The following is a 144,179-nucleotide window of genomic DNA, read 5'->3' on the forward strand; positions in this document are numbered from 1 at the left end:
CAGAGAGTGCTTCTGGCACAGACTCACATCACCTCAACCTACACACTGCCAGCTGAAACAGCGCAGGGTAAACACGCTGGCATGGGAACACTTAGAGCCTTCACAAAGGAACCAGCAAACGCCCTGCATCTCAAACAGAGTGTGTGTGTTCTAAAGCTCCCGTTGCCTTTTTCTCCGTCTTCAGTCATGAGCAAATGAGTGTGTTTATGGAGTTCTGGATGTTCATTACCTCTTTTCTCAGTCGTTTTGAGGAAGCACAGCCAAAAATGCAACTCTGCCTTAAAAAGCTCTTGGGAACGGGGTGTGTGTGGGTATCTGTGGGTTTAAACTATGGCTGTCCCCAGCTAAGACTAGCTTTACACCATGAAACTTTAACTTGTTACAGGTTCATTTTTCTGTGCAACATGACAGTTACATCAATCAGGCATTACATTATGACCACCTCCCTGTTTCTACATCCATTTTATCAGCTCCATTTACATATAGCTGCACTCTGTACTTCTACAGTTACAGACTGTAGTCCATCTGTTTCTCTGATACTTTGTTAGTCCCCTTTCACCCTGTTCTTCAGTGGTCGGGACCCCCATGGACCCTCACAGAGCAGGTACTATTTGGGTGGTGGATCATTCCCAACACAGCAGTAACATCCAGCCAACAGCGTCCTGTGACCACTGATGAAGGTCTAGAGGATGATCAACACAAACTGTGCAGCAGTAGATGGTCTCTGACTTTACATCTACAAGGTGGACCAACAAGGTAGGAGTGTACAATAGAGTGGACACTGAGTGGACACAGTGTTTAAAGCCTCCAGCAGCACTGCTGTGTCTGATTCACTCATACCAACACACACTAACACACCACCACCAGATCAGTGTTACTGCAGTGCTGAGAATGAGCTATCACCAAACAGTACCTGCTCTGTGAGGGTCCATAGGGGTCCTGACCACTAAAGAACAGGGTAAAAGGGGGTAACAGAGTATCAGAGAAACAGATGGACTACAGTCTGTAACTGTAGAACTACAAAGTGCAGCTATACAGTAAGTGGAGCTGATAAGATGGACAATGAGTGTAGAAACAAGGAGGTGGTCATAATGTTATGCTTTATTTGTGTATATGAAGGAATTCAGGCACCACTGCAACAAAACCAAGTATGTGGTTTTATTTACCGAATGATGTGTAATGCTAATGCGCTGTTTAACCTACATTTCCATCCTTGTATTTGGACCTGGCTGATACAAAATGGCCAGTAAGTATTTTAAGCAGCTGCAAAATTCCCAGAACCAATAATTTCAGCCAACATGTTTGTATTTTCATTCATTTTATTCTATTTTAATGCTCCAGTAGTTTTTGACCATTGGCAAAATTGTGAGTTCTGCCTCCCTTAACTGATGCTTTTGTAGTCATACACAAAAGTTTGAACACCCCTGGTCATGACTTGTTTTGTTGATTTTCTAAGTGATTAAATGACTTAACATGTCCAAGGAACACACTTAAATATAGCACATTTCTGCCAATTTAAATGTTGGATTTCTGTTTATTATCTGAATTTAACATATTGAAAAATAATAATAAAATCTAAAATCTGCTATTACTTTTGCATATGCCACATTTTATGTTTCATATGTGAAATTCAGCAAATAAACAGTAATTGTGCTTTAAAATATGCAGAAGGGTGTTCCCTGTAGAGGTCTTAACTTCTTTTCTCTTAGAAAATCAACAAAATGTGTAGAGACATTTGCAGCTTTTGCGGTTGACTTTCAAACAGGTGGTCTCAAGTGAAACGCTGCAGGAAACAAGTTGCTCAAGTCATTTTTATTTCATGCGAATTTTAAGCAAATGAAGTTACAAGAAGACTGTGTAAAACCAGCCCTAAGATTTTTTAGTCAATGAAAAGGCCAGATTTCTGACTGAACATCAACGACTCACCTCCCCAAGAAATACTAGTAAATAAAAAAAATGGAAAATATTTTACCATATAACTCAAAACTGGTTTGTACCATAACTAAAGAACATTTCTTTTATGCTTTTCTATATATGAGAACATTTCTATTACACTTTTAAAGCTGCACTATGTCAATTTTTGGTTAAAATTTAAAGTAGCATTACTGAATCAAAACACACAAAAATATGGTGTGAATGCATTGTTGCATGTCACCCTGTAAAGCCTGAAAATGTCAGATGTGTCAGTCTTTTGGGCCGCGACATACATTATATTTCCAAAAGTATTCGGTCGTCTGCCTTCACGCGCATATGAAATTGAGTGACATCCCATTCTTGATACATAGGGCCTGACAATGCAGTCAGACAAGTACTGTTCTCCTGGCAACCACCAAACCCAGAGTAATCCATCAGATTGGCAGATGGAGAAGTGTGATTGGTCACTCCAGAGAACACGTCTCCACTGCTCTAGAGTCCAGTGGCGGCGCTTTACACCACTGCATTTCGCACTTTGCATTGCGCTTGGTGATGTAAGGCTTGGATGCAGCTGCTCCGCCATGGAAACCCATTCCATGAAGCTCTCTACGCTGTTCTTGAGCTGATCTGAAGGCCACATGAAGTTTGGAGGTCTGTAGCGATTGACTCTGCAGAAAGTTGGCAACCTCTGTGCACTATGAGCCTCAGCATCCGCTGACCTGCTCGGTCATTTTACATGGCTGACCACTTCGTGGCTGAGTTGCTGTCATTCCCAATCGCTTCCACTTTGTTATAATCCCACTGACAGTTGACTGTGGAATATTTAGTAGTGAGGAAAGTTCATGACTGGACTTGTTGCTCAGGTGGCATCCGATCACGGTACAATGCTGGAATTCACTGAGCTCCTGAGAGCGACCCATTCTTTCACTAATGTCTGTAGAAGCAGTCTGCAGGCCTAGGGGCTCAGTTTTATACACCTGTGGCCACGGAAGTGATGGCAACACCTGAATTCAATGATTTGGATGGGTGACAGTACTTGTGTAAATATAGTGTACATTTTTACTTATTATCACACTCACTCAAAAGAAGGTCCAGCTCAATGTTTAGAATGCAAAAAGAAGTTTATACTAATGAAAATATGGCGACAACTGTACATCATTCACTCACATATCCTTCCACACATTGCATGCAATTACACATTTCCACCAGGGAGGTCTCCAAATCCCCAAATCTACAAGAGTATATAGTGCAACTTTAAATATGACTGGCCACAATTCAGCATAATACCATCTCATGTTTTAAGAGGTACATCATATTCAAAGCTGTACTGTAAGTAAAACTCTGCTTGGAAAGTCATTAAACCTTCATGAAATCATCTTTCAAATTCCAAATGAAATGTTTTTTTTATCAAATTAAATTTTTTTAGCTAGCTAAAGCATCCTGTATCTACAATTACAATTAGTGTAAAATAAATACATATAAATACATATAAAAATATATATATGCAAGTAGCAAACTGAAAGAATTCAAGTTGCCTGAGATCTGATCAGTTTACTTGCCTGATAAGAGGGGACAGCCACAGTTTAATCTATGAACTTGACCATAACAGAGTGTATATTCCTATTTTTGTCAATAATGTCAGCATTAACAGATATTATTACAGTATGCATTTAATGCACCATGCAATATAATAGAACTATAACTCTGATAAAAAAAAGACATGCTGTTTTACTTGAAGTTCTCACTATCTTGTGCCTTCAGTATTCCTCTGTGTAGCTCAATCTCCTCTATCGCTGTGATCTAAAGACTTCTCTGATTGTCCTGAACCAAATCATTTCAACTCAACATATGCAGCCAGACTCAGCTTTGCTTAGAGTTTAGAGCAGGAAAGGAGAGAGAACTGCTCTCATTTAGGCTTGAATTCTTTTATTATAAATGAAATGCATTGGTTTATATATTCGATGCACTTGGTTAGATCTGTTCAGACAACCTAAACAACTTGTCTTGGGTTTTTGAAGTGTGACAGGGGTTTGTTTACTTGCATTTGTATATGAAATTTGGTGAGACAGGCAATGAGAGCCCCATCTTGACCCTCTATTTGTTATTTAGTAACAAAAGACCCCCAAATGGCACAGCAGTCTAGGCATTGGCTCTATTGGGCGGGGGGGTCTTGAGTTTGATTGCTGGCAATGCCACAGCCATCCGTGTCCAAGATAGCATAATTGGCCTCACTCTTTGTTCATTAATAGGATGTTCTCTCTGACCTTTCATCATTCCTAGCAATGGTCGCTTAGGCAGCATCTGTTAGCTGATGTAACAAATTGATGATTAGTGTTCTCCTCTAAGCGTGTTGAGCTTTCCAGCTGAGCAGTTTGAAAAGATGCTGTGTCCTTCACCTTCCCAGCTTGGTAGCTTTTTGAGGAGACTTATCTAGCTGGACTTGACCGAACGGGGCAGAAAAGTTTGGGAAAATCCATCATACAGAATACAAACAGGCATGCATCGGCTTTATTATTCAGTTCTATTGAGTGCTGAAGTTTTGAAATCATAAGAACTCAAGCTGAATATGTATATGCCGTAAATTAGAGCAATATATAATCTATAGCAGTTGCACATCAGCAGATTCCAACTGAGTGTATATCTGTTTTGAATCAACGTGCCCTTACTCTCACTAAGTGCCTGTTCCCACTTTAGTATTACTGAAGAGAGTGATAACGTATCAGATCATCCACCAAAGACAACGTACCAACGTTCCTCTATATTTTCTCATATACATGGCCTCCTGCAGGGGCAACAAGACTCACTCTGGTGTAGAGGATGTAATGTCATCATCATTTCTTACCTTAAAAAGTTGGTAAGACATTTTTGAACCCTGCTGTATAATACTGACATAACCCTGCCATAAACATATTATAATATAGCAAATGTCATATGCTGTGATCAGTTGCCATAACAGATTGTATTCAGTAATATAACAGTGTCATATTACCCTTATTGGTAATTGTTGATGCCATAATGTTTGATGTCATGACAGCTTATGTTACGTGCATGTTGACCATTTTGACGTCAAGCCTTATGTCATCTGTCATGACGCTTAAAAGTAACAATAATTGACACTGTTATATAGTAATGCATATGCAAAAGAACTTGAGACTGATGCTTTAGTCTGATGCTGATGCTTTAGTCATTTTGTGAGTTCAGACCATGCCTTCAACATGGTGGTGGTAGTATGAGGGAAGATTGATTGAGGGAGTGGGGAGAACTCTGAGGCTAGGGGCTAGAGTTCTGGTCAGAGTTCTGGGCAGCTTCTGTCTGTAGCTAGAAGGCCAGACCCCCATTCCTTCATAGCTGTAGTAGGACTTATGCTGGACTGAGGAACGGGGAAGAGATGGGGTGATGGTAGGGATCGCAAACCCTTCGTCATGGCAACAGAATGTGAGGATGTGAATTTATAGGGTGTTGAATTGGAAGAAGGAGGGGTTATAAGCATGCCCGTTATGACAAAACTACATTGAGATTGGCTAAACAGGGCATATTTTCCATGTATTTAGTTAAAAGAAGGCAACATCGCATCAAATCAAGTGTACTAAAATAAGTGGCTTCGTCAAATCCCAGTCGAAGGAAATAACTCTCTTTACCACAGGTGATGTGATGTGCCTTTTTTTGGTAAATATGTGGGAAGTTAAACCTCTATGTTTTGCCCATAATGTTCAGTGAAATTTCATGACAGTTGTCTATTTCATGAGAAATTGAGGAGAGAAAGTCAAAAATCCGGCGAATGTCCAATCCCTCTGTACCATGATGTCACAAATAGAGCCATAAAACTGTTGCAATGTCAGGGTCAGATTTTTCTAAACTTCAGTGCTGACCAGATTAACCTGAATGATGGTTTGCTCCAGCCCGTCTCAGTTCCATCACAGTCCATCTCGTTTACTGAGTTGTATTCTATTAATTCCAGTCTGCTTAGTTGTTGCATCACAGCTGCTGATCAAAAAGCTTGTTTATGGGCAACAACAGGTTCGGAATTGGATGCAAGCCTGCTGTCTCACTCTTCTGACCAAACGGGTGTCAGGTCAAACATTATGTTGCAGAAGATATTTACTGTATCAACGTTCTGTTTCTGTCTGTAGATAAGTGTAAGCATGCTAACGCTCAGCTGCAAGCCTTACTTAACAACCAGTGCTCAGCAGAGCGATACATTAATTGTTGAAAAGCAACACCTAGAATGCTTCTCAACCAATGATGGTGCCATCTGAATTAACTGTTGCATTCTCCTGAACAGAATCTCTCATAACCACTCATAACAGCATCTGCCATGACTTTATGGCATGGTTATGTCAATGTTATGTGGCAAGGTTTAAGCAAAGTGTTACCAAGAAACCTTTTAAATAGTGATTTAATGCGCAGTAACAGGTTCTCACCCAGTCTTATTCTTATAATAAGCAGCTAAGCTCGGACACTTGAAGTTATGGTTGGTTTAATCTTGAATATCTTTTTTGTTGTTCTTTTTCTCGCCTGACAAATGATTTAACAGTTTCTAACGTACCATAAGTGTGTATTATTAAGCATATCTTACTTGACCTCAGTTAGAAACGTCTTTCTTTTACATTTAAGCAGCAATCCTTTATATGGAAGGCCATGTTGTCTTTGATATACGGTTAATATCATGGTGTACATGCCAGCTATATATTACAACCAGCTACTTGTTGAATTTTGTTGCTATTCTTGAAAGAGCATTTATCGTTTAGTGCTTTGACTGCAATGTGTTGCACCTACGCCTATTGGAACGCGAATCAGGAATCCTTTTGGTGGAAACGCTAAGCCTTAAGTTTTACTTTTGTTGCTATTTCTGTATTTCTGTTTATCCTCCATTAGAACATCTGACTCCATGCACTATGCAGTGAATTCAGCATCTGTGTTAATGTAAATGATGATATATGTCAGCATACCTGCACATACTGTAGATGTCAGAAACATTATAAACCTTTATCTCAGTGAAAATCCTTGAATGAAATATTTGGTATTTGTTTGTCTACATATGAAGAGAGAATAAACAGTGTATTTGAAATGCAGGTGCTTATGATCATTTCTGATGAACGTTTGGAACGTTTGCACTCCGGCAGCAGGTGGAGAAGGCAGTGGGGTCTTTACCATCAGAGAAACCGAGTGCTTCCGCCTGCTCCATCAGATAGTTATTGTTGAGAGTGCAGGGGTGGGTGGGGGAGAATTGATGAGAAAAAGGAGAATGAGAGGGAGGGAGAAAATTACATGGGGGGGGTGGGGGGGGGGGGTGGAAAAGAAAGAGGGTCTGAAAGGGAAATGTACTCTAAATGTAGTTGATAACTTTTTCCATTGTTACAGTTAACAGCATGGCCTACTGTGTCAGTGTCTATGTAGTCAGGTGTACTTCAGATTAACAACTGACCTGTCCATACTCCACTCACAAGTGTGGCTTTTTGTAGCTACTGTTGCAAGAATTACAGAACACTTCATTTAGCAAACGCAATATTAGTGGGCTGTGTTATTATGTATCTAATACAAACTAGGCAAGCTAAAATAACCACTACAAATTTGCCTCTAGTGACTCTACCTTGATTGGTGGAGAGCAGGGCACATTTGTTTTTTTTTTTGTTGACTAACTTTAAAAATCGCTGATCATGTTTTTATACAACAACATATACATCTCCGCTACAAACAAACACTTGAACGTTGTGTTTAGCACCTACCGTTCATGTACAATTCCCCTGAAAATAACAGGAAGCACAAATGTCTGATGAATTAGTGCAGACAAAGGCAATTCAATATAATTCTATATTGTAAGAGACAAATATATTTTCCAACCAAACTACATTATATATTAAGACAGATAGACGGCTCAATCGATACATACACACACATCAACTTCTATACAGAAACTGATATGAGACTGTGTGTGTCAAACAATGACAAATTGATTTATTGTCCAGTGTAAGACAAGCAAATAAAAAACATCACACATCAGGAAAATATGAAACATTGTCCCTGAATAACTACGGCTTTACCAACTGCAAAGGGGGCAGTCGTGGGCTGGAGGTTAGGGAACTGGCCCTGTGACCGGAAGGTTGCTAGTTCGATCCCCAGTGCCGACAATCCACGAGTGAGGTGTTCTTGAGCAAGACATCTAACCCCCAATTGCTCCCCGGGTGCCGTGCATAGGGCTGCCCACCGCTCTGGGTAAGTGTGCTCACTGCCCCCTAGTGTGTGTGTATTCACTAGTGTGTATGTGGTGCAATTCACCGGTTGTGGGATTAAAAAAAGTATCACTTAAAGCCAAAATACTAACATCTAAAAGAAAGTAGAAGGAAATCAGATGTTTCCTCTTTTTCATTTTAAAATCCGTGTAAACATATGAAGCAAAAAGACCAAATTTACTTTGTCTTTGTTTACCAAAGACAGCTTAGTTGTAACGATGTGTTACTACTAACCCTGCAGTATAGAGGTTGTACTTAAGCCTAGCTAACACTTGCTGTGAGCTTGTCTCATGCTTTAAAGTGGTGCAGTGTTGTGGGCAACAAGATGCTGATTTAATTAATATAAGGATTTGGTGATTTACACAAACAGTTCGGTAACTTGACCTTGTACATCAATGTAAACAGTCTGTGTTAATATGTCCCCGGTGTTAGATTGTTTCCTGCTCTCTCCTACTACACAAAATATCAAAATACCACCTGACCTATCCTAACAGTGGATCCTTTCAAAAGTCAATGATTTTTTAAAAAGAACACTCCTGAAAATGTTACTGCACAGTTACTTTACATTTGATAGACTTGGACATTTTTGACAAAAAGCTGTTGTAAAGTCTCAGAACTTATTTGCCTTAATTTTCTTAATTAAGTCATTTGGACCAGTTAGGTAATTAAAGAACGATCAACAGGAATTGTCAGGTGATGTCAGGTCCATAGCATGATAGATTCTCTGATTTTTAAAGCTAACTAAGGCCTATAAAGCAGGCGATATCAACGCACTTCCAGCGAGCAACTTCCAGTGTCTGAAATGTCATTTAGAAATGGCAGTTAAGGGGAACTGTGAATGACAAGAAAACTCTCAGACTAAACTGCACATACATGCTGGCCAGAAACGCAAAGCAAAACCTCCTCTTGACAGCAGAAGTCCTGCAAGAAGGTTTAGCTGACACAGAAGCGATGGTGCACTGTTCCGCTGTGCAGTGCTGCTTGCACAAACATGACTTACGTGGAAGAGGCATCTGAAGGACATCTTATTACCTGAGACACAGATCACAGAAGTCATCATTTGAAGTATGCAAAAGAACAGAAAGCAAACCAGTGCTGGGACATGATGAAGTGAAAATGGAAGGTATGTTTGGAGAAAAACAGCAGCATTTGATGATAAGAACACATTGCTGACTGTCAAGCATGGCATGGATCATTGCACCAATCAATGCAATGGTAGATGGGCGAATGGACTGCACTAAAAATCAGAACAGAAATAAGAAACTGAAGCTGAAACGATGAGAAATGCAAGACTGTGAATAAACCTCATAGTCCCCTGACTTGAACTGCATTAAAAACATGTCAAATATACAAACTATTGCATCAATTTATGCTTATATTACAGCTTAAAAATAATTTTTCAATAGAGAAGCCAATGCTTATTCACCCTGTGGTCAAACACATCTGCAGTAGCCGAAGCCCAGCAACCTACTCTCTCAATTCACTTTTCAATTCATCTGGCTGTCAGTCTGAACTGAGTGTGACACAGGCTCTTTATCTCTGTGATCTGTCCAGCTGTAAATAAACCACCAGATAAGCTAGAAAAGAACTACAGACAGAATAGAGGAGTTTCAGAGAAAGAGGACAATGGTGTCTCTTTATTTTCTCCTCATAGATCTATATAAAGGACTTTTCATAGCACTGTATTCACTCATTCACTGGACTGTAGTCTCATATATTGAAGCAAACTGCTCTAATGTCTCTGCGCTACACATTGCCCCCTAATGGCAAGACTTTTCTTTACAACTATTTACAAAGACGCTTAGAGTAGGACCAGTCTAGCATCAGATTCCATCTTGGTCCTATAAACTAGGAGTTTCCAGTCCTGGTTCAGAGCGACCCAGTTCTAACACATCTACTTCAACGCAGGATAGAGTTGTTATATATCACTGTTGCTGGAAGAAAACCTTGTATCTCCAAAATGGAACTTTTAATGTAAGTCAATGGACCCAGACTTTTTCAATTTCATTTTGTACTGTCTCTTTTGGTCCATTCATCATGGAATGTATACACAATGTAAAGGGCAACAGGCACTTTTAAATTATGTCAAAACAAGGTTTTCTTCCGACAGCAGTGATATGCAGCATGGGGCTACTCAATGACCAGGAATGGTAACCACCAAAATACATTGATTTCAAATACATTGAGCGGGCAATTTTAGGTATATCTACTTTGTACCTACAGTCACTGGTCATTTTGTCAGAAATGTCTTCTGTATAGATGCACATAGCAGGTTTACATTCACAGAAACCTGTGCATGATTCATTCATAACCCACACCTACTGCTGCATCACTACCATGTCAGTGTCTCTGCTGTGCTGTGAATCCAAATAATCACCCAAATAATATGTGCTGCTGTTGTGGTCCCTTTCCAGTGATAGACAGGGTAGAGGTGGGCTGAGAAACTTTGCAGCAACAGGTGGGCTATGTACAACAGCAAAGTACATCCATAGTACTGTGAAAAAAAGTCAAAGACTACCTTTTGTTAATTTAACTTCCAGTCAAAATGGATATTAAATGCAAGTTATTCATCTTTCATATTTCTGAAGTGTTTCCAAAACTGGAGCTCTAACAAGAGCGCAACAGCTGGTGGACCACCAAAACTCTCACCATCATAAAGAGGAGAAAATCAAGCTGCTTCAGATCTAAAATCATCCACAGGTGTTTCTTTCCATCCTGCCACTGTGAGAAGACAATTCGGCGCAATGGGTCTGAAAGGATATGTAGCTGCCCTTGCTCAGAAAATGAAGAAAAGAAGCCACTGGTGCTCTGAGAACAATGGACTGGCCACTCCAGAGTCCAACATCACTGAATGTGTTTGGGATTGCTTGGATCATGAGAAGCAGAAAATGCAATCAATTTCTAAGACTGAACTTTGGAGGTGTGGAAAAATATCCCTGCCAATTTCTTTGAAGAAACAAAAACAAGTCTCCTGAAAAGAACGGAAGCTCTAACAAAGGCCAAGGGTGGACACACTCGGCCTGGATTTGACATGCTTAGTGAAAGCCAACCCAGAAAGATCTCTTTCTTTTATTATCGAATCAGTTGGTTATTAACAAATGACTGACCAGTCTGAACAGCCCACCTGAGACCATGCTGCGCTACACCTCTCTAGGCTGACAGTTTGGTCAGTTCTAGTTCTGTGGAAGTTTTGCTTTGTTCACTGAATTTAGAAAAGACCCAAAAACCTGATCTAAATTCTCTTCTTCCTATTACTTCTTGCTTATTAAATACTTTTTAAGTTTTTCTCTGTTGTTACTAGTTTAGATGCATGTTTGGGGTGAGGAACATGCCTGAAATCCCTCCTTCTACCAATCTAACACCCTACAAATTCACATCCCCACTTCCCACCACCACCCCATCTATGGTCTGGCCTTCTAGCTACAGGCAGACGCTCAAGCCAAGTTCTCAGAGTTCCTTCCCTCCCCTCCCTCAATCCATTTTCCCTTATACTACCACCACATGTTGAAGGCATGGTCTGACCTCACAAATTGGTAGTCAAAAAGGGTTCCTCACACTTTAAAAGGTTCTTTAGGGAACTAAAAGTGGTTCTTCTGTGGCATCACTCCAAAGAACCATTAGTTTCAAGACTGCAAGAGCTGTAAGTCACACCAAATGTCCTCTGCAAGTTAGATTATCAATTTTACAGCTTCAACCAAAAATCCCCCGAAAGAATTGGGGTTGGCCAATAACTATAAACAGCTGGTGACATCTTTCTGTTTTTGCTGGAATCTGGATCAGACAGAAACGCTCCTGCTCTCCTAATTGACAAATGGCAAGTGGCCTTATTTAACCACAGAGACAATCACTCCACAGTTGACTTGACCTCTTACTAAACCAGATCATGTTTCTCATAACACTTCCATAATATCATTGTGTGTGTGTGTGTGTGTGTGTGTTTGTGTGAGAGAGACAGAGAGAGAGAGAGAGAGAGAGAGAGAGAGAGAGAGAGATCCAACAGTGATCCAAGTAATTTTCCTCTCTAATTAGTTGGCATGAGTAGAGGCACATAAGCCAGCACTGGACGCTGTGACAGTCTCAGGCTTCTGAGAGTCGTCTCTGCAAATTTCACATCTGCTGAAAGTGAGCTTGAGATATCAATCACTTTGCCTTGATGTGTTTTGGATCATATTAGAAGCAAAAACCCTTACACAGCACAAGATAATGTCAAGATTACAAATTATTGTTATAATGTATATATTTATGTATATATTTAATGTATAAATACATTTATAGTATTTTTACAGATTTTATATGTATATATGTGAATGTAATAATAGGTTTTAATTCATTTTCTTGCTCTACTAATACACACCCAATATCCACAGTCCCACCTCTGCTCTGTGAAAACAACACAAGACTGCCCTCTGTTGTAAAATAGTCAGTAATGCAACATTCTCTCATTCTTTGCTGTGTTTCTAAGAAATAAAAACACTAAATAAAATGACATACGAGGGCCTTTAATGGTACAAAGTGAATGAATGGTATGCTCTTAATTTCTGATCCCTTATTGATCACACTAAACAATCAACAGCCTCCACAGGCCCTGGGTAGTGTCAGCACTGCTATTAAAGGGCCTAGAATGAGGCATAGAGCTAGAATTCAGTCTTAACTGTCGTTATCATATTCATCATATTCCTCAGCTTTTTTAGCTTAACTCAGCTTTATTAGCATTAATGTTCTCTCATTACAATATTCACATGCATCATACAATCATTGGCACATCCTTATAGCACTCAGTGGGTCCTGACTGTTAGACACTTACCAAGGGGTTTTAAAATACAAACAAAGTGAACCAACAGTGATTGGGAAAAAGAAGATATTTGTTTTAATATTTGCCTGCAATATATTCCAAAAAAGTTGGAACAGAGGCAATGCACGAACGGGAACTTTGTGGAATGATTAAAAACATGTTTTCAAATTTTACACAGGTAAATAGGTATCAGGTGATGCTGCCATGACTGGGTATAAAAGGAGCATTCACAAAGGAAAATTAATTCAAATTACTTTAAATAATGGACGCTTTGTTCTCCAGGACACAGGCATAACCTTCAAAGGCCAACATCTATGGGGTGGGTTTGTGCAAACGGTATGTATAACTTTATCATGTGTTTGTACCTGCTGAGGGATACAAATGCATTTTGGAGCAACACATGCTGCCATCTAGACAACGTCTTTTTCAGGAATGTCCTTGATTCAACAAGACAATGCCAAACACATTCTGTACATCTTACAATGTCTCAGCTTCACAGTAAGAGAGCACAGGTGCTAGACTGACCTACCTAAATATCTTGTCTTTCTACTGTGTTCAAATAAATACAGCTCAAATAACTGCCTTCTGTTTTTAATTAGCATTTAATCTCCTATTTATGTTTTTTTGGAACTGCGTTCGTACTTCCACCTTAAAGATACATCATCAGAAGAGGGGTTTCCTAGTCTTCAAGCCAGGGAATCTCACTCTAGAGTCTACTCTGGCACAGCCTACTAGGCATGTTTACAACAGACTTTGAGATAGTTGCACTGTTCATTTTGTTCCTTTAAAGGACCCAACAATGTTGGGTCACTGCAGAGCCACTGCTTGACCACATCTCAGGAAAAGGACAAGAGACCAGCTTTCAAAGCAGTTCCTTAAGTGGCCACAAGAGGCCCTCATGTCTATGTGTTCTGTCTGTGGATTCAGCCATCAAGCACAAGACATAAGCATAAACATAAAGTTCTGTTGAAGCCACTGGTCAGCTTTCCTCAGTATCCGTGAGCAACATCAATGGAATTTTTCGAGGAGTGATCTGACCTTTCAGTTCTATAAAATGTGAGGAAATAATTAATTCTACACTGCAAACTGTAGTTAGTTGACTGTAAAAACACATGCAAATGTACTGCCTAGGGAAAAGAAATTTCAGTTTCAAGATTTTAATTACTAATAAATAAGTTATAGTTTTTCATTTTCTGGTACACAGTTCTGCAGCAAGTAAGATTAACTCAAACAGCCCGATCATCATAAATGGGTTCCATTCAGCTGACAGTGCTCTACTTTTACAAGTTCTGCTTGCTCTTGAACAAGTTAGATTAACCTGAATCAACAAGTCTTCCTTGTTTAATGTATTGGCATTAATTAAAACAAATGCATTATATTAAATGGACTGTTTTGTATAGTAATAAACAAATGGCTTAGATAAAACTAGAATCCCCCACTCCTGAGGACTGCAGTAGCTTAATGCCTATTTACCACAAAGCATCATCATGGTGAGAATAGCAATATGTCAAATGAATCCAATCTTAACAAGAGAACCCAACAAAACTGCTAAGAATGCTGGGAAGCGTCTTGGACACATATCTCTTCAGTCTGTAGGACTTACCCAGATGAACTCATCTTAACTAGATTTACCTTAGTAACTAATGATTATATGTAAAGTATTGTGTGTTGCTAGATCTTTGTTATTAATTTTAACAGACTGGTAAAATGAATCATAAACCACTGCAATATTATGTTTTAACAGTGTATATGGAACAGGGTCTACAACAGGGGCGTAGTTCTTAGGAAATCAGATTAACTGGGCTTGCCTGGTTTTCTTAAGAAAAAAAATCATTTGTATACATTTATTGCACGTCCTTGGAAATGTTGTGCATGTTGTTGTGTCTCAACTGTTTCCGGGAACGCAGCTGTATTAGTTCTGTGGTCATCCCCATGTTTCCAGGACACTTTCTTTGCACATTGAAATGTCATAAAAAATAACAGCGTTATATTCCTGGAAATAACTGTATTCCTAGGGTCCCATGTTTAATGACCATATTTCCTCAATAAGTTTCCTCAATATGACTATAAGACTAATGTTTATACCAATGATATATGTATAAACGCCTTGCAAAAACAGTATAAAGACAATGTATTTATTGCTTTAATTAATTAACTTTGTCTTGTGTATCCACACTGACTGTACACTTCCTTGTATCTATACTTCCTTGTTTCTACACTTATTATCCATTTTATCAGCTCCCATGACTATATACTAGATGCACGTGGCAGCAGTGGTGGACGAAATACACAAATCATGTACTTGAGTTAAAGTAGAGACCCCCAAGGTAAAATATTACTCCACTAAAAGTAGAAGTTCTTACTCTAGACCTCAACTTGAGTAAAAGTACAAACGTATTTGGCTTCAAATGGACTTAAGTATAAAGTAAAAGTACTAAAAGAGTAATTCTGGCTCTGATGTCCTGTTATCATTTATATAACCAGACTGGCTTCATGAACTCATTTCAGGTAAAAGTCCTCCAGCGTCTCTCTTGGTGAACCAGTCTTTTAATAGAACGTCATTAATTAGTGACGCTGACGTCTATTAAAATGATCATAAGCACAAAACACTGAAGGTAAACAGTTTCCATCAGGGAGAACCGAGTGGCTCTGAAATCACTTTTTACACACAAGCCAAGTTTCAGTTTAAGATTACTTTGTAAATTAGTTACAAGTTGAATAAAAACTTGCTTTAAACTCAGAATCTCAAAGAAGTCCTTTACTGTATTGATCTGTAGGCCTCTGTTCATAAACATAAACTAACTGAAACTAATTTACTATAAAATGAAATGTTTGTATGAATTCAGAAAAAAAGAAACATGTCAGTCACGACTGCATATGTGGGCATATTTCTATACTGTGGTCTATTTACACAAAGTTAGGTTAGTTCATCATTTAGGTGACGGATGTGCTCCCAAAGTTTTACACTGAACCGTGTGCTGCACTGGGTCGGTATAACCAACAGGTCAAAACAAGCTCAGAACAAAGTGACCGCTGTGACCTGATTGGTGCTCTTGCTTTACACTTCTTTTGTTTTGACGTTAGGTTTTTATACACACAGAAACCAAAAGGAACGACAGATTTCTCAAAATGTAGTGGAGGAAAAAGTCAGATATTTGACTTTGAAATGTAGTGGAGTGAAAGTAAAATGTTGCCCAAAATGGAAATACTTAAGTAAAGTACAGATACATGAAAAAACTACTTAAGTACAGTAATGAATTACATTTACTTAGTTACTGTCCACCACTGCGTGGCAGTTCTACAATTGCAGACTGTAGTCCATCTGTTTTCTGCACAATAATGCACCACAAGTTTCAGTGGGCAACAGCTCTGGACTGCACACAGGCCAATCTAGCACCTGAACTTTCTTACTTGTCTTGACCTTGTCTTGCAGAAACAAGAAGGGACATCCCTGAAAAATATATTAGTTAGATGGCAGCATATGTCACTCTGAAACATATGTATACCTCAGCATTACTGATGCCCTCACAGATGTGCAAGTTACACACTGACATAACCCCCAAACCATGACAGATGCTGTCTTTTAAACTTTACACTGGTAACAATCGGGATAGTCCTCTTCCTCTTCGGCCTGGAGAACGACATCCATTATTTCCAAAAGCAAACTGAAAAGTTGACTTTAGACCATAGCACCTATTTCAACTTTGTGTCAGTCCATCTTGAATGAGCTTTAGCCCAGAGAAGTAGGCAGTGTTTCTGGATGCTGTTGATATATAGCTGTAGTTTTTGATTCAGTGATGAACTATGTTTACTGATAAGGGTTATCTAGAATATTCTTGAACGTATTTGACTGAATTCATTACAGAAGCACGTCAGTTTTTAGTTCAGTGCTGCTGATGTGTTGAAAGTAATAGGGATTCTGTATTAGTTTTGGCCTTGAGATTTCCCCAGATTCTCTTAATGTTTTGAGAATGTTCTGGACTGTAGATAGCGAAATCCTTCTGATCCTTGCAGTTGTGTGTTGAGAAAAGTTATTTTTAAACTGTTGGACTGTTTGTTCACACAGTTTTTTGCAAAGTGGCAAACCTCAACCTATACTTACTCACAAACTGAGCCTTTCATAGATATTATACCCAAAAAAGAAATACCTGTAAAAACTGTTTACAAATCATTGTTTTCTGTGTTATTTGCATTTTACCTACTGTTTCAACTTTTTTGCATTGGATTTGTATGTTCATTAAAAACTGTCTGAAAACATGCTCATTTCAGTGAGCAAGAATTAAAATCTTTTCTGTGATAATCAGTACTTGAGTGTTTTTATTTGACCTCATAATTTCATTTGACCTTTAGAAAATTAATAACATTGCAAAACATTGCTAACCTGGCCCTTATGAGTCAAAGAATACCACATCTTTTCCAAAACAAACCTTTGTATATCAGTTTCCACTTGAAGGTGTTTTGATGTATGACCTTTGGTGACCCTATGAACCTTTCACAAGAGTCATTCCATGTCAGGTTAGAAAGGCTTGTTGCTGCTTGTTGTTGTTTGTTGCTTATAACCTAAAACCAAAAGTCTGTGAAGTATTTCAACTGAATTCTAAAATTATCACATATTTCACTCTCCTGACAACTTTTAATACTTAGTAATTAAAAACAATTCTGGGAAGACATGTTTAAGGTTTATTTCTCCAGAAATATGATTCTCAGCCATGTGAAATTTGGCAGAGACAAAGATAAACATGTTTTCTTATTATCCAAATGCTCGGAAGTCAATGCAGAAGGTTGATTTTGTTCTTATGGGGCCCTGATCAAGTGCAAAAGTTCTGAACTTGAGTAATATTCAGTGCTTATAGACACCCCTTCAATAGGCACAGATGCTAAAAGCCACAGTTTGTGCAGCCGTTGAGTGATGAGCGATATATGTCTTGTTTATTTAAGTAAAAATAAGTCAACACATCCTCTAAAGACAACACACTCATGAACATTTTTTAAATTTTCTGAATTTAATATCCCACAAAGAAATAAAACATAAAATGTGGCCTGGACAAAAGTTAAGGCATATTTTATGTTAGTTTTTTTTCACAATGTGTTCAGTTAAACAGAAATTGTGTGCTACAATTTGCTGAAAAGTACCATAATTTGTTCCCATAATAGTGTGTTCTGTGTAGAAGATGTGTTGATATATTTTCTCAACAAAACTAGTAATTTAACCAAGGTTTGTCAAATTTTTGCACACAACCGTAGGGACTTAGACGCTAGGACTGTTGGCAGCAAAGGAAAACCCATAAAAAGCCCATAGAATAACCCACAGCCTATAGCAAAAACAAGAAATAAACTACAAATGGTAGGAGTATGTACTGAGCTATGATCAGACTTTATTAATTCAGACTTATCATTTTATTATCAGACTTATTCATTCCCCGGCAGCCACTCAATACCACCATAGCAGTGACTGCTAGCTGTTTGACCTCATTTTTTTCCCCAGATATACCTCCCAGACTATGAAAGTGCTTAAGCTACATTTGTGAACATTAATTGATCTTTGTGCTGGTTTTATATCACTTAAATTCCCCATCTTGAGATAAGGACAAGTTTCTGTTTGAGAACCAGAAGCTGAGAAGAGTAAAGGTCAACAGTAGTGGTCATGGGGGAGGTTGCAGTTTCTGCAGACAACTCATCAGACCATATGACTGTTTTCCATTCCTGAAGGGTTCCAGGTTTCATTGTCCTTACATCAGGTTTTCCACTTTTTGATACAAGAGGTTTCCAAGCCCTGCAACAAATTCCAGCTTTCTGAAGGTCACGGCGGATTTTTTTGATGAGAGCAGGTCAGAATGGTGTAGTCATTTGTGGTGATTGATATCCTGTTCAATGTACTTCTATTGTTGTGAGAGTTCTGATGCAGTTTTTGTTGTTGTTTTTTTTTTCCACTATGCAATTCAGGCTGGTAGTCTTGCAAGGCCAGATGTGATCTTGTGACAAGAACATGTATACGCAGAATCCTGGGTACAACGGTCGGGACTGAACACCAAACACGGATATACCCCCTCTAAAACCTGCCCCCATATTCCTTTAGTCCTTTAGTGCTTTATAATGCCTGGATTGTGATCAATAACACAAGCAAAACAGGCCAGCTAGCTAAAAGCTATTGTTAACAAATAGAGCTACACAAAATAATGTTTTATTTTTTATGACCTGTTTTATCCGCCTTCTCGAGGCATTGGATTGGTTTAGAAATTTCACATTCAGTTCGCTCAAACCCACATTTAGCCCCAAATTCTCAAGGGTGTCACTAGATGGCAAGATCATAATTTGTCCTCCCTAGAGGGTGGGTCATTTTTAACCCTTCGAAATTATTTTTTTTTGGAGTGGGGGGAGGGGTGAATTACAATTCACAATGCAATTATAAAGTATTTACATGTGACAGTCACACATGCCATATGTTGTTATTTTCAGGAGATCCTGGGCTACTTAGATATGCCACTGTTTGACCTGCCAAGTTTGGACTTTTTTTAATTACAGAGATCTAGAAAACAAGTGCAGTAGTAGATATCATTTCAGAAATTGTTATTCTGGAGCGTCTGTGAGCTGAAAGTGAAATAATTTAATGGTGATTCATTGTATTGGGTATTATGAGTAAAAATAAACAATTACCATAAGGCAAACATGTTTTTATTAACTTTCTGTCCTCTTCTATTAATGCTCAGTGCTAAAACTCTGATACACAGCAAGAAATGCTTTATTTTTAATTACAAATTGAGCTGCATATTTAATATTGGATATTTTTAATACTCAAAATCAATGTAAACTGAAAGCCCTTTGTTTATAATATGAAGGTTAAAAGTTGAGATGTTATATAACAGTAGCCAGTGGGATGTTGATGATTTTGGAGCTGGATTGCTGCCTGATGGACAGTCACAGGTGGATGAAATCACTCTGGATGGTGAGGACAGAGTCTGATGAATGATCCGATGTGTGAATCATGTCGCTGTTTTATTCTTTTATTGGAATATGAGGGCCAAACAGCAGAGCAATAACATCAGGATTTTAAGAGATTTTCTGAGCCAAATTACTTACTGATGCTGATGTAACAGCTCAATGATGTCATGCTTGCTAGTTATGCTTGTATCTTAAACTCTTCTGAAGTTATGAATGGCTAGAAATTGCAGTCTCCAGTTTTAAAGTTATGTTTCCTGTGACTAGCATGTCCCGGGGTCATCTTGATGATCTTAGTATCATATGATCCTTATATTCTCATGTGAACATATTGTAAATAGTCTTATGTTTCCAGGGCCAAATCTCCCCCAGGTCATGTATGCCTTTGTGATTTTGGGATGTTGGAAGCATCCCTGCTGAACATTCCGACCTGTATCTTCCCTCATTTAAATTTCTTATTGCCCCATGTTTCAGTTAGAAGTTTCTTCAATCATGTTTTCTCACGTTCTTTAGGAGTAGAACCTGCCAAAATATCACCTTGATCTGACGCAGCATTGATATTGTTCATTACTTCAAAACTTTTGGCTTTATATTTGCAACTTTCAACCTGGGCTTAATGTAGTAAACTATTCCATATTTTATATGTGTCAACTGATGTGGGTTTCTTACTTCTCTCTGATAACTTGCTAGTTATCTAACTAAAGGCTTCAACAATACAGGAAGGGCAGCGCGCCACACTTGTGCCAAAAAAAAATGTGTGAATTATTCAAAAAATATAAGAATTCCACTGACCCCTCAAAAAACTACTTGGTATTATGACATTTGCTAAACTAGCTAATTAGCTCACTGAGGCTAGACTCTCTGAGGGCATGTTTTCATACTGGAAAATTATCATTTTCCCTGTGTCACCTTTGGTGACCCCAAGACCCTAATTTTGACCTTAGGAAGCCTTCCTTAAATGTATCATTTTGAGGGTTGATGTATCATGTTGTAACATCTTGCTTCTTTTTCTGCGCTAATGCCACACTAGTATCAGAAGTGGGATCACCCCTAGCGGTTTGAAGGGAATGGCAATACCAAGAACTCAAGATGACATGGTGAAGAGGAGCAAGCCCAGCTGAGGCCTGTGACAGAGGAGCATTGCAGCGAAGATGGGCATCAAGATGCTGGTGGTGGCCACTCATCAGAACACAAGGATGGACAAGCATCATCCTAGCTGGCATGTACAGCGTGGTGGGCAGCAGAGCAAGTGGACAGCATCTGAGGGAGCACAGTTTCTGTTGCCTCTATGGTAGAGAAAGCAAAGAGTGGCCAAGGGAGCACTACTGCTTCTGTTTGTAGGAACAGTGGACACTGTAACCCTGCTGCACAGAAACTGCAAGGAAGGAGTTGAGCGCACAACCCTGCACACCTCAAGGATTCTATTCAGACAAGGAAAATACCTTCTCTACGTTTAAATGTGTTTAAAATTTGAATATATTTGAATATTTGGTAAACAAACTGCAGGAACATTTGTGCACCTGGTTGGCAGCCCTCATGCTATTTCACTGAAAAATTCTGAAAGCAGATTATTCCATCTCTGTTATAACATACTGCTAATTGGCCTTCATCCCAATTTTTCACACCTGTGTAGCTGCCGATTTAACTACTTCACACTAAAGTTGGTCTTACTTTATTTTAAGTGAATCTAATAAATCTGTGGTCTGTTTATGTTTATGGAGATTTATGTTTATGGAGGTATTGAGATGTTTTGGACTGATGTGAATCCAAGTGAATTGACCAGGTAACCAAGCTACAACATAAATATTCCTCATAAATAAGTTAAGTGATACTTTTTTGATCCCACAACCGGGGAAATTCCACCTCCGCATTTAACCCATCCGTGAAGTGAAACACCACAAACACACTAGTGAACACATACACTAGGGGGCAGTGAGCACACTTGCCCAGAGCGGTGGGCCGCCCTATCCACGGCGCCCGGGGAGCAGTTGGGGGTTAGGTGTCTTGCTCAAGGACACCTCAGTCATGGACTGTCAGACCTGGGGATCGAACCGGCAACCTTCCGGTCACAGAGCCATATCCCTAACCTCCAGCCCACGACTGCCCCTCCAGCACACGAATCCCCCCCCCCCGAGGATAAATAATCCTGTTACAACGATGAAGACACACTAGTATCAGTAGTTACATTATGGTAGCATGTTTTGTTAGTACTACATAGTTCTTAGATTCACTTAATATAAAGTGAGGGTGTTGAAGTTTTTTGACATGCGCTCAACTATGTCTATGTATGTGGGGTTTGTTCAGATAGCAGCCGAAAGATCATCAGAAATGTCACATGCAGGACTTCCTTTATTGATAGCAAGTCGACATCAGATATCCTCCCCACATATCTCATATCCTGCTCCTATATCTCCTGTATCATATCAACCACAAATAGATCTGCTAGCAAGTATAAGACCAAGGCTTTTATGTTTCAAATGTCACAATACTAAACTGAGTAAACCCAGAAAGTCATGCATGATCAGCACCCACTCAGAGAATATATACCGCAGGAGCCATGAAGGACCCTGCGTCGCAAAGATAAGCATCACAAGAATTAGTCACAGTAACTGTCCTGCAGAGTTTCGTCTCCAATCTGTGCCTAACAAGCCTCCTTACCTTGTGATCAATCAATCAAGGACTTAATTAAAAAGGAGTTTGTTAAAAGCTTGAAGACGTATTTCTTCATACAGCACTTAAATGAGCAATGAGTTAAGTAACTAATTGCAGTGTATTGCATGTATTGCACTACCTTTTTCTGTAGGTATCAACATGGACTTCTGTTTCTAGCAGTATCTGAGCTCAGGACCGTCTTTCTCTCTAACCTCTTTGTAACTCTTTGCAATGATCCTTTCTCTAAATAGACACAGCACTTTTTGTAAGTCACTCTGGATAAGAATGTCTGCTAAATGCTGTAAATGTAACTTTAGTAAAGACAACAAGGCCATGACAACTCAACGAATGGTTAAGTGGTTCTCTAAAAGGGTTCCACTACTGTTACAAGTTAAAGAAACCTTTCTGGTATTCCATGGACCGAATAAGTTCACAGTAAAATGTATACATTTATAGGGGGTATGTTATGAACTATTTAAAGCCAAGGTATTAATAGGCAGAATAATTGGTTAAATACACTATATGGACAAAAGTATTGGGGCACACCTCTTAATTACTGACTTCAGCTATTTCATTCAATCTCATTGCCAAAGGTATATAAAATCAAGCACCTAGCCATGCAGTTTGTCTTCACAAACATTGTGAAAGAGTCACAACTGTTTACAACAGTAAGTCATGCAGTCTCAGAAACCATATACGTCTATTGGAGACTACTGAACAGCTCAATGTGTTTATGCAAAGCGTGTGATGATTTAGGCATAACTGTTGGGGTAAGATTGATTTCTCATTAGCTACATTAGCTGTGTTGTTCCAGTGTACAACTAAAGAAGCAAATGTCAGGCACTAAACATGTCTTGGCTGATTAAAAACGTGGCTGAATTTCAAGTGGAAAATTCTTTCTTTGTGAACTGTTGGAGCACAGGAATGACTCTCTAAAGCCAATAAAAAGTGTGATCAAAGCCTGTTTAAATTGGTGTCATGCCAGTTACATGTGAGTCAAGAAGAGCTGGAACACTTGCAAGCTTTTTTTCCTAATTTGACATGGTTGACTAAAATCCCCCCTATTTCCTGATACCAAATGCAAAACATATTCCAACTGCTGATCATCAGCGTAACTGAGAGCAGTCAGGTGGACGAATGTGGTGACAAGTGAAGGCCATCAGGGTTATCAGCTTTTGAATCAATATACAGCACCGGTCAAATGTTTGACTGCAATTTGTTTCATGATATTTTAAAGATATTGTGTTGGAATTGCTTGAAATGTGTGCCTGTATATATATATATATATATATATATATATATATATATATACTCCTTTCTGAAGTCAAGTATCTGGCTGTAGAAAACGGGGAGCATCTCTAAGTCATCACAGAAGTCTCTTCATGGTGCTGTCAACAGTTTATAAAGATAAAATCAGGGAAAAACTTTGAAGAATTTAAACATTTTGGTAGATTCAGTAACATAACAGTATAACAGTGTTATTAACATGTCATAGCAGATGTAATTTATGTACAATTACTTCATGGTGCTACTTGAGAGATTGAGTATAAAGATAAAATCAGGGTAAAAACTTTTGAAAAAATTTGAACATTTCAGGAGGTTCTGTGAACCGCTGCTGCATAACACTGACATAACAGTGTTATTAACATGTCATAGCTGATATAATTACTGTACAATTACTGACTGTAGCCCGTCTGTGGATGTTCAAATTAATAGCCACCCTCTTTATTCCATCCATCAATGGAAATGGACCACCACTGACACTGCAGTTGCTTATAAGTAGGTGTTGTACTGGTATGAATGTACCAGAAACTCAAAATGACATTAACTGAAACATAGAAGTCAACTCAGCCTTGTGCGTGTATTACTCAGCTTTATGAGTATTAAATGCTAATGTTATTTTGAATGTGTGAATGATGACTCAACCACTGAGCCTAATACAAGGTTCATGATGAGCAGAAACAGTACAGTGCAAAATAGTTTACAGTACAAAGCATTTCAAGTCATTAAGAGCATGGGTGGGTGGTGAGGAGTAGGGGCTGTTGTAGTGTTGCATATTTCCGTAACCCCTTAAAAGGCCAAGACCCACCAGTGGGTCTAAAATTTTACCACACACTTCTGTAACCTCAGAATAAGCCAGTTTGCATTGAAGCCCATGTAATCACTGGATAATAAGCTTTAGGATGTAAAATTAATATATTAAAGGGGTTAATCATTTCTCACAGGGCTCATCAAAACAAGCCGAGCAAAAATGTGGAAAGTGCAAAATTCCACATTCATGTTTGTAAGAATTGGTCTGAATTCAATGTAAAGGTATTGACGTTCACACCTCTTTGTTTTGTGGTATGCTAATGATTGAAGGAAAGTGTTAGTAAGACTCATAGCTTTGTTATAAAAGGTGGAAAATAGTAAAACTAAGCAAAACTCTTTTATGTGTGGGTGCACCCAAACTTTTGACAAGTCCATCCATGCTTTTATCTCCAGCGGGGTTGACTACTGTAATGGTTTCTTCACTGCAATGGTTCCTTCACATTAAACAGCTACAGCTTATTCAGAATGCTGCTACAAGAGTTTAACCAGGACCAAAATCAGAAATACAGGGGGTCCTGGAGGGTCTGGGACCCCCTAAGTAATCTCTTGGACCCCTTGAATGTCTCAAAATTCTGGGGGTCCCTTAAAATAAACATATAATGAAGTCATGCTACTAAGGAAAAATAGACTCAAATACAAATTCAGGGAAAGGTCATCATTTATCCTACTTAACAACCAGCAAAGTTCTTGACTAACTATGCAGTACTGGTCTGCCTCACGGCGGCACTGTATATTGCCGCATATATGTATATATATGCAAATTAGTTCATCCTGTTGGTATTTCATAGCTTAGCAACTCTAACTATGCCTGTAATATCCCTGAAAACCTTCACAATATGCCATTGCATATTTGTAAATCTGAATACTTGTCCAATTCCACAAGAGATTGGAGGAAGGAGTGAATTATTACTCCTTTATCAAACCTGAGACATTAGAGAAGATGTGTAAGATCTCAATTAATGTGAGGATGACCACATTACCAAACCGGAAAAGAGTCTTTCCAAGAGAAAAGAGCACATTACCCCAGTTCTACAATCTTTACACTGGTTTTTGGTTACTTACAGCATAGATTTTAACCCCTTAAAAGGTCAGGGCCATCCTGCAGGCCCAAAGCCATATTATACACTTCTATAACCTAGGAATAGCTCAGCCAGTTTGCACTGAAGTCCCTGTAGTTGCTGAATAATAAACTTTAGTATGCCAAAAGACTGGGATTTTAAGGGCTTAAAGCTGTAAATAGTCTACATTCACTTAATGGCTCTGGCCTAAAAGGCATCTCGGATACGTTTAAAGAATATAAACCAAGTAGGTCTCTTAGGGCGTGGTCTGACTTAGCAGGTTTGGTTCAGGTAAAAGGGCTTTGTTAGTTTGTTCACTAAAGCACCAAATAAGCAGGCCAAGACCCTAAGCAAGGCAGTCTTTGTTTGCTGCAAAACAAACTCTTGTTTGAAGCATGAAATAATGCAGATCAGATCAAAGTCGACTAGTGCTTCTCAACCCTGGTCCTGGAGGCCCACTGTCCAGCACTTTTAGTGTTTTCCCTGCTCCTAATACACGTGATCCAACGAATCAGCTCATTAACAGCCCATTACTGAGACAAAGTGGATGTGTTAAAGCAAGAAAGGCACTAAAATGTTCAAGACGGTGGGCTTCCAGGAGAACCACTGGTCATTTCTTTATAAGCTCGTTTTCAAAATGAGGCCCATTTCAAGTCATTATGAAACACTCAATATGCACATTTGGCTGCACACATAAATTATATCCTGTATTAATAAGCCAAGGTTTGTCCGTTGTATATATGCAGTAAGCCACTCAAGGCCGTTAGTGGGATTCCACCCTGCTTTCAGTTTGCAAAACCACAGTAACACAAGGAGGCTTGTGGCTTGTTGCTCAGATAATACAGGACAAATCAAACCAATAAGCCAAGACAGAATAGAGAACAGCATGATACAGAAAGTCTGCTTGACATTATCACAGTTATTTTACACCAGAAATGACCAGACGAAACATCCAACACATTCTTGCCAGTTTCTCTCACCACCTTAGCTGCAGTTTCCCAGTCCTCAGGTAGCTCCTCACTGCCCCCAAGGGCCTGTTGCATTTTTTCCCTGAACTGCCTGCAACCATCCTCCTCCTTCAGCTACCACCATCTAATCTTTGGCTCTGTCTTCACTCTCTTCCTCTTCTTTGTTTCTAACCTCATTCTACAGACAACCACCCTATGCTGCCTTGCTACACTTTCCCCTGGCACCACTTTACAATCTCCAATCTCCTTTAGGTGGCATCTCCTGCTAAGGATATAATCCACCTGTGTGCACCTCCCTCCACTCTTGTATGTCACCCTGTGTTCTTCCCTCTTCTGAAAATACGTGTTCACCACAGCCATTTCCATTCTCTTTGCAAAATCTACAACCATCTGACCTTCCGCATTTCTGTCTTTCACACCATACATAGCCAGCACCTCTTCATCCCCTCTGTTCCCTTCACCAACATGTCCATTGAAGTCTGCACCAATCACCAATCTCTCCTCTCTAGGGACACCATCTACCACTTCATCCATCTTACTACAAAATTCCTCTTTCTCCTCTAACTGACAACCAACCTGTGGTGCATATGAACTGACCACATTCAAAATTACACCATCAACCTCCAACTTCAGGCTCATGATCCTGTCTGACACTGTCTTTACATCCAGAACACTTTTCACAAGCTGTTCCTTTAGGATTATCCCTACTCCATTTCTCTTCCTCTCTACACCATGATAGAACAGTTTGAATCCACCTCCAATGTTCCTGGCCTTGCTTCCTTTCCATCTGGTCTCCTGGACACACAGAATATCTACCTTCCTTCTCTCCATCATGTCTGCAAGCTCTCTGCCTTTACCAGTCATTGTCCCTATGTTCAGAGTCCCTACTCTAACCTCCACACTCCTGTCTTTCCTTCTCTCTTGCTGCCGTCTAACCCGCCTTCCTCCTCTCCTCTTTGATGGTCTTCGACCTACAGTAGTCCAATTACCACCGGCACCCTGCTGGTCAACAGCACCGGAGGCGGTCGTTGTTAACCCGGGCCTCGACCGATCCGGTATGGCAATCATATTTGTGATCCGCATGATAGTTTTGGCACAAGTTTTACGCCGGATGCCCTTCCTGACGCAACCCTCACCATTTATCCGGGCTTGGGACCGGCACCAGAAGTACTCAAAGTACACCCCTACTGGCTGGTTTGCTTTTATGTACTTTGCACTTCCTTTTAATAATGTTTTTTCCATAAGCGACTACACCTTGTATCTTTTTACCACTTTATTTTTCCTTTTTGCTTTTATAAAGATGGTTTGTCAAGTGTTCTTTAGTGAAGGGAATGCTCTATTTAGAACCGTGAGTACTAAATAGAACCATTATTGGTTAAAATAGTTTCTTTTTTTTGCATGGTGAAATAGTTCTTTAGATTGACGAAGACTGTGGTTTGATATAGAACTTATTTGAAAATGGTTCTAAATAGCACCAAAAAAAGTTCTTCTACTGTTTAAAGATTGACATCATGAGAATAGGAGAACCCTTTTTGGTGCTACATAGAACCATTTTCAAATAGGCTCTATATATAACCAACACATTATCAATCTGAAGAATTATTTCACAATGCAAGGAACCATTTAAACGTGAAATGGGCCTATATACACTCTTCTAAAGTATGGTTTTTCAAGGGTTCCTTAATAAAGACAATGGTTCTATATAGGACCAAGAACACTCAAAGAATCAGTTGCATGCTTAAAGATTCTTTGCGTGGTCACGTGGTTCTTCAGATTGATGGGTAATGTGTTGTACAAGGTTCTATATAGAACCACCTCATCAATCCGAAAGAACAGTTTCCCCAATTAAAGAATCCTTTAAGCATGAAACACACTGATATGCACTGTTTAAAATTATGGTTCTTCAAGGGTTCTTTAGCAAAGACAATGGTTCTATACAGAACCAACACATTCACCTTCAATCTCAAGAGCCATTTCCTCATGCAAAGAACCACTGATGCATGCAGTGGTTCTATATAGTATTCATGGTTCTAAACAAAACCATTCCCTTTACCAAAGAACCCTTGAAGGACCCTCTTTTTTAAGCACACTGCAGTGCCTTTGTGAATGAGATGTGCTATATAAATAAACCAGCCTTGCCGTACTGTAGAGCCCTCTCCCTGCACCAACACCCCCCCAACACCTTTTATTTTGGGCTCCTGAGTTCTATTTGTGAGTCACTTAAAAGTACGCAGTGGAAGCAGGCAGAGGGCGGGTCCTCTGCGGTCTGAAACCGCCAGCGCATGATTGTCTGAGTCGTAGAGTAGAAGAGACTACCACGAGTACTACCGCCACCTCCCCTGCACTCTGTTTACAACCTTCAACCTCTCACTTCTGTAGCGGGAAACCCCTCCACGCACACACACACACATACCTCTGTGCTCTTTGAGCCTTGGTGACACACACAAACATAGACAGGTTTCCTGTTTTTGAGGCTTTTTTTTTTTAAGGGTCTTTTAGTTTCACCACAACATTTGGAAAAAGAGACTCATGACATTTCCATGCCTTCATAAATGCAAACCATGACACTCTGTCAGGTGGGTACTTTTAATATGCTTTAAAAGTTCTGTCGATTTTCCCGGATGTCTGCATAATTCACCATTTGAGAGGCAAATAGGGTCATTCAAGGGTCCATTCTAGAGAAATCCAATGGTGGTGATGGGAACCAGGAGTCGAGAGTACAGATATAGCCAGTGGTAGTTCTAGAAAATTTTACCAGGAGTGTCAAAGGGGGTTTTGGCAGGGTGGCAGTGTTAAAGTGCAAGTGGGTTTGAGGGGATTAGGGGGACGGAAAGATGGAAAGAGAATGCGCATTTGTTATCGCCAATAGCCAGTTCACTGTCCACTTAATGGAAGAAGAGACGTCATCTCAACGAGAAAATGTTTGAGGGGGTGGGGGAGGGAGTGGGGGGGGGTGTAATGGAGAGTTGCTCAACATCTCTCTTCTTAAAGATACACAGTGAGGTGGAAGCCAATGACACGGCAGAAATTTTGAGGTGCCGTCTGGGCTGGCCAATCAGATTTCAGGAAGGCACCCCTTTAAAACTGCATGGATATAGCTATTTTATTTACTATCCAAAAGCACCAGTGAATCATCTGAGTTTTTATAGCATATCTAGTGTTGATGATAGTAAAATAGTCAGAAATCTGAAAAAACAAGTTTTCTTTTGAAACTATTTTGCTTGAATGGATGAATGGATTTTAAAAGTGATGTTTCAGGCCAAATCCGGGTCTCAAAAAGCCTGTAAATCAGTGTCTCAGGAATCAGCCAGTACATTCATTAACTTTCCATGAGGGGTCTTTTAGAGGCATAACCTCTTCAGGCGTCTGGTTCCTATCACCCCCACTGTAAAGGATTCTGTCTGTTTTCTCCAAATGGATGGGTGTTGGGGCTTGGGGGGTGTTTAAGTGTTTTGAACTGCTTAGTATAGCCCTTTAATACATACGTAAACTTTTGCTTTACACTTCTATACCCTATGAATTACTCTGCCACTTTGCATTGTAAAGATGTAATGAATAATAAGCCTTAGTATGTAATCTGATATATTAAGAGGTTAATAATTTCTCACTCAGGGATCAAGTGGAGAATTTCTGTCAAAAGTGCAGACTGTAAATTTTCAATCAACCCCACATTTTAGGAAGAAGAAGAGGAGATATTTTAGCGTGAATTGAATGTAAAGCTGTTCACACTGTTTGGTTTTATGGAAGCACCCTTTGCCACATTACTGTCACTCTTTTGGCATTCGAACAATAGAAACAGGAAAAGTGAAAGTGCAGGCACAAGCCTGTCAATGCGGTAAGTAAGGTGAATGCAAATGTTTTTCATTATGCAACTGCGTGATTACATAACATGAATTAGTACATAATGACAGTAATAGCTCTAAAGTCCCGAAGCAGTAAAATCCTATAAAAACAATAAAAGGGCTTCTAATCTAAACGGAGAGTTCTGATTGAAGCTCTATCATAATGGTGAGATTGCATAAGCCATGACTTGATCACGCCGGTCACAAAGGCCTCGTACAGAAGGGGAAAACCCAGACTGTTATAAATATCACAACTGTACACTGTGGACAACAATACCAACATGGTACCTGCGGCACAATGGCCTTTGGTGTGGTAGTTATGTATTATAATTTATTCACCTGAGGGTGCTGTGTCATAGTGAAACTGGGAACTACTTCCTGCGACTTCTCTTCCTTGATCCTCCATTCATAATGACCTGAGCTGACATTAGAGCAATCAGCAGCAGCGTAATTTAGGCATAGGGGCCCTCTGGCTATAACTAAAATGAATGTTAAAAAAAAAATGTTAAACAGCAGGCCCAGAGTTTATTACACACTTCTACAACCTAAGGATAGCTCAGTCCATGTGCTTTGACATGGCTCACTGAATAACATGCCTTAGTATGTAACAAGGCTGAGTTTTTAAGGGGTTTTATCATTTATGTACAGTGGCCATAATTAGATAAAACACTGGGCAGCATTCATAAGGCTACATGACACTTACACAAGCCTTGCAGAACAGCTAACGCAGGAGTGGATTTACTGATTCTGGGGCTCTAGGCCAAAGACAGGACTGGAGCTCCCTGAACGTACATTTTTTAATTAGTTGAGGTTTTGGGCTCCTGAGTGGTGCATCATCTACAATTCAGAAAACCTTGGTAAATCCTGGCATATAAAATAATGACAGATGTACTCAATATATTGAAGTATGTTCTAGAAATGTTTTTGATGTTAGTTTTAAGTTGTCATCATTTATTGCATTTAGTTCATTTTGCTAAGGACTCTTGTTGTGGACAGTGGGGCTAAGTACAGCCCAGGGTTGTGTGTGTGGGTGTTTGTGAGCTCAGAGAGATCAGAGATGTGAGCCGTAGAGTGAACTGTCAGAGAAATGCTCTGCTTATGTAAGACATGGCTGTGGCCAGCAACAGCTGTAGAATAAAGCACCACAACTTGCGTGAAAGCTGTGTCTCTTAATAGCATTAAACACTACAATATCTAATATTTCTCATTTGGAGATTGGTGCTAGGTCCCAGTCCTAGGTGCCCTAGGCTTATTGAATCAAGTGTCAGTTGTCATAACACTTGCTGAGGTGAAACTGACCAAAGCAGCATTTATGGCAACTGATGCTTGGAATAAGCCTTTATGAATAAATTTACTTCATAAGAATATCTTCGTATTGAACTTGTTGGGCGTTTTGGGGTAATTTATTTACACGATCCTGGAAGCTACATCATCCATCCATCCATCCATTTTCTAATCCGCTTCTCCGTCAGGGTCGCGGGGGGGGTGCTGGAGCCTATCCCAGCAGTCTTCGGGCGGAAGGCAGGATACACCCTGGACAGGTCGCCAGCCCATCGCAGGGCAGACAGACAGACACAGACAGTCACTCACACACTCACACCTAGGGGCAATTTAGCATGTCCAATTGGCCTGACTGCATGTCTTTGGACAGTGGGAGGAAACCGGAGAACCCGGAGGAAACCCACGCAGACACGGGGAGAACATGCAAACTCCACACAGAGAGGACCCCGATCACCCGGTCGGGGAATCGAACCCAGGCCCTCTTTGCTGTGAGGCGACAGCGCTACCCACCACGCCACCGTGCCGCCCCTGAAGCTACATCAATTTACCCAAAATATTTACACAGCACTTTGTAGATTGTATGTATTTATTCATTTAATATCTAACTTTTTGGCATAACTAACTGTTTTGGCATTTCACTGTAAAGGCGTTAAACAGTCTTGGAACCTACCATCATGTACCCCAAACTAATTATCAAGTACTTTGGACTTCATGCCTGGTTAAGACCTAAAACTTAGGACGCTATAAAAGAAAGCATTACTGGCTTAGTTCTGTTGAAAATGGTTTATAAAGCCTTACAAATCCTGCTTTACAATAAAGTGTTATCAAAACACCTTGTAGCTTACTTGTGTACTTACTGGATGCCCAGTTGAGAATGACCCAACACCCATATCGTTTCTGGTCAACAGTGGTCTTGTAGTCAGAAACTGATAAATAATGGATAAAGAGGGGCTGTAGCTGTAAATAGTGGGCATATAAAGCAGGTGGAGCTGTTCAGTGAACGTATCAGGCAGGTGTTTTTTTATAAAGTGGACAAAGCAAACAGTTTAGTAACTTATTGAATGTGTTTCATCTGGCATTTGCCAACAGCCTATGTAAACACACAAATCTAGCACAGCCAAAAAACGTTCCAGCTGCTCCTTTGTTGCCACTGGACATGTTAATAAGATGTACAGTAAACTGTGCCACGTCCGAATAAATAGCAGGCTGAGACTGTGATAGCCATCAGAAATATGTGTAATTATAATAACTGATTGCTAAAGGTTTGTGGACAACTCTCCTGAGGTCAGGTGTTTCTGTTACACCCACTGCTAACAGGTGTATCAAATCAAGCATATAGGGGCAAGCAAACGTTGAAGAATGGGTTATACTGAAGAGCTCAATGAATTGAAACGTGGCACTGTCGTAGGATGCCACCTTTGTCCCAAGTCAGTTCATGACATTTCTGCCATTCTAGATCTCCCAGGGCAATTGCAAGTGCTATTATTGTGAATATGGATTTACACCTCAAAAAAAAAAAAGATATTGTCACCGGGGCAGGACCCCTCTTGTCACTGGGGGGGTACCCTCAAGGGTAGATCCCAGGACCTTAGGTTAGAGATCATAATTGTACCATAATCCATTGAAATTCTATTTTCTAAGTTGCATTGACTCCTCACATCTCCAGGCTTTTTATTTTATTGTTCTGTTTTAAAACATCAGGAAACGAAAAGGTACAAATATGTACTTGGAAGAACCTGGAAGAACTTATTTAAGGTTCACAATTGAACATTCAAACCACTGTTATACCTTTGAGGGAACATTTACATTGCTTGTACCTTGTTGAACCAAACATTTATCTGCACAGCACCTTTATTTGTAACAGTGTAGGAGCAACAACAGTTTAGCCATGAGGTGGAAGACCAAGCAAACACGCAGAGGTAGGCATCCAAGTGCTGAAGCACATAATGTGAGAAAATCGCTTGTCCTGTGTTGCATCACTCACTCACTACAGAGCTCCAAACTGGAAGAAACATCAGCTCAATAACTGCATCGAGACCTTCATGAAATGGGTTCCCATAGCTGAGCAGCTGCACACAAGCCTAAGATTACTGGCTAGAGTGGCGTAAAGAACATGCAGTGAGAATGTGTTCTCTGGAAGTTAGAGTTTTGTGGATGCCAGGAGAGCAATACACTGTTAGAAATGAAGGTTCTGTGCCGGTACATTTTTGTTCATCAAGGTACAAACAATGTAAATGTACCCTCAAAAGTACATTGGAGTTTTTAAGGTCCAATTGTGTCCCTTGAAAAGCTTTTTCCAGTTAAAAAGTACACATTTGTACTTTTTTTATAGTCTAATTTTTTAAATCAGAACAATAAAATAAAATGCCTGAAAATGAGACAGGGAGCCTGGAGTCAGTACAACATAGAAAATATAATTTCAGTGGATTATGGTTTAGTTATGTTCCCTGACTAAAGGTACCACCCCAGTGACATGAGAGGTAGTGCCCCAGCGACAGTTTCAGACCTTTTTTTGAAAGAATGCATATTGCCAACAGTAAAGTTTGGTGGAGGAGGGATAATGGTCTGAGCAGTGGCCTGCACAGTGGCCCTGCCTCAACCCCACTACACACTTTTGGGATGAACCAGAACGTTGATTGTGAGCCAGGCCTTCTTGTCCAAAATCAGCACCTGACCCACAAATGCTCTTTTGACTTAATGGGCACAAATTCCCACAAACATACTCCAGAATCTTGTGGAAGGCCTTCCCAGAAGAGTGGAGGCTGTTATAGCCACAACTTTATATTAATGCCCATGTTTTTAAAATGGGATGTCCAACAAACTCACTTAGGTGTGATGGTCAGGTGTCCACATACTGGTCATACAGTGTATATAGACAGTTAAAGGCTTATTCCAAGATGTTTCAGTTGTCATAACACTTACTGAGGTACAATTACATAAAAATTACATAGACAAAAGCAGCTTTTATGACAACTGGCACCTCTTGAAATAAGTCTTTATGAATATTTATGTAGGTTTATGTGAGATGTTATCCTGTCAATTGTAGCCTTACGAATGCTGCCCTGCGGGGAAGTGTTACCGAACATTTCAAAAGAAGGCGCGGTGAGGTCCAAACTTTTGGCCCAAACTTTTGACTTATTTAATAACAGCCTTGCAACCCAAGTACATACAGGCCTAGTTTCACCAAACCAGACAGGTTTTATCTATGATCTAACACAGTCTTCAGGTAATGTTGCAGAACGTGTTATGTCATCGAGGTTTATACCATTCACACAAGACTAAGGCATTCAGGTCACTTCTATTTATAGACCAAATCTCAAAATGGGTTTGTTTTTTTTTTGGTCTTTTTTTTTTTTTTGTCTTTCATACTTTTGTTGTGTCATCTCAATAAAGACTCACACTGCCTTTTGGAAAGAAATGAGGATACAGTCACATGGCCTGCATGACCAAACACTAGCACATATTTAACCACGTGCAAAACACACGGGCAAACTTTCACACACTTGGTTAGACTGTGACACAGGCACTCAGTCAGGGTTGGCATGTTAGTCATCACTTATTCAGCTATTTGGATGAAGTGTCTTTTTAAACTTTATTGGTGCTGCATTCCTGACTTAAGTTGTAGCTTGGCACATGATTTCCTTGAAATGATGTCTGCAGATGGTGAAATCAAAAAGTTAAAAACTTAACTTAAAAAGTTAAACTTAAACCAAACATGCAACCAACTAATAAGACTGAACTTTCAGAAACTTTAATCAATATAGAACCTTTACATTTACTTCACGTTGTAGTTTCTTCACTCTTGTTTTTCTTGGTTCTGTAAAGAATTCGCCATTGAAAGGTTCTCAGGGGGACCACGAGAGGTTCTTGTACCAGTCAGATAGTCCAAAATTACACATGAAAGACTCTAGCCAGGTTTAGGGATAAGCTAGCATTAAGTAATGGTAGGCAATTACATTTATTCTTTAATTTATTTTAGTATTACCAAAGACAGCCAAATACTGAGGGACCACGAGAGCCAGGGGACCCCATAAAACTACACATTAGATACACACATATACTACTGTTACGTAACATATGCTAAAACATGCCAGCGTACCTGTTAACCCCTCAAATGGCCAAGACCCAAATTTATCCACACACTTCTATAACTCAACTAGTTTGCATTGTAGTCCATTTAGTTACTTAATACTAAGCCTTCATATAGACTAGGCCTAGGATTTTAAGGAGTTAATTACTACTGCAGAAAGTTTCTTAGTACTGGTGAAGGTAGGCAAACACTTAGGGACCCCAGGAGCTACGGGACCCCATATAAATATAAATTAGATGCATACATACACTGTATGTGAATAAATACCAGAATGCCTGTTAACTGCTATTACAGCAATTTTTTAGCACTATCAAAGGTAGGTAAATTACCCATAAATGAGAAAGTATAGGCCAAGGTGAGGGGAAGTCCCTGTGGGAAAAGGTGCACCCCCTCCTCATTTTCTTAGATCAAAGAACCAGATCAAATCTTGCTGGTACACAGTTATCAACTGGATGTGGTCTAATTAACCCCTTAAAATCTCAGTCTTATTATATCCTAAGGCTTATTATTCAGTAACTACAAGAACTTCAGTGCAAACTGGTTTAGCTATTCTTCTGTTATAGAAGTATGCAATAAAACGTCAGGCCTGCCGGCAAGCCGTGGTCCCTTTAGGGGTTAATTTTGAAATTTCTTCTGGATCCCTGCATTCCTGATCTTTATTCACGTGGAAACCTTCTGGGGTCAGTTCTTTTGCCTTCAGAGAACAGTGATCTGCGCTTTTACAGTAAGTTACAGTAAGCATTGGAAAAGCTGCTAAAATAAATACATGATTTTTGAGGAGCATGCTGGGTTTTGAGAGGGGGGGGGGGGGGATTAATCATAAGTCAAAGTGTTATGATGCAAGACGTTCCTCCACATGCGGGACGAAATACCACCTTTAGCAGAAATATCATTTAGTTAGCTTTTCAATATAAAGACACAATATTCTTCTCTGGAGCGTCACAAACTAGCTCAGACTTGTGTTTTGGCACTGATTAGAGGTAGGAAAATACCTAGGAACCCCAGGGGACCCTATAAAAATGCAAATGAGATATACAGTATGGAAAAAAAAAGAGTGTGCAAAAGTTTTGTCACCCCAGTCAAAGCACTGTCGAAGTTGATACGGTGAAAACAAGCCTCTACACAGGACACATTTCAATGCCCAACTGCTGCTCATTTGCTGTTTGTAACATAACAAGGGGGGAAATAACATCTAAAATGTGGCCTGCGCAGAAGTTATGGCACCTTTTAGATCGTTCTAGTATGAGCAGACACGACCATATTTAAGCGTGTTCCCTTGCAGAGGATGTGTTAGCTTATAACTCAAACTGTAGGTTGTATTACGTTTATTTTTGCTGTTATATTTGTTATTTTGCTATTCTCATGCTCACAGTCCCCTCTCCAGTCAGGCCGTGCTTTGTGTAAACTCTTGTTTTTGTGTTTTGTGGGCATGTATGAGTTCATGTTCTCACTCCAGGAAGAGCAGCGAGAGGGGAAAGAACCATCTGATACCGGCCTCATGTATAAGGAAGGTGTGTCTGTGTGAGTATTTTCTGTCTTCAGCTTCCTTGCTGGTATGAGAGCACACATTTAGCAACTTCCTCGTGGCTCGATAACACCTCATTCTGAGAGCGACGCTCAGAGGAGAGCACACACACATGCTCGCGCAGCCCCTGATCTACACTCAACTTGCGACTGTAACTGTAAGTACAAGCTCGCTAATGTCTGATGAATCTCACTAGTGAGACTGTAAAACTAAGCTATGGCATATGAAGCTGTTGGAGCTGCAGAGTGGCTGCTTTAGATTCTTACTATGGCACTTACAGCTGAGTAGATCAGAAGCTGTGAGCTGTGAGTTTCCTATAGTGATAAATGACTCTGATAAAGTGGATGAGGATAAACAAAGTTGTGGTAGATGTTCGCTGTTAGCACAGGCGACTGTGTGTGGAGCGTATGGAGGGGAGGGGTTATGTAGTTATGTAGTCGGGTGTAAGTAACAGTTTATATGACAACAGTCAGCCACCAGTCTGGAACATTGAGTAGTCTCTGCTTAAGCGTCCATGCAGGGCTTGGTGGTCAGTGTACAGTGTGTATGTTATGGAAATGAGAACGAATAGTCGGTAATAAGTGAAAATAGCAAAGTATTGTGATTACAGCAACTGACTTTGTAGGCTTTGTAGGCTGCAGTGTATATATAAAGATTGTGATTGTGAGGGACAAAAAGCTGAAGTCCAGATGTGGTTTAATCAGATGAGAACCTGACGCACAGAGAATGAACTGAAAAAGTGAACCGTGTGTGTATGCACTCTTGAGACAGCATGCAGAGGCATACATGCACGGTCACTGTCACAGTTCAGTCTTGGAAGTTCACATTTTCTGCTTCCCATAATCCAAATAATGCCAAACACACTCAATGATGCTGAGGTCTGGACTCTGCGGTTTTATGGACCCATTGTTCTTTGAACACCAGCAGCTTGTTTTATGGTTTCTTTGTCCTTTTCTGCCTCCATTTCTCAGCAAAGGCTTCTTGACCTCTATGCATCCTTTCAGACCAATAGTGTTGAGTTGTCTTCCCACAGTGGAAGGATGGACAGAAACTCTCAAAGATGAAAGCTTTGTTTATCTGATGGGAACGGTTTTGTTGGTTAAGCAGGTCTGGCATGGTTGTTAGTTTGATTTTCTCTGCAGCCTGTGTTTTTCCTTCATATTACCCCCTCCCTTATTCATTGTCTTATATCTAATCTCAGAAACCTGATACCTGAAAAATACCTGAAAAATGATGAATAATCTGGTTTTAGTAGTTATTTTGACTTTTGTATAGATGCCTAGCTTGAGCTACACTCATTGTGCATTGTATCAGGTATTCCCTGGGTGGTGGATCATTCTCAGCATGGTAGAATGTGGTGCTGGTATGACTGTGTACTTACTGACCACTCTTTTAGACACACATACCTTCTTGGTCCACCTTGATCTACCACCCAAATAACTTATAGGGGGTCCTGACTATTGATGAACATAGTAAAAATGGCTGACAAATAATGCAGATAACAAATAGACTACACTCTACAAAGTGCACCTATATGGTAAGTGAGCCTGGTAAAATAGGCAATGAGTGTAGATACAAGGTAGCTGTACCTATTTGTGGTCAGTCAGTTTATGTAGTTCGAATGATGCAATGACATGGTGGAAAGCTTGCTGAGGTAGACAGTAGAGATGGCACTGAATGAGTGAAGTTATGGAAACGTAGAAGAAACCTCTGATGAAACTGACATTAAGAAGCTTCTGAAAACTGATGTGAGAAAAACATCTTTGTCTCATGGACGTATGACTGAGAGTGAGACTGTGTGGTGAGCGGTTCTCAGGGTAAGAGACATCCGAGAAGCACTGTGTTCTTGTTTTTTCTAAAGGTGGCTCCCGTAACATTCTTCTCTGCACCAGAGCTAAAAATAGGCAACAGGAAAAAGAGTTTAAAAACTCTCTCCTCCAGTTAGACAGAGCTTAACTGAAAAAGAAAGTGGGGACACTTTCAAACAGGGAGTCACGTTGGTTTGGTGAATGGCTCCCTAATGGTTACCTACTTAGGCCACAATGTGGGCCAGGCCTGCTAGATTGAGCTGTCTCTGCAAATCTGCTGGTGAACACATCAAGTAAGTCTATCATGTTAAAGAGATGACTTTGGCATTAGGAGTCCTTGTTTGGAACGGAGAACCCTTAAGCTCCAGCCTAAAACTGTATGATTAGTTATTAATCTTGAGGCTAATTATTCATTTCTTTGAATTTTTATGCAAGTTGTAGTTATGAGAGCCCACATACAGAACCTTAGCTTTTAAGAGGTTTCATTAGACTGAAGTAACCCTTCAGATAAATCATTTAACAACAAACCCGCAGTTTATCAAAGTTAAACAAAGTCTTTATCCCAAGGCCTACAAGCCTAACCACTTATTGTTACTGAAAACTGACGCAGCACTGGCCCAAAATTGCCCTGAATAGTAACTATTCAGATAAATAGCTGAAAAATAAACCAGCAGTTTGAAGGATCAACATAGCTAAACCAAATCCTCTGATTATCGCAAGGTTTATAAACCCTAGCCACTCATAATCAGTCAAAACAGGCCCAAAACCGGCCCAAAACTGCCCTCTAACTTATAACTGAATCATTTTACAAAGGCAGACAACTGGAGTGTTAGGAGTCTTGCCCAAAGATTCTTATTAGTGGGTTGTTCCTACCTAATCAGGGAATCAAACCCCAGTGCGCTGACAGGAGGACACTCTTACTACCTACTAAACTATATCAACCATATAAGAACTGCAGTCCTGAACTGTGTTATCGGTTATGGACCTCTTAAAAACCCAAGCTTATTATATACTAAGGTTTATTATTCAGGGGCCACAGTGACTTCTATGCAAATTGCTTGAGCTATTCTTAGGTTACAGATGTGTGTAATAAAACTTTGTGCCTGCCAGTGGGCCCTGGCCATATAAGGGATTAATCTTGAGGTTAACTGTATTTACTATCGGGGTAGATGTTACAGAGGTAGACTACTGTTGGCTGGAGTCTTGTCCATTTTTATATAGTGGGGTGTTCTTGCCTGAGCAGGAAATTGAAATCCAATCTGCTGACAGCAACTGTAGCCCTGTTGTGAAAACAGAAATCTTACTCTCCACGCATGTTATCAGTTATTCATCTTATAACAGGCTTATGACAGTAGCAGTATCTATGATCGTTTTTCTATTATTTGGTTTCATTTCGTTAAATGAATCACTGCAAGGGATGGTAACACTACTTTAGAGCGGTGTTTATAAGGCTACATGACACAAAAGCGTGTCGTGACAACTGACTTACACATACTCACACATTTATAAATGCTTATTTCAATAAGTTGACCTAATACATATTTCTGGTGACAGATTTTGTTGTGGTATCATGACAATCAATGTTCTGGTTGAGTGTATGTCAGTGACACAACGCTGATGATGTGGCACTGCTGAAATCTAAAGCCCGCTTTACACAAGGGCCATGGAAAACATTCACTTCTGTTCAACCAGCCTGATGTGGCAAGCTATGTCATAGTGCCGGCATTGGCTCACTGCAAGTCTGTCATTTCACTCCTTTGTCATGACACAGCATAAACGCAACCCTTATTGTTAAAGTATTGGAATGAGTGTTTATAAATGTGACTATTTATGTTCAGGTCAGCATGTGTTACACAAGGGATGAAGTGAAAGCTATACTTTCGATACTATACTATACTATTATACTATATAATATCCATCACTGTTAAATGGTAACCACTTTTACAGTTAACTGTAGATGTTTGCACTGATGCTCACTTCATCTTTAACTGATATTGCATTCCACTTTTCCCCAATTTGAATTTTATACCTAACCCTCTAAACCTAATCCTAGCACTAACTCTAGTCCTGGCACTAATCGTAACCCTAACTATAACTTTGTAAACTAAAGTTACGAGGTCCGAAATAAAGCGTGAGCAACAATGTGTTTTAATTTCATTCATCATGTCTGTTAATGCTACTTTCTACAAGCTGTTATCTGAGAGGTCATGAAGGTTAAACAGCTTTCTGGTGAAAGATAAGCCAAGGCTGAGTCATAACAACCATCATATCGTCATAGTCGTGCAAAAAAACACCTTTTTTTTTACTTTTTTGCACGAATTGAACGCTCTTTTGCATTAAAACTGCATGTCGTACACACTAAAAAACGTACAAAATTACTTGGAATAAAATCGACCTGAAAGAAGTTGCAAGCCGCATCTGTGGCTGAGATCCTTGCAATCTGAGACTCCTTCAAAGTTTCACTTTGGAATTGTGCTCAAAATTCCTCCTCTTCATCCACAGCTGTGTGTACAGCAGGTAGTGTATGTGAAAACGCCATTTCTGCTTTTCACATTATGCTTGTAATGCTTTCACTATGTAAGATGGGGAGAAAGCCAGGGGCTTTCCATTAATGGATGATGCACAGACACTTGCACACACAAGGTGATAATAATAGTGCAGTGGTTTGTGTGGTGTCTCCTATTCCAGACACACGTTTAAATGAATCCTAAGGTCTGTAGGTGGGCCTACATTTCAATTCCTCACTTGCACAACTATGAATTAATTCCACAGAAACTACTGAATAATTCACATACAGAATTCTGTCAGCCGAGGGGATCAAACCGGCAACCTTCCAGTCACAGGGCTGGTTCCCTAACCTCCAGCCCACGACTGCCCCACTTATGCCCCATTATGGGTGATAATGAGTAGTTATGGCTACTAGGCTTTGGACTAATTGGAGAGTTTGTTTTAGTTGTGTTAACCTGTTGCAGTCTTACTATATAGTCACTAGTGTAAAGGCTTTCTATTGAGAGCTGTTTTGGGTCAGTTTTGGGCTAGTTTTGGGTAATTAGTGGTTAAGTAGTGGTTGGTTAGTGTAGTGGGTAACACTTCTGCCTTCTACGCTGTAGACTGGGGTTCAATCCCCACCTGGGTAAACACCCTACACTATACCAATAAGAGTCCTTGGGCAAGACTCCTAACACCACCTGTGTATACCTGTGTATAAATGATCAAACTGTAAGTCGCTCTGGAAAAGAGCATCAGCCAAATGCCGTAAAGCTAATAGGTATTGGGATGGTTGCAAAATTTGGTTTAGATTTGTTAACCCTTTGAATGACCAGGGCCCACAGGCAGGCCCAAAGTTTTTACACACCTCTATAAGCTAAGAACAGTTCAACCAGTTTGCATTGAAGTTCCTGTGTAGTTACTGAATAATAAGCTTTAGTATGTAATAAGCATATAATAAGGCAGTCATAACGTTGCAGACTTTTCTTATTAACCTAAAGACTCACTATTCGGGACAATTTTGGGCCAGTTTTGTATATTGTGTTGTTAGGCTACATGGGATTAGAACATTTGGTTTAGATGTGGTAAGCCTTTAAACTGCAAGCAAATTATTCAGTTATTAACCTACAGACTCATTATTAAGAAAGCTTGGGCCAGTTTTGGGTAATGATGAGCAAGTTGGACTAACAGTCTTTGGGTTAATTGAAGAATTGGGTTCAATGTCAATTTTCCATGTAAAGACTTTCTATTATACTTCAGGGCCAGTTTTGTGCTTGGTTTGGATGAGTAGTTAAGGCTAATAGCCCTGAGGATTAGTAGCAACAAATGATCATATTTGGTTTATCTTTTTAACCCTCTCAAACTGCAGGCTTATTATTCAGTCATCAATCTTTGCTGTGTTAACAAAGCCAAACCAAATCCTCTAATTATTCCAAAGCCTATTAAGCCCAACCACTCATCATGACCCAAAACTGACCCAGAACTGTCTCAAAACTGGCCCAAACTTGCTCTGACTACTAAACCTTCAGATAAATAACTGCATAACTAACCTGCAGTTTGAGTTGTTAACACAGCTAAACCAAACTCTCAAATTATCCCAAGACCTATTTAGCCTACCCACTCATCATCACCCAAAACCAGCCCAAAATTACCCCAAAGCCGCAATGCATAAGAAGACAATAGACTAATAACTGAATCCGCCTTTCAAAGGGTTAAATGTTATGCGAATTTCCCCTAATACTGACGCAAGCAACACATTGCAACACACATACACTGTGTCAATAGCTGCAACTCAGCTAGTGCAACATAAGAGCTACATAAACCCATCTTCTGTGGTTGCCTTATCACGTCATGCTGATGCATACAGGCTTATAAAAATAACCTTGTATGAATATGTGCACTGGATAAAGATGTGTGCAGGTGCGTCGGGAGTGTAAAAGCCCCTAACACTACGCCGACCTTTCTGTGTATACCCAGAGAGAACCCGCCTCCTCAGACGCACACTCAACTGTTCCACAAGAAGTGGGCACTACCGTGGAAACCAGAAGACTGAGAGTGGGAGGAGCAAAGGATTCCCCATTAAGACAAAAGAGAGAACACTGCTGCACAGGACTGTCAAAAAGACAAGACAGCAAAGGGGGCACACGCATGAAAACAGGAGCCACACTCAGGCGAGGTTCAACTGCCTTGACTTACTACAACTTAAGTAGAGAAAATGTACTTCTAATCTACTACCTACTATCAGGTTAGACTGTTAGGCTAGTCTACAAGTTGCTACTGTATTTATGGTTCTTTGAGCATTTCAGTTACTCACCTGCATAACTAATATATGTGTTAGTTTTCATAGTTATTCAATTCATCTTAAGCTTAAAAACTACACAAGCTTGAAGTTTAAGGGGTCAGAGTTCACACACGCATACCTAAAGAAGCTGCAAAGAAGTCAGCCTAAGGTCAAAGGACACTCTGGAGGACATCTTTGAGGTGTGGTGAAATGGACCATCAGCAGAACAAGGTGAAGCACTTCCTGAAGCTGGGCTACTCCCAGTCTGACATCCTGAGGGTCCTGCAGAGCCTTCAGCGGGACGCCCAGACCAACGACATCCTGGAGGAGCTCATCAAGACCTGCCGGACCCCCACCAGCACACAGCCTGGACCAGAGAGAGTGACCAGCAGCCAGAGGTAGGTAGAAGAACCTACAGCTCAAGTAAACATGCTATTACTTTAAAGTAACAATGACTGAAGGTAGTACTAAAAGCAGCTTGGCATGAAAACCACTTGAGTAAAAAGGGTTAGGAGTTCATATCGAACTGAATTGACACGTTTTAGCACTCAGCATAGCAGCTGATGTTTGGTAGGCTGTGTTGTATCATCAGGAAAGCAGTACAGGAGCTATAGCAACAAAACAGAATGAAATTAAACCCACAAAAGGAACTGGGAACTACATTTGAAGGTCTAAAATGAGTTCCTTATTAATATATATTTTGCTGCCATATCAACACCACGTACCTGGATATATTTTAGACTGCTTGTAAACACCAGCATGTCTGACCAGTTCATCAAGAATGGACTAATAGAAAATGGCCCAAAACTACTTGTTACATTAAAGCTGCACTATGTACGATTTGGGGATTTGGAGACCTCTCTGGTGAACATTTGTAATTGCATGTGGCGTGCAGAATGTCTTGCACTGTAGGTCGTGCTTCAGACCCTTTCTGATGACTGTGCACTGAAAGAGTACTCAAAGAGAGGTCAAAACCTGCCGGGTTATGACAGGGTCCAAAAAATTCCCACCAAATCTCCCATGACTCGCAGTAGCGAACATGCACCATATTTATTTTTAAACAGAAAATTTTACATAGTGCAGCTTTCAAATCGATTGCAATGAAGCACTCATCTGTTAAAGGTTTTGGTAAAACATGCTATATGTATAAGTCCATTCATTAAAACTGTAAGATTGTGGTAAACAAAGTAGATGAAACTACTTTGCTCTTTCCTCTCTCAGCAGCAGTCCTCAGCTCATCCCACGAGGCTGCAGTTCCCCTCAGGCACAATTACAGACGGAAACACACAGACAGCGGCAAACATATCCCGACACACAGCCTTCCAGTCCATTCAGGCCAGTGGTCATTGATGGAAGCAACGTGGCTATAAGGTTAGTTCACTCATGATGCAGCACACATATGAGTCAGTAATTAGCTGCCTAATGTAGAGACTGATATCAACTTTGTGTTTTACCACTGCATAATCCGCTTTCCAGTTAGTGGCTCAACCAAAAAGTTATACACCAATTCTTTACTTAGGCTGTACCGTTAGACCTTCCTAATCATCATTAGCAAAAACTGCAGTCAATTTATTTAGTTATTAATGTAAAAAAACATTCTACTCAGGGCAGTTTTAGGCCAGTTTGGTGAAGTGAGTGGTTAAGGTTAATCGGGATCATTGGAAAATTTAGTTTAGATATGTTAAACCTTTAAACTGCTGGCTTATTATTCAGTTATTAATCTAAAGACACTTTATTCAAGGAGATTTGGGCCAGTTTTAGGTAACAATGAGTGAGTAGGGATATATGCTTGGGGTTAATCAAACTATTTGGTGTTATTATTTAGTTATTAATGTAAAAAAACTTCTATTTAGGGTAGTTTGAGGCCAGTTTTAGGCAATGAGTTGTTAAATCAAATTTAGTTTAGATGTGTTAAATCTTTAAATTGCAGGCTTTTATTCTGTTATTGATCTAAAGACTCAGCATTCGATGAAATTTGGGTTGTGTTGGGTGATGATGTTCCCATTTAGGGCATTTAGGCCAGTTTTGGGCTAGTTTTCGGTAATGAGTGGTTAAGGCTAACAGGCCTTGGGGTAGTTAGAAGATTTGGTATAGTTATGTTAACAGAACTGGACCAAAGATGATTTTACCTAGCTTACCCAGCATACTACTATCAATCTATGTCTGGTTTAAGAATGGTATAAGGCAATTCATTTGAAAATAAATGAAGGACTCTTTTGGTCTATGGCTGAACATTCTCTTTGCCTATGTCCCATGCTTCTGTGGCATCTTCAAAAGGTCGAGCCACCTGTGATGCTATATTAACAACAAGATCACAGTATTATAATACCACTCAACATACTGCTCCTTCATTAAACAGAGTTCTTTGAAAAATGAATAGAAACTAGCTAACTATCTGGTATATTTGGACCATGATTTATTTAAGACCAGATTCTATTAATGCAAATTGGATGCTACTTAAAAATAAACAGGCCAAAACTGGTCTCAGATCAGCCCATCTTGGGCCCAGCAAGGGGAAAATGTGAATCTCACTTCAGCTCAGTATCAATTCCTCTGAAACTAAAGAGAGAAGTACTTGTCAAGAGACTTCTCGTTTTGCACACATTGAACTTTGGACTCAAGCCCAGTGGGGTGACGCACAATCAGGTGAGACGCAATGCATCAGTGATTCTCAAAGGCCATCATAATTCATGCACAGCCTTGTCGATTGGCCACCTGAATTAATCATTTAAATGCATTTGTGCGCCCCTTGTTAAAGAGGCTAACTTACAGTCTGAGTTGCACAGATGAAGCTCTTGGGCGGCCGAAGCAAAGTGCATGCACGCCCACTTCTGCAGGCTGTTGTGCAACCTGCGTGGGGTGTTTTTGTTTCCAAAGCAGGACGTTTTCAACCACAAGATTGAAAATCTCAGTGGTGGCGGTTTGGGCTGTTTGCAAAGTACTTCCTGGACAACGGCATACATAGAGTGACTTCCTTAACAATGAACATGTTACTTATTGTGCACGACGCTTTCAGCTATGTGGACCTGCAATACGTTAGTTTTCTTTCTTTTCTTTTTTCATTTTTGGTGTGTGTTGTATGCAAAGTGCTCTTCAGTTTCCTGACACTGGTTAAGAGGGGAAGGCCCAGAGTTAGGTTACCGTAGCACAGAGGCAAATGTAAAAACAAGTGTGCATACACAAATATAAAGTGCAGTTCATAAGTAATTGGACAGGGAGAACGTGTGTTGCTTTGGTTCTGTACTGCAACACAAAACTTCAGCTCCATAAACTCTACAAAGACTCCCAAACGCAATTTTTGTTTCATTTACAGTCTTTACTGAATGTCTTCAGATTAACGACTTTATCATAAGCAGTTTAATGCGTGGCATTTTACTGGAACCCCAGCCCTCTCAATACATGTTGCTCTCGTTTGGCCGGCACTGTATAAACACATACCTGCTGTACGGCTTGGCACATCTGAACATCCAAGATGTGACATCACTACTGCTGAAGAAACTAAAATGCAAAGTGCAAGCAGTGTGTGAGGTGCCTCATGGTGCAATAGTAGGTCAACCAATGTTTGGCCTTGCATCACTGACTGTACAATAGGATTAAATTCCTGGCAAAGCAGTCTCTGCTGTATTTTAAGTGGTCTTGGTTAGCCGCATTGTGAGTATCACGTGAATTTGTGCTTTCGGCCTGGCATTGCCGTCATGCGCTGTGACTCACTCTTCCAGTCAGCCACAGATATCAATGAGCACGTTTTCCTCAAGTTTGAGAGAGTCAGCCCCACACAAATTCTGTCATGAGGAAACACTCTCAAACACAATGTTTCTGAATCAGGAAGGGTACAGAAGTGCAGTCATGCTTCGTGCTGCTTCGATCTGAAGGTGGCTGTATTGGTTTTGGAACTTTGGAATCAATCCTAAGCAATTTTATTTTTGAACAAAATAAAGTTGTAGGGCTAATTCTAGGGCTATATAGTTATAATTATCCATACTTTAATAGTTTCCACCACTTCCACCAGTCTGAAGCATGCAAAGTAATCAAATGAAAGAATCAGGATTGATTTACACCCCTATAAATTATGACAGCAACTTCCATATTTGGCCACCCGTTCCCTTCTTTTTACCAACATTGAACTACGCCAATGGTGAATAGTTAATACTGTGAGTGCTGATGTCAAAGCAGAAGAACACACTTCAATTATTTTCCCATTAGGTCATGACCTCTTTCTCTGCAATGACCAAATACGTGACGACTCATGACTATGGAAAATGTCCAATGGTACCTCAGGACAACAGTCAAACAGCCTACTTGGGCCTCAACCACTTCTTTTATTCCTTTTCCACTGAGATGGACACCTCCTCTATGACAAATATATATTCAGAGAGATTTTGACCATAATAGTTCATAAGTTGTTTTTTTTTTTGCAGTCATGGGAATAGGCAGGTGTTTTCGTGTCGGGGGATCCAGCTGGCCGTGCAGTGGTTTTGGGACAGGGGGGTTCGTGACATCACCGTATTCGTGCCTCTGTGGAGGAAAGAGCAATCACGGCCTGAGGCTCCTATTACAGGTAGGACTTCAGCCACAACTTTTCATGGTAACTTTAGGAGCCCAAACACTTTGACATAACGCATAGTTCTTCTGTGGAGCCATCTGAAACTGAGAATGCTGAATCAGAACAGAAGCTTTTAGGCACCTAATAACTTCAACCAATTGTTAGAAAACAGCACTGATTCAAGATTCAACACAGAACTGAAATTATGGCAGTGACACTTCTAATCGCATAGTTTGAGGCAAGACTACAATAGAAGGCCCAACAATATGTAGTCACGCTAGACATGAAGGTATTACAATATCAACAGTTTGAAGTCTAGTACTGTTGTTTTGTTATACATTTGATACACATTACACATTTGATGGTTCTTCAAGGGTTCTTCAGTAAAGAAAATGGTTCTATATAGAACCATAAACACTCAATCCTTTGCATGATTAAAGATTCTTTTGCATCATGACAGTGTTCTTCAGACTGATAGAGAATGTGTTTCATATGTTTCTATATACAACATTTTTTGAAAAATGTCTAGCCAGTAACAACACAAGAACCCTTTTTGGTGCTATATAGAACCCTTTTCAAAAAAGATTCTATACAGAACCATTTACAGTATGGGGGCAGTCGTGGGCTGGAGGTTAGGGAGCTGGCCCTGTGACCGGAAAGTTGCCGGTTCGATCCCCAGGGCCGACAGTCCATGACTGAGGTGTCCTTGAGCAAGACACCTAACCCCAACTGCTCCCCGGGTGCTGCGGATTGGGCTGCCCACCGCTCCGGGCAAGTGTGCTCACTGTTGGGGGCAATCATGGGCTAGAGGTTAGGGATCCAGCCTCGTGACCAGAAGGTCACCGGTTCGATCCCCAGAGCCGACAGCACATGACTGAGGTGTCCTTGAGCAAGACACCTAACCCCAACTGCTCCCCGGGTACTGCGGATTGGGCTGCCCGCCGCTCCGGGCAAGTGTGCTCACTGTGTGTGGTGTTTCACTTCACGGATGGGTTAAATGCGGAGGTGAAATTTTCCCGTTGTGGGACTAATAAGGGTCTCTTAATCTTAATATTCTCCCCCAGTATGAAGAAACATTTAACAATGTAAAGATCATGCAAAGGGTTCTTTGAATGTCCATGGTTCTATATAGAACCATTTTCATTACTAAAGAACTACTGAACCACCATATTTTTAGGAGAGTACATAATTATTTGAATGCAATTATTGAATTAACTGCAGTTACATATTTACATTCACAATGTCAAATGTCAAACGACAAAAAGGTAAAGGATGTTTTGCCAATTCATAACAAAAAGAAGAAGCAGCAGAAGAGGAAGAAGAGCAAGAAAAAGAATATAAATAAAGCATAAAACTTTTCAAATCGTCATAAAATGGCATTTCATTCAGGAAAACACATTGTTCACAAATTATGAGCTCAAAATGGTATCGATAAGCTTCAAGTGAGAAATACTTGACCTTAATTTTTAATATGTGCCTGTTAACATTGTTAAAAGCTGCATGAACACTAAACCTTAGCTGAAACCTGCTTAGTTCCTTCCCTTTATTCAAAACAATGCAGCGTTTCTAGGTCATCTCACATCTAGGCTATTTCACTACGCAGTACGCGACTGTAGGTTGTGTGTGGGTGCATCTTCAATTCTTGGGTCTTTCTCAGAAACCGTTCTCGTTTCTGTTTTCAGATCAGCACATCCTAAGTGAGCTGGAGAGAAGGAACATCTTGGTGTACACACCTTCACGCTGTGTGAATGGTAAAAGGGTCGTGTGCTACGATGACCGCTACATCGTCAAGCTGGCCTACGACTCGGACGGCATCATTGTGTCCAACGACAACTACCGAGACCTGCAGGTGGAAAAGCCCCAGTGGAAGAAGTTCATTGAGGAGAGGCTGCTGATGTACACTTTCGCCAATGACATGTGAGTGTCAGTGTCACATGTATGTGGTTGAATGCAATGAATCCAGGAAGAGCCTTGGGGAAAGAAGGTGTTGCTCAACAGAGTCTTTTTTCACTCTCAGAACTATTACTGTTCACATTCAGTTCCCATTACATTAATTACTCACACATAACACACAATTAATTTGTTCTAGTGAAGTCAAAATGATGAAGTATGGCTTATCTTCCCACAAAACAAGACGACCTCTTCCGAACACAAATGTGGTATCGTTTGAAAGTTTAGATTCCTCTTGACAAACACTGTCCATTTGTTTTAAAGAGCTACAAATCAGAAGTGATCTGAACTCAGAAAACCCCTTTCTGCAGCTATACGATGGCCATTCTGCTGACATCAACTCAGATATCCTTTATTAATATAATTCAATAAAATTTCCCCTGTAATTCTAGGCAAATGAACTAGGACACTGTTGGCTCTAAGTTTAAAATGCTAGCTCTGACTTTAAACTGTGTCAGGGTTAGGTGTTAGAGTTTGGATTAGTGCTAGGATTAAATTTAAGTTATTAGGTTAGGGTTAAGTACAGGGCCAGGGTGAGGATTAGTTTTGAGCTATGGGTTGAGGTCAGGATTAAGTTTAAATTTAACTGATACTTTTTTAATCCCACAAACGGGGAAATTCCACCTCCGCATTTAACCCATCCGTGAAGTGAAACACCACATACACACTAGTGAATAGACACACACACACTAGGGGGCAGTGAGCACACTTGCCCGGAGCGGTGGGCAGCCCAATCCACGGCGCCCAGGGAGCAGTTGGGGGTTAGGTGTCTTGCTCAAGGACACCTCAGTCATGTCAGCCCTGGGGACTGAACCGGCGAGGTTCCGGTCACAGGGCCAGTTCCCTGACCTCTAGCCCACGACTGGCCCCTCAAGCCCATGACTGCCCCTGATTAGGATCAGGGTTAAGTTCAGGACCAGGGTGAGAGTTAGGTGTAGGTTTTGGGTTATAAGGTTAAGGTTAGGGCCAGGGTTGAGTATAGGTCCAGGGTGAGGGTTAGGTTTGGGTTATGGGTTGAGTTTAAACTTACCATAAGCATCTACAAAACTTCTTCAGTGGGCTACCCTAATAAACTTTTACCCAAAACTAAACCTGACTTTTGAATCACATGCAATAAATCTGACCTCTTAAGTATTCATCTGTAACTTTTTATGAGATTGAGCTGACATTCCTTGCCCTCGGGTTGGCTTGGCGTAGCACTCTTGATGAGGAAACAGATGCTGGCAGCACCTTCTGCATAACAAATGCATTAATCTAACCTTAAAGCTGCTGTTGGTGCCTGCTTGTCTAAACTTTTCCAGCAATGTGTTTGTTACCCTTCTATATTACACTTCTGTCAAACATGGACATGAATAATGAATTCTAGTATTTTTTTGTAATATATATTTTTTTCTTTTTCCAAATTAAGGTTCATGCCACCTGATGATCCACTAGGAAGAAATGGCCCAACAATTGAAAACTTCCTCAGGAAGAAGCCAACAGGCCCAGAGAACAAGCAGGTGCACTGCCCTTATGGTAGGTCATGCACATATTCATAAAGCCAGAAGGTCAGTTTGCACGTGTTTGGAAGTCTTTTCTATTAAATAATGTTTGAGGAAAAAGGATGGCAAAGCGCCAAAGACTAAGGACACGGCCCAACACCAATATGTTAAAATGCCAATTATGAAACACTGTTTACAGTTCTGAAATCTGATTGGCTGATTTCAGAGATATTGTAAAAGACCTGATATACCCAAATTAAAATGAGCATCAATACCATGATCACAGCTGGCATGTATAAGCTTAAATTGCTAGGTCTGCTCACTGTTACACCATCTCTGAATGTGCCTGTGCACCTGCATTGACACCCACTTATCGTGTGCATATTAAATGTGAATCAACCCCTTTTATTCTTTTCGCAGGAAAGAAGTGCACTTATGGTGTAAAATGCAAGTTCTACCACCCCGAGCGCTCCAGTCACCCCCAGTTGTCTGTGGCAGATGAGCTAAGAGCGAAGAGTCTTCCAGGTTGCGAAACCGAGGAGTTCCCTCCCTCCACAGACCTCAGACATGAACACTTACCACACTCCAGCTATGCTAGCGCCACCAACGGACCCTCTGGGCACGCCAACTGCAAGGCGACCACCACGCTGCCTTCAGCCTACAAGGATGAACTGACTTGCGCTCTGTCTGGACTTGACCTCTACAACAGCCCACGAGAAACAGCATCAAGACCCACCTACCTGCAGAGGTCACTTACTGCCTTGTATAAGAGCGCCAATAGCGACCAAGCATACAGTTCCATGCCCCGCCTTTATCTCAGTGACTCCGCCCTCCCAACTTCTCTGGCCTACAGTGGGTGCTCGGCAGGGAGTGACAGCGACCTCTTCCTGTCAGACAGTTCGTGTACAGAACAAAAACGAGCACACAGTCCTGAAGTATACAGTCGTGCCTACCACAATGGCCTACATGCTCTCTCAAGCTGCCAACACACCCACTCAGATTTGGACCTTAACTACGCTTATACATCTTATTCACCGCATGGATACCGTCCACACAGCCCTTACAATAACATGGCAACACCGTTTTTTAATGACCCCTTACCTTACCCCAAATTAACGGCCAGACAAGCATCTTATCCTAGGGTAGCAAAGGTCAGCTGGGGTCAAGAGCATGCCAAGGCCAGGGACCACATGACGGAACGAAGGAAGGATGTGAGGTCTCAGCTCAGCACAATCTTCCCGCAGAACATAGTGGACCAAGTTATGAGCTTATATCCACATACACTGGACGCAACAGAGCTGGTCACGCTAATACAGAAATATAGGAACGGCCACTTACTGTGAAATCCCACATGATTTGGTGGTGAATTTCAAAGCCAGGCACCATATCATTGTCTTAATGAAACTTCACAGCTATATATGCACTCACCGACCACTTTATTAGATACACCTTGCTAGTAAAAGAATGGACCCCCTTTTGCCTTCAGAACTGCTTTAATTCTTCATGGCAGACTTTCAACAAGGTGTTGGAAACGTTCATCAGAGATTTTGGTTGGTTATTTGAGTTCCTGTTGCCTTTCTATCATCTCAAACCAGTCTGTCCATTCTCATCTGACCTCTCACATCAACAAGGCATTTTCGTCCACACAACTGACCGCTCACTGGATATTTCCTCTGTTTCGGACCGTTCTCTGTAAACTCTAGAGATGGTTGAGCGTGAAAATCCCAGTAGATCAGCAGTTTCTGAAATACTCAGACCAGCCCGTCTGGCACCAACAACCACGCCACGTTCAAAGTCCCTTAAATCCCCTTTCTTCCCCGTTCTGATGCTCGGTCTGCACTTCAGCAAGTTGTCCTGACCACCTCTACATGCCTAAATGCATTGAGTTTCGGCCGTGTGATTGGCTGTTGGATGTTAACAAGCAACTGAACTTGAAGGTGTACCTAATAAAGTGGCCAGTGAGAGTGTATGTATATGTGTATATATATATATATATATATATATATATATATATATATATATATATAGATAGATAGATAGATATACACACACACACACACACACACACACACACACACACACACACACACACATGTATGTTGTCTGTCTGTCTGCCCTGTGACGGGCTGGCGACCTGTCCGGGGTGCATTCTGCCTTCCCCCCAATAACCGCTGGGATAGGCTCAAGCATCCCCGCGACCCTGAGGGAGAAGCGGCTTAGAAAAATGTGTGCGTTTGCTGTTATCGGAACCTCGTAATTTGAGAATGCTTGCTGCCCTTTACATTGTACATAAATTTCATGATGAATACTACTGTACTATACTATAAAGGAATATTCATACTGAAAGGAAGGAATAAAAGAAACAACAAAATGACATGGAAAAAAAATCTGGTTCCACTGACACATTAAAAATAAAGTAGGTTTCTTCCTCTTCCTGTAAAGTTACTATTTTGGAGATATGAGATTTTGTTCTGACAACAGCTATATATATATATATATATATATGCACATAAGTGCACATAAGTTAACACAGGCTCTACAGGAAACCTAAATATGGCATTTTTCTGCACATTTAGAGCAAAAGTTAAAACAGAAAATGTGCCATTACTTCTGCACGTACCACCTTTGTTTTATTTATAGCAAATAAACAGTAATCCTGCATCATTATGAGTAGATTGTGCTCCCTGTAGAAGATCTGAACTTAGAAAAGTCATGTGACCAGGGGTGTACAAACTCTTGCATAAGACTGTATTAGTCAAGTACAGAAGACTAGTGCCTTGTAATATTGCCCACCTAAAAGTGTGTTGCCTATGATACCAAGTTTAGCAACATTTTCAGCTCAAACTTTGCTTTAACAAGGCTCAATGCCCAAAGTGTGAAATTAACCTCCTGGTCCCCTTGAACGGTGGGGGGGTGGGGGGGGTCCCTCATAAGAAACCTTTGACTTGCTGCTGTCCATTCGTATAAAAAAAGACGGAAAAATACAAAAAGAAATGAGTTATTAGCATTACACTGTCCTACTGAGATTCATTAGCCGACGTGCAGTGGTTTTGAACATGCAATGTAGCATTGTTTTTATCTTCTTCTAATTATTGAAATTTGCAAAAAACAAACATTGTAGGTGTTTGGTTGCAGGCTTATGCCCTTCACAGGTCAATAAATGGTCATATGATCCCCTTCTGGGTTTACAAGGCTGGTAATAAGACACCTGTTAGCATCTGCAACCTTGTCTGATTCTGAAACGCTTGCTCAAATGTTCCCTTCAGTAGCGCCTGTTCTTTCACGTGCTAAACGATGTGAAAACCTCATGTTCTATATAATGACTAGCTGAATGTATTTGCTGGGGTGAATCACTCCGAAACCACGATCATGGCTGAGAATGAGTGAGAAGAACTGGGGATGAAGTTTGCATGACGCTAACTACCCAGTACACTCTCTCATTCATACTTAGCCATGTTAGCATGACTCGTTCCTCGCAAATGAATGTAAATGTGCGGAGGCCGACCTCCATCGAGTGCAAACGCACCCTGACTGATTTAAGGTTAAGAAAGGAGGTTGAAGAGAAGTGCCTATGTTATGGCTAAAGTATAGCTTCTTAGCTGACCACAGGTTTTGGCCTTGCTGCCTTGGCACAAAGCTAACCTTAAAAACAACGTAATCTCCGCACACGTGTGTGTGGGGAGGTAGGTCAATCATGACTGAGGATGTTTTTAATCACAGCAGTGAGTTGTTTTATTCTGTAACCTCAAAATGAGGCCTGTATTATCGCTAGCCAAGCTGGTAGAGCTAGCAAAAGAGCGTAACAGTTAGCAAAAGCCTTCCTGCCTGTACTGTCCATGTGTGCTTTAAATCTGTTATGACTTAATAAAAAATGAATTTCAAGATGTGATCTCTGTTGTTTCTTCTGAATGCATGTGAAAAACATGGTCAGTGAAAATAATGAGGTTACCAGATCAGCAGCCATTTCAGGACACAGCGTACAGCTTTCTGATAAGAGCGCCGACGACGACACCGACTTTGAAGTCTTACGGAAAACTTAATATCAGCATTCAATTAATGATGCAAGCTCTGTTTTTCAAGACGAAGGGAAATTCCTCCCAGTTCTATCAAAGATTAAGCTCAACTACACTGTAAAACGGGCTGATATCATGGAAACCTGAATGTAGTATGACTGGTACAAGTTTCAATACATGCAACTCGGTCCACACACGGAAACTCAGCTGCAAAAACAACCTGTTTTGATTTCATTGTTTTTTTGTGAGGTCATGAAAACCAGCACATTTCCAGTACCATCCACTATTATTGGCACCCCTGGCAAACATGAACCGAACAGGCTGTAAATATAAAAATAGTCTTTATGGCTTATCTTTTTGATCCCTCATTCAAAATATGAACAACCTTTAATTAGGCACAATGACTGAAAGATAAAAAAAAAAAAAAAAAAAAAAATCTCATCATGAAATGTTTTTCTCAAATCTGTGTGCCACAATTGTTGGCACCCCTACAAGTTCTGAATCTTTCCCATTCAAACTTTGCTTTAATGTTCACCTTGACTCTCTGTTTGACCGGGGTAGATTGAAATATAAGGTGTCTGTATATATGAAGGGATTCAAACGTTGTCCTATGCGGGCCTGGACCTGCAACTGATAAACTGGGAAGAATTCATTCATTTTGACGGGTGGTCCTATTTTCCATGGCATCATTTCTAGTCATTACCATACCGGTTTAGCGGCTTGGAGACTCACAGATTGGGGTGAAAAATATCACGTGACACTGCTCAGCCAATCAGATCAGTGCATTACGATGAGCGCTGAGACTCAAGCGAGTGGCACACGCACAGGGGAGGGACGAGGCGAGAAACAGCAGTCAGAGAGGAAAGTGATTATTTTACATGGTGAGCTCTAAAAAGAGAAATTTGATTACATTTTACTGAATTGCACTTTGTTTGTTTTGACATTCAGTTGTTGACGGTATAAGACGTTGCTATACCTACAAGGCTACTTCAGTAAACAGTACATCGCGATTGTCAGATGAAAACCTCGTATCTCCACTTCTGACGCTTTTGCTTTTTGACATAATTTTTAAAAAATACCTGTGACTCTTTACACTGTTCGTACATTTCATGATGAATGGAGTAAAAGAAATGGCCCAAAATGACTTGGTAAAAATTCTGGTTCCATTGACTTACATTAAAAGTAAAGTAGGTTTTTTCCTTCTCCTGTAAAGTTACCATTTTGGAGATACGAGGTTTTGTTCTGACACCAGAGATATGGCACTGAATCATGATGCAATTTAGACATGATGTTCTGGACCTTTGCTTGAGGAAATTGCCTTTAACTGGACCTTACAGAATTTTAATTAAAGACCCCTGCTGTAGGGCATGCGCTTTACACATACAAGAAATATTAATGCTATTTTATGATTAATATTGTCTTGCTTACAGAAATAAAACCGCCGTTATTCCAAATGGATGAAATAAAACATCAGACGCAGCAGTGCTGCTGGAGTTTTTAAACACCTCAGTGTCACCGCCGGACTGAAAATAGCCCACCAATCAAAAACATCCAGCCAACAGCGTCCTGTGACCACTGATGAAGGACTGGAGGATGAACAACTCAAACTGTGCAGCAGCAGACGAGCTGTCGTCTCTGACTTTACATCTACGAGGTGGACTGACAAGGTAGGAGTGTCTATCAGAGCGGACAGTGTTTAAAAACTCCACCAGCACTGCTGCGTCTGATCCACTCACACCAGCACAGCACAGACTAACACACCACCACATCAGTATCACTGCAGTGCTGAGAATGATCCACCATGCACATAATACCTGCTCTGTGGTGGTCCTGACCAATGAGGAACAGGGTAAAAGGGGGCTAACAAGCAGAACTGATAAAATGGACAATGAGTGTAGATACAAGGAGGTCATTTTAATGTCATGGCTGATTAAAGTATACAGCTATTCGCCCTACAGCAGTACAGCTCTATCCAATAACATTGAACTTTTTTAGCCTGGACTGCATTTTGAATGAGGGCAGCCAATCACAACAGAGATCATTTACATACATCACTCTTAAAAGGCAAAAAAATAGCCAAGGGATAAGGAGAGGTTGGAAAATAGCCATGTTAAAATAGATCATAACTAATTTATACCTATGGGCCCATTAAGCAAAGTTACACTGTAAACAAAGACAGTGGTTTAACACAGAATGAGTCATTTCTGAGAAGCTCAGCAAGACAGAACTGTTTACACTGGTGATGATGGGATCCAGACTAAAGTGTTTAATCTACCTCACAGACACCTGTTGCATGACATGTTTACAAATGATTGGCCTCATATATTGCTTCTTATGATGGTTCTCTTTGCCACTATAAACATTACAGACAAAAACTAGGCTCACTAATTATTTTGACCAATAAATCATATGGTTATATTTGTGTTGTAGACATCACAAATCCTGCGTTTCCTGTCCTGTACATCTCTCTACAAAGCTTCACCCCACATTCAAATACTTTATAAACTTCGTTCGCAAGCCTCATGCAGAAACTGTGACAATTCTGTAGAATTCTTTTTTAAAAATTCATCCGACTTCAAAATGCGCTGTCCAATTGACAACACACCTTATAAAACACCTCAATGCCATTCACTATGAATAGTCTCAACAGGTTAACAAAGTTCAGGAATCCAGACCACTGTGACTAATACTGCAAACCTTCAAATCCCACCCGGCCTATACATACACTGCATGTAGAAAGCTTCCTGAAGTAAACTCAGAACTCAGTGCTTCTTTTTTTGCAACTGTTTGAACTTTTTGCCCTCTCCCCCCATGTACAATTCCTCAGCTGTGCAATGTCTGAGGGGTTTCTTCCATGTACAGCCTGTTTCAAATCCTCCCACAGCTTTTCAATGGGATACATATCAGGGCTTTGAACTAAGCCATTCCATCCATTTCTTCCTTTTGATCTATTCCTTACTTATATATGTTTGGGTTCATTATCTGGTTGGAAGGTCCATTTCTTCAGCTTTAACTTTGACAGATAGTGTCCCATTCTACTCTGATATGAAAGAGAATTCATAGTGGATTCTATGATGGATGAAGTTGGCCAGATCCTGAGGCAGCAAATCAGCCACAAACCATGGCAGTTCCATTACCATGCATTACAGCTGGTATGAGGTGCTTCTGATCAAATCTCGTCACAGGTCTTCACCAGACACGGCTTCACAAGGATCCAATCAAAGTATGGGGAACAGCACTCCAGTGTCCCCCTTGTGCCTTTTTTTTTTAATTGAAAAACAAAAAAACATTGTATAATTACAGATGAATGTACTACCAGAGCACCTAGGACATACACTGCCATCAGCTGAAGTCTTAAACACAATAGCAACATACAACAACATACAACAACCCCTTGACCTGAACAACCCCATCAAAAAGGAACATGCAGTCATACCCCCTTTACTTTCCTGTTTGTTTGTTCTTATGTTATTTATTCTTGACTAACATTTGTTTTATTGTCCTCACTTGAATTGTGTAGGTGTATGGGTGGAAATCTGGGGAATTTGAGATACACAGTGATATGTGTTGAATATAAGCATCTATGTGGACATATCAGTATTTCATCTTCAGTTAAACAATGTATATAGATAAACATGTTATGGAACAAAAACACTGGAAATTTGAGTTTGCTATCATTTATTAAAAAAACAAAAACAGCAAAAAAAAAATTGTGTGTGTTTATGTTGAAAATGCAAGTGCACCCCTGGCTTCAGTAACTGGTACTGCCGTCTTTGGCAGAAACGACTTTATGTAGGTGTTTCCTATAACTGTCAACCAGTTTCTGGCACGTTGTGGGTGAAACTCTTGCCAACTCCCCCATGCAGAATTCTTTGCAATATTGGAGGGGTTTCATACATCCACAGCCCGTTTCAAATCATCCCACAGCATTTCAATGGGATTCAGATTTGGGCTTTGACTAGGCCATTCCATAACTCTCCACTTTCCTTTGAGCTATTCCTTGGTGGATGTTTGGGATCATTATCCTGTTGGAAGGTCCACTTCTTCAGCTTCAATGTTTTGACATGATCTCACATTCTAGACCTTCTAGCTTCTGGGACTGTGGCCAAACAACTGACTCTTTGCCTCGTCTGTCCATCGCGCAGCGTTCCAGAATGTGCCTAGATATTGGTTAGCAAACTTTAAATTTCCCACTTTAAATTACCCCTGTGGTGGGACTAATACAGGATCATCTTATCTTAGTCTTGTTGTGATGTTCTTTTTAGACGGAGACAAAGCCTTCCTCCTGGTGCACCTTCCATGTAGGTCAAATGTATGCAGCCTTTTTCTAATGGTAGATGTACGCACTTTTACATCAGCTGTGCCAAGAGCTACCTGCAGATCCTGTGATGAAAATTTGGGTTTCTAGAGACTTTCCTTTAGCATTTTACAGCCTGCTCTTAGGTTATATTTGCTGGGCTGGCCTGGACAAGCTGGTAATGGTTATAAATCTTTTCCACTTGTAAAGGATCTTCCGGACAGCAGAATGATCGACTTCCATTTTTTTGGATCTCTGTTTAAACCACTTCCCAGATTCATTGGCATCTACAGCTTTCTTTCTGAAGGCCTCAGAGAGCCCCTCTGATCTAAGCATTATGCTACCACACATTCAAATCACAAAAAATTAAATCAGATCAGATATCTCAAGTATAATAAGACAGGTTCCTCCAAGACAATCTCTAATGGACCTCTCAACATCAGCACTTATCAATTTGACACGTCTGAAGAAGTGATACAGGTAGAGGCATACTTATTTTTTTCTATGTAAGAAATTATATTACCTTTATCAACACTGTTTAAACAAAGACTTGATATCTGTAACTCCAAGAATTTTGAAAGAGTCTGAACTTTTCATTGTGTACTTCACATGAGTACATATGCATATCAAATATTCAATGATTAAAATAATAAGTAGTCCCAAGAGCTGTGCAGAGCGAGATGGAAGACCAGAACAACATAAATAAAGAGTGTGTACATATAGAACCTAACTTTGTTCTTTGACCATATTCAAGTAACTTTTAACTGCATTTCTTTATTTGCATTTATTCAAATATTATATGGTGATTCTATTGCCACTTACTGCCAAGACCAATGGTTAAGAGACTTTCATGAAGTAGAACATAGAACAGTCAGTTCCTATGAAGTGCAATACTGGCATCTAGTGGTTAAAAACAATCAAGTTAGCAAAACGTCCACTAAAAACAACAAAACCAACAACACTTCAGGATTTTTTTTGTTTATTTTTACAAATAACTTATCTGTTACAAAGACAGTTTTCCCCACTAAAATTAAAAACCACTTTAGATTCCCAAATCACTCCGCTCTTTTCCCTATGTTTTAAATTCATGAACATAACTGGTGGCTCTGACTCAGAGCTGCAATCGGGTATGACTAAGTTTCTCTGGGTTCCTTAAACACAAGTGCTTCAGACACCCAGACTTAACAGCTACAAGAGATATTTCTCTTTATTTTGCCAATTTTCAAACCCAGATTAGACCACATCTTGGATTAAAAAGCAAGCATGCTTTGATATTCTGTGGCATTTGATTATTGCTTTCGGGATCAACATCCTTAATACTGGCAGGATGCTGAACAGCTGGCACTTGACTTATGCTAATAATTTTATCAATTTTTATTTATTTTAATCCAAGACTAGGAGAAAAATGGGTTGGCGACACTAGAAAACGACCAATTTAGGCTATTCATGACCATATTGATCTCATTACCGCGTAGATTATTCTGTAAAACTTTAAGGCCGAAAGTGAGGCAGCAGATTGTGAAACTGAAAATGACACTTCTTCACAACTCTTTTATATCTTATTTAAAAATTAAGGTAAAATCAATAAGCTAATAAACATTTAAAACATCATGAAGGCCTTGTGGAACTCGTGTAATCAATTCTACGAAGGAGAAAAAGGCACTGTCCATTTTAATCATAGAGCATCACCTGTGAAAAACTGACTAAAGGCACATGGTGACCTATTTGGCTTCACCCAGGAACACACAGATTCCCAAACTTTGGCAAGTTCCGAACATCTGATCCATAAAGCCCTCCGACAAAACAGCTTTTTGGAAGGCATAAAAACTCCGAACTACATGTCCCAGAAGTCTCTGCTCTCAATTCATACCGTGTGCATCACTCGGCACAATTTTGGCATATTGTGTTCCTTGCTTGGCACAAAGGTGTAGAATAAAATTCCCGAATATTAAACCTACATTCCAGTTGTCAGCTAAAGATGGCAGTTTATCATCCGTTTCAGGGCTGTACTTCGTTTGCTGCAGAGACCCTGTGGAGACCCTGTGGAGACCATTGACCTGTTGGAGACCACAGGCCTCGTGCATAAACTCCATCTTTTTGACCTTTGCTGCGTCTGCAGGCCGTACGCTGGAGAAGGAGCGTCTGTGTGAAGGGCTGGAGAGGAGATCCAGCGCTCATCTCTCTGCTTTCACGCCACGCTGCGCTTCTCACTGAACTTAAAGAGGGAAACCGTACTCATTTGTCTAAGAGAAAACAACAAAAACAAAACAAATAGAAGTAAATGAAGTCTATGAAGCTATAATTACAGGAAATACACGTGACAGCTGAAGAGAGAGAGAAAGAAAAAAATGGCATTTTAAAGCTCATTCTAAAACTATGTACAGTAAAAAGCTTGAGTGAGGAGGGGCTCCTTTGTAAACTGTACATCTAAGGCATGCAGTTGAGTTCAATTTCTGTTTCGTTTTTAGTGAACGAAAGAGAAGCGGGCACAGATGGTACAGAGGAAACTCCGATTTGGCAGAAATTCCACAGATTCTTCCCATCATCCTTTGGAAAGAGTAAAAGAGTCAAGTCCAGAAAGTAGTCTGTTAGGCATTCCCTTCAGGTAAGGAGACGAGGCGGCTCTCGAAGGCAGTTCCCATCCGTAAGGCACACTGGCACGTGTGTGTGTGCGTGTGTGTGTATATGTGTGTGTGTGTGTGTGTGCGTGCGTGCGTGTTTGTACCTATGCACAGACACACTATGATAATACTGTTTCAGGCAGCACTGAGATTCATTTTGGAGCCAGCAGGGGAATCCTCTACTGTCAAACCCACACAGGCTCTCACCACACATGGGCTAACATACAGTCAATTGTTCAATCATACATGCGCAAACATACTCTAGAGAGCTCAGCTTGGATTGACAGACTGAAACGGAGAAAAACCTGTAAACATCATCCAGTCTTCAGTGGGCAGAACGACACACCCAGAGAGAGAGAGATAAGGAGACAGACAACACTGCAGAAACACACACAAACACACTCTCTACGTTCATGCCCATATTCTCGAAAATAAGTCTGTACTACTCGAGCTGGCGAATGCTGTGTGTGTACATGAGCGTGCGAGTGTGTGTGTGTGTTTGTGTAAGTAATTGGGGCTCAGAAGTGTCGTGGGAATTCACACTGTTCACAGCGGTTCAGGGCAGGGTGGTTGAGAAAGGTGCAGGCAGTACATCCCCACTGGACACCATCATCGTCCTCAACCTCTGACACAGCCTTCATACTCTTACTGCTCGACTCTGTGAAAAACAGAGAAAGACTGTAAGTTAGGGATGTAGATCAGGGGTGTCCAAACGTTTTTTTAAAGAGGGCCAGACTGTGCTGTGTCAAAATACCTAAGGGCCGAACTATCATTCATAAATAATTAATTGAGCTTTGTGAGCCACTGTGTTTCCCATCACTGCATAAAAGGTGCATGAGGCTTCTTTTATTGGTGGATCGTTCATTCAGAACAGTGTGCAACGTCTGATGTATTAATTCTTGCTGAAAAACAATGTGAGAAACTAAAACTTCTATAAATTTCTGGTTTTGTCAGCTAATGTTCTTTACATATCGAATAAACACAGCATAGCCACATTGTCGTTCGACCGTAAAGGGTTAATATTTACTGAATTTGCTTTAATAAGCAGTTTTCCATCTTGCCAATATACACATCTCAGTGTTTAGTTTGAGCTTTATGTCTGCAGTCTTGGCTAAATGTAGTTTAGTAAATGAAGCTGCAGGTCGAGTCAGCTGCCACCGTCAGGTGAAACACAGAACTGCAACATACTGGTTGGCAGGCCGCTTAAAGTACATTGTAAAACAGAAGCAAAGGGCCAACTAAAACCTGTCGGTGGGCCGCAACTGCCCTGGGGCTGGACTTTGGACACGTCTGATGAAAATGTTTAATCACTTGAGCGTAAAGTGAAACAGCCATTCAGCCAATGGAGAGAAAAAAAAGGTTGATTTCACTTTAAACAAACAAAATCTTCTATTTGAACAAGAGTTTATCACTCAAATTAAACAATGTTTCTGAACCGTATGCATGAGGATGAAATATGAAACCGGTTCCTTGGATGGGTCTGCGGAAAAATCATGTGCTGCCATTTCATCCATGAGAGTGTGTGACGCATGGTGTTTTAAAGAAATGCATGTAGTGGATGGTGGCTGCTGTCAAGAGCTACCGATGTACACTGAGCCTAAACTATCCATGGTCAAGGCATTTATGTTTTTTGGGCAAGTAATAAGTGATAAATAGAAGATCAGCACTTCAGAATATAGAACCTTCAGTCGCTCATCAGTGTCTGTCCTGGTTATTTTGTCAACTTGGTGCTTGGTCATATAATCATGAATATATTATAGTTGGTTTAAACAAAACTGGTTATAGGCAGGGTATGTTTATTGAGTTTCGGGTCATTTACTTTGTATACAACCATGTTTCATGGTCCATACAAGGTACAATTTCAATGTCTCGGATCTTCACTGCAGAAGTCAGATGCGTGTGTGTGAATATCAAGTATTTTACTGCAGCTGAAAGCTTGGCTCAGCTAATCAGGCAACCCAAATGATCCGTTTCATTAATGAAATTTTGATGGGTCACATCCTTCATTTTAGCCTTGCACGTTAGGGACAGTGGATTCCTGACAAAAGAATTCGCCAAAATTCACATCTTTATTTTAAATACTTTTGGTTTCACCACTCCTCAAGGAGGATAACTCTCATGTCTATGCAAGTCTATGCTAGAGTTACAGGGCTGATTCATCAATCACATCCAATCTTCTATTACAGGAAACAATAAAACAGTGTTGTCTCTTACACCCTCCGGGTAAATGAAGAGTGCAAAATCCAAATATACATGAGCTCTTTTTGTAAAGAAACCAAGAAAGTGAGAAGTAGCCTCTTAAACTCCTTGGAACCACCGGTGGTTCCAAAATGCACTGTCATATTCTCCATAACTTGGATATTTCATAAGCTACATTCAGACGGTGGCGGTCGTATGAGGCCGTAACTGTCTTCTTTCCAGTCAAATAGATGGTGATGTAATTTTAAACCCTTATAATAAAAGAAGCTGAACTCAGTTTTTTTTCCTACTGAAAGTCGGTCCATTTTTCCCCAAATAACTAAACTATAAACAGATGGCATCTCTTCAGTGATCTGCTCTGTAAAAACGATATAAAATAATACACAGCGTCTAAGATGTTTGCCTTTCAGCAGTAAATTGTAAGCATATAGCAATGTGTTGATCATAAAACACATTTTCTGCTCATTTGAGGGGAGCTTTTATAATAATAAATAAAATCAAAATCTGTAATTATTTAATGCAGTTAACTGAATAATTCACCTTATGATTTTGTCGTGTAAATTGAGATGGAAAAAGCAAAACATAACCTGCAGAATAAAAGGGTAAATGTACAACCAAATCTGAAATCTCATAATTCAACTTGATTATATTAGTATGATTCAGGGTCATCCCGAAAAGACCTACTCTGGACATGCAATTGTGACTAGAGGAACTATTTCCACAGTAGCGGAATAGAAAGTAACATTTTTGCTTAAAACAGCCTAAGAACGTTATTTTTGCCCAAAATAATGAGCACATTCTTTTTTATTATAATAGATTCCAACAAACCAAAACCATATATTGTATATCAACAAGCCACGTTTTTAAAACAGAGGGTAACTCACCATATGCAAGAAATAAATTGCTACTATTATCATATTGTTATTAATTATAAAACTACTATTACATAGAAGTACAGTGAACGTGAGAGAGACAGAAAGAGCAAGAGAGAGACACAGAGAGAGAGAGAGCACAATCAGTTGATTAGTATCAGTTATTGAGATCCAATGGGATGAGGGAGTGAGAGAGGGGCAGAGGGACAGTGCTAGTTACCCACCCACATGTGCAGGGAGACAGGGTGGAACAGGAGGGAGAGAGGGGTCTCTCTTAAGCTTGGAGCTGACGTTTATTTTGCGTCCTCTCCTGTCTACAGAGCCCCAATGATCCGAGCCTGACCCAACCACATCAGGATGGACAGAGCGAATGATGGAGAACAGAGAGAAGGAGAGATTAAAAAAAAAAGAACAAAAAAGCTTAAAGAACTTAAAACGTGATGTGGAGAGAGGAGAGAAAAGACAAAGAAAGAGATGGAGATGGAGAAATATGAGAAGGAAAAAAAGAAGGATGTGTAATGGTACTCACCTGCTGCTGGGGTACCTTTGGGTTTTGGTGGGACGGGACCCAAGAAGCCGAGGTTGTCGTAGAAATTATGGATTGCATTGGGATTGAAGTGTGGTCCTGAAACACACATGCAACAGATTTAACTCACAGGCTACAGTTGAATGACACTAGAGAAAAATAAATCACCACTATGTTTTATTTTTTCCAGTTGCAGATTGTAAATATACTTCGGGGGAACAACATGTTTGAAATTTGATGTAGACCTGCTGTTACACTTTTGTTCAAAATCTAACCAATGGGGCTTGTCAAATTATTTAATAGAAATTATCTACTGTATCTATTCTCTATGTATGTGGTACAGCAGAAACATAAGGGTTAGCTGTGTACAGAGGTGTTCAAATGACACCTTATCAAATTCAAGACTTGCTGTGTCGAGACCTTAAAAACAAGCAGGAACACATTTGACTGACAAATAAATAAACACGAAACACAGATTTGAGAATGTAAAAGACGATATCAAACATTTGGAAACAATGATTTTTAATGATAGATGTAATGATGATTAAACATGCAGAAAATATTTCTGTGAGAAAACAGAAATAAAGGAAAAACAAAGCAAGAATACATTCCTTGCATTAGGTTTTCCAACTTAAACGTGTGGTTTAAAAGCATGTTCCACAGGCTTGAGGGGTGCTCTTGAGTTGTGGTGGGCACTGCTTCATACACAATGCTTCTCAACTAAATCAGCGCGGTCTGATCTTACTGTTGTATAATACCAAACTGCAGTCCTACACCAGACATACGCAGCCACACAATAAATAAGTGCCTTCCCATCAGATGTGACTGATATTGACTGAACACCTGCACCTCTCACTGGCTTAAGAGTTGATGCATGCATATGAGTCAGCGCACATACACACAAATGGACGTGACTGTACAGGATGTGAAGATGCAGACTAGCCTTGGATTAAGGAGTCATAGGAAGACAGTGCAGCCAGTCTTGGCACATAAACACACAGGCACTAAGGTCAGCTTTGCTTTATGAGTCACTGATGGGGAAAATGTCTGAGTGGCAGGTTCGTTCCATTCGTTTGGCTGTGCTTGGGCACATAAATGTCATTAAATTACAGTGTGAGGCGTTGCCTTGTATATCAACAGAGTTTGAAGAACATTTGTAATGCAAAAGCTTTTACAGAAAGAGAGAGAGAGAGACAGATTGTGTGTGTATGAGTGTGTATGAGGTGCCAAAGGTATAATAAATGCTTTGCTCGAGAGCAGTAGCAGGATGTCATTCAGGAAACAACTGGCAGTTAACACTACAATAGCAGCACATTTGTCGTGTGCTTGCGCGTGTGCAGGCAAAAAGGGGGAAGCAAAGGTTGCCTGTCTGGCAGCTCTCCGCTGCTCGACCTTTCCTACCCGCTGCAAGATTTATCTGCGCAATCCTACAGGGCAAAGCAGCACTGCCAACAACTGAGGTAGAAATGTTTGCTGGTCTTGACAAAGAAAAAACATGACATTCTCCATCCAGCCACAAAGAAATGCTCTAGAGATCACTGTGAAACTGTTTACCCTTCTATAATCAGTGGACAAGCTACACCATGTCTCAATGTTTGTAGATTCCTGCTTAATAGGGAGTTTCGCCCTCTTTTGTTGAGGTAAAAGTCTCTTCTCTTCTGAGAAGGCTTTACACTACATGCTGTGAAGATCTGATTGCATTCAGTCATAAGAGCATTAGTGGGGTCAGGTACTGTTGCTGGATTATTTCTGGCTCACAAACGCCACTCCGACCCATCATAAAGGTATTGGATGGAGGTCCATCACTCCAGAGAATGCAGATGCAATAATCAACAGCCCAATACCAGAGGGCTTTATACCCCTCTAGCAGTCACTTGGCACTGGGCATGATGACCTTATGCTCATGTGAGGCTGCTCTCACTCCATTGGGAATGCTGTGATGCTGTGATGATTACGCAAGATGTGTTGTCCACATGAACGCAAGGGAATGCAGTAGCTGAATTCACAGATTAAAAGTGGTGTCTGGATAATTCTGGACACAGTGTATGTGTAAGTATTGTGCTTCACAGGCTCCTTTATTTTCTTAGAGATGCATTCTTTCCCCCAAAGCAAACAGCAGCACAGAGAAATGTTCTTTTTAATCAGTATGCATGCTCCCTGGGAAACAAACCCAAGACCTTGGCAATGCTGGGGCCATGTTCTGCCAGTTGAGCTGGGCTAATATAGACCACCAAGGGCCACTGCAGAACTTGTGTTTTTTCTGCTCAAACATACCGGATTCAGATCATTGACAACTACATCACTAAAGTGTACAGGACCATAACTTAAAAGGAAAAAGGCATGTGTAGTATGTGTCCTGTCTACCTCCAATCCATTCGGTACACGTTCCACAATGTCCTCTTACCCCAAAGTAATTGACTGGCCAAGACACAGAGAACTAAAGCTTCCCCCTTTTCGGTTTTGGAAGAAGACTTCAAGGTTAAAGAAGCTAAAAAGCAATGCAAGTCTTCTACTATATTAGCCTTGTAGCCTCACTGCAAATCTAAAGAAGCAAATGTATCTTGGTCAATCGACTACATGGGCGACATTTCAGTAAACTACTCCATTATATATTATTCAATTCATGAATAAAATGTGAAGACATAAATAACAGGTTGTGTCATCTGACACAATGTTAGTCAACCCAGAATGTTACGAGTGAGGGAGAAAGGAGGAGAGACCACAGGAGAACGAGCTTGTATGAGACTCACCGCGTGCTTGGAGGAGGTCGATCTCTTTAGTTAAACAGTCAATGTCGATCTGCAGTAACCTGTTCTTACATCTCAGCTGCTGCATTTCGTCAAGCTGGATACAAACAGACACACAACCAAGAGAATGGAAAGACATGACTTCAATGAAACTATGCAGCTGATTTGTTATTAACAAGCTGGAGTCCTAGAGTTTGAGAAACTGAACTATCAGTTAACTGTCATTTAGAATGACTCCACACCACTGATCTCCTTATTCCCTGTCTGTTAATACAAACATCTTTTTGACTGACCTCAAAAAGTTATAAAAGTAATTCCCAGCTAGAGGTAGGCAATATTGAAAAAACAGTATATTGCAAAGCTTGTACATTAACATATGCAATATCACAATGACACAACAGATAGTGCTGCATTTAAAAATGGCTACAAAAAAAATACGAACAGAATGACTATTATTCCAAATTTCAGATCCAGCACTGCAATAAATCAACTGAACAGGACTAATTATGATATCTTTATAATGATGCCTGCAGTTTGTCTGTGTTTTAAATACAAGCACACTGTGTTTCATGACAAAAAGAATGAATATGATCAAGGTAAGATATTGTGATATTGCCCATCTCTACTCCCAGCACAGCAAGTGGAAACTATTGGGAAATTAAACCTAGAGCTTGTGTGTATGTATTAGGGTTCAAAGTATCTGACCACATAATTCCGTTTGGATAAAATCCTTGAGAAATCCATTCAAAATAGCATTATTTGCAAATCAACACAACTGGAGGAACTATATCTTTTAAGGACCTTTTTTCTTGGATTTTTGTGTTTAAAAAAAAAGGAGATTTTTTGTGTTAAAAAGAAAAAAAAAAAAAAAAAAAAATAACCCCCATTCGAGCTATTCATCTAGCTATCAAACATCCCCCCTAAACATACAGTGTCACTGTGTTTCGTGTTTTCTGCTTTCTTTCATTTACATTTATTTTCCCAACCCAACTGATTAAAGAACACGTCTATTTCACATTCTGCTTGTTCTTACACAATAATGAGTGGAAAATAACTGCAGTCAGCATAAATAACTGCAATCATCAATTAATTGCGATCAGGCGATTACGTAACAATAAGGACGAGCCCGTTTCCAAATCTGACGCAGTTGAACTGCCACCTTCAGTGTGTTGATGTATTAACACCCTTAGCGTGTTTGTATACACGTGTGTGCAGGAGAGAGACACTCACAGATGGAATCTGGGAGACCGAGTTGGACCTCTGCAGTCGTCTTCTTGTTAAGTCGTTCTCCATCTCGTTCACTTCCTCTTTGAGTTTCTCCAAGTTCTTCTTTTTCAGCTTTAGCTCATGACACAAACGCTCCATGCGTGCCTTCTGATGCACCAACAACGCTAAAACGCAAACACAGTATGTTACATTCTTAGCCTGTATGTACCTCCTGAAACAGCAGCAACCCACATACACACACCACCCGTTTTCACCTTCTAATGCCCAAGCAATACGGAAGAAACACACCAACACATACAAAACTCTCACTTACACAACAGGACACAGAGAAATGGGACAGGCTTGATTCTACATGCCAAAGGATTAATAGTAGTTTTGCACACAAACAGGCCATTGACTTGACTCAATGCACCCTCTTCATATTGTATAATTTCTCTGCTGTTAAAAACTGCCGTTATTTCATCAAGTTTGTTTCAGCTTTTTGATGCTATATTCAACCAACGTTATCCAAAATAACTCATATTTAAAATAACAGCTCTACATAACGATTACCAGGACTATTAGTAACGTGGGCGTGAAGTGAAGAGCGTCCGACACTCACCCTCATTCAATCTCACTCTAATGAAAGCCTCTCTCTTGTGTAATCTCAGACTTCCTCCAGTCAGTCTGCCATTTCAGACACACCATTCTTCCCTCCTCTGACACTTATCGCCACCCTTTCCCTTGGACTCTATCACACAGATGCACACCAACACTTCTCGTTGTGTGTTCCTGTCTCCCCCTCTCCTCTCATCTTCTGTGGAATCTCTATCGTTTCTCTGACTTAGAAATCCACTGGACTCTCTGTCTGCACTAAAACTGGCAAGGGTCATCTTTCCAGTCACGGATTCAGATGCAGACTAAATTACACTGACAAAAGCACACACTAAAGAATATTTAGAACTGGATGGTGTACCTGGAAAGGAAATGGGCCAATGATGTTGCTGGACAATGGATATTTGTACAAGGAACCTACATATTCGAATACAGTGTATTTAGCAAGAGCCAAGAAACTGGTGGGCGTTCCTCAGTTTTACCAGAAGAGGGCTCATACAGCCCATAATGTGTATATACACACACACTACTGAATTTTTTTTTTGTTTTATTTATATGAGCAGGTGATATGAACACATGCAAAAAATGTTTAACAACAGAGAAAACAACAACAAAAGCAATAATAACTGAATTTGTCTCAGCAGTGAGGCAATGTGGGTGTCAATGTGTGCCTCTACATGCATTTAATAATCTGATTATAATCAGATTTCTGCAGTTATATAATTATTCAAATGGTCATGTAAACCGTATACCTCGATTTCTTAGATGGGACTGAAGTCTGGATTTCAGCTCTGTAATCAGAGTTCTCGTGCATGTAAACTCTTACTGATTTCTTTCAGTTTTTTTCAGTCTGCGCATGTGTGAAAACAGACCTGCGGCACCGGAAATAAGTGAGCAGCATCTGCAAGATGGCAACAAAACACTTTTGGAGCAATGCTGACACCAAATACATGATTGACGAAATCAAGGATTTAAACATTCTTCATCTTCTAGATGATGCATGTTCATATTTTCAGGTAAAATGGTTTAATGTTAAAAAAAAAAAGCGGCATGAAGTTTGAATTTTGCATTACTTTTACGTGACGTCGTCTTCTGAAAGTTTACTGGCCAGTTGCAAAACAGAAATCTGATTACTGCCTTACTCATGCAGACCCAGAGTTTTCCCCATTATCTGATTACTCAAGTGCATGTACAGTGCATCCGGAAAGTATTCACAGCGCTTCACTTTTTCCACATTTTGTTTTGTTACAGCCTTATTCCAAATTGAATTATATTAATCTTTTTCCTCAAAATTCTACACAAAATACCCCATTGTGACCATGTGAAAAAAGTTTTCTCGAGAGTTTTGAAAATTTATTAAAATTAAAAAACAAAGAAATCATATTTACATAAGTATTCACAGCCTTTGCCATGAAGCTCAAAATTGAGCTCAGGTGCATCCTGTTTCCACTGATCATCCTTGAGATGTTTCTACAGCTTAAATGGAGTCCACCTGTGGTTGATTGGACATGATTTGGAAAGGCACACACCTGTCTATATAAGGTCCCACAGTTGACTGCATGTCAGAGCGCAAACACCAAGCATGAAGTCAAAGGAATTGTCTGTAGACCTCCGAGACAAAATTGTCTCGAGGCACAAATCTGGGGAAGGATACAGAAAAATTACTGCTGCGTTGAAGGTCCCAATGAGCACAGTGGCCTCCATCATTCGTAAATGGAAGAAGTTCGGAACCACCAGGACTCTTCCTAGAGCTGGCCGGCCGTCTAAATTGAGCGATTGGGGGAGAAGGGCCTTGGTCAGGGAGGTGACCAAGAACCCAATGATCACTCTGTCAGAGCTCCAGCGTTCCTCCGTGGAGAGAGGAGAACCTTGCAGAAGGACAACCATCTCTGCAGCAATCCACCAATCAGGCCTGTATGGCAGAGTGGCCAGGCGAAAGCCACTCCTTAGTAAAAGGCACAAGGCAGCCCGTCTGGAATTTGCAAAAAGGCACCTGAAGGACTCTCAGACCATGAGAAACAAAATTCTCTGGTCTGATGAGACAAAGATTGAACTCTTTGGTGTGAATGCCAGGCGTCATGTTTGGAGGAAACCAGGCACTGCTCATCACGAGGCCAATACCATCCCTACAGTCAAGCATGGTGGTGGCAGCATCATGCTATGGGGATGTTTCTCAGCAGCAGGAACTGGCAGACTAGTCAGGATAGAGGGAAAGATGAATGCCGCAATGTACAGAGACATCCTGGATAAAAACCTGCTCCAGAGCGCTCTTGACCTCAGACTGGGGCGACGGTTCATTTTTCAGCAGGACAACGATCCGAAGCACACAGCCAAGATCTCAAAGCAGTGGCTTCAGGACCACTCTGTGAATGTCCTGGAGTGGCCCAGCCAGAGCCCAGACTTGAATCCGATTGAACATCTCTGGAGAGATCTGAAAATGGCTGTGCACAGACGTCTCCCATCCAACCTGATGGAGCTTCAGAGGTACTGCAAAGAAGAATGGGCAAAACTGCCTAAAGATAGGTGTGCCAAGCTTGTGGCATCATATTCAAAAAGACTTGAGGCTGTAGTTGCTGCCAAAGGTGGTTCTACAAAGTATTAAGCAAAGGCTGTGAATACTTATGTAAATATGATTTCTTTGTTTTTTAATTTAATAAATTTTCAAAACTCTCGAGAAAACGTTTTTCACATGGTCACAATGGGGTATTTTGTGTAGAATTTAGAGGAAAAAGATTAATTTAATTCAATTTGGAATAAGGCTGTAACAAAACAAAATGTGGAAAAAGTGAAGCGCTGTGAATACTTTCCGGATGCACTGTAAATGTGTTGTTCGGATTACTCACAAAATCTGATTTTCTGCAATCATCAGATTATTTAGTGCATGTTAACACACTCATTGTTGAGCTTATAATAATAACCATACATGCGAGTATCCACTTTTATAGAGGTAAACCTCCCACTCCAATAGTTCTCAAATGTCAGTCAATAAAGTACAACATCCTGCGTGCTTGTCTGTTTATCTGTTTATTAAGCCATCTCTACCTACCTCTGTACATGACTGTCTCTTTAATCTGTTCATTCTACCTCTCCATTTGTCTACCTATATACATACACACACACACACACTTACATTTGTGGCATTTGGCTGACGCTCTTATCCAGAGCGACTAACAATTTGATCATTTTTTTACACAGGTAGGCCAAGGCGGTGTTAGGAGTCTTGCCCAAGGACTCTTATTGGTATAGTGTAGGGTGTTCTCCCAGGTGGGGACTGAACCCCAGTCTACAGCGCAGAAGGCTTTTTTCCTACTCTATCTGAATATCAGTCTGTCCATCTGCCTGTTTATCCATCTCTGTCTGTCTGACCACAAATCTATCAGTCCATCAGTCTACTGTTCTGCTTAGCTACCCATCTGTCTTTATGCCTGTCTGCCTATCTAGATACCTGCCCATCTATCCATCTAGCGAGGGAAGTCACAATGAGATTTTTACAAAAACAGAAAAGGCAAATAATTCTGAACTGATTCTATGCTTACATGGCTAACAACGAAAGAACACTGGAACCAGTTAGCAATATTGAGTTTCCATAATGCCAGCAGTCCCTTAGTTACACAACTTAATCTAGGACACGTGTCAGTGGGACATGTCATATTGCGAGTCACACTGAAAACATTCCTCATGACACACACCCTGTCCAGAGCGTCCTCAGGGAAAATGGCCAGACGGAGGATAAAGGTGTCGATAAGAGACACCCCCTCCCAAACAAACACAAACATTTAGGATAAACATTCACAATCACAGCAAACAGCAGTTAATACAGGTAGACATACTGACTGAATACAGACAGACATATTGAAACATACACACACACACACACCCCAGCAAAATGTGAGGCCCCTAGTCAATGAGTCACACGTCATCAGGGCAAAACTCCATATAAGGTAAACACTGCCCTACCGCTACACATCTTACACACACACACACACACACACACACACACACACACACACACACACACACACCTCAACCCAAGTCACCTTGGATTTTATTTCTTTCCTAATAGAGTACTGGATAGTGTGCGCACACAAAGATAACAGAGCTTTGATTCTGAGAGGGTTTTAATGAGAATATGAGTATACGTGGTTTATCCAAATCGTGCCCCAGTATCAACAGTACGGAAAATTCACGTTCAAGAATTAGACCGCGCACTGTCCTCAAACGTTTAAACTGCCCTCTTGGCAGGACTAAGTGGAAAGAAAAAACATTTTACTACCACCGTGTAAAAACATATACGATCCTTCTTAATGCAACAAAGGTTGGTGTGCTAGCAGGCCTTTGTGCAGCAGGGAATGTATTAGGCAAACATCTCTTAGTCAACAGTACTCAGTATCAGTCATTACAGTAAATAAAGTAAGAAAATGAACAGTAAACATATACAAATGTTTAGGCTCTCTTCACCAGACTACCCTAACACTCAAACACCTGTTAACTACCAGTGTAAGAGCAAAAGTAGCATACACTGTCAATCTAATCAAATGAAAACACAATGAGTCAGCAGAACTACATCCCCTTGTTCACTTCTCAATCAGGAACAGACCTGCCACAAAAGCTCCTGACAGGTTACGCAGGTTTCAGACTATGTACTGTATACAACAACATAAATGCGGATGTATTAAGAAATAGCAGTGATTATGACACAAACTCAGCACATGAAAAATAAATGTTCCTCGTTCATTGAGGGAGCTGACTATTGCGAAATGCAGTCTATTTTTATTTGGCTGTGAACAACATCAGGATTAAAAAATGCCTCTGGCTGCTTTTCTAGGCAGGATTCGGAGACTCCTGAGCAGAATACTTTAACGAAGTATCAATCAATCACTCACACAGTCCCATTCACATAAAGATGCAATTAAGCTACAAAAACAGGTGCACACATGTTTGCACATACCACCAAAAGAACAGACACTTAAGCACTACGGCCATAAGGACTGATTACTATTTTCCAGAGGGCTGACTCATGTGGAAATGAGTATTTAATTTCACCAAAATTTCCACAAACAGCCAGAACTTGTCATAACCTAGAGGTTCATGTCATGTCACAGGCACCAGTTCAACTGGCCTATTTACAGGTGTGAGATCTTGACAGAAATCACTTTGTTGGTCTGGTAGAATACATGAACCTTGATCCGACTGCTCTTTAGAACAAGTGCAGACGCTGCTATTCGAACCCTGTTGGGCACCAAATAAGCAGACTGAGGCCCCCAGGGAAGTGGATGGTCTCAGTCTGCTTCCAAAAATTTCTGGTGTGGTTTCCTTGAATTATGAAATCAAAACCGACCAAAGACATCTAAAGCCACGGACACACTACATGACTTTCAAAGCTGTCTGATCGCTACGCCGTTCACATTACACCATCTGTTTTGTGATTGGGAAGTTGTGGTTTGCACACGACACAACAGATCAGCAACAGGGGGTCACACAAGATTTTTCACCAAGAGGAATCTCCGACAAGTCTGTCCAGTCTCCAAACTACATTTTGTCATGAACACACACGTAAGAATTGAGAATGACGCGCACCCACTGTCAGTCACAACAGGGTGTGACACTTTTCAAAGTACAGGATTTGGACTTGTCGACAGGCCCAGATATTCAGCCTGCTTGATATCCTTCAGGTATCTGTGAGGAATTGCTGAGTTTCACGAATGGCGTATTTGAACAATTCACATACAGCAATTGAGAGACAACTTGCGATCCCTGAGCTAATGCTCATTTGCCTCTGATCTGGGGCTTTTCTCTGCCATCTCCAAAAACTATTAGCAAGTGAAAAAGCAGGGTTAAAATCTTGTAAATGTGGTACAAATTGAAAAAACAGAATGAACCTTTTTGTCTTCTCTACATACGGTGTTTAGTACGTTTAGTGCATGTTCTGATTTGTGGTTTCACTTACCATCTCTTCACAACCTCTGAACTGTTAACGATGAGTCAGAGGAGTTTCTATTTTAAAAGGTAGCTGAGACACGTTCAAAGCATTGTAAAACACGCTAAATATGCTACTATAGATTAAATATTAAAGCCCATATTTTTTACAGCGATTTCATCTGTCAGTTTAGCCAGGGTACAACATAGTTTAGAAAGTTTACTGGATATTATCCCAGCAATTACCACCAAACATACATCATTAAATCTGCCCAATCAGTTGTGATGTTTTTGTCCAAACAGCTTTTGTTTACATAATTTGTTTCAATGTCACATGCCAGTATGAACGCTAAGTGAAGCACAACTAAACTCATTAGTTTGGACTGAGGGACACAAACTACAAAAGTAAATACACAATGCATTTCAGGGTAAAACTAATCAAGCTTGTACTGTGCTAAACTAAAGTGCAAAGGCACAGAAAACACTCATTACTGTACTGTGTTGTGTGTCTGCTACTTATTACTGTACTGTGTTGTGTGTCTGCTACTTATTACTGTACTGTGTTGGGTGTCTGCTACTTATTACTGTACTGTGTTGGGTGTCTGCTACTTATTACTGTACTGTGTTGGGTGTCTGCTACTTATTACTGTACTGTGTTGGGTGTCTGCTACTTATTACTGTACTGTGTTGGGTGTCTGCTACTTATTACTGTACTGTGTTGGGTGTCTGCTACTTATTACTGTACTGTGTTGGGTGTCTGCTACTTATTACTGTACTGTGTTGGGTGTCTGCTACTTATTACTGTACTGTGTTGGGTGTCTGCTATTGGCTGCTAAATTTCCTTCGGGATCAATAAAGTATCCATCTTATCTAGACATAGGCCCTCACCTTGTGTGTAAGCAGCGTCGTCGGAGCCCATGCTGGGTCTACGGGCCTCCGTGGCCCGGTCTCGGTGGGGTGAGAGCGGGTCAGACAGATGCGGGGCTTCAGGTTCAGCGTAGTGGTGATCTGCAGGCAGACTTAGCATGTTGGTGGGCTCAAAAGTTGGCGACACTACGCCAGGAGATACGGCGGGCGGCTTGTTGGGCGAGACTGTGATTTTAAAGGTGTATTTGGTGTTGGGCTGCGTCACCACCACCCGGGGAGACGTCGCTGTCCCTGCAGCTCCCATTGAGGCACGGGACTTGGGTGGGTGGTGATGGATGTAGGCGGGGCCCATGCTGACTTGGCTTCCTAGGCTCCGGCCACCCGCTGCACCTGGAATTGTGGGGTTAGCGGATATGTAGACTGTGGGCGGATTCCGTGCGACGCCCTCATCTGAAGACGCATTAGCAGAAATGTAGAACTTGGGCTGCGAACGAGGCGCAGGAGGGAGGACCGCAGACTCGTCCAACGGGGTCGTAGCAGCAGCAGGCGGAGAGGCGGAGATATACACAGTGGGCTGGCTTCGGCTAAGACCCGGCCCTCCGATGGAAAGCGGGGCGGAAGGGCCTACAGAGGCAGCCAGCGAGGAAGAGGAGGGCGACGGACAGGACGAAGATGTCGAACTGCAGGAGGGTCGCGGGGCAGAGCCGGAACACATCAGCGTTGCCGTGGCTGAGGCAGAAGCCGCACCTCTTTGCGGGGACTCGAGCTTAATCTCGATTTGGTTCTTCCTCGGCCCCGTCGAGATGTTTTGGATATTGTACTGGCTGAATGAGGATGGCACAGGACCGGCTGCCGAAGACGACGAAGATGACGAGGACGAGGAAGAGGAGGAGGAGCAGGCCTGGGAGGATGCGGCCTGTAGGATTGAGGGGGGCTGGGGTGTGGTGGGTGAGCTGATAGGCATGTAAACGTGCGAGGTCTGATGCTGGGTGCTCGTCCAGTTTTGCGAGCCAGCCGGGTGTGTGATCTGGTAGATCTGCTGTGTGGGCTGTGAGGTGGGGCTATACTGGCCCCGGCCCTGGGCCTGGCGGGTGCCACCCGACTGTGTCACGTACGGACGAATATAGATGGAGTTGGGGCTGTTTAAACCTGCCTGAGGCCCTCCATGGATGTGGAGGGACGTGGGAGTGTTTCTGCCTGTATTGGGCGCGAGGGTTACCGTGATGGGATTAAAGCGTGGGGTCGGTGGTGGGCCATGTCCTTTGCCCCCAAGATAGAGGCCAAGGTTCTGAGGAGGCTGCGGCTTTCGAGGCGGTTCCATCATACAGAAGGCATTGAGGGCAGTGGGTGTGTGCGGAGGGGCAGACTGCGGCTCGGCCTGGTAGAAATCAGAAGGTGGATGGGAGGCATTGATGGGCCCGTCGCTCAGGCTGTGAGAGAGAGTCCTGCTGCCGTTCATCCTCACTCCCTCTCGCTGCACGGCACCATGGGTGTTCTGGGAGACGCCCAGGTTGAGCTGGGTCATGTGATTGCGCAAGTCCGTCACGCTCGGGTTGCCTTCGCTGTACAAGAAGCCGGGACTCACTTGGGTCAGATATTCACAGCAAGCTACCAAGTCGTTTTTATTCTGAAAGAGAGAGAGATATTTTTATGTACTGCCATAATGTAAGAAGCACACAAAACACGCATTACTGTTAAAAAATAAAGACGTAAAGTTTTAACAGTAAAATAAATAGTATGTCAGCTTCTTACGTTATTTAGGAGAAATAATCATCTAATTTCCAAAAACAGCAGATTACAAGTAATTTCATAACTATTCCTGTAACCTTCTTTCAAAAAGGCTCAAAATTTTGATTACAGATTGATTTTTAGATTGCCCCCTCACCTGTAGGACACACTGAGAGACCACGCCCTCTGGAACTTCTGGAAACTTCTGGCGTAGCTGCTGCACAACCTGAGTGTCAATTTGTTGGTTTCCCTGTGCCATTCGTGGACTGCCAGGATGGAACGGACTGGACTGCAGCACACACACTCACAGATGCTCTCTCTCTAACCCAGCATTTTCTGTGTGAGGGAGAGATGAAGAGACAGAAGAGAAACCCAAGATTAGGTCATTTGAGTAAAATGGACCACAACGCTCACAACAACCTCCAACATTGCGCAAAAGCATGGCTGCTGTGTCATACTCCAAACTATAGCCTGACGTGTTTTTCCCAGATGCAGCTCGTAATGACGTACAACACAGTGAAAGCACTTCCAGAGAAAAAGCATGTTTTGACCTTAATAGCTGTACCTGCTTCCTCTTCTGACTGTGGAGTTCTTGCTGGGCTGCTGCACATTTCTTAAAATTAAATCAAATTCAATGCTTTTAAATGGCTTTTTGAGACCTAAACATGTGCAAATATAATACCAAGTCCGCTGAATAAGACACTTCATGTGCCATGTATTAATGTCTATCCAATTCAAATTGATTTGTTAGGAACATCCGATTTGAGACTGATTGGTTCATACAGCATCTTTTTATTGGGTCATTTCATCAGGTCTGCTGCCCTACAGCCCTTCATCAGTGGCGACAATAGGGACAGCATCGGCCAGTTGGCAGACACTTCTGGATATGCTACAATTTCATACTGGTCTAAAATACCACAGCGGCTGCTCCCTTCTCTTGGTTTTGAAAGTAGCATTTCTGCTAATGCCGGTTTAAAACCAGAAGCATCTCGTTTGGTAAAGCAGAAGGTTTATGTGACAGTTTCCTTTTTTTTTTTTTTTTTTTCACCGGTCAAAACTAGGTGACACCGCAACAGGAGTGTATTTAGTGTGTGGTTTTGATGGCATGTCGCTCGCAGCAACTGCAGAAAACAGCTGCGCGATCACATTTTATGTGCCAGTTAGACAAAGTACTGTGGAAACATTAGCGCTGCAGACAATACACGTTTTAATTTTCCACCTTAAAGTAGTTTTAAAGTCCAGATGTTTGTTGGGAATACATGCCTCACTGCTGCAGGTTGGGAATAACGTCGGCAACAACTGACAGTGGACTTGACTTAATATATCCAAACCCATTAAATTACGCTGGGATCCGACATCCCTAAACTTGATACAGGACTTTACAATGATCCACATGAACCTCGTCTTGCTCTCACTCTTTAGGTACTGATATTTTATTTATTTCATTACATTATTTAACACAAAGCTTCTAATTCCAACATACTAACAGACACATAGCTTTCAAAGCCTTTTACCGGAGATTGTCAAAATATTTCAGAGGCTCGAACTTCACAGGGCCCTCACACCTGAAGAGGCTTTAACTGCAGAGAAAGACTCACAATGGAATTCGGTACCAAAGGCAAAACTGAGCAAAAGAACAGAGTTCCCCATAACAATTGCAACAGACCTGAAGATCCTATGCACGCACACTAATACAGCAACTCTTCAGAATTTACTACGACCAACTTGTTTGGAATAACTGACCAAGTAACCTCTAAACCCTTAAGGGACCCGCGTCCTGCTGCTGGCTCATCTGAGCATGAGTGTGTTTTTCACTTCTGCCCCCACTTTCCTTTAAAGCCACACTCTTTCAACACTTCCTGCAACTTCACAAACATGCCCTGCCCAGCCCATGTGACAGCAGAGGCCCTTTCCTCTCCACAGAGCTCAGAGTAGAATAGCGTTTACAGATTTAAGTCCCAGCGCAACAAAAAAATCTTATTTAGTCAAATGTTTCCTAATGCCAAAGGAAAAGGCATGACGTCGAAAGCTTGCTTCTTTAGCTTTGCACTAATGCCACTCCAATAGACAAACGTGGACAAAAAGTACAACTTCAAGATTGCTGCTGTTATTTTTATTGTTGTGACATACTTTTAGCCATTTTATAGATAGCAACATGCCCTATAAAATCAGAGACCACACAGCAAAGTCTGTGTGAGATTACTTAAAACTCTGATGTGTGATGATTTAGGCATGCAGTTCACACAGTACTAATGGGTGACCTATGCTATTCATTAACTGCTGATATAAGGCCCTGATTAATTAAAAAACTGTAACTAAGCAAATCTAATAGTCAGTTGTAGACAGTGGTATTCAAAATGTAAATCTATTATTAACAGTGTGACGGTTAGTGACTGTTTAGTTATCCGATTATTTTATGAATCATGTACGAGTTCTGAAACACTCAAATAAGAGCTAACAAAAAAAAATAAACTATCCCTCTGGCCTGCTTCGCTTCTCCTACTACTACAGGAGCTAGCAGCGTGCTGTTTCATGTCAAAGAGAAATGTCCCCTGACAACACGGCAGTCAGTCAACGTACCGGCAGCCAGAGTTGAAGGCAGCCAGCATAATCAGCCAAAGATCTAAGATAACACACAGCAGAGAGAGAGAGCACTTCCTTATCTGAACCACAAGCATGTGTACCATGTGTACTGTCATAACCAACTGACCGTAAATAACGCTTGTAAAAATACAGGGCCAAGAGGGAGAGTAGGCAAGGAAAACCTGAACAACAAGAGAGAGCAGAGAATACTAATTAAACTGTCAGAAGACTCCTCTTGTGACAGGACTTATTTCTTGCAATTCTAATAAACATTACCCTAAGCAGACAACCAAGTCCATGAAAGCACAGATTCACATCATGACCTGCACAGGAATGAGTATTTGTTTGGACCATACACGCAAACAAAGACCAAAGCTTGGAGAAAAGCAGGTGCGCTCTATTAAGAGTTTACTGTCCATCAGCAGGGGTGTTCTCAATATGCTTCAAGAACAGAATAACTAGTTTTGGCAATGTACATTTAATGCATGCAGGCGATTATATTTACATGCTGCTTTATAGAAACAGGTGCCCAAGAGTAAGGAAAAGTTTTAAGGGTCCAGTGCTGTGTGTAGTGAGGGTAAAGACCAGGTTAGTAATGCCTGGTTTAATGTATTTTAAGTGATAGAGAAATCTATGGCAGCATTTGGGTGTCTAGGGCCAAAGACCGTGGGAAACCAAGAGGACCACGATACAGTACTTGGATCAACTGATCTAGGCATCGATGACATCAATGATGGAAAAATACGTTTTATTTACTTATAACCAAAAGTGTTCCATTACGCCCTATAATTACATACAAAGTTCACTACAGAAAGCGTTAGAGGTTATATGGCTTCACTCTGATGAGGCAAAGTAAGAGTAAAGACACTAATAGGGCAAAATAGTTTGCCCGGTTCAATAACAGTCAACAGATTAAAAAATACTGGAAATAAGTAGCAGCCCTCCACAGCTTTTTCTGAGACTAGGCCCTAGTCCGTGCGTCTGGGAGTTGTGCCGCCGTTGCAGCGGCATGGAGGCAGAACAGGATCTGCAAGATCAGATGTCTCTACACAGCCAGCACATTTAGTTTAGATTGATGGAAACCTGGAGCCCCATTTAGCAGGCACCTACCAACCCCCTACACACACACACCCCCAAAAATAAGCCTCTTGCTCAGCACCCAGCCTGGCTCAAGGTAAGAGGCGACAACCTAATTAGTTATATCAGTATGTCTGCTGAGAAGTTAAGACTTCCTTCTCATGAAATTAAATTACAAAATGTGGAAGTGCACACAAATTATGGATGAAATTTTTAGTAAATTCTTTTGACTGAGAACTGACCGCCATTAGTTGCTGATTTGATCATTTAATGTCGAGCACAAACTCAAGGGCACAACCCATCAAAATATCAATAATAAAACTTTCAGATCAAGCCATGTTCAGCATCACTGCAAAATACTCATGAGCCTGAACTCTACATAAATGCACAGAGAAATGTATGAAGTAGAACCTTACCTCACCAACAAACCTAGTTGAAACCAAGGGCCTGACAACTACTACTTGTTCATGAATGTAAGATAAAACACTAATAAACTGATGAAACAAATGGAATATACAATGATGGTCTACTATGCCTACGTATACTCACGATATCACGATTTGGAGGAGTGCAATTTTCAAACTGTAAGTGCTGCAATTTGAAATCTATATTACTTTGTTTAATTAACTGCAACGCCTGTGAACGGGTAGACTAATTCACTAAGTCCAAAAAAAGGGATGTGCTGGTCTTGTCTGCAAATGAAAGGCTTTAATTTATAGGAAAGAATCCCGTTTAAATGGCAATCACAATTCAGCAGCAGAACATGAGAGGGAGTGCGTTATCGCCAAATGTCTCGGCTGTGATTTGGTCGCTGTAGATCATCACAGCCGTGATGTTATAGCGATAACACACAGCGTTGAGTGTTCTATTGCTTTAACAGTTAAATAAATAAAGTAAGAAATGAATAAACTGGGCCATGAACGCAGCATTTAATTTGTTTTAATGTTTGCAGCTCCTTGCTTCAAATTATAGTTCCTTAACAAGCAGCTCGTTGCTACGTCAGAGTAATGAGCTCCACTCACTCACTGCACAGTCGGCAGTTCGTTCTCCAGCTCCTTACACTAAATTCCCAAACTGCCATCACCACCGAGCAGCTTTTTTTATGTTTTATTGCGGCAGTTTTATGGCTCAGTCTGATTTGGTCAGACTCAGATGTTCAGACTACACGTTTGGCGAATGGTATTGGGTTCATTTCTTGCTGATTCCAGGTTGTTTAGCTGTTCTTCCGTCACAGCCGGCGACTGAAAAGCTGCTCAGTGGTGATGACATTTCTGGAATTTAGTGCCGTCTCATCTTCAGAGTCTGACCAAATCAGCTGTCGGTCAAATGATGATCTTCAAAGTATCGACTTTCTGTTTGTGGCAAAGTAAGAAGGAAAAACGTTCAAATGGCTGAGTGTCTCCTACAGCTGTCAAACTTGTTGCTTGGCAATGGCATCTTAGCGGAGTGATGGTGTTTGTGAAAAACGTGATGTTATGGCAAAACAGCACCAGAGTTAGAGCACATCTCAACCTATCAGCTTGCGTGGCCAGAACTAACTGTTGTATAACATCACGAACACTCCCCCTTCTGTTCTAATGCTTATATATAGATATTGACAGTAGCACAGAGGTGAACAACTGAATGTTTGCATAATAAGGCCATTATAACTATTTATAACTCCTTATAACTAATATATTTTTAGGTGGTACTACTGGTTCCTCTTTGCCCTTATCAATTTATCAGGTGTCGGAAAAAATAAATATAAACAAATGCCAGGACCCAGGTTAGCTTTGGCTCAAATGTGCCTCATCATTTTTCACATCATTTTATATATCTTTGGACACCCTTGTGTGATCGTCTCACATCCTCACATGGATGAAACAGTTTTTACTTGTGAATATTTGCTTTAAATATGGTACACTGCCATAGTTGTGCAATTGTTCCCTCAAAGTGGTCCATAACCCCTCTATATTTTTGCTGTGTGCTGTATTTTTAGTAGACCTATGTAGTGGAACCAATGGTTTATTGACACAAATTCAATTTTTAAATAATCAATACAGACATATGCTTTAAACCATCAGCACTGGTCAGACAACTGTTCGTTTATATTACCTCTGCATGTAATATTTTCTAATATTCTCCATGGCCCCTTTTGTTTCACACAAAAGATACTGCACTGAGGGTAAAAAGCTACAAACTGGGATCTATCTGCATGCAACAGCCACATTGTGGTCAAAGTATGCAAAACTGCAATATTGACGCCAAGCACAGCAAAGTCTGCTCCTGGGAAACTCCCAAAAAGAGCACATCTGCTGGACCTGTGAGTTCAGTCCTCCTTCTAGTAGAACTTAGGCACAGGGAGTGAACGCAGTCACAAGCACTAGGAGCATCCAAGCACTTGCAAAGTTATGGACTAATTTATACCACCAGCAGTGATTACACATCAACTAAAAATCACTCTCAACACACACATCCAGACCTGATCTGAGCCTGAAAGTCAACCACTAGTTGAATCGTTTAAACTCAATACAAAACAGCATACAGGCTTAGACCAACAGTTACATGGAAATAGAACAGCAAGTCAATTTCCAGCTGTGTGTGAGTGTGTGCGCCTTAACTGACCGTTTACAAGCTGTGTGTGTTGTGTAGGTAAATAATATACGTCTACACACACACACACACACACACACACACACACACACACACACACACACACACACACATTATATTATAGTTTACTGCGAACAGCATTCAAAAAAAAAAAAAAAAAAAAAAATCATTGCTGTCCAGTGGAAACCAGGTATCTCCAGTTTTGTTGATTTTTAGTTTTCTAGATCATTCCAACATGCCAGCTGTCCTTTACATTGTGTCAAAAATTCCATGATCACTTGTAACAAAATAAAATATCTTTACATTGACAGGTAATAATAATAATAATATTTTTTTTAAATTATATATATATATATATATATATATATATATATATATATATATGGAAATTGACTCATAACCAACCATTATTGATAATTAACCACCAAATCAAAAATCATGAACACAACCCATGAAGACATAAAACACAAAACAATGTATAATGTACTCTGCTCACTTACATTTACCATTTCTAGAGGCCCAAACTAGCAAACACGTAGGATCTGACGACAAAAAAAGTGGTAAGTTGCAAGTCTACCATAGCACTGTCAGCTGACTAAATATCCTAGACCAGTGCTTTAAACCACATTTAGGATGGTTTAATCGCTGCTATGCCCCTTTATCAACAGCTCTGGCACTGCTGGTTAAAATTCTATGTAGTCAAGGAGTCAAGAGTTGGGAGTCCACTTCAGAAAACCCGGAGCAGAGAACCGCTCTTGCACACCCACGCATACAATTCAAAGATGGTCTTTAAAGTTGAATGACAAACCCGGCCATTCAAATATCAACTGTTTATTGGTTGAGCGTTTATGTATTTGCCAGTTAACGGTTAAGTGGTTAAACACTAGCATATTACTATATTATATACTATATTAAGATAATGGCAGTACAGTCTCTGGTGGTGGGTAGAATATCAAAATATAAAACTACCACCATTAGAAAGTAGCACTTTCACACGTTTCTGTCTTTGTACATCAGTCATGTATAATCAACATTACTGAACCGAGGGACCTCCAAAACAGGCTGAAAATGTAAACTGTATTTTATGGCCATTCAAAGAGAAATGAAGCAACGAAAGCCTTACCATCCCTTAAGCTTCCTGCAGTGTATTGCAGTCTGTTGTAAAGACTGCCCATCATGAGAACCGTACAGATCTTCATAGAGCACTTTTACAGTGCTGTACAATTCGGTTACCATGGTAATCAAAATCACTGACAACTAATCGACTTCGTTAGCTAATTACTCCACTGCTAAACGTGGGTGGGATCAGAAGCCTGTATCTTTGGGGTTTGATCATTTACTAGGTTTCAAACATGGAGTCAAAACTGAAGTACAGTCTCTGTATGTGGGTTTGTGTGTTGCAGTCAAAGACAGAGGTTTCATGCTGTCCTAGAATGCCCTGGAAGAGGCCTCCCTGCAATCCCAGAATACTTTGTGAGGGGGCCACCCTGCTATCCCAGAATGCCATGCGAGTGCCTGCTGCCCCTGCCTGCTTCCAATCAGCAGCCAGCTGCAGCCCGCGGCACCAAAGAATTTCTGATTTCCTGCCTTCACACACATACACACACACACAAAGGGGTGGGCAACCAAGCAGAGCAGCTCTCTCACCCAGAGGCACTGGTTTCGTCTCCCTGTTTTTTTCCCCCTCCGTCGAGTTTGAAAGAGACACATTTTCAACCCACAACTGTTTTTATCAAGAGAACATCCATCTGAAACCAAATTACCTGAACTGCGTGTGTAAAAACAGCATAGTTGTATTAATATTCTTGGATTCTTAACCAAGCACAGGAAAAAAGTTTGCAAGCCATCACAATTACCACTCCCTACATGGTGTTTTCAGCAACATAGTTCTTTGATATTCCAGCTTAATTCAACTGCGAGGGAACAATGAACTTTGTGAGTGAAGGAAGAAGTTTGAGCAGCGAGCAAGTGAGCGTGTGCATTTCCTAGCAGTGTGTTTACCATCTGCTTATTGAAAACCTGATCTACCAACCAATGGCTCTAATTTCAGCAGGCATGCAGAATTCAGCCTGATTGTGCTGACTGACTGAAAATGATTTTGCGCCAGAGCGAACGCAGGGCTCATGGCTTTTTTTTTTTTTGTTGTTTTTTTTTTTTTTTTTTTGGACTGGTTGGAATCTCTGGCAGGGGCACTCGTGACAGCGACCCAAGAAAAATAACCTAGGCGGTTTGAGAGACACAGCAAATTAGAAGGAATTGTTGTTTTGAAGGAAAAGTCCCACTGAAATGAATTAAATATTTGCTTGTGGCAAATATCAATCACGTTGAACAGAGGTATGTCTAACCTCAGGTAAACAGTCAAAAATACAGAGCTGAGCTACTTAAAGGAAAATGAAAGGAAGGAACGTCAAGTTTTAACTGAACTCCTCTGCTGTTCAAAAAACACAATCCTTAATTAAAATAAATAAATAAAAAAACCCATTTATTATATTCCCACTTGCATAATGTTAACCGACCACTGCCTTCTATTAGCAGGTTTGGGAGAAGCACCCTTTGTAGCAGGGAGCCAAGACAAACTGACCTGTCAGGGGGACGCTACGTTCTGAGAGAGGAGATGCTGCATGACGGGGATTTTAAAACGCCAAAAACGTCCCTAACTGCAAGTGGAGCCACAGTTGAGGAGCCTGCTGGCTGGACTTCAGAGCATCTGTAGAAGAAGGAGGCGTAATGCAAAGTGTAAAACAAGCTCCTGACAAGCTTTATTTAAGCACTTAAAACCCGTAAACACTTTTTATGGCGAATGTGATTTAAGCCTCTGTGACAGGAACATGGAGCACTTGGCTGACCCTGAACTGCTCTTCATAATGACTCCTGATTCATTAAACCATGTTCGCACATTGAACAAAGCATTCAGAACAGAGACTGGGGTCGGGTCAGCTGTATCTACGGAGTCTAGGACTGTCGCTATCAGTTATATTAGTTAGGAGAAATGTAATGATTATTTATGTAGAGACACAGGCCAGGTATTTAAAAAACAGGCTGAACTTGATTATAATAATTGATAACTGTTTATTAGATAATTTAGTTACAACATAGTATTCAACCAAATGTTGCATTCCAAATCATAACACACACACACACACACACACACACACACACACACACACCACGCCACAGTACAGTACAGTACATTTTAGAGAAACTACTTATTTATTGATCAACACCAGGAGCAAAGCATGTTCTAGTTCTCATGAACAGATAAATCAATTTATGTGATAACCATAGACTTTTTAGTCTTTCAAGCATCTCAGAATTTGTCCCTGGTTTTGCCTGGTTCTTTTAGCTTCACAGCAGAATGGACACAAAAATAAAATAAAAAAAATAAAATAAATAATAAACAATCAAATCTTATGCCAAAAGTATCTGATGTAATATACACATTTAATGGTACAGTGACAAAAAAAAAAAAAAAAAGAATGATGGTTTTTGGTCATCCTGTCCTTTTCATTCCCAATAAATAAATAAATACAAACATTTATCTAATGTGATCACAAATATGCGAACACGGTATATGATTTTCAATGCAACATTCAGCAAATGTCAAACCATCTATCTAACAGCTGAGGGAAACTAGTGCTGCAAACTGGTACGGTTGTGCTGGGTAACATTTTCTATTAGCTTACCTAACAAGCTGCAAGAAACTGCCCATCACAGAATATGTTTGATTCAGGCTAACCACTGACAATTTAGATGATCAAATCTAAGGGACTGGGGTCAAGCAGCTGGCACTGAAAAAACTGACTAAGTGGTGCTCTGCTGACACAAGACGGACTGATAAAAACGAATGTCTGACAGAGCAAGAGTGAGTGACCGAAAGCCGTAATCAAGCTAGTTCTGTGGTGTTTGGGACTGTAAAGTTTTAGCTAGCGGGCCAAACAAGCCACACAGCACAGGCTTGGTTCCAGCTAAATGATGCTTAAATGACACTCATTCAGAGCGGATACACAGAGGATATCTGAGAGCATGAAGTCGACTGACGGGGTAAAATCGGTCACGTTCTGCGGTGTCTGTAGCCGTCGCTGAGCTACTATCACGGCTGAAACCACAGCACATCGGTCCCACATCATACAAACATTCGAAACCTTTGCTTTTAATGAAGGTGTGCACATCGGTGCTCGGCACTCGACAATCCCGAGCACTCCAACTATGATGGAAAGTCACAGCATGCCATTAGCGTTTTGTCATATTACACAGAGAAGCAGACAGACTTTCAGACAAATTAATCACAGATAATGATACAACAGTGCTTTTTAGCTCACTAACACAGAGCCGTGAGTAGAGGAGTAAAGTGACGGCCAATGTGATTAATGATAGTGAACGGACTTTCACCAGAAAAAAAAAAAAAAAAAAAAAAAAAAAAACCTGCCGTGATGACTAATGAGCTCAACCCTACGACAGGCATCACATGATCACAGTATTGCCATTACTGCCATTAAAGTCCTACCTTTACTCATACATACGCGGGCGCACGCGCACACACACACACACACACACACACACACACAGCCTAGCTTAATTAAAGTTTCCACAGAACAATTGGCCCAAGCAAACTAGAAATGTTATTATGAGAACGCTCCACACAGTAACTATTAAAGATTACACACGGCTCCTTGTAATTTCTCTCACACACACACACACACACACACACACACACACACACACACAAACAAACACACACACACACACACACACACCCCTCCCAGAGCCCTGCAATGAGCAGCGTTGATGCTAAATAAATAAATCTGAATGCACAGTCAACAGGATGCATCTGGTCCATGTTAGTGGAATTACGGACAGAAAAATGAAGTTTAACAGCACAAGGGCACTCTCCCAACATGGCTGCCAGGGCACTCATAAAGGAGGTATTACTCTATCAGACGACGGGTTCTGCTCCATCGCCAAGGCAGCCAGACGAGCAGGAATACTCCACACAATTAGAACACACAACATACCTGAGAGTTTCACAATGAAACCAACAAAAACTTTTTTTTTTATTTCAAATTGAGTTGATCAGCAAAAACATCTTTAGTATCTTAAGTTTGCTCTTTATGGCTCATTTATACTTCTGAGTCTGTGGCGTGTGCGCGGACTGTTTCATCGGCGTCTACCAACATACTTACACAATGCATGAACATGTACGCTATGCACAATGTCCAAACCAGAACGAACACACACACACACACACACACACACACACACTTCTAAGCCGCTTCTCCTTCTGGGTCGCGGGGGGTGCTGGAGCCCATCCCAGCTGTCACTGGGTGAAAGGCAGGATAAACACCCTGGACAGGTCACCGGTCCATCACAGGGCACCAGAACATACAAAAAAAGAGGAAAATCTGTAATATTTTGAAAATGGGCCTTGAATGTTTGCAACATTACTCCTATTCTGGCCACCCATCCTCAAATCCTGCTCCATTTGATTTTATGCTAATTCTATTTTGGTTTGGGTCTTGAAAAAACACCACACATATCTTGGCCACTCGACTTCATTTACGGTAAGAGGGTGGCAACTGTGTACTTTTGTTTTTTGGTGAACCGCTGCTTTAAAGTCCCACATATTTACACTAATCCTGCTGAACAAAGACCAACATTTCTAAGTTGGCCAGGCTATTTTACATGGATAAAACAATTCTTTTACTCACTATATACTACCATGATCCAAACGTGTCATTTTCAAAACATGGAATGGATGAAGTCTTTACACTGATAAAAATAGAAGTGAGTGTTATTGACATTAAAACTCTGGCATCAAATGACACCTATATTTTGCCAAACTGCTGATTAATCAGGAGACTCAGAGGACACTCATCAGGAACACTCATCAACTGAAGCAGACAGATCAGCAAAGGAGAATTCGAGCACAGCATTTATTCTGACAGGACACAGCAAAAATTTGAGATTTGTCAGAGCCCTCACTTGCTGAGCAGTGCTGTTAAAAAACACCTTAATTATGCACAAAGAATAAGGCAATATATTACTAGTGCCTCCTGAAACATGATATCGTTTATCAAGTCTTAGCATGTGCAGTCCCAAACACCAAGACAAAAAGTGCCTGTAGCAATCAGAAGCAGAAACCTGAAGGAGGACGTGTCTCTGGCATTCCAGAAGATTTCTGAAGAAGTGTGTCAATTGGTTCATCTAGTTTCTGAGAACCGCTCTATTACACATGCATGCACACACACACACACACACACACACACACACACACAAGATACCTATCTTCAACACAGTCTCGAGTTCTCATTTGGAGAATGGAGGCCAGACAGAACGAGCCCAATCCCTCCTCATCTCACACACATAAAGCCACAAAAAGAAGGCACTGCACTTTCACTCTGACCCATTCTCACACTGAAACAGGAAACCAGGGAAACCCAAAATGCTCCGTTTCCTGTTATGCGACAGCAACAGCTCTAAATGATGAGCTTACACTGACAATTCTCACAGCTATCAGAAAAACTATCAGAGGTTATGTACTGCCCAGCTTTAGAACATACAGGATCAGACAGTTGAAGAAAAAAAGAAAAATCTGAGAAGCCACAAGTCTGCATGAACAGATTACACAATCTTGGCACAGATGAGAACTTTGAAGAAAAGTATAACAACCAATCACTGCCAAGTGGAGCAGTCTAGAAGCCAATGGGGGCAGTGGGGAACAGTCTAAAGGTAAATGAGGGCAGTGAAAGACATTCAAGAAGAAAACATGGGGAACAGTTTAGAAGCCAATGAGGGTCAATGACTGCAGTCTAAAAGCCATTGAGCACAGTTGAGAACAGTCTAGAAGAAAAATGAGAGTGGTTGACTAGAGGCTAGAAGCCAACGAGGGCAGCAGGGTGCAGTCTAGAAGCCAACGAGGGCAGCAGGGTGCAGTCTAGAAGCCAACGAGGGCAGCAGGGTGCAGTCTAGAAGCCAACGGGGGCAGCAGGGTGCAGTCTAGAAGCCAACGAGGGCAGCAGGGTGCAGTCTAGAAGCCAACGAGGGCAGCAGGGTGCAGTCTAGAAGCCAACGAGGGCAGCAGGGTGCAGTCTAGAAGCCAACGAGGGCAGCAGGGTGCAGTCTAGAAGCCAATTAAGGCAGCAGGGTGCAGTCTAGAAGCCAACGAGGGCAGCAGGTTGCAGTCTAGAAGCCAACGAGGGCAGCAGGTTGCAGTCTAGAAGCCAATTAAGGCAGTTAAGGTCATTGGAAGAAAACAATTAAAGGCAGTAGAGAAAAGCATAAAAGCCAATAAGAGCACAGGATTATAATTTAGAAGCCAACGAGGGCAGCACAGTGCCTTCTAGAAGCCAATGTGGGCAGTTGAGAACAGTCTAGAATAAAAACGATGGTGGTAGGGAACAGTCAAGAAACGACTGAGGGCAGTGTGGAACAGTCTAGAAGCTGGCAGAAGCAGTGGGAAACAGTTAAGAGACCAATGTGGCCAGTTGAGAACAGTCCTAAAGAAAAATTAGGATGGTAGGAAACAGCCTAGAATCCAATGAGGGCAGAGGAGAACAGTCTAAATGCCATCGAGGTTCGACGAGAAGAGTCTTAAAAAAAAAAAAAAAAAAGAGGGCAGAGAAGAACATTCAAGGAGAGAAATGAGGGCAGCGAGAAACAGTCAAGAAGTTAGTGAGGGCAGTGAGGGCAGTGAGGAACCGTCTAAAAGCCATTGAGGGCAGCTAAGAACAATCTGGAAGAAATATGAGGGCAGTGAGAAACAGCCTAAAAGCCAATGATGGTGCTGTGGAACAGTTTAAAAGCCAATGAGGGCAGTAGGGTACAGTCTAGAAGCCAATCAGGGCAGTAGGGGACAGAATAAAAGCCAATCGTGGCAGTGGGAAATGGTGCGTCAGCCAGTTAAAGCAAGCATGTGCCAGCCAATGAGCTCTTCAGAAGAACTATTTGGGTGGGTGGGGTCCAAATAAAGCTTCCAAAACAGCTGTTTCTGGGATATTTTCTGACAGTCTCTCTCTCTCCCTCTCCGATCCTGTCACCAGCCTGTGGGTCGGCCAGTCTGTACGTCTCTCTCCATCTGCCTAACGACCAGATTCCTTCACTGCATGACTGACAGAGCAAAGTGTATTTGTTGGCTGCAGAGTCATGGATACGACCTCTGCCAAAGTACTTCCAGGTCTAAGGAGTAAAGCTGCTCTGTGGTTGTGACTCCACTGAGTATTAAGAATTACAAAACTGAAAATGACTCAATACAGCAGTGTTAGCTCTTTTAAACATAATCTTAATATGGGACACTACAGCAAGACTATTAACTAGTAACAAACTATAGGCCAATCCCAGAAAGATGAACGCACTGAGAAATCAGAAAAGCATGCGTCATTCTATTAATACGTTCTTTGACCATCACCTTTGAGATTAAGGCACAATCAATAACTGATAAGTTCAGAGGAGGTTTTTTTTAAATAATTAAGGCTGTCTCTTAGGTCAAAGTTGGACTATTATTGGAGTGCAGCAGAACTGACAAGATGCCACTGTTAAATCATAAATAAAACTCATGGTTATAACACTGTTACATCATACATATAAAGGTTCCCTTCACAGCAGTGTGATTATTTAAGCAATAGAATATGAGACGGAGTGCGTTATCGCAAAACGACATCAAGGCTGCGATTTAGTCGCAATAACACGCGATAACACATGACCTTGAGATGTTCTATTGCTTTTATACAACATTTAAATGGACAAAGTAAGAAATTAATAAACTGGGCTGTAAAAGTGGCATTTAGTATGTTTTAATGTTCGCAGTTCCTTGCAACAAATTACAGTTCTGTGACACGCAGCTTGCTGCTACGTCAGAGTAACAAGCTCCGTCCACTCGCTGCACAGCCAGCAGTTCGTTCTCCAGCTCCTTACACTAAATTCCCAAACTGTCATCATCACCGAGCAGCTTTTTTATATTTTATTGTGGCAGTTTTATGGCTCAGGCTGATTTGGTCAGACTCTGAAGGTCAGACTACACGTTTGGTGAATAGTATTGAGTTAATTTCTGGCTGATTCCAGGTTGTTTAGCTGTTCTTCTGTCACATCACCACTGAGCAGCTTTTCAGTTGGCAGCTGACAGTTTGGGAATTTAGTGTAGTCTCATCTACAGAGTCTGACCAAATCAGCCATCGGTCAAATGATAATATTCAAAAGTATCCTTTTTCTTTTTTTTGCACAAAGTAAGAAGAACTACAAACTCTAACTAGTCAGCAACGATATCTAAGCAGAGTGATGCAGTATCTGTGAAAAACCTGTGATGTTATGGCGCAATATCAGCACGGTTAGAACGCCTCTCAACCAAAGAGCTTGTGTGGCCAGAACTGCTGCATAAATTCCATTATAAAATGGATGGCTTTGGTCCTAAAATCTGATTGGCTGAGCCACGATATATATCACAGCTACGCCCGCCTCAAAACAACTGAACTCTGTATTACTGCACCATGGCATGAAAAACCCCTCTCCTGTTTATGGAGTAATCTTTGACTCGAATGCTGATCACACAGAGCACCAAGAGCACTGATGAAGTAAGAACCCGTTTTTGTTCTAACTGAGGGGCCGAAAACTTATCATCTAGAACTTGGCAGGTCAGCCAGCCAACAGGTTAAAAGACAGCAAACATGCTAAACACCTCCAACATTATCATAGGCTTGAATTAGACTTATGGTATAATTCACTAAAAAAAGGCAATATAAGTCTAAAGAATTTCACCCAAATGTCTTCAAATGTCCATGTTTCAGTCATGAGTAGCATCAGTCAGTATATTATTTCCTACGTAGTGCACTATGTAGGAAGCAGTGAGCTGTTTGAGACTCAGCCCCATTGTCAGACTGGCAGAAGACTCGTGGTGGTAATTTGATGACCAAAAAGTACTTATAAACTGAAAGGTTCTGCGCTAAACCTTTGCGTCGTGTTGTGCCATCACAGTATCCCTCAGCCAATCATGGCTTACTGCTTTATTAAGGGCTCACATCCAGCGCTATCGGTCAGCGGTATCTTCTCTCCCCATGCCACATTTCAAAGAAGCTGACCGATTTGGATACAGTCTGATGAATCTTACATGAATGTGGACAATGTCCCTGCAAATTAAGGCCAAAGCCACACGTATTTTACACATACCACTCATAGCTGCTTCCATCTGCAAGCTCCGCCACAACTACCACTGGAAGCCAGGCACCTCTGTGGCATGGCACAGGATGGCACTGCTCTCGTAGCACCCCCAGACACTCCACAACTCGTGGTCAGATGTACTTTCCACATATTCCGTTTACATATGGGAGCAGACCCAGCCAAATGTGAGACAGTGTCTAGAGCAAGAGGCTCAGCTTGCACAGGGTCAGACTGAAAATATTAGGGATGCAACTATTCGTACAATTCATAATTCAGTTTCATTCAAAACAGTTGTCTCTTACTATACTGAGAAATGCTTTGAGTCAAGGGCTGCCTGAAAAAGCCTTTGGATATGGTCGAGCACAATTTCAGTTCATTAATCCTCATGGGTTGACGAACATGCCAACCCATCAAATTAGAGGTTTCTTGAGGTTTCTCTTAATATCTTTGTGATAATACAGCACAGAAATACGATTCAAGCAGTTCCTAAATCTGTAGTCGGCCTTTTGATTCCATCGGATCGCGAGAGCGTACAAGACTCACATCCTGAGTTAAGAGCCAATGAAGACTGTTGAGACACACACAATCTGCTTTTTACTGTGAGTAATTGGTGGATGTGTGCGTCAGTCATCTGCCTCTCACCTCTCAATGGACACTCAGGAAATCATAAAGGCCTTACCTGTCACATTGGAAATCATTCGCTGGTATGTAAAAAGTTTGCAGCCTCTGAAGTTGCTGCAGCCGTTTTGGAAAGCAGCGAAGAGGAGAACATTTACTTACAATTTTATTCATACATTCCACTACTTTTGTGAACTCCAAGACATTGGTAAACCCATTTCAAGCACCAATACAGTTCATCCACATCAGTAAAGCTCTGGTTTCACAAGAAATAACAAAAAACAGACTTCAATTTTTCAGTTTTAGGGTTGAATTCTCTCTTTACACAGTTCTCCAGGTCAGAATGGGCTCAGTGCAGAGAGAGCTGAGATTGTTCTGAACACTTTCATATATAATGTGGCCGTCACATTGTATGCAAGTGCTTTTAAATATATACACATTATACATAAAAATCAAGAAAATGCCCTCAGACCCCATTAAGGCATTCAGGTTTCTAAAAGCACAGTATCTGACACTTTAGAACAGCACACACAAATCTGACATGATTCAGACAAGTTTCACACTTTATTGTGCCCAAATTTACAGTGCTATCCACAAGCTAAAGTTAGGCCCTGAGCTTAAAGACTAGCCACAAACGAATACGAGCCTGAACTAACGCACTAGCCACAATATAATATAATACAGCACGTTTCAAATCTATCCACCATTATTTGAAATGTACTGAGTTAATCAATCACCTAAACAAACCATTATACTTTCGGTAGGTTCCTCTTCCTTTCCTGGTGCCCAGTCACAGCTCTGCCATCATTCAAAGTTCCCCCTGTGTGACAAGTGTGATTTCTTCTTTTATATTGCAGTGAAACATCAGCCATGCCGAACCCAATAACATTTCCTGTAGTGTACTATAATCCGTCAGAATGACAGAGTGCATCAAATTAACTGCTTGTGTTTATATGTAAGCGACACATCAACGTCTAAAAGACTTTGTGGACTCACTGAGCCCCTCCAACTAAAGACAATTTATTAACTATTTATTTTATATACAGGATTTCAATTAATGCCATCTCATGCTTATATGACTTTTACACATGCACTGTTTTTATTGCAAGGGCTCAATTGTTGCAGCCCTCGTTTTAACCCTTTCAAATACACAAATTCACACATAAACTTGCATAACAACAAAGCACAAATTAACTCCACGCTCTTCAGATAAAGCCAGGAACAACTGCACGAGCAAACAATCAAAGCTACCGAATAATAACATGAACAAACACAAACGCTGGCCAGAAAGCGGTTTGGTTGTGCAGTGAGTGGGACATGGTGCTGCAGGGGCATGCTGGGCCTGCCTGTGGTGTGTCGGCAAGGGGAGAGAGGGCTGTAGCGGAAATGCTTGCAGCAGCTGCTAGGAGTATTACTCCCCACCTTGAGGCCAACCAAAAGACAAATGGCAGCCAAGTCACATGGCATGCCTATCGAGAGACACCATTGGTGGAAAACCAGTCCGTTCCACGGCTGTGTGAAACATTTCATCTAACACGTGTTTTTTAGCAACACACACACAGAGAGGGAGAGGGAGAGGGAGAGGGAGAGAGAGAGGGAGAGGGAGAGAGAGAGAGAGACAGAGAGAGAGAGAGACTGAGAGAGAGAGACTGAGAGAGAGAGAGAGAGACTGAGAGAGAGAGACTGAGAGAGAGAGAGAGAGAGAGAGAGAGAGAGAGACTGAGAGAGAGAGAGAGAGAGAGAGAGAGAGAGAGAGAGAGAGAGACTGAGAGAGAGAGAGAGAGAGACTGAGAGAGAGAGACTGAGAGAGAGAGAGAGAGAGAGAGAGAGAGAGAGAGAGAGAGAGAGAGACTGAGAGAGAGAGAGAGAGAGAGAGAGACTGAGAGAGAGAGAGAGAGAGAGAGACTGAGAGAGAGAGAGAGAGAGAGAGAGAGAGAGAGAGAGAGAGAGAGAGAGAGAGACTGAGAGAGAGAGAGAGAGAGAGAGAGACAGAGAGAGAGAGAGAGAGAGAGAGAGACAGAGACAGAGACAGAGAGAGAGACTGAGAGAGAGAGAGAGAGAGAGACAGAGAGAGAGAGAGAGAGAGACAGAGACAGAGAGAGAGAGAGAGAGAGAGAGAGAGAGAGAGAGAGAGAGAGAGAGAGAGAGAGAGTGAGAGAGAGAGAGAGAGAGAGAAACCCACTGAGTATAGTTACTGTGGCAGACCTAGGCATCTTCATTATTAGTAAAAGAGCCTGAGGGACCCGATTCTGCAGGTAATTCTCACTTGTAGGCTTTTGTGCATGTGTGCTGTTACATGACTTGGGTTCATATGCAGATATACATCTGCATGATGACAGTGGGAAGACAGCCGACGCACACAGACAGCAATACAGTACACTGCTAGAATTCTTAGCCAGCTCACAACTACTGCAACACACTAGAGCTCCATGATAAACCGTATTTTTATCATTATCGCGACTGAGTTTCCATGATAAACATATCAAGAGCGGTGATGACAGCAATCAAATTCTCACACACAGCGTCATATCATATTTGCACAGCTGAAAAATACTCCATCCCCACAACAAACACTGTGTTTTAGGTGTGAGAGTCTATTGTCACAAAAAACAAATAAAAAAAAGGACATTTGTTTTTGTAGCCTTTATAGAAAAAGCTGTTGAGATAATACTGACCTGTTTCTCAGCCTTTAAGTGCATGAAAATTGCACATGGAGTTCTGATGTAAGCAGCTGTTTTATCGATAAATAGCTGCATACTTTGTATCAAGCAGCCCACTTTTTGTTTCTTAATCTGTTCTTTGTACTTCAGATATGATATGACCGATGAAGAAAGTGAACTACAACGCTTATGCTTTCTGAACAAAGAGTCCAAGCGAAACGATACCTAAACAGTAGTAATGGGTTTGTTACCTTTACTAACTGAAACAAATAATCAAATGTCATGATACCGTAACCTATATGGAAAACACAGAGATACTGAATTATCAGTACTGTCCAGCACTAACTACAGCAATTCATGAGATAAAAACTACATAAAACTGGGACATGGCCACTAATTAGCACTCAAGTTAATTTAACTTCATTAAGCCATGTTTTACACACATAAATCACAGCAAAATGTATTAGCCTGGCTCCAAGACAAGAGGTCAGCCACAGGAGAGAGCTGTTCATCACCAGAGCTTCACTCACTCCACGGTCTTTAACCTTTGCGGCTACATTGTGGGAAATTAACTCACTTGGCTCTGCAACTGCCCACGAGACTGGCATGGGTGAGATTGGCACAGGCAGGTGCGGCTGTGTTGGTGCAGCCGGTGGAGGCCAGTCCTGATCCTCTGCCCGCCCATGTGCCAAGCCACATACAACGCCAGACCCAACACCACAGCATTCCTGTCTGCTAAAGCACAGCCCAAATCAAAACGCAACAACCAGCCAAGCCTGACAGCGGTCAAATGAACAAAATGTCTCAGAACAATGCTGACCTGAGATCAGATTTCTTAAAAACAGCAATCATAATTAACCATGATACGGCATGATACGGACAAAACACCAGTATACTGTGATTACACTGATACATATTGTGTTGTGTGTTAAACCACAGAATCAGTAATGAGACGTGGTTAAAGACTGGTCTGCATTATTATGACCAAAACGCAAAGCCGCACAGCATCAAGCTGTGGAGCAGTGGAACTGCATTCTCTGGAGTGATAAAGCTCCACCCAACACCTTTGGAAGTGGGGATTATGATCCAGAACTGATCATCCAACACCAGTACCTGACCTCAGTGAACGCTCTTGTGGAAGAATGCAACCAAATCTTTACAGCAATGTTCCAACATCTAATGTAAATCCTTACCAGAACAATCGAAGCTGTTTGTGCAGCAAACAGGAGGACAAGCTCTACAGTGGATGAGGTGGTGTTTGCAAACTTTAGGACATATAGTGTACCTTTAAAAATACAACGTCTACTGTGCCAGTACTGAAAACGCAGCAAAAGAGCTTGACTAACACAATAAAACTGAATATTCTGGTATATTAGCAAGTCATAGGAGGGGCACCTCACAGTCTGAACAGAACTACAGAAACGTGTCACATACTCAGAGTGAAGGAATCCGCATAAACCGGCATAGAAAATCACAGACGGCGAACAGGGCTGGAACACAGCTCCTCAAAGCATAAAAAGGTCTGACGGCAAGCACACAAAAGCATGGGTACAGTGTGTTTACCCTTCCGGCAATTTCAAAATTGTACCTTACGACACTGTCAGAGAACTACCAATTCCTGATTACAACACAGCAAAAAAAGAACCTTTCACAGCTTCAGAGCAAAGCAGTGATGATGAACAACACACACAACACAACATCAAACGCATTACTGCTACTTCCACAAGCTCAACCTGAGGGGTGACGGTACGCATGCCATAACTGCTTTTGCAAGGTCTTTCTACTTAATCTTAAAATAAATGAGTAAGCATGCTAACCTTTTTTAATACAATGTGTGTGCACTGATGGAATGAGGCAGCGCCTCCTCATAGTAGAACAGCTTGTAAAAACAACAGCAGTGGTCATGACTGCAAAAATGTAGGAAAATCTTAGTCTTCCTCAAAAATCACATAAAAGACCGACTCCTCATATCTCAGAATTTGCTCAGTAGCCACATTTACATGCAGACAAATAATCCGTTTATACTCCGCCTAACAGCTCAATCATAATAGAATAGGTCCATGTGTACACCTCAATCAGAATAACTAGCCCGATTGAGGCCATACAGCTTCTATACTAATGAACGAGGTGGGTTATCCTGTAAAAAAATCCATTAAACAGAAGAACAATAGCCATGTAAACGCCTGTATCCGATTACATTCCCAATCGGAAAGGGTAAGTACGTTCTGTGCATGCACGTCGCATCATAGCAAAAGTTTATAACGTTCAACATGGCGGAGCAGAAACTGGTCAGCAGAGGAGACGAAGTCTAAATCTGATCTTTAAAAGACGGCAGGTGGGACGGACGTCCGGTTTGTGTCTCAGAACACGACGTCTTCCTCTCAGCCTTCTTTAATAAGTACACGTGAAGGATGTTTTTCTGAGTCTGACATCATTTTAAAGCAATTCAAAACACAAGCGCGCCAACTGGAAACTTATCTCACTCGGACCGGACGTCACATGATGTTCTCCGTCATGGTACCGTTTACTCTAAGTGATGCTCTATGCATGCGTGTCATTTTGGATCGGATTACTTGTAGTGTGCGTGTAAATGAAAATTTTCCATCAGACTGTTGAAAAGAATGCACAAAAACACCTCAGTAATCAGGATGTATTCAATCAGATCTTTGAAAAAATCTTTGCATGTAAACCCAGCCAGGGTCAGATGTAACTTTTTAAAACGGTCTTCAGGTGTCAGATAATCAGTCAACGTTCTACATGTGATCAATATGCAGCAAAAAGGCTCAAACAAACAACTTCGAGCAGAGTCTCAGCTGCAATGTAAAGTGCTTGCTCCATTTTTTCCACCACTTAAAAAAAAAAAAAAAAACCTTAGCAAGCTTAAGGAGCACTCCTACAAACTGTTAAAGGCTGATCTGGTTTCAGTTCTTAAGCTGGGAGTGCTGGAGGAGCTTTCCGCTGGCTTAACTATTGTATACGTTTGCAGTGGTGTTGTGCAATCTGTTTTGGAAAAAGACAGAGACAGGGAAGGGAGGGATAAAAGAAGAGGGAGAAGTTGTGTTAAGTCGGCCCGCCCCGTGTTCGATGGGAAATATGGCTTGTTTTCTAGCCTGAGGCTCGGGAGGTTGTATTCAAGATGCTGCTTGAGCTACACAACACACACACAGTGTGTGATTGTCCTGAGCGCTGCAGCAAGAACACTTTGTGAGACGCGGAGCTGGCTGGCCCGCTACCCCTGGCAATGCCTCGGTAGCACAACAAAACCAATGCCTCTACACGAACCTCCGTAGTGTCCACGCCACCCTCACAAAGGGCTTACACAGAGAGAGATAAATGGATGACAAGGCTGCAGCAGAGAGTGGTGAGACATTGGGCTGTCAAACGCTTCTGAATCAACACTATAGTGTGGCACAGTAATGCAACCATGCATTTCAGAGAAAGCACTCATGTAGACACAACAGATGACCAATAACCAGACTGTGAGCACTTGTGACCGTCACAACACATCCCCAGCTAAAGCTGCAATACTTAACACACGCAAGCATGATGGGTCAAAGAGAACAAACCCTCTTAGACGTCCGTAGACAGTAACTCCAGTAAACTTGTAGACTAATTCTGCTCACATGAAACTCAAGGCAGTGAAAAATGCTTCATATTCAGAAACTAAAGCCCTATAGCAGCATCCAGCGGCTCTGTTCTTACAAGAACACTTTGGTGATTTTAACAAGAAATCGTGGTGCACCCAAATGCAGGAGTAATTGCTGTGGAATTATTTAGTTCAAGATTTCCACCTGTTTTGATTTATTTGTTAAAGCATCTAAGACATCCGATATGTGTATTACGTCTATTATAAACAGAGGCCATTCTTAAAAAGAAGAATATTTATATTTACTATATACTAGGCCAGTATTATTGTTGTACGAAGTTTGATAAATATGACCTGCTGTACCCAAAGTTTCTGACAGCAGTTCTAACATGCATTGCAAGTCAAAATGTTGCAATAGACATTATGAAAGTGCTACCTATCCAATATATTGGTATCAAAGTGTATACTGATCAATTTGATGAACAAAGAGTTTTGAATCTGGTCAAACAGTAGACCAGTGGGTGAAGTTATTTGAATTATGCACTATCAAGAAAAGGTAAAGTTTAATCTAATCAAATAACTGAGGTTAAGTCCTCGGCATACCTACCACGGCAATGTATACATTGCTGATATGGGGGGGCTGTGAGGGGTACTTGTCCTTCTTCTGGTCTTTTCCACTTTCCGCTTTTGTTGCTCTTCCTTACCCCGGCAGCAGAGTATTTTTCCCAGGCCTTTTGGACAACTTCCGACGCCAAGTCAGACAGAGGCAAATATTAGTAAATTACGAGCAAGCTCCGCTCTCCCCCAATGGCAGCCAGTGTTGTTCAGGCAGCAGATCAATCTACACACAGCAGCAGCCGAAATCTGCTGAGTAAGCACAAACTGTGGGGCTTGAACTCTATGGTCAAATAACTATATGCTCAACACAAAGTAGCACAGCTGGCACAGGGTAGCAGCGAGGGAGGGATAATACAACGACAATGTCGTTAACAGTCCGTCACAATAAGCCACTCTGGGCGTACTATGGGTACCGTCAGCATCTAAAGAACATTGATCAACTGCACTTTCCTGTTTAAGGTTTTGCTCTGCTCAGGAAACTCAGGAGCTCAAATTGCAACGATGCTACGGCATCAAAAAATTCTCTGCTATTCAACACCAAATTTCAACACATTACTTACTCAAACAATTAGACTCGTGAATTGACCATAACATCATTGGCCTGTAGAGCAATATACTGTAGATAAACGTGACTGTTCATGCTGTGAATGTCAACGTTCCTGAGCTCAAATCTGAGTGTGATACTGACGACATCCAGCACATGGCAACTCTTAGTTACAGGTGTTTTTCTTTATCTAGTACTAATTTCAGAAAACGCAGCACTGGAGGAGAAACAGGGCCCAATTCCATTTCACTTCTCGCCCCCACCACTTAGTCCTCAGCCCTCCGTTTTGCGCATTCTCGTTTAAGGGTAGGGTGTCCTGATTTTTGTTGAGATATAGGGGCAGGTAAGAGTGTTAGGGCTGCATGGGCCTCTACACAGAGGTTTTTCAAAGGCACACTCCAAACAGAGTGATATGAGGTAAATAAGGAAACCAGCAAGACGGCTGCACAAGAAGCCAAAGCTTTCTCAGTACAATTGTTATCATAAATTTAAGCTATCTTAGTTAAATGTCATTTCAGTGTATTATGGTCGTTTTCTTCATTACAAGCATTTAAAAAAATAAAAAAAATAAATCACTAATAGTGTGCTGATGTCTCAGTAGCTTCCTGGCTAAATTTCCCATTCCACCTTAAATAGTACAGCCGTTCTGATGCCTTAAGCGCCAGAATGTGACTGCTGCTCCACATAAGGTGGAACGGGAAAATTCAAGGAAGAAGCTTCAGCTTCATATCACTGAAGAATTAGGGGTGGGTGATAATAAATAATTGTCCCCCTCTGTTTGAAGTCCCCCATGATGTCCTAAATGTAACTAAAGCCCAGCAGTGAGGAGCTGAACTTACCCTCCCCTGCTGTCATTGCAGCCTGGCAGGGTCTCCTACAGAGCACTGACAGAAGCCTTCATCAAGAGGCTACTAGATTTGAGGATTGGCTCATTTCACAGGGGAAGATTTTAACCACTACCGCTTATCACTCAGTTCTAAGGGGCAACGAGACACTCAAAAACAAGAGGAAGGGGTAAAAATAAGAAATGGGATTGGGCCCAAGTGTTAATTTGCTTTACCTGTGCTGTTCTACGCCTGAATGATGTGAGAATCCTGCATCAACTGCAGTAGATCCATGGGTGCTGCTTGTTAACTATGTATTCGAGTTGGTTTCACTTTCACAGACAGGAGTTATTAGTTTGCAGCATGCCGTTATTAAAACTAAGCTAACGTCCGGTCTCCCGGGACTCCCGTCCCATAGAGCTGATTAAGGCTAAGAGATGATGCTACAGTGATATGTATGACCACTGCCTTTACCTTTAAGCTTGAATGAAGAAAGTCACTGCTTTGCTTCCCTGTGCTCTAACCAGCACCTCAAGAGTGAACCACATCTATGATACAGTTATGAGAAGAATCTCCAACATTACTTGACTTTCATTATCATTGTTGCACTGAGGTTTGCCCTTTGTTTGTTTCTTTTTACACCCAGAAAGGTCAGAATATGGTAGGATATAATGGTCCGATCACAACAGCAATGCCATATTCAGTATTACAAAGAGAATATTCCTGCAGATATACAAGGCAGACAAGCCTAAGATGCCTAACATTTGCATCACTTCTACAGAGATCCTTGTCGCTTATGTGCATTCTCCTATTCAAGTATTACACCTGAAATGTTTCAAAAAGTGTACTGAAATATAAAACCGCACCTTAATACAGCCCTCGCTCTCTTCTGAAGGCCTCTTAGGGCTGACACACCAAGTCAACTGTAGGCCATCGAACCAAAAGGCTATAGGTGCGTACTGGTAGCCAGCCCTCATCTGCAGTTTGTGCAGAGTTTCCTGCACCACTGGCTCTAATCGGCTCTTGTAAGGGCTATTTTCATTTGCTGAATCGACATCTGCGGTCGGCCGTGAGAGAGAGAGAGATAAGAATCAGCAGACAGGAGAGAAATGAAAGACAACAAAGCAAACAGCATTTTAAAGAAGGCACACCGAGAGCTTACTTTTCCAAAGCCAGAGCAAAATTTTATCACTTCCAAATGGCATTTCAACAACTTTTTAGATTCAACTGTCCGAATTTAAAATGTATTTAAACTGCACTGCCAACAAGAAGATTCTTAATATTAGTAAACATTAAACCGTTCATAGACTTTACATGGAATAGTCCTATAATGAACATATAATACATTTTATTTTACTGTTTTAAATGTTCAAACATTAATTTCTAAGGAGCCAGCCAGTATGGAGCTAATGGACACCTGCTTTCACACACTAGGTTTAGCTTGAAAACAACATATTCTTTACCTTTAATGTTGCCATATTATACACAACTGCCAGCTGCTGCTAGAGAGGGTTGCTCCCTTCCATGCAGGCGTTTTATGTACGTGCACATGAACCGTCAGCGCTGGTCTTTACAGGGTGTTCAAGTATAAATTTTCACAGGTGATAAGAGGAGATGCTGAGCTAACAGTAGGTGATCATCAGCCAGCCTTAGCTGACGCTCGTTCTTCCTTATCATGTTGAGGTGTTTGGGCTCTTAGGACGCATGAAAGACAACAAACATAAGAATAAAGTGGGCAGGTAAGGGGAGGAGCTTATGCTGGGCACACAGCCATGCTTGTGTGACTGGGTTGTTTTTTCCCTGAAGTTACTGAAGAACTTAAGAGTTCTGGGTTATGATTTTTGGGGCTTATTTTGTGAGAGCACCATGCAATAAAAGTGTTAAAAAGGTTATATTTAAGAAGTTTTTTTTTTTTAATCTGAGCCATGCTGTAGTAACCAAGCCATGCTTAAGACTTAAAATATTGACAAACAAACTGATTTCTGACCTCAGTACCGCAATAAATACAATGCACAACATTAATGACAGAAATGACTTAAGGAACTCAAACTATGGTTCTAGACTTCAATAACCCCCACTTAAATTTTCTCCCCTTCATCAGATGCCCTTGCAACAATGTCACGGTACCTCCAGCAACTTCACTGCCTCATGCAAAGCCATCAGACGATACAGTGAATCTATTCAGACAGCTATAGTCCTGCTACAAGAAACATTCAGCAGCTTTCTGCTGCATGTTTTTAATCACCTTCCAATCGATTTAAGTACCGTATGAAGGTGAATGCGGGCAGCGTTTATCATTAACTAGGCTAAACACTTGAGGAAAAATCAATACAGCAAATCTCTCAACAACATGTTCACAATGATAGCGTACCGAATATAGTTCACCACGAACAAGCGCAGTGCGACTCAGGAGGGAGCACGTATGCTTTACACTTTGAATAAAAAAAAGAAACGAGACAAGGTGACAAGTCCTAGCAAAAGCTAAGGAAGGTTCATGTGCTACCAGGTTGATGATCCTAACCCAAAAAACAAAACAAAAATAACTTTTAATGCCCTGTTTTAACATTCAGGGAACCAAAGCAACAAATTTCCTGACCTATATATTATTTTCCACATGTGCGTTTAAAAGAGTCAAAAATACCGTCTTCCCAAATCGGGAAGCTTATTTGAACACACAAGCTTCTCTGGTTTTAATTAGCTTACATGCAACGTCCCAGAGCAGTCAGCTGAGGCTCCCCTATATTAGCGCAAATGGATGGATCTCCTACCATCCGTCTCCAAACAGCAAAAGAAAGAGACAGAGTAAAAAAATAAATAAATAAAATGCGCATTTCATTCTCCAAAGCAGAACTTTTTAATTTACCATCATTACCCACTAACTCTCAACGTTAACTGCTATTGTTATTTAATGAGGCTATTTTGGAAAACGGAATTCAATTAGACTATTAACTAGATTTAAACGGTTCTCTGTGGCATGTCGGAGAATTATAGATGTCAAACAAATTAATCTGGACTCAGAGGCACAGCTAAAAGTGTGCGAGTGATTGAGGGGGGATGCGTTTCAGCCCACGCACTCTGAATGAAGCCGGGGGCTATCGTTTAACTCAAGATTCTTTCATTAGGTTCTAAACACCGCTCCCTCAGGGGGATGGGGGGGGGGTTGGAGTGCACAGTGAACTCTCCATGTGTCTGTGGGATTACGTTGCAGCAGTCGAAATCACTCGCCAAGACAATAACAGGCACGGCTGCAGACTACAACTAAAAAGGTTACCGGTGTCACCAGAAATATAACTCGGCGCGTGTTATTTTTAATCCAGTTGCTACTTGCCATCGGAGACAGGTTCCAAATCGTAATCTCTGTGATATTATCCACAATATCTCTTTGTTTCGCACCTATAAAGTGGTTCCTATTTTCTCCCTTTTTAGAAGCCAGTGGAAGTGATTTCGTCCCAGTGTCGTGCAGTGATGTATCCAGTGAGCTGTATAATCACAAACAGCACAGCTGGGACCTGAAGCTGGTTCCCAGCTGCAAGGCACACCCCCACATCGCTAAGCAGTACCTTCACCAGGTGCACCGTCATTATTTACTCGTCCCGAAAGGGCAAACATCGGAGTTGGAAGCTTGCTTGTAACAGCTCATTTATGCAAGGTGAAGGCAAGAGAACAAAGGAGAAGCTGACATGCACAAGTGTGACACCCCCCCCCGCCCCTTTCTCTGCAACGATCACTTTGTTCCTTTTTATCCACCCGCTCTCTCTTTCCTCAGGGCAAAGCGATACACAAAGGTATAATGACACCTTTGTTGGCAAAGAGAGCTGAACCACACTAGGCATTAAGACTCGCAGCAACAAAAGGGAACTCAATACTCGACCACTTTAACATCAAACACAGCTGAACAGAGCCCACTTAGCTAATAAAAGGTCCAAGCCTTTGCTTTGCAGACTAAATCACAGCACACAGGTTTTACGCTTTACAATTCATACTTCCTACTCTGCTCAGTGAGGTCCATTCACGTTCTGTATGTGTGGTTACCCTAAACATTTCCCCCCCACAGCCTACTTGGCTCTGAACTGACATGGTCAGAACTTGGCCAAAAGTATGCCAGGCAAATAAAAGCAAAAATAAGAACATTCTTTTAGTTATCAATAAACACACTCCCCATCAACGTCATGTGCCGTTTTATTTGGCTTCAACAAATTCAGGCAAACAGATCACTGACGAATCTGTAACTAGCAGCTAAACATCTAAGCCCATCCAAATCTGCTCCAAAACTGTTAACTGCAACCCTTAAACACATGTAGCACAAAGCTTGACCTAAAGGCTGCTCTGGAAACACAAGGGCTTAATAGATTCATCCTGGCGTATCCGTTTTCTACAGAGAGAATGCTAACTAGGTGGATTAGGCTGGATACAAGACCAACTGGGCCTATTTGGATTTTCCCCATCCCAATAAAAACTCCATCTAGCTTTAGGAAGGTTAAATCTGCAGCGTGTAGAAAGTGTACAGTGGTGGTTTAGGCCAGTAATTCTTATAATACTAATAGGTATGATGATTATTTGTAATACTCCAGACATGCAAAGCATCACGAAGTTTTCAAATGTCAGCATACTTATCAGACCTAGTAGCACAGTTCTTTGAAATTTAAGACCCTTAGTCCATTGACACTGGTTTACATGTTGCCCAGAGTTAGTATTTGAATGCATTAAATAAGGAGCGTCCAAACTTTTTTTCCAAAGAGGGCCAGATAGTACGGTGTCAAAATGCATGAGGGCCGAATTATTATTCAAAAAAGATTAACTGAGCTTTCTGTGAGCCACCGTGTTTCCCGTGAGCCACCGTGTTTCCCGTCACTGCATAAAAGATGCATGAGGCTAATTTTATTGCTGGATTGTTCATTCACAGTTTCAGTACATTAACACATAAGCATAAGCTGGTTTGCTACTATGGGGTAAGTCCACATTATCTAAACTCACTCAAAGCAGTAAATAATGCCATGTATATTATATTTGGGTCACTCTACAGAAACATCCACTTTTGTATCTCTCCACAGGTGTCACTGCTGTTACCAATCCTCATTGATGTAACACATAAGAAAGGCAACACCAGCGACATTGTCAATCATGGAATATCAACTAAAATATGTAATTTAATCTATTTGCATTCTATTTTTGCACATTTACCAAGGAATAAAGTGGGTCATACCAGGGACTTACCATGTGCTTCTTTCATAGATCCTCAGAAAACAGGTAAAAGGAAGTCCAGTGATGTCATCAGTGTGATTTTTATTCCAAAATAAGAGTTTTTTGTTACGCGGTAACACCAGTGACACGACTCCTGAGGACAACAACCTTCATTATATTTTATAATATTTTCAGAAATACTGAATATATATATAAATTGTAAGCCTTACATGGTTTTCCAGTGTAACAGAACTGTAAGCGCTAGGGACAAAAAAAAAAAAAAAAACACGACATTTCTGTAGAATGACCCATCATATTACACGGCTTATGGGTGAGATTGTTTAAACAAACACTTGCATATATTTTGGGGTGCTGAAGCTAAACAGTCACTCAATATCCTTTCACCTGGTACCAGCAAAGCACGGTGAGCAATGAGGAGACCCAAACCAAGACAGGATGTTTTGGAGCGAGAGCACTTTCTGACAAGGACAACAGCCTGCAGTGAGTGAAACATGCATTTCAAAATGTTTTCTACATACCAACTTAATCCCCTTCTTGACTGGTGCCATTCTATGGCAGAGACTGCACTGGTATTTCAACAATGCACTTCTTATCTACACAATTCACAAATGAAAGTGTCTTTCTTCAGCACTCCTACGGCAGTATCAGTGCAGACACACAGACAGCTTAAGACCTATCAGAACGAGAAAGCGAGAGCGAGTGAGAGAGGCAGGCACTGGCTGGCAGAGGTGTCAGAAGGGCCACAAACCCCAAACGGAAAAATAAACACTCAAGTGACAAAAGCAAAAACACTCCGACAGATATAAGGCAGCAAATAACTCTTGAAGGATTTAATGACCGAGTGGCTCCATGTGCCAAGCTGACACTCTCTCTTGCACTCTAATTCCTCCAGAGAGGACACGAGCTGCGAACGACAAACCTCAAAACTGGTTTTTCAAGAGCCCAAGGATAGCAGGCTTGGCAGTAATTAACCATAATATTTTCAGACTCCCTCCCAACTGCTTAAAGACACGGGAGGAGGAAAAGGCCTCCATGTGTAACTGAATACAATGTACCCTCACACAGTCGTGCGGCTTACACTCCCAAAGCTAACAAGACTTCACCTTCTCCGTTTGTACTGATTGGCAAACTTGGCACATTTCAGTCCCACTGAACTGTGGCGGTGGATAGGGGGGCCTACTAAAGGAACCTGCCAGGGCAAAAGAAAAGCTCCTCTTTTCCAAAGCATTATGTTGAGTAACATTTCTGAATCAAAATTCCAAAAGGATTCCTAATTATAACAGGACTACAAGAAGCTAAGCCGCTCCTTCAACTCTGCTCCGCATGAGGCCGATCTTTTAGTTTGCGTGCTTACGCAGCATGTGCAATGATACGTTTTCCAGTACAAGTCATGCAAAACATTGTAATATATCTCCTAGAAAATCATTCGCGTCAGCTTGCTCTTGCATTTGCGCAAAACATTGGCATTTATAAATCAACATCAAAAAAAGGAAGCTGTAACATCTTAATTATAGGGACTACAAGAAGATAAATGTTACTGACATACTTTCAGTGCTTATTCATGCTGAGCCACAAAAGCCAATAGCTCACAGAAGATGCTTTTTCCAGGTCTAAATGAGCCATTTTATTTAAAATGCATGTTTACTTACAACGAAGCGCTTCCTTTTAGGACAACTGCAGTACAATTCCTGTATCACCACAGCCAGGTTCAATTGGGCCCATATTTACGAGGGGATTCAAATGAAAAAGTTTATTTCAATACAGCACTGAAGAAAATAGAAAGAAATACCATGTGAAACTATGCAGATATTTATAAATGCATCGTCAATAGGCCCATGAGTGTTTTCCGAGGGTCTCTCATGCGTCGTCCTTCACTGAAATTACGATCAATGATCAAAACTCAGCATCTGGATGCATCTCATCGATGTAAACCTGACAGGGGGTCAGTGGGGTTTACACTATGCACGCAAGCACACTCAAATGTCTGGGCTTTTTTCCTAAAATCACTTATAACATTCACAGGGTGCAACCTTTGGGGTACCTTTAAGCAACGGAGACAGTGAAAAAGTTTAGTTTGACAAACCAAACCAATTAGATTGGGTAAACAACAACCGAGACATTTTTAAAATAAAGAGAATGGCAAATCGAATCGTACTGAAATTGAAATTGGGCATCACCTCCCCTTATTCCAACTACTTCCACTGATTTATTCGGAATTCCTCACAATATAAAACTTGGTTTGTTGTGCGTAATCACAGGCTACCAGAGTGGCAGTGCAGCAGCAGGCTGTGATGCGGTGCGGACACACATTCACTCTGCACTGCACAGCAAGCTGCAGCCACAGCTGGTGCGAGTTACAGCCATGCACCTATAAACACTTTGCTGTGGAGAGCAGCTCTTGCTTGGGGAGTGTACCGCAGTCTGAGAGCGGGGGACACACAGGCCCGCATTCACTAGTCAACAAACTAGTTAAACTCCCCTGCAAAGACATCCATAAATATGAATACGTAACAGTCGGGCCTGATCACTTGGCCAATCAGGATGCGCAAACGAGTCTCCTGGAGAAACCAAAGGGAACTGAGCTTGTGATTGGCTGTGGTTCCAATCCCTGATCGCAACACCGACATTGCTGGTGCAAGAACAGGAACACACAGCCTGTTCAAGGCTTTGATAATTCAGGCTCATATTGAACTGATTAGCGCTAATGAAGGACTCAAGTGCTCACTGCTCTAATACATCAAACTTCCCCAACATAAAACAAAACATATAAGCTCGCTTTCTTCAAACGAAGGCCGAATACAAGCAATCAGCTATTGTATTGAATCTCCACTCTGCAAAGTGACACAGCTGTCCTACCCTGGTTAGAAACACACCACTATAACAGCCTCACAAAACTATTAAACTGGCATTCATCCAACATTAGGCCTTTGGCACAGAATACACAATGTAGACACAAGCACCTATAAAGATGGTATTAACTCTGTATCAGATTGCTCTGCAGAATTCTACATTTACAGCCTATACATCATACAAACCTGCACTGACGTACAACATCCTTCTCATTTAGGACTAAATATACAAGCTTTATTGTCCTAAAATAGCTGAAAAGCACCCCTGCACCATCAGTGAAGGTGTTGCAGGTCTTCACTTCTGGACATTGAATCCAGCTGCTGGTAGGCATGACTCTTGGTGGCCAAACAGCTATATCAACAGCTCAATGAACTACCAATGACGGCTAAATCCATCTGAAACTGGACACAGAGTCTGTAGAGGAAGAGCTCTCTCACAGATCAAAGGCCAAAGAATAAAACAAAGAAATCTTAGCAGTAGTGGACACCACGCTTACGTACTGTTCAAATCTGGCCATGGTCAAGTGACCAAGCAATACAAATAAACACAGGACGATCATCGACATAAGTACACACCTGAAAAAGATGGTTCTCGAGTAAAGACAAAGGCATGAGTTCTACGCGGAACCACATCATGCTTAAATGGTCTCCCTCTAGGTTGCACCCGGCTTGGTCTGCATATATCACAGTCCACACTTTATATGTATTTGCATGGAGAACATGTTGTATGTGGTTTGACAATTGTTCTATATAGCAGCAATAAAGGGTCTTCTATTGTTATAACCGTTACATCGTAACAACAGCAGAACCATAAACACACATACATACACGCATGCATATATATATATACACATAAACATAAACATAAACATATATATATATATATATATATATATATATATATATATATATATATATATATATATATATATATATAAAGTGTATTGTAATATATGCAGACCAAGCCGGGTGCAACCTAGAGGAGACCACCAGCTCCGCAGAAGCTGGCCTTTCCCCTCCAGGTCTCACGGTTTGTGGCAAGACACTGTAATTCTGAAAGCCTGTTGGGTTTCCACTTCCATGTTTGTGATGCTGTTTGCTGGTGTGAGAAGAGACGACCGTCCTTTCAGTCTGCATTAGGTTTGCTCTGCAATAAGCAGGGGGGGAGGGTAGGGTGACAAGTAACTCCAACAGTGCCCCAACAGCAAAGGGACAGAAGTCAATGCCTAACTGGGGCAGTTTTACAACGAAGATGAACTGATGACCTAAACTGAAAAAAAGAATATACACAATCTGAAACAGTGGAGTGGCACAACTACAGTCCTTAGCCTAGCCAAGCTTTAGCAACGCTGACCAGCAACTTTTCTTCTCCTCAGGGCTCCTCGCCAAAAAGTCTCTCTTGTAGTACGGAAAGTGAAGCACCCCTAAAGCGACATGGTGATTATTTGTGATAATTACTATATTGAGGCCACAAATTACTATACTGAGTTCACAACTTACTATACTGAGACCACAAATCAACATATTAAGGCTACAAGTAATGAGAAACTGAACTCGTGGCCTAGATATATTAATTCCTGGACTCAATGTAGTAATTCGTGTCCTCAAAACATTAATTGGTGGCCACGCCTTATTAAAAATGATCACCATGTCACCCCAGGGGCTCCGCAGGAAAAGTAACGTTAACGTAAAAAGACAAAACATAGTTAACGCTACGGTTTACAGCCCATACGAAACGTCCCCCACATCGGCTACGGACTCAACCACTTAACGTTACACAATTCGCAGCTCTGACCAAACGCAGACAAACCCCTTTAGAAGCTGGGGGAAAACTTCAGCCAACTAGTTTATCGTTAGCACCTTAACCCAACGGTTTTTCCCCTCAGCTTATGTCAGCAAGGCGACGGCGAGTCGCTCACATAACACACGAAAACGAACCTTTTTTTCGCCTGAATTATTCGGACTCCGTGCCCCCCGAAAACCCTTCGTACTCCCCGCTAGGCTTCCTGGGGCCCGGCCCAGGAGCTCCGTGACTCTTACCGTGTCCGCCGCCGCTCCCCGGTCCGCCTGCAACACCCGCGCCGCCGCCGCCGGAGCGCGGAGGAGGAGGAACTCGAGGCTCGGGGGGCCGCGCTGGGACCCAGGCCGCTCCTGCTGCTGCTAGCGCGGGCTGCCTGCCGAGAGGACGCCGCCGTCGCGCCCACCAGCCCTTCTCGCCCGCTCGGGAGGAGAAGTTGTTCTTTCTGACAGCTCGTCTTCGATTTTTCTGTCCCCCCCGCCTCCGACTCCCCTCCCTTGTTTTTCTCTCTCTTTTCTGCCCCCCTTTTCTCGCTTCCAGCGGATACGAATCAAAATACTGTCACACAATATGGCGGCCGGACAAGCGAGCATCTATCGCGAGATTTGTGTTTTAGCGGACAGACGGAAAGCGCGAGAACTGAAGAGGAGCGTGCAGTGTCGGTCGCCTTCTGCTCGGTCCGATACTGAGCGATACCGAGCCCAGCACCGAGCCCAGCACCGAGCCACACTGGACATGTGTAATTGTATGAGCTGGGCCGGCAGGTGTCCATCAGGCGCCCTGGACACAGGTCTGGATGTCAGGGGGTCACATTCATTCCACCCCCTTCTTATTATTACCATTTATAACGCACTTGATTATCTCTAGGTAACATTTTCTATGAAAGTCACGTTTGTAAGCATCTATAAACACATTTATAACATGTTATAATGCATTCATAAGGCATTATAAACATGGTTATAAATATTTATAAAAATGAATTACGTTGAATTACACTTTATAGCCACGCTGATTTTACATCATGAATTGTTAATATAATGCATTATAAGTAGTGTTAATAACATGTTATACTGTCAGTGCCAAAGAAATCAGTCCCAGCTTGGAGAGTGTAAAATAAAGACAAATGCAGTGTTGTGTTAGCGCCAAGCTAACGGTGGTGTACATTAACGGTGGTGTACATTGCTTTTCCCTTATTGGGTAAAACTCTGATGACATTTGAAGCCTGTAATGAGCTTTAGTCTGTATGTTTTAGTGTTTCTGTAAATTGTTCAGTAAATACTTCAACTCGAAGCCGCACTCTTAACACTGGAGGAGGCTTTAGTACAGTGCACTTCACTTTACTCTGAGCAGACAAATACAACTTATGAGCTCTTATAATTTGTTATGAACAGTACTTATAATGCATTATGTTAACCATTCACAGTGCATAATAAGCATTTTTATAAGTATTTATAGCTATGTTTATGATGCCTTATGAATGCATTATAACATGTTATGAATGTGTCTATAGATGCTTACAAATGTGACGTTCCTAGAAAGTGTTTCGGATCTCTCTTTTGTTCATAAAAGGTCCTATGCTTGTGGTGGGTTGATTTTCAGGGAGAGCTAAATTAAACTGAATTATAGGTTAACCAGCTGTGCATTGACATCTTTGGTCTACAGCATTGTGAAAAGTTCAGGGACCACCCCTCATTTATACCCCCGAGGGCTGGGTGGCCAGTTTTGGAAGGCAGGATAGATGCATCCTTCGCTGCCATACATATCCCATAATCCTCTGTGTCTGCGCCAATGAAGTAAACACCAATGCTGGCATAGTGGACAATGCTGCCTTCTAAGGCACTGGCTCATGAGACAGCATAGGCAGCAAGGCATTGAGACCTAATGCGTGGCCACAACTTAATAAGGCATGAGAACAAGATAAATAAGTCATACGTTTTTAAGGCTTAATTATCTCATTCCCCCTGCCTTACTAAATCATAGCTAAGCATTTGGATCTTGTTCCCATGCCTTATTAAGTCATAGCCACGACTTAATTATTTGTTCTCACGCCTTACTAAGTCATGGCCACACATTAGGATCTTGTTCCCACGTAAATATGACGTGGTCATGACTTAGTAAGGGGTGGGAATGGGATAAATAAGTAGTGGCCATGACTTAGTAAGGAATGAAATCATGCCTTATTAAGCTGCGGTCAAGGCCTAATTATTTCATTCCCACACCTAAGTCATGGCCACACATTAGGATCTTGTTCCCACGCCTTACTAAGTCGACAATGCTGCCTTCTAAGGCACTGACTCATGAGACAGCATAGGCAGCAAGGCATTGAGACCTAATGCATGACCACAACTTAATAAGGCATGAGAACAAGATAAATAAGTCATGGCCATGACTTAATAAGGAGTGGAAACAATATCATGCCTTTTTAAGGCTTAATTATCTTATTCCCTCTGCCTTACTAAATCATGGCTAAGCATTTGGATCTTGTTCCCACACCTTACTAAGTCCTAGCCACGACTTAATTATTTGTTCCCACGCCTTACTAAGTCGTGGCCAAGCATTAGTTTTATTTATACAGGATGTCACCAGCTGTTCTCTGTAATGACGTCACTTACACCTCTCATTTTTGAGCTTCATCACCTTATCGCACACCAAATGGAGATAAATAGACCCCAACAAACTAGTGGTCTTTTGTTGGATGTAGATGCTGGATTTGCTAAGACAATTTTCCGTCCTTTTTTGTTTTCTGGGAACTCCTTTCGCTTTGCTCCAGTCATTATATCATGAATACAGGAACACTTTTACTGGGATTTTCAGGCTGCCCTGCACTGCAGTCCTGAAAGACAGCAAGACAACTGACAGCCTTTTTCCTTGAGGTCCACTTAAGACATTTGTGTGTCTTTTTTTTTTTTTTTTTTTTACTGAAAACAGTCAGAATTCATTTCTGCACTACCATTTTCCAGCCTCACTTTATCCCTTTGAATTAAACAGGCTGATTCCTTACACTGCACTTAAGACCGGTATACGTAAACAAACTGCTCTCTTATATTGTGCCTGATTAAAAGAGCAGTCCGACCTAAAAGACTCTTTATGCATGAATGGGTGGAGCTAAACTGCAGTAGGTTGCGAGTGCATGTATATAGATTGACTTCTATGATGTTGCAAAAGCAATCAATACAAACTGGGCTGTTTTTGCAGCCTAGTCGGACTGCATGAACTGGGGAGCGAAACGTTTTGGTCACTACATGAAAAAAGCCAGGAGAATCCACTTTTCCATGATTTAAATCGAGCTGCTTTGTTTTGAAGATTTCATAACGCTGCCATGTCGTTCTGCAACGCTTGCTTTTGTGCTGTGTAATTTGATGGAGAGCAGTGCGGCCAGATTTCATGTAAGCTGAGGCAAGAGATAGTGGCAGCCTTTGTAAAACCACCACTCACTCGCTCCTCAGTAGACAGGGTGGATGCGTGGCATTTGGCATTCTGCGTCTGACTCACACACTCTGCCTCTCTCTGTCACACACACGCTCACACATAGAGTGACCTATTGACACCAGAACCCAGGGGCAGAGAGCTCACTCCCCAGCAAAGCGGAGCAAAATCAAAGAATACCTTAGGTGGTTTGTCTCGTATGTCACCAGCCCATGTAATCAATGCCATATAGTCGGAATATACACACATACAGTAGAGCTGACTCAGCAAAACAGAATCCTGAGAATTCTTTTCTCACATACACTCGGTCAGCTACCCCCCCAGAACGTGTGTGGGAGGCAGTTGCCCATTACTCTCTGTATCTCACACACACACAGCCCTGTGTTGGCCTTACCCCAGCCCTGTATTTGATGAGTCACACTCTGTCCTCCCAACAATGAAGCTTTTGAACTGCGGCTCGGCTTACTGTCCAGCACAGACTGTCCCAGGCCTGGTGGCCACCCGCATTCACAAAGCATCTAACATTCTCCAAGCTGCTTACTCCAAAACTAGTCGATCAGCCAAGAATGTTCCGTGTGTACAGTTTGCTTCTTTGGTTTGGCACCGGAGCCCTGAGATGAACGTAGCTAATAAACAGACCCTCTTGAATTTGCAATGACAAATTCAGGCAAATTCTCACAAAAAATGCTTGCAATTTTGTCCCATCACCACATTATTTTTGCATTAAACGTGTAATTCGAAATGGTTCACGTGAAAGCAAGATAGAAACTGTTCTGGACACCATGCAACTCTGCTGTGGACCACAAATGAAAACGAACAATTGACTCCCTGCTCTGAATGTGGCGAAGAACATTAGATGCTGAGTTCAGACTAGTACAGAATACAAAAGCACTGCTGGATGTTCTACCAAAATAGAAGAGAGAGTATTTCAGTCTTCTATTCAATTTTTCTCATCATTTTTGAATATTTGGCTGCTGCTTGTTTAGTTTCAGTCCATCGTTTTATCATGACGTATTGAAAATCTGTATCTTTCAGACGTCAAAACAGAGCTATATGTTTTTAAATCTTGACTCGGTTGTCTGTATGTTCTTCCTCCTCTTAGGTACATTTCATTTCTAGTTTGTTTGCCCCTTCATAGCAGGAACTAACCAAGCTACATTCAGAATAGGTAAAGGAAATCTAACAATATGACAATGACAGATTTCTACAGTATCATTGCAACAAACAGCCTAAAAACAAACAGATATTGCTGCAAATTTGAGAACATCTACAGCAAAATTGACCATTTTAGTCTGTAAGCGAAACATTCTGCGGTATTTGGTGGGTCCTTTTGTGGCTGGTTACTCCAGTATTGGCTGGCTGCTATCTCATTCGCCACAGTAATGCTGATGCTAGCTTCAATGACAACAAAACGCTTGGCTCAACAGTTTCTCTTTTGGAAAATGTACTTTTTTTGCTTTCCACGCATTAACATTGACGTGAGAAACGAGTAACAATTCATTCTTTCCACCAAACTTTTGGGAAAGTTGTCAAGTTTTCAGATTTCCAAATATGCTATGGCACATTACAGTCGCTAGACTATGAAGGACCAACTGCGTGAACCTGCCTGCTACAGCGCCACCCTGAGGCAGACCAGTAACTTTACCTGACACAAACTCGCTGTCTGGTGGAGACTTCAGTGTTACAAATTGTTGGTAATTTAATAAAACCCAGAATTTTTTCCCTGTTTCTCTTATTTACCCCTGCTCCCCTACAGGCACAGTGGTCTTTGTGAAGATTTGTGAACTGTATTCACAGCTGGGGGTCCCCAATACTCCCCCTTTGCCCCTCATTGCTCACTAGCAGCTCAACCCAGAGTCACAAGATTTCACACACAGAGTGACAACATTGTCCTATCTGATAGCTGATATGTGGTAATACACAGGGAATGATCTTTTATTTAATTATATTCATTTTCTTTCTGATGGCACAGTGACCACAAGCGTCACTTGACCACTAGGGTCACTCTAGTAGACAAAATACAGCATTGCCCCATCATCTCCAGCTTAACGTACATCTGAAAGCATGTGATGAGATGTGCATGCAGTTTGCGTGACGCCAACTAGTGATAATAAGGTTCCATTACTTGTTAGCTACATTGTGGGGCAGTCGTGGGCTGGAGGTTAGGGATCTGGCCCTGTGACTGGAAGGTTGCCAGTTCGATCCCCAGGGCTGACAGTCCATGACTGAGGTGTCCTTGAGCAAGACACCTAACTGCTCCCCGGGCGCTGTGGATAGGGCTGCCCGCCGTTCCGGGCAAGTCTGCACGTCGTTCCGGGCAAGTGTGCTCACTGCCCCCTAGTGTGTGTGTTTACTAGTGTGTATGTGGTGTTTCACTTCACGGATGGGTTAAATGCGGAGGTGGAATTTCCCTGGTTGTGAGATGGTTGTGGGATCAAAAAAGTATCACTTAACTTAAAGAAGGCATTAAAGAAGATGCATTGCTTCAACATGCCATTAGAGGTCTTTAATCTCAGGCTTGGATGACCACTGCCCATAGTAGCATCTTGTCCTGATTCATAACATCTGTTTCAGCTCGCAAAGGCCTTGATAAGGTGAATCAAGCATGCGTGAGCAGGGGGAACAGTAAACTCAGCAGTGACTAGGCCCTCTAGGGCTGGCCTGAAGGGCGAGACGAGCACAGACAGCACAAATTCTGATCCAGGATCAGTGACTGACCGGGGCCTTAGGTACGAGGTCATACATCTGGGGAGGACAAAGAGTCAGGCATGAGAGGAACAGTCCCAGAGTCATAATTTCTTCCTCATCCTCCTCTGAATCTCAACATGTTTTGTAGGAAAGTAATAAAAAAGTTTTGGCATCAGTTCTGAGCTTATTTGGCTGATGGAAAACATACATATAAACTATTTGTTTCAAGGCCTGATGAGGAACCGCTGAACACCAGCCGCTCTGGGATTAGGTCAATTTACTAATGGAGTAAACAGTAAACACACACATTGTTAGCTTTTACTGTCTTTTTACCGCTCAGACGTGTTTGTTTATAAACTGCTGCAATTCCTACATTTTTAAAGGTCCCACTTTATATCCAGTGTCTCTCGTAACTGTGTAGTTACACATGAATAACATATGTAATATCAATGTAACTACTGCTGATTTAGCCACTGTTGCTGATGGATTACTGAAGTACAGCCTATGTAATTGAACATGTGTGTCAACTTCAGTTTTGCCTCATGTAATTACACAAGTGTCTGTTGTCAGAAGAAAACCTCGTATCTCCAAAATGGTGACTTTACAGGAGAAGGAAAAAACGTACTTTACTTTTAATATAAGTCAATGGAACCGGACATCTTTCCAGGTCATTTTGGGTTGTTTCTTTTGGTCCATTCACTATGAAATTTACACAGTATTTAAAGGACAACAGGCATTTTCAGATTACGTCAAAAACTGAAAAACGACAAAAATGGAGATACGAGGTTTTCTTCCGACAGCGGCGAAGTGTGTCCTCTTCATAGGAACTTTGTGTAGTGCAGTGTTAACGTTACACTTTATTATAAGTGGACAGTCCTTGTGTAGCTGGTCTGTAGGTACTGTGTTCTAACGTGGTAATGCTACACATTTAATTAAAGTCATAAAAGGTACATGTGACGATAAGGGGGCGTCTGCTGTTCTGCCACATGTATAGCTGCACTCTGTACTTCTACAGTTACAGACTGTAGTCCATCTGCTTCTCTGATACTTTGTTAGCCCCCTTTTATCCTGTTCTTCAGTGGTCAGGACCCCCATGGACCCTGACAGAGCAGGTATTATTTGGGTGGTGAGTCATTCTCAGCACTGCAGTAACACTGATGTGGTGGTGGTGTGTTAGTGTGTGTTGCACTGGTCTGGATCACCTCAGTGTCACTGCTGGACTGAGAACAGTCCACCAACCAAAAACATCCAGCCAACAGCGTCCTGTGGGCAGCATCCTGTAACCACTGATGAAGGACCAGAGGATGCCCCACACAAACTGCAGCAGCAGATGAGCTGTCGTCTCTGACTTTGCATCTACAAGGTGGCCTAACAAGGTAGAAGTGTCGACATTGAGTGGACACAGTGTTTAAAAGCTCCAGCAGCACTGCTCTGATCCACTCAGACCAGCACAACAAACACTAACACACCAACACCACATCAGTGTCACTGCATTGCTGAGAATGATCCACCATCCAAATAGTGCCTGCTTTGTGAGGGACCATGGGGGTCCTGACCACTGAAGAACAGGGTAACAGAGTATCAGAGAAACAGATGGACTACAGTCTGTAACTGTAGAACTACAAAGTGCAGCTATACAGTAAGTGGAGCTGATAAAATGGACAATGAGTGTAGAAACAAGGAGGTGGTCATGATGTTGTGCCTGATCGGTGTATATTTTATATTGTTTAAGGATATCTGTGTGTCAATTCCACTGGAAGAATGCCCAGTAGGTGCCCCGCAGAGGTTAATCTATATGCTTTTTTTGGTCAAAAACACCTTTTGGTCAAACTTTCCAACCATTTTCAGTGCATTCCTCAGAGTTTGACTTCTGCTCTATCTAATGCCATTCTGTTCTTTTGGCTCAGCACCTGGACTGCTGCGCTGTTGCTCACTCTGCTCACTTTGAAGCTCTACCATTGTATTTTAGGCAAGAAGGCTTGCCAGATAGAGAAGAATAGCTCCTAACAAACTTCCTTTCCTTTGCTGATGCTGGATGTACTAAGAAGTTCCACTCCATCTCAACCTGATACTATTTTTGTTTTCACTTCTACTTGAGTCATTATTTCTTTGGAGTAGGAAACTGAAACCTTCGGAGACTCATCCTCAGCTTCAGCTCCAGCGCTGGGTTTCAGTGGACTCTGCGAGTGTATGCAGGGGGCAGGAATTCACTCCTCTTAATCCCTGATCAGACACATGAGACAGAGCATTCCAGAAGCACAGAAACTGACACCAACTCTGCCCACTCGGGCTGACCGGTTTATCAGCACACTGGCACACTCCGAGCGGCACCATGGCAACAGCGGAATGCTAATTCCAAACAATTTGGAAAATCCAGCCTAAAAAGGCGCCCATACCATGGAAAAATGTCCCTTTTTTCAAATAAAGGAGTTTAAAGTGAACATTGTAAAGTTCCAAAATGCCCCATTCACTCCTCAGTCCATACAGTCCATATATGCACACTATGCTTCCTATAGTAAGGAATAATGCTTCATTATTTGTAAGTCGCTTTGGATAAAAGCGTCTGCTAAATGTAATGTAATGTAATGTAATGTAATGTAGTAAGTTTCACTGTTTCTGTGATGTCACAAGAACTAACTCATTTACATACATACATACATACATTCAGCCTGCAGCACTTTAGCTCCGCCCATTCTTTCTGAAGTAATAAGGTGTGTATCAGCTCTGAGTGCTTTTTGACACAAGACAGGACAGCCAGTCAGAAGCCTATCTAATTTTAAAGGGCCCAAATTCTATAGTTTTCTTGTATTTTATTTTTGTCACTTGAAAAAACAAAATATCAGAAAAATGTGTGCTTGTATTCTGCCTTTACCCTCCAGTTCTAATATTTGTGTGGTTTATACACCACAAATGTTCATCACTCATTTCTACACAGCCATTTCCAACCCCCTTAGAATTAACATTGGAATTAAACAGAATTTTTGTGGATGTACTTATTATTTGGTTATTAATCTTAGCCATGTTAACAAACCCAAATCCTCTATTTATCCCAAAGTCTATTAGGTTTAACCACTCATTATTACCCAAAACCGACCCAAAACTGACCCAAAACCAATCCAAAACCAATCCAAAACCTACCCAAAACTGACCCATAACCAACCCAAAACTGACCCAAAACCGATCCAAAACCAATCCAAAATCCACCCAAAACTGACCCAAAACCAACCCAAAATCCACCCAAAACTGACCCAAAACCAATCCAAAACCTACCTAAAACTGACTCAAACCTGACCCAAAAATGACCCAAAACTGACCCAAAACCGACCCAAAACCAACTCAAAATCTACCCAAAACTGACCCAAAACCAACCCAAAACTGACCTAAAACTGACCCAAAACCGACCCAAAACCAACCCAAAATCTACCCAAAACTGGCCCAAAATGACTCTGAACAGTACATTTTCACATAAATCAACTCAATAATAAACTTGGAGTTTTCAAAGTTCAATTTTAAACAGCTATAAACTCACTTAAAAGGATGGTTCTTAAGTAAAGGCGATGGTTTTACATAGAACCATGGTTCTTTGCATGGTGAACTGGTTCTTCAAACTAATAGACAATGTGTTTTATATGGTTCTAAACAGAACCTTTTCAAAAACAGCTCTATATAGCACCAATAAGGCTTTTTCTATTGGTACGATGTCAAGCTTGTATCCTCTTAAAAATTATGGTTCTTCAAGGGTTCTTCAGTAAAGAAAATGGTTCTATATAGAAGCTTGAACACTCAAAGAAGCCTTCAGTCATGAAAGGGTTCTTCTATTGTTACAGTGTCAGGCTTGTTACAATAGTAGAACCCTTTTTGGTCCTGCGAAGAACCATCTTAAGAAATAATAATAAGTTAAATTAATGTAGCACCTTTCACAAACCCAAGGATGCATCATCATCATCATGAGGGGGATTACACACAAGAAAGGTTCTGTATAGAACAATATAAAACACAGTCTCCATCAGTTTCACCATGCAAAGAACCATTTAGGCATGAAAATGTTCTACGTAGAACTCCTTAAGAAACCTTAAGGAACTATCTTTTTAAAGTGTGTGTTATATTCAACGTCGAGGGTCGGCTTCCCAGACAGGGGTTAAGCCTAGTCCTGGACTACACAGCATTCAGAACAGTAGATTCTTCATTAAAAGCAAAATAGTAGTCCAGTACTAGGCTTCATGCTTGTCTGTGAAACTGACCCCAGGTGTTTCTATCTGCAGCGGATTGTCCCACGTATTTGGGCCACCACAGGCATTGTGGTCTCAGGCCCCCCAGGGCAGGCAGAAGGCCCTGGGCACCGACCCCAGAGGCCTGGTCAGTAATCCGAGATTTGTGCCTGTAGCTCAGTTAGCAAAATGGACCTAGAGCCACAGAGAACAGTGACAGTGACACCATGTGGCGGATGTAGGTAACTGCACCTTACAATGAAGCAGTAGACACAACTTCAAGCTCTCTAAACAATTTCAGTGTCAGACAACTAAATTTAGTATCATAAGAAAAAATGTCACAGAAGTCTCACCTAGAGCAGTGACCACTTGATTTCTCTTGATATCATTTTCATGCTTTTATTCGCAACCAAATTTGGAGGTTCTACTGAATTTAGTATGATAGGTTAAACAGGAATTCCACCCATTTATTACATTTTCAGAATTTGCATAATTCTCAGCCATTGAGATGTAAACAAAGTCATTCAGAGTGGTTTGACGTGAAATCGTTCATTGTAGAGAAACCTCCTGAGTTTGGATTTCTTCAATTCAGGAGGTTTATCACAGTGATAGTGACAGGAACCAGGAGTCATGATGTCAATCATGCAAACATAGGCATTTTATTTACTATACAGTAACTATACGAGTGTCCTCTGTGTTGTAATATGTAATGTTGATGATGGTAAAATAATAAACGTTTTCTTTTGGGACTGTATTGCCGTACATTACATGTACCGTTCCACTATAATATAAGATAAGTGATACTATTTTGATCCCACAACCGGGGAAATTCCATTTCCATCTCCGCATTTAACCCATCCATGAAGTGAAACACCACATACACACTAGTGAACACACACACACTAGGGGGCAGTGAGCACACTTTCCCGGAGCGGTGGGCAGCCCTATCCACGGCGCCCGGGGAGCAGTTGGGGGTTAGGTGTCTTGCTCAAGGACACATCAGTCATGGACTGTCGGCCCTGGGGATCGAACCAGCAACCTTCCGGTCACAGGGCCAGATCCCAAACCTCCAGCCCACGACTGCCCCTATATGGCCCTATATGGCCCTATATGGCCATTATAGTAAGATGCTGACTGGTATTGCTGTCTGTGGTGGCATCCATGCAATGCATGCAGTAGTGTTTTAGTACTTGAGTCCAGTCTGTGCCTCATCTCAGTCCTGTCCTCACTTGGACTCTATCTTGGCGAAAGATGGACCCGGAAATTCTTGGGGAGACCAGCCGAGTGTGATGCCTCCACCTGAGGTAACTGGAAGTCATTATTAAAAACCAATAAAACCAGAAAAGACAGAATAAAAGTCTTTTCTCTGCATCAAACTTTTGCAGCTTGCGGCCCACACAGGTGACAAAGCTGCCACGGATTTAAGCAATCAGATCGTCAGGGGCCACAGGTTCACACACTGCTGTATAAAACCTGCCAGGCAATTAGAAGATCTAATTATATTTCCATGATGGCTTAACTGAGTATTATTTCTTCACTGATTCCAGAATTGAAACACCCCTTGAGGGCAGACTAGAATGTCAATACTGTGTTTTCATTAAATAATAAGAACTGATTTAGTTAATGTTCATTTGACTTTAGGTGGTGATTCTGAAAGAAAGGCCTGGGTTCGATTCTCTGGCCAGGTGACCGCGGTCATTTCTGTGTGGAGTTTGCTTGCTCGCTCCGTGTCTGTGTGGGTTTCCTCCCACAGTCCATGGATCTGCAGTCAGGCAAATTGGAGATGCTAAACTGACCCTATGTGTGTGTCTGTTTGTCTGCCCTGTGATGGACTGGCGACATGTCCAGGTTGTTTCCTGCCTTCTGCCCAAAGAGGACTGGCATAGGCTCTAGCCTCCGTGACCCAGGAGGATAAGCAGCTTATAAAATATGTGTGTGAGCATATATATATATGTGTGTGTGTGTGTGTGTGTGTGTGTGTATTTTTATTATGACCACCTCCTTGTTTCTACACTCACTGTCCACTTTATCAGCTCCACTTACTGTATAGCTGCACTTTGTAGTTCTACAGTTACAGACTGTAGTCCATCTGTTTCTCTGATACTTTGTTAGCCCCCTTTTACCCTGTTCTTCAGTGGTCAGGACCCCCATGGACCCTCACAGAGCAGGTACTAGTTGGGTGGTGGATCATTCTCAGCACTGCAGTAACACTGATGTGGTGGTGGTGTTACATGGTGTCACAATTCAGGGGCTGGATCCTTCAGAGGAAGCTTAGTCCTGAAAGGCTGAACCGAAATGAGACAGTCTGCTTTCCTGTTTGTGTCACAGCACTGCTGCTCCTGCCCTTACCAGTGCAACACGAAACGCCATTCATGTCAAATTCTTTTAAATTCTTTTACAATTTTCACATTTTTACAATTAAATTCTTTTGATTTTAAAGCTCCTTAAAAAACGTATGTACATTATATACGCAGTACTGTGTGAAAGTTTTAGGCAACTAAGCAAATTTCTTAACTGACCTCAGCAGTGAGTTTATCACAACATACATTAGAATAAAGTCGTATTCATAATTCAAATAAACATATAAACAAAGAAAAGTAAAGTAGAGGAGGCAGTGGATAGGGCAAGATGGAGGCAGATGATCCGCTGTGGCGACCCCTAAAGGGAGCAGCCGAAAGAAGAAGAAGATATAAACAAAAAAAAGTAACAAGAATTTCTTGGGGCCATATTTTTTCTTGACTCCTTCACAGCCGCCACAGAGACTCGTTAATATCATCAGTTACATCATGAGCTCAATTTACTGAGCACTGATTGGTCAAACCAGGAGCTGCTTTTTAACTACATATAATACTGTAATACTGGGCTTCCTCGAGGAGAGGCTTGGAAATGGTTAAACAAACACACTGACATCCATAAAAACACTATTATTTATATGATTGTATGTATATATATATATATAAAAACACAAACTACACAAATAAATAGATTTTCACAGACTTTCACACAGTGCTGTGTGTATCTTAATAGAGCTGAAGATGCTTCTCTCTGTCTGCTCCTTGCTCCCAAAAACAAAACATAAGCATCAGTTTTGCTTCAGACCTATTATTAGCATTTTTTGTATCGTTTGCTATTTGAATCAGTTCAAAAACCCAATACATTCATTTAAAAGTGTCTCATTAGCCACCATTCGCTCCTCTGCTGACATCAGCACGTTCGTGAATCTTCACCAGCACGCAAAGAACTTGGGGTATGTTAGCTGGTGAAGGAGACACCTGTTGGATCCTTTGCTGCCATGGAAAAGAAGGCACACATTTCTCGGTCACACATGAGCCTTCGAAATGGGACAGTCTAGTCGCACAGCTGTGACACAATCGGCCTTCAAATGCAGCCTCTAAAGCACGCAGCCCCTGAAATGGGATGCAGCTTTAGCATGTGTTGTGCTTGTCTGAGTGGATCAGACACAGCAGTGCTGCTGGAGGTTTTAACACCTGCTGGACTGAGAACAGACCACCAACCAAAAACATCCAGCCAACAGCGTCCTGTGGGCAGCGTCCTGTGACCACTGATGAAGGACTAGAGGATGACCAACACAAACTGTGCAGCAGCAGACGAGCTGTGGTCTCTGACTTTGCATCTACAAGGTGGACCGACAAGGTAGGAGTGTCTATTAGAGTGGACAGTGAGTGGACACAGTGTTTAAAAACTCCAGCTGCACCGCTGTGTCTGATCCACTCAGTCCAGTGCAACACACACTAACACACCACCACCAGTCAGTGTTAATGCAGCGCTGAGAATGACCCACCACTCAAAAATTTGAATCACACTGAAACATCCATCCTTGCTACATGGATTCAATTGACTTCACGGCTGGTTTTCCGTCCCTCAGCCCCCTAAGAACAATAAAAAGACGGCATGAAGCAAAAAAAGAGATTTTTATTACAATAGAGGATATAAAATAAATATACATGACTTTTTTCTCATTTAACAGTCATTTATACAGTGAAATAAAGGACAACACAGCTACAAGCAGCCAGAGTACAAATGAGTTTTCGTCGTTTGCCTGCGCTGTGCTATTGCCTTAGCTACTTCAGAACCGAGCGCTCGCGCTGCAGGCGTCTGCTGCCGTGGTTAGAGCTTCAGAGTGCGTCTGCGCGGCCAGACACATGAATACACACTCACGGGAAACAAGCCGTCAATGCAGGGGAGCAGACAGACAGCAGAAAGCCTCCTTAATGTCATATAAAGGGTAGAACTCGGGCCTCTGCTGCCAGCACCCTTAACAAAATCAGTGCTAGAGTCTGAAAACACTTGAGCAAAATGTCAACTCTGTTGTCTGTAGAATTTTTAGAGTCCAGGTGTGGTCAAAGGATTAACATTACCATGGACTTAGGATTAGAGACGCCCCACTACCTGCAGAAGCTTAATGAATCTTTTCATGAGGTTGCCAAGTTGGATGGATGCAAATCTTAAAGCAATCAAGACAGTGAAATAATATCAAAACACAACCTGCAGTTCTTTTCACTGGTAAAAAAATAAAAACTGTGCCAGAACCAACACTGCATCGTTCCGACATGGCTTTATATCTTTACTGATAATACTGACAACAGCTTTGTGACAATTCAGTGCTGAATTTGTGTCTGCATTTAAAGGAGAATTCAAAAATCATTTTGCCCCAAATTTTATGAATAAATGGTAAAGATGTAAACAAAGTCATTCAGAGTGGTTTGGTGCGAAATGCTCTGGTCTAGACAACCTTACAGAGCCAGATTTGGTCCCAGTGGTGGTGATAGGAACCAGACGTCTCAAGAGGTTAGCGCCTCTAAAAGCTCAGTCACAGGACGTTATTACAGCAAGCTGTCATAAACACACTGCCTAATGCCTGGTGCGTTTACATGTAATCAATAATCCAATCATAATCAGATTTCTGCCGTTATCCGATTATTCCAACGGTCATGTCAACACCATAGAAATCCGGTTAAGAAATCTGTTGAAGAGACCTGGACTTCAGCTCAGTAATCAGATCTCTCAGTGCACGTGAACTCTTACTCTGATTTCTTTCGGATTTCTCCGTTTGGGCATGAGCGAAAACAGACAGAGGTAGCGGAAATAAGTAAGGCGCGTTGCCGCGAGACACAGTAAAACACTTTTGGAGCGACGTTCTCCGTGAAATGTAGGATTTAAATATTCTTCATCTTCTACATGATGTTTTCAGGTGAAGTGATGTGATGTGAAGTTTGCGTTTTACATTACGTTTATATCACGTTGTCTTCTGTGAGTTTATTGGCTGGTTGCAAAGCAGATTTCTGATTACTGTCTGACTCACGGAGACCTGGACTTTCTCCATTATCTGATTACTCAAGTGTATGTAAACATGTTTATCGGATTATGCACAAAATCCGATTTTCCGCAGTTATCGGATTATCAAGCGCATATAAACGCACTCATTGTTTTACAGATGTTCTGAGATGGTGGTTTTTTGTACAGTTGTATATGGTGGAGGGGTATGTGAAGGTGGTTGTTTGGCATAATAGTCCCCAGAGAAAGCAGATTTTCCCATGATCAACATTACACTTAAAAACAGACTCACTGATTATTGGACAGCAAATAAAACGGCAATATTTGTGTTGTAGACCCCTGGTTCCCCAAGTCAGCAAGTTTCTCTACTATGCACCATTTCACGTCAAACCACACTTTGTTTACATCTCATTGACTGAACTACGCTGAAATTCTGAAAATTGCTGTAATTCTTCCAAAGCAATCCATGCAGCTACTTTGCATATCACTGTGCTAAGCTAAATGCTAAGCACACTGAAGCATTCCTTCACACTGAACCAAAATTTTCACTATCATGATTGCTTGAAGCCCCAAGCTGGAAACAAAACTGGTGAGCAAATCAATCAACATGTCCAATCGGAATTTAGGGTTTGAAGAGACAAACAGCACCAAATTAGCCCCACCTATAGGAACCAAAAGCTATTGGTTCCTGGAGGTGCGGCGGGGGTGGGGAGGGGGGATAAAGGGCATTATGAAATTAGCAGAGTCTGGTCTAGTCTGGACACTTACAAATGTGGGTCACATTGAGTTTGAGGGGTCAGCTCGGTGTCAACACTCCCATGCTTGCTTTCCACCTGGCCTGAGGAATGCTACCACAATGGCAGCCTCCAAAAGTCATGCCAGCAAAAAACTCACGAGGGTGCGGGCACAGGGAGCTGTGAACTACACTACAGGCCAAACCCTGGGAAGCAACACTATCTTCGAAAAAATAAATAAATAAAGATTTCTTTTTCCTTTACAGCCATTAATATGACTATCAGCATTATTAACATGTTATTAACATATTATTAACGTGTTATTAACATGTTTGTTCCTCAAATGGTTATATTTTGATTCAAATTCGACATACAGATCTAACAAATCCACTGATTCCTTCACTTTGATGCAGCTGAAGGCTTGATTAACTCAACCAGGAGTACAATTAAGAGTCCATAAAGAACAAAAGTAGGGGATTCTCAATAAAGACTAATAATACACTAATCATAATACAGTAGACGAGTAAAACAGTAGGCTACATCACTGCAATGGCATAAACTTCTTTGGTAAAACTGGATGTCAATAAACATGTCGGCAAACTTTTCTTGCCTAAAACTCTATATATAGTCTTAAAGTCTTTGCTTGCTTCCACACTTTTGCCGTGTAGTGTAGGACAGGGGACCACTCAAGCGGTCAAGCGTGACTCAAAGTCAAAGGTGAAGTTTTAAGTGCTGAAAGTTGTGGAACTTTGGAAGTTGTGGAAGTTGTGGAAAGAGACGAACATGCAGAAGCTCTCTGCAAAAGCGAGAGGGTGACGTGGCGCAGGCCGACATACGAACCGCTCATCTGCATACGCTTATCGGGAGGCTTCATATTTCTATACATTTACATAAGAACTCCTTAAAAAGAGCGCTGCCTAGCTGTCATATAACTGCCATATCTTTAGTGTCTAAACAAGACATAAAAAACATTAAATACTTTTTCATTTACCACTAAATATTTCAGCAATAACAGTGCATTAAAAGACAACTATCATAGCAATATGTTTCAATGAAGAGTTCTTATGTACAGCTCTTTAAAATTTATGGTGTATCTGACAAACAAGAGAAGATATTACTTTCAAAAAAATGCTGCTATGAGGAGGCGTCCTCCTCGTCCTCATTCCCAGGTGAAACGTGAAACGCTACGACACGTGCAGGAGAAAGGAAATCCTAACATCAAATGAAAGAATAATGAAAGGCAAAAGAGAAGAGGACGGTGCGAGCATCGTGTCATTTGGTGGCGATTTGAAACGAGGCTGGAACACTCAGGACTTCAAAAAAAGGCACGGTCCACATGCTGAAATGCTTTAGCCGAAAGGACAGAATCACACGCTGACCGCTGGACACATGCTGCCTTTGCGTGCTATCGGAATTATCACAAAAAGTTCCCAATCTAAAAGCTGCACATACGAGATTTTCAACATGCTCTTGACCCGTTACTGGCCTTCACCCTTTCATCACGGTGGAGGAAAGGACAGTTTCAGTGGTCACCGCATGGTAGGCTAATTCTTTTTTCTCGTTTAGCTAACTTTAAACAGTCAATATTACAGACACAAACGTTTAGCTAACTTTAAACAGTCAATATTACAGACACAAACGTTTAGCTAACTTTAAACAGTCAATATTACAGACACAAACGTTTAGCTAACGTTAAACAGTCAATATTAGACACAAAAGTTTATCTAACGTTAAACAATCAATATTAAAGACACTAACGTTTAGCTAACGTTAAACAGTCAATATTAAAAGACACTAACGTTTAGCTAACGTTAAACAGTCAACAATAAAGACACTAACGTTTAGCTAACGTTAAACAATCAATATTAAAGACACTAACGTTTAGCTAACGTTAAACAGTCAATATTAAAGACACAAACGTTTAGCTAACGTTAAACAGTCAATATTAAAAGACACTAACGTTTAGCTAACGTTAAACAGTCAACAATAAAGACACTAACGTTTAGCTAACGTTAAACAGTCAATATTAAAAGACACTAACGTTTAGCTAACGTTAAACAGTCAATATTAAAGACACAAACGTTTAGCTAACGTTAAACAGTCAATATTAAAAGACACTAACGTTTAGCTAACGTTAAACAGTCAACAATAAAGACACTAACGTTTAGCTAACGTTAAACAGTCAATATTAAAAGACACTAACGTTTAGCTAACGTTAAACAGTCAACATTAAAGACACTAACGTTTAGCTAACGTTAAACAGTCAATATTAAAGACACTAACGTTTAGCTAATGTTTAATAGTCAACATTAAAGACTCTAACGTTTAGCTAATGTTTAATAGTCAACATTAAAGACTCTAACGTTTAGCTAATGTTTAATAGTCAACAAGTGTGCTGTAGCCATTTGCTTATACATTTAGGCAAACATGGTTCTTTAAGTGTTCTTTAGTAAAGGCAACGGCTCTATTTAGAACCAGTCCATGCTTAAATGGTTCCTTGCATGATGAATTGGTTCTTCAGACTGATTGCATACGGTTCTACAAAGAATGATCTTATGAAATGCCTCTATAAGGACCACAAATTGTTCAAGCTTGACATCATAATAATAGCAGAACCATTCGTGGTGCTGTATATAAACATTTTCAGAAAGGTTCTATATAGAAGCCATACACAACACATTCTCCAGAACCACTGCCTTTACTTAAGAACCCCTGAAGAACCATCTTTTTCGAGTGTGTAACGTCAGGCTAGCTCGCTGGCTTGATAGCAGGTTTGCTAACGCTTTATCGGATTACATTTATAACCACTGTGTACATATTTACAGACCAAAATCAGTTCAGCCAACTAGCCAACTCAACAGTGGGCAAGCTGATCCGTTACTCTTTCAATCAACTTGCTTTCAGTAGCCACCAGTTGGGCTATAGATATTTGATTTCATCTAATCATTGGTCACACGGTCATTTTTTACTGTGGCAAAACTGTTAGAAACATATCAAGACAGCTTCCTAGCTAACGGCACTGTAGGTTGGCTAACCCTTTACTCGTCCAACTTATGTTTAGTGGTCACCAGTGAGGTAACAGACATCTGATTACATGCGTAGCCACAGCTCAGACTTTACACATTATTACAGTGGTAGAAAATGCTGAGATAAATTATGTTAGCTAACTAAATGTTAGGTGGCCTATTCCTTTATTTTATCAAATATGAAATAGCAGCAGCTGGAAAATGTAAAGAATACAGCAGGTCAGATTAGCTACACTGCATAGACCTGTATGGCTGGTCACCAGCAAAACCAGCATAATGTTGTGTTTTGGATGCTGGTATGCTGGTCAACCAGCATGACCATGTGGGGTGAAAAGCTAAACCAGCACCAGACAAGCTCTAGACCGGGTTTTCAAAGCAGGGTAACTAGCTGGCTACGTTAAGTGGGCCAATATTTTATTTTTCTAGATGAAAAATGTCAGCAAGCTATCAAAACAGATCAGGATAATTAGATAACCATGTTTCCGATTCCAAAGCACCTGGACGCAAAGACGTTTTTACGATTGACCAATTGGGAAACAGCAGGACCTTCTGATGAGCACGCAAAGGCAGCATTAGAGCCCAAAAGACAGAAACCATGACAGGCACAAAGTCCCTTTTGAACTACAAGCCCCATGCAGCTCGGCCAGCCGTCAGCATTCCATATCTAAACACACTGGACTGGTGCCTTCTGGGTAATGGAGTTCAGTGCATAATCACTGCATCTACTACATCAGTGCCTATGTACAACTCTGTATATAAAGGCTGAAGGCAAGCAGATAAGCCTACAGACGTCCTTACATTAGAGAGGAAAATAAGGAAAGGACCTACGCATAGGCCTAAAAAACATTTCATTTAGTAAAACGAGACCCCCAGATTGACTGTAAATTAAGGCCAGAGACATATCTAAATGTTACTCTATTCATGTAGATATATACACGTGAGACAATAATAAATATGATTGTACAGAATTAATATACATGCCATTTTTACAGTCTATCATAATATGTCAGATAACAATACAGCATACTAAAAAAAAGAAAAAATCATAATGTCGTATTCAATGACTGCAGGTCAGAATCGCCGTCTGCAGTTCAATTTACAAATTCCACTTTCATTTCTAAAAACCCAGAAAAAAATGCTTCCGTCGTAAGAAACGTCATGATGTCGGTCGCTGTGGTCGGAAATTGAGGCGTATTTGCGCAGGCGAAAGCTTTTCAGGTCGTTTTTTTTGTCTTTTTTCTTTTTTTTTTGCATAGGAAGAGTGTGAAGGTTAGTGTCCCACACAGGGACCCAAGCAGGAGACAGACACACTACATTGAGCACCTCGCTTCGAGTCCACAGAAAGAGACGCCCTCCCTTGACCTGGAGCTCTGTTATGGACGCAGACAGAGGAGAAAAAAGAAGCCGATTTTTTCCCTCCTTCTCTGTTTCCGGGCAGAAGGATGTCGAATGATTGACTCAAAATAATGACTTATTCACTCAAAATATGGACTAAATATTGACACTGACAAAAGTAATGACTTATCAACATGAAATACTGGGTTTTTCTTTTCTTGAGATAGATTCGAGATAGTATGGCTTTGAGTTAAGGAAATACTTTTTTCAGGATACGTCATTATCACGAGATACTGAGTGATTTTTTTTGACACGGAAAGTCAATATTTAGAGAAAATAAGTCACCGTTTTAAAAACGTAAGCCAGTACTACCAGAATCTAAGTCATTGTGATGATCTACTAAGCTAATATTTTGAAGCAGTAAGTCATTATTTCAACATAGTATCTCATATAAAATGTACTAAGTCAATATTTTTGAGAAAATGTCATTGTTTTGGCATGATAAGTCATTTTTCTAACATTTTAATTCAATAGTTTAAGATCTTAAGTCGTTATTTTGACAAAAATGTCATTATTTTGACATGGCAAGTTATTTTTCTGACATTTTATATTAAGCCATTATTTTGAGAAAACTGGTCAGTGTTTCAAAACAGTAGATATTTTATATGAGACACTACGTCATATTTCTGACAAACTAATTCATTATTTTCAGATAATGAATCATTATTTTGACATGGTATTTTTTCTGACATACTAATTCAATATTCTGGCAAACGTAGTCATGATTTTCAGAAAATAAGCCATTATTTTGACATGGTAAGTCATTATTCCAAGATACTAATTCGATGTTTGGAGGCACTAGGTCAAATTTCTGAGGAAAAAACTCAACATATCAAGAAAATAAGTCAATATTTCAACATGCCAAGTCATTATTTTAACACAGTAAGTCATTATTACAACATACTAAGCCAATAGTATGAGAACATGCTAAGTATTTTTTTTCAAGATGTGAAGTCATACAATTTGGCACACGGCTGGCAGAAACAGAGAACGAGAAAAAAAACGCATTTTTTCTCGTCTACCTGGCGGAAATGGGCCTCCACGCTTTCTGAATCTGCTGTCTCTTTCAGTGGGTGCAGAAATGCAGAAAGACATACTGTAGAAAAGAATCAGAGCCTCAGAAAAAAGTGAGAAAAACAGAGAGAGAGAGAGAGAAAGAGCGAAAACAAAAGAGTGCTGGTTTTTCCAATTTGAAGAAATTCTCGCTGTTTTTGAAAGGCTCTTGTTTGGCCTAAAAGCCAAAGCCACACTACCTGGTAAAAAGGAGATACGAATGACCGGAGGAAAAAAAGACGGTCATCTTGGGCAGTACTGAACGCCAGGACTGAATCTGGAGTTAATCAATAAATGGGAATTCCATCAATTTGTCAAAATCTCTGCAGAACTGTCATTAAGATGTAACGTCACTCAGAGCGCTTTGGTGTGAAATGCTCTGTTCTTACAGTCAGAACTGTTTACAGTGGTGCTGATAGGAACCAGACGTCTGAGGCGAACACCGCCTCTGAAAACTCCCTCACAGAAAGTCATTATGATAGTTTTGACAAGTTTTCAGCCTTAATAGTTTATAGAAAATATGCAGGGTGTGGTGAGGCAAAACAGTTCTCACAGCACAATGTCGAAAACGCCACTTATCCTTCGCATTGTGTTAAAATTTCATGACAAATGAACCAACAGAAGGTCCCAAATTAAAAGTCTGGTTCCATTGACCTCCATTAGAAGTCCAGAAGGTCTTTCCATCCTGCACTGCTAACATTTTGGAGATGCAAGCTTCTGTTCCAACAGCGACGACATAAAAGCTCAGAGGACGCTGTGAGCCTACTGATCATTTTGCTATTGACCCCTGTTTCCTATCAAGACCACTGTCAAGAAATCAGAGTCAGCAAGTTTTCATACCCTGAACGACTTTGCTTACATCTCACCAACTGAATTATGCAGACATTTTAATCTGTAAAATTCAGAGTTAAAAGGAACATTTCACTCAGAAATGCTGACAAGTAATGGAAGCCAGCCAATAGGAGTTAGGACATTTAGCATTATGCAAAAAAGATCAAGCTAACTGGTGGCCAGTACCTCAGCTCACTGTTGTTATGAGCTGTGCCCACAAACACTGTATTCACGAAATGAATCTGCCTTCAAACTTCAGGCCACACTGGGCTCCGCCTGGATGAAATGAATCGCTCCTCTCAGGTCAGTGCAATTGGGATCAACCTGAACTGGGATCAGTGCCTTTTGCTCGTCTGCTATAGGTCATTTACTTCAGCATGTTCTTCAGTCTTTAACAGGTCTCAGATCAGCTGCACGGAGCAAAAAAGAGCTTCACCAGACAGGACAGAGTCTCTCATACATCACACCCCCACTGATGTCCTACAGTACGAAGGGCAGAAGAGCTGTTTGAGACCACTAAGTGCTATGCGCTTCTCTTCACCACCACTAGATGTCAGTGTTTCTAACGGACGCAGTGCAGTTTCAGGTTCTGTTGTGGTATTTTTGCCCGATTCTTTCTTTTTCCGTCGATTGGGGTGGCAGGACTTCTCATTCAGCTGGATAACCTAAGCCCAAAGTGAGGACCTTCCAATAGGAACATACTTTAGCTTTCATCCTGTTTACTTTTGGCTTAGGTTAATCGAATGATTCACAAATGTTCAAGAGGAATTCCACCGGTTTTGTTCACTGAATTATTGATGGAATTCCCCTTTAAATGGAAAGAAGAAGATCAGTGAGGACACGTTGGGTGTCTGAAGTTGGCTTCTTCCATTTTGGGTGGAGCTACAAGGTTAATGAAACTAAAGGTAACACAACAGCCTACTGGCTTCTATTACATTTGCCTTATAGCACAAAACTAAAGGAGCCAACTTCAGATACCAAACATGTGCTGGCTGATGGACTATTTTTGGAAAAAAGGTGTCAACTAGACTTGGAACCATTCCTGCAATTCCTGCTTTGCAAAGCCACACCCCCCCCGATTTCATGCTTCTTCTCACAGCAGAATTTGGTTATGAGAAGAACGGGGCCTAGAATGAAGTTAAACCGCATTTTCAAAGCTGCCCTGCCCCAAGAAACACCGGCTGACAGTTCTTACAGATTACAGAGCCTGTCCGGCCTCCTAGTTTGATTCAGCGCTTGTGAAACTTGGTATTACCGTGCATCCACACAGTGAGAGAAATGAAAAAAAGTGAACAAACAAACAAACATATATGTTCTTCAAAAGCAACAATAAAAAAATAACAAACGTATAAAATATCAAACAAGACTAAGGAGGTAACAGTCACTGGAGCAGTTTACCTGCTAGCTGCCCCAGACAAGGTAGCAAACACACACACACACACACACACACACACACACACTCACACACAAACTGGGTCGACACTCTCAACGTCATGGCCCAAAAGCTGTTCCTCTTCGGCGAAAAATAAAATGCTTTTTTTTTGTCTTTTTCTTTTCTTCATTTTCTGACAAACGCTGATATTTGCTGTTCGTCATTGTCGGTCATCGATGAAATGAATGTCCAGAGTTTGATTCATAAAAGTAAAGGGTTTCCTCTGCGGTGTCCTCATCTGAGAATTCAATATTTACAAAAGGGTGAAGAAAAAAAAGAAAAAGAAAAAAAGGTCAAAGCCTCCGTAGTCCGTAGTTGAAAAGCTGTAAAAGGCGCTCTGCTCGTGCTCGAAGGAAAAAAAACAAAAAGACAGCTGCGTCCCGCTCTGGTAGCGTCCAGCCGGCGGTCGTTACACTCGCGAAGTGCTTCTCTGTAATGCGCATGTCGGACATGCGTGGGTTTACCTCCAGTCTGACAGCGAAAAGATTGAAAGACAGGCAGTCAAAAGTTTGGGGACACCCCGCCTTCCACTGAAACCAGCCCGTTTCGACTTTCAAACAAGTTAGGAAAAGTTTTTTGTTAGCATATAAAAAAAAAGGATGTGCCAATCCTTTAGGTATATTTGCTTCAACACTCAGCTTGAAGTGGTATGAAGCGCAGATTTTGCCTTGTGAAATGACATTAAAAGCAGAACCTCTTTGGCACAAAGAGTGTTGATCATGGGACAGGGTGGCTTTTGGCTTTATTCCCAATGGTAGTGCTTTTATTAGCTGTTCCTTCATTGTTTTGCAAAAAAAATTAAAAATAATCAGCAAGATTGAAGCATCTACCAGTTCAATATGTTAAGTTATTGCAAAAAGAGATAGCACTGGCCCGAAACCAGGTACAGGTATTGGGCTGAAAATGCTGGATTGGATAAAAAAGAATGAATTGAATAAGATCTTGTAGAACTCTGGCCTGAAATTTCACACAGGCTGCATGAAGTTGTGTTGTTAGCTGTGTTTTCCTCCCTGGTGGTACTGCGCTTGAGTAGTTTGGCCCACTTTTAGATTAAAGGTTACATTTTCGGTACTGAAGTGCTGCTCTTACTGCAAACCAACAAACCGTATTCACACCCATGTTAAAACCATCTAGGTGTCCCGAAACGTTTGACAGACTTGGACAGAAAGAGAGAAAGAAAGACAGACAAGAAGATAGGGTGGCTATTTGGTTCCTATGTGTGTTAACCTCCATATTGCAGGTGTGGCTCGTCACTGCAGTATCAGAGCTGCCGCTGGCAGGCCGGTTCCACACCAAGGGTCTCGAGGGCCTGTTCTGTCCGGACACTGAGATTTATGGGTCCTCATGGTTGGACCGTGGGTCAGGCTGGTGTTGATTCTGATCAGAGAGTTTGGTCCTCCTATCTCCGGATCTCAGAAGGTCACAGAGTTCTGGAGGGTGCTGGTCTCAGTGCTACCGGTAGACTTCAGCTTCTGCCAGTCTAGCTCTTTAAGGGCAGTGAAGGGGGGGTTTGAGAAGTAATGCTAGTGCTAACTTTGTAAATTTGCTTTTGTAAAGAAGCTCTGCTGAAGCAGTGCTCAGTTCTGTCTGGAGTTGTAGCTTATCCAACATCACCTGCTTTCACTAACAAAGTCCTGTCCAAAAAGCAGGACAACTAATCACATTAAGTGTTTTAGTGCCCATGGACTAGTGCAAAATTTCCCAAATATTATCCATAAAATGGCTAGTGTGGGTTCAAGCTTCTGTTCCTACTACATCCAGTTTAGAACTGGTCATCCACCATGATAATGCAGAACAGTTCTTCTTGTTGCTTTGCTATAATATGACTGTAAACATGTTTGGCTATATATCAGGGTGGATAACTCACAACCAGGCAGCTCGTTTTAATTAGTGCTAAACACAAACAGAACACATGACTGCCAATATTGATACCACCCTGCTATGTTTGAGGCTGTAAACCTCAAACATACCCAAATACATAATGGAATAAACATTTTTTCCCATTTTCCAGCTTTCAAAAGCACATAGAGCTGCTTATAAGAAGCATTAAAAGCAGTGAAGGAAAGTGAATGTACAGCCTGGCGTTAACATACAACTGCAATTCTCATAGAGGCACCAGCAGAAATTTGCATTATCAAAGGCTTTGCCTTGTACTACACTTTACTACACTATACTATATGCAATTGCTATTAATATAATTACATAATTGCATAATTAGTCACATTACAATGTAATGAATTCCATTCACATTCTTAAAAGGTAAAGCATGAACCCACTGGCCAGCTGATTGGTCAGGCCTTCATGAGACAAGGTGTGTTGGAGAATGGAAAACTGGAACTGGACAGGGATCAGAGAGCACTGCTCCAGCAGATGCTGATGGTGGACACTGAGGGCGCAGCTAATAGAGGGGCGGGGCTTAACATCCCACCACCCAAGGGTGAGGGTGGTGCAGGGGGCTATGGCTACTGTAGATGCTGCTTGTTTTGGTAAGATTAGCAGGATACAACACATACGGTACCAGTCAAAAGTTTGGAGACACTCGAGGAACAAAACCTTGTATCTCCCTTTTTTTTTTGGTCATTTTATATTTTCCTACAGAATTTGAAAACACCAGCTGCCCTTTACAAAAGTGTTAACCTTTTATTACTAAAGGAGCAATTGAAATGCTCCAAAAATACTTGGAAAAAAAATCTTTCAAAGATAATAACGTTTTTCTTTCTCCTGTAAAGTTACCACTTTGGAGATACGAGGTTTTGTACAAGGTTTTTTTTTTTTTTTTTTGATAATTAACGAATTATCTTCATCAAGACTGTTGGAAAAGCATCTCAGGTAGCTCCTCATGAGGCCGCTTGACAAATTGCCAAAAGCAAGAGCTGGACACTCTGAAGGACATTAAAACAGATGAACACTTTTTGGTCACTCCATAATTCTGTATGTAATTTCATAGTTGAAATGTATTCACTTCCATTCTAAAAATAACAAAACCCTTCACAAGCAGCTTCTTTTGACTGGTACTGCAGATCCTGGGTTGTAGGTTGAAGGTTTAAGAAAGGAAAAAGGAAATGAGGATGAGGAGGGAGAAGGATGATGTCACAGGAGGAAGGCTCATCATCAGGCCTCGCTAAATGAGTGCAGGAGGAATGGCAGCGGGACCTGCGTGCATGTGCTCGCGGATCTGTACGTGCGTCTGTGCCTCAGTAGCGATGAGGCTGATGAGAGTACTGTGAGCTCTGCTGAGATGAAGAGGAATATCCCATAGTGCTCTGCGACTGGGTGGAGCCCTGGACGTTGCTTTGGTAGCCAAGGCGCGAGCTGGAGTGCTGAAATACACAAATGGAAGGAGAGAAAAAGAGAGAGAGAGAGCGAGAGAGAGAGAGAGAGAAATAAATAACAAAAGAAAGAAAGAAAGATAGAAAGAGCAAGTAAGACAAAGAAAGAGGGAAGGAGAAAGTAGCACATAGAAAGAAAAGAGAGTGAGTGAGAACAAGAAAGAGTGAGAGATGCCAGAGAGAAAGAGGGATGGAGAGTCACAGAGAAAGAAGAACAAGAGAGAAAAAAGAAACCGTGACAGAGTGAAAGAGGGTAAAAGACAGAAAGAAAGAAAGTGAGAGGAAGGAAAAAAGAAAGAGTAACAGACACAGAGAGAGAGAGAGAGAACAACAGAGAGAGAAAGAGCGAGTGAGAGTAAAAAAGACAGAAAGAGAATCAACAGAGAGAGATAGCGCAAGAGAGAAAGAGAAAAAGAAAGTGACAGAAGAGAAAGAAGAGAGAGTCACAGAGAAGGAGAGAACAACAGGAGAGAAGACAGAGAGAGAGAGAGCGAGAGAGGGAGAAAAAAGAGAAAGAGTAACAGAGAGAGAGTGAACAAGAGAAAGAATGAGTGAGAGTGAAAGACAGAAAGAGAGAATGAGAGAGCAAAAGAACGTAAGAAGAAGAAAGTAGGAAAGAAAAAGAGAGAACAATATAGAATGAGACATGTGGAAAGAGAGAGAGGGAAAGAAAAAGAGTAACAGAGTGTGAGGGAGACAAAAGTAATACACAGAAAGAGGGAAAGAGAGTGACAGAGAAACAGAGGAGAGGGGACAAGATAAAAAAGAGTGAGAGAAAGAAAAATGTGAGAGTAAGTGAGAGAGAGAGAGAAAGAGAAAGCAAGAAGAAGAGAGATAAAATGAACGTGACAGGATTAGACAGAGAGAGGGGTGGAGAGAGTTACAGAGAAAGAGTGAGAGATATGAGGAAATAAGAGCAGGAGGAAGAAAAAAGAGAAAGAGTAAGAGAGAGAGAAAGTGAGTGAGAGAGTGAAAGACAGAAAAAGAATAAAAGTGAGAAAGAAAAAGAAAGGGACAGAAAAAGAGAGAGAATGAGACAGAACGAGAGAGAGAGACAGGCAGACAGACCAACAGAGGGGGAGAGAGAGAAAGAGAATGCATGAGAGAGAGAGAGAGAGAGAGAGAGAGAGAGAGAGAGAGAGAGAGAGAGAGAGAGAGAGAGAGAGAGAGACATTGTTAGTAATCAGTCTATCAGCAGGGTTTTACTTTCTTTCACTCAGTAAAAGTTAATCAACATTAAACTCGGTAGAAATCAACAAACCAGAGATCTAGAACATTTCTGAAAGCAGTAGAACCTGTTCATCTGTTCATCTGTTCATTGTGGTGAACAGCAGATTAAGACACATCTGTTCCGTGTGTGTGTGAGCAGTATCTGGCAAGGGGAGCCTAGACATACAGTTTAATAGAAGATCCAAGTTGGTCTTCACTGAAGACAAGCAATCTGTAAACGTAAGATGGTAGCAGGGCTGCAGTAGATAACACGGCCACGCTGATAAGATTATCATTAAACACATTTCTAGAGGCAGAATTCAGAGAACCAGCTGGTAAGTGCGTTAAATATGTGTGTCTGTCAGGGAACCAAATGAAGATCTTTCACAACCATTCCTTTAAAGCTGATCTTCCGCTTCTCCGGGGTTCGGGTCGCAGGGGCAGCATCCTAAGCAATCATGTCAAATGATACAGGGTTTATGTGTATAATAAAATAGTGTAAAACTAGTAAAAATTGGTCAAAAAATATTGTAAAAAGTAAATAATAAAGTAAATGTGCCATGTGAAATGTTTCCTGTTCCTCTGGTTGCCACTCTCTTCCCAGCATAACAGATCTATCCCTATTCTCGACAGCTGGCAAGGTGTTCTTGTCATCAAATACTGCTCTTTTCCTCTCCAGACATACCTTTGGTCACTGTGGCCAAAACGTTCTATTTGTATTTCATCCGTCCATAGCACTTGTTTTCAAAATGCCTCTAGCTTATTTAGATGTTGATATACATCATTCAGACACTGACTTTCTGCTGACCCTACCATGCAGATCATGTGAGCATCACTGCACAGTACAGCAGTGCACCACCACTCCTGTGTCAGCTAAGACCCTCTGCTGCCATGTGGGGGTTCTGCCTTTCCAGTCAACATAT

At 41.2% G+C, this 144,179-nt stretch overlaps 4 protein-coding genes across 9 annotated transcripts in view; 2 read left to right on the top strand and 2 right to left on the bottom strand.

Moving 5' to 3' along the window:
* The window catches only part of scara5 (scavenger receptor class A, member 5 (putative)), a 104,059-nt gene extending 103,550 nt beyond the window's left edge, over positions 1-509 (top strand). For both annotated transcript variants that reach the window (XM_037537726.1, XM_037537727.1), the window contains exon 10: positions 1-509. This exon is cut by the window's left edge. The gene's annotated coding sequence lies outside the window, so the exon portion shown is untranslated.
* A 36,868-nt stretch (positions 510-37,377) lies between these two features.
* Positions 37,378-53,473, top strand: LOC108427489 (probable ribonuclease ZC3H12D). Of its 2 annotated transcripts, none has more exons than XM_017697675.2 (7): positions 37,378-37,536; positions 43,652-44,353; positions 45,177-45,326; positions 48,374-48,513; positions 50,181-50,415; positions 51,857-51,963; positions 52,350-53,473. In XM_017697675.2, the coding sequence occupies exons 2-7, from the start codon at positions 44,166-44,168 to the stop codon at positions 53,270-53,272; spliced, it is 1,743 nt and encodes a 580-aa protein (XP_017553164.1). In that variant the 5' UTR covers positions 37,378-37,536; positions 43,652-44,165; the 3' UTR covers positions 53,273-53,473. The 2 variants fall into 2 exon arrangements, with proteins under 2 accessions (XP_017553164.1, XP_017553166.1); XM_017697677.2 differs by having other exon boundaries at positions 45,180-45,326.
* A 7,728-nt stretch (positions 53,474-61,201) lies between these two features.
* tab2 (TGF-beta activated kinase 1 (MAP3K7) binding protein 2) lies at positions 61,202-115,138 on the bottom strand. 4 transcript variants are annotated; one of them, XM_017697752.2, is made up of 8 exons: positions 114,873-115,138; positions 79,694-79,872; positions 77,830-79,435; positions 70,435-70,595; positions 69,208-69,301; positions 66,461-66,556; positions 66,156-66,269; positions 61,202-63,518 (listed from the first exon to the last, which is right to left on the bottom strand). In XM_017697752.2, the coding sequence occupies exons 2-8, from the start codon at positions 79,793-79,795 to the stop codon at positions 63,379-63,381; spliced, it is 2,313 nt and encodes a 770-aa protein (XP_017553241.1). In that variant the 5' UTR covers positions 79,796-79,872; positions 114,873-115,138; the 3' UTR covers positions 61,202-63,378. The 4 variants fall into 4 exon arrangements, with proteins under 4 accessions (XP_017553241.1, XP_037393812.1, XP_037393811.1 ...); XM_037537915.1 differs by lacking the exon at positions 114,873-115,138 and adding an exon at positions 106,245-106,268; XM_037537914.1 differs by lacking the exon at positions 114,873-115,138 and adding an exon at positions 88,370-88,495.
* A 13,727-nt stretch (positions 115,139-128,865) lies between these two features.
* cdk19 (cyclin-dependent kinase 19) overlaps positions 128,866-144,179 on the bottom strand; it is a 119,842-nt gene continuing 104,528 nt past the window's right edge. The window contains exon 13 of the mRNA XM_017697751.2: positions 128,866-142,038. Within this exon, the coding sequence (XP_017553240.1) occupies positions 141,913-142,038 (126 nt within the window). The 3' untranslated portion in view covers positions 128,866-141,912. The remainder of the gene's footprint in view (positions 142,039-144,179) is intronic.

This window comes from Pygocentrus nattereri, chromosome 4, assembly GCF_015220715.1.
Source record: "Pygocentrus nattereri isolate fPygNat1 chromosome 4, fPygNat1.pri, whole genome shotgun sequence".
Taxonomy (NCBI): Eukaryota; Metazoa; Chordata; class Actinopteri; order Characiformes; family Serrasalmidae; genus Pygocentrus; species Pygocentrus nattereri.

Bases quoted from the DNA above. Each gene is read 5' to 3' on its own strand.
- LOC108427489 (XM_017697675.2), top strand. From the start codon at position 44,166: ATGGACCATCAGCAGAACAAGGTGAAGCACTTCCTGAAGCTGGGCTAC. The intron at 45,327-48,373 runs GTTAGTTCACTC...TTTTTTTTGCAG, and splicing joins GGAAGCAACGTGGCTATAAG to TCATGGGAATAGGCAGGTGT. The intron at 50,416-51,856 runs GTGAGTGTCAGT...TTCCAAATTAAG, and splicing joins TACACTTTCGCCAATGACAT to GTTCATGCCACCTGATGATC.
- tab2 (XM_017697752.2), bottom strand. From the start codon at position 79,795: ATGGCACAGGGAAACCAACAAATTGACACTCAGGTTGTGCAGCAGCTA. The intron at 79,436-79,693 runs GTGAGGGGGCAA...TCTCTCTTTCAG, and splicing joins TCTCTCAGTGTGTCCTACAG to AATAAAAACGACTTGGTAGC. The intron at 66,270-66,460 runs GTGAGTACCATT...TGGTTGGGTCAG, and splicing joins CAAAGGTACCCCAGCAGCAG to GCTCGGATCATTGGGGCTCT.